Source organism: Salmo salar, chromosome ssa09 (genome assembly GCF_905237065.1).
Source record: "Salmo salar chromosome ssa09, Ssal_v3.1, whole genome shotgun sequence".
In the NCBI taxonomy this organism is placed as follows: Eukaryota; Metazoa; Chordata; class Actinopteri; order Salmoniformes; family Salmonidae; genus Salmo; species Salmo salar.
In genome coordinates this window covers 26505319-26649497 of record NC_059450.1, presented here as the reverse complement: position 1 = coordinate 26649497, position 144179 = coordinate 26505319, and the positions used below count along the sequence as shown (strand labels likewise).

Below are 144179 nucleotides of genomic sequence, written 5' to 3'. Positions count from 1 at the left end.
GAATTGTATTTAACTTCTGGCATCCCATGGACTGTTTTTGTGCAACCAGATACAATTGAAAGAAATGTTAGTGTATGTAAAAGCACCTACACAAAATATGTTGTTTTGAATGAATGTCTTCACAACAATTTCACATGTTCTCAAGGCAAAGTTAAATCAAAGCGCAATTCAATCCACTTTAAATAAATGATTATGTGCCTGGGAATACATAGGGGAGAGTGGGGTAAGTTGAGCCACCCTTGTTTCTAGGAAACATACACAAAATGAATAATTTGACTAAATATTTAGAAAAGGTCATCATTTCATGGGAAAAAAAAGGAAAAAGTGGTAAGCAAATTATTTTCACCACGTCAAATAAATGTATTGTGTTAGAGGTTTCATGGTGCTTGTGTAAAAAACAAAGGATATAGTTAAAAAATTGTTCTATACATCAGTTTGAGTCTCTACAAGCTTCAATATGAGTTCTTAAACCTAGCATGAAAGTGCATCCTTGTAGCTATGTGGGCTAATGGAGTCCAAATGTTTGCCTTGTGGTAAGTTGAGCGAATGGTTGAGCCAATGGCAAGTGTTTTCTTCTCAGGTGTAATGCAAGGCATTATCGCTGGGAGATGAGGTAAGAACAGAGCCTATCCTATGTTAAAAGTGTTTAAACAAGTGTTTGTTAGTTGTTAAGCCTGTGTTAATTAAAAGATGCTTAAAATTATTAAAAGACAAAAAGTGATTGTGATGAATTGTTTTGGGGAAATAAAGATATACATGGTTTTAAAAAGGTTGTGGTAGTATTTAATTCAGTACAAATATATGTCGGCGGCTTAAATTATGCTGTCCCGCGAATCAACATACCCCATACCCGTGTCAAGAGACCACTTTTTTTGGACAAGCTATGTTTTCAAAACTGTAATGTTTACATTCATTCAGATTATTTCCTGTGATACACAACATTCTGAAATAAATAAATAAATATTTATTTCCCTTGACTGAGTGATGCTGAATGTAAAAAATTACCACACTCTCCTCTATCATAAAACCAGCAAAACACTTTCTCTGATGTCACAACTTTCAAACCCACGATTCAGCAGAACTGTTTTTTTTCAAGGCATCATGGTGGATCCCAGAGACAAGGGACTTCAAGATTACAGAAGAAATTGATGGACGCCTGAAAGAATGTACAGTATGTACTGATTAATAATTAACATCAGTTTCTCTTGCATGACACATCGTTTTCGTCAATAGCCAGGCTTTACAGACACTATTTGACTCAATCAAAACAACTGTCCATGTCGTTTTGCCATCATGCAACACTCTTCCCACTCCCTAATTTCTTCAATAACCCTCTCCCTTAGCGCACCAAAGATATTTATAACTAACCCAAATAGTTCATCTGTGTCATTTACAATGGTAGCAAATTAAGCATAGTGGGCAGAACAAGCAAGGAGGTTGGCAAAGCCGAGCACAAGCTAGCGAGATCCTATTTGCGTATTTCCGTTAGGGAAAATTTCCTCTGTGAAGTGCACTCCTAAACAATGCAATTTTTTCAAACTTTGGCAAAGTGTCAAGTCTATAAAACGTAGTGCACTGTGTTCGTAACAGATTTTAGTCTTGGTTAAAAGAAACATTAATTGAGATCAGATGTTTCATCGATGAGAAACTTTGCAGAATGTCAGCCCAGTTTCAGCTAGTTCCATCTTCTGCCATTAACCGCGACTGGACTTCCTCTCATTACCATATTTGGTGGTGAGAACTTTTTAAACGGATGCTTCAGCTTTATTGCCCCTTTGACGTGTCTTGGTTACACCTTCTGTCTGTGGTATCACTGCTCGTGACAGCACCTCATGTAACCTTCCCTGAGAAATCTTTTAATCCCAGGAACCGCTCTGCCGCATCCACAATAATGTCCATCTTCCTGTCCACAAAGCTACCTTCTTTACATTTAACATCCCTGGATCCTGCTGGTGGGAAGCCAACTCTGCAGCCTGCATTTGTAACGCCCTGGCCATAGAGAGGGGTTTTTGTTCGTTATTTTGGCTAGGCCAGGGTGTTACATTGGGTGGGCGTTCTATGTGCATTTTTCTATGTTGGTTTGTTTCGTTGATTTTGGCCGTGTGGCTTCCAATCAGGCACAGCTATAGAGTGTTGTTGCTGATTGGGAGTCACACATAAGTGCCTGTTTTTCCGTTGGGGTTTTGTGGGTAATTGTTTCTGTTTAGTACCTGACAGGACTGTTTGGCTGTCGGTTTTCTTGTTTTGTTTTGTGTAGTGTTCTTTAGTAAATTAAACTTCAATGATGAACACTAACTCCGCTGCGTATTGGTCCACTTTCTCAGACGATGACTTCTCTGTTTCGTCTGACGTCGAAGACAGCCGTTACAGCATTGAAGGCCTAGTCAACACTATGGAGTCCTCAGGAGTACCTTTTGTTCCCTCCACACACTTTGGCACACTCATTCTCTTTCACCCTCGTTGGGCACTCCAAAGATGTAACTACATGCTTTCCACCACAGTTGCAACACTTCATATCTTCCTAATAACATTCATCATGACCGTCTTTTCAACAACTTCCACATCTTGGATTCCTCCGCCTGCAGATTTTCTCTACATATCCAAACATTGTACACCATTTACACTGCTACTGCCTGGAAATAAAAGCTCTCCGAGACTCCAGCAATTACTCCTTCGACAGGTTTCTCCTTTCCTGAGCTTAAACCACAACACAGTATGGTCATCAATTCGCCTAATACCCAACATACACTTCCTCTGTTTGTATTTATTATGGATCCCCACAGCAGCTACTCCTCCTGGGGTCCAGAAAAATTAAGGCAGTTATGCAATTTTAAAAACATTACAATACATTCACGACATATTTCACAACACATTAAGTGTGTGCCCTCAGGCCGCTACTCTACTAGCACATATCTACAACACAAAATCCATGTATGTATAGTGCGGATGTTATCGTCTGTGTGTATGCATGTGTCTGTGCCTATGTTTGTGTTGCTTCATAGTCCCCGCTGTTCCATAAGGTGTATTTCTATCTGTTTAAATCTAATTTTATTGCTTGCATGAGTTACTTGATGTGGAATAGAGTTCCATGTAATCATAAAAAACTGAAATATCACATTTACATAAGTTTTAGACCCTTTACTCAGTACTTTGTTGAAGCACCTTTGGCAGTGATTACAGCCTCAAGTCTTCTTGGGTATGACGCTACGTGCTTGGCCCAACTGTATTTGGGAAGTTTCTCTCATTCTTCTCTGCAGATCCTCTCAAGCTCTGTCAGGTTGGATGGGGTGTCTAAACATGCGACTGAATTTCATCATTAAATTCAGTCACATCCACAGCACAGCATGGGCAGCTCAGCGTCTGTAGATACAAACCCAGAATTTAAGATTCCGGCTGTTCTGTGATTGGTCCAAAGTGGATCTCCATCCGAGCCTGCTCATTGAGCTGCCCTTGCTGTGCTGTGGATGTGACTGAATTGAATGATGAAATTTAATTGCATGTTGTTCATTTCATCACAGGCTTTAACTTGAATTTCTTTGCATATTACGAGGCTATTGTGAAGTAGTCTGATGGATTTAATGGAGCTGATTTAAGGAACGTGTGCACTGAAGCAGGTTAGGAACCTATCCAACTGTATTTTGACATCGTAAAAACAAGCCATTCACTCACTGTCTGTTCCTATGCGTGTTTCCCAGGTATGTTTGCGATCCGTGCTGACCATGAGTATGTGACCCAGGAAGATTTCATGAAGGCGGAAGGTAGCCTAGTGGTTAGAGTGTTGGACCAGTAACTGCAAGGTTGGTGGCTCAAATCCCCAAGCTGACAAGGTAAAAATCTGTGGTTCTGCCCCTGAACAAGGCAGTTAACCCACTGATCCTAGGCAGTCAGTGTAAATAAGAATTTGTTCTAAACTGACTTGTCTAGTTAAATATAGGTAAAATAAAGGCCATTTGTAAGTTTGCAAATTCTAAGGAACTGAAAAACAAGCTATACTACAAGCATATATTATAGTACCACCAACCTATCAGGAAATGTTTTTGTAATTTACATGGCATTCTTTGAGGCTGGAAGAGTAAAGGAACAGATGATGAAAACAAACATATTTGTGGTCTTACTGCGTTCCAAGTGGATATCTCATAGACATAGTTTTAGACATTTAGACACCACTAAAACAGGCCTATGTGGTGAAATATATGGTTTGATTTTTTGTTTATACATTTGCATAAGAATACATATTTAAATAAACTGGCAACCATCTTGTGTCCTTTCATATGATTCTCTTAATGCCCGTCCAGAGGTTACTGAGTAATACACCAGTCAGTGTAAAATATGCTTAAGCCCGCATCCGCAGTTGCTTTTCACAACAGAAACCGCCCACTGCTTGTGTTGTGAGAGAGAAAAAGTAGAGTTGAACGAAAACATGGGGGTTTGGCCCAGTGACTCCCTAAAAACACGTCAGTTCGCAAGTCTGCAGATTCCAAGAAACTGGAAACCAATCTGTACTACAAGCGTATATGATAGTAACACCAACCAACCTATCAGGAAATAATATAGTAATTTACATGGCATTCTTTGAGGCTGGAAAGAGTAAAGGAACAGACGGCAAAAAAAAAGACATATTTGTGGTCTTACTGCGTTCCAAGTGGATATCTCATAGACAGAGTTTTAGACGTTCAGACACCACTAATACAGACCTATTGTCACGTCCTGACCAGTATAGAGGATATTTTGTTATTGTAGTTTGGTCAGGACGTGGCAGAGGGTAGTTTATTTATGTATTACGGGGTTTTTTGGTCACTGGTCTATGTTTGTATTTCTATGTGTATGTTCTAGGGTAGTTTTCTATATGTAGGTTGGGTGCTGGACTCTCAATTGGAGGCAGGTGTTTCTAGTTGCCTCTGATTGGGAGTCCTATAAATAGGTGTGTGTTTTGTTTGTCACTTGTGGGTAGTTGTTTGAGAGCACTGCTTTTTGTTGAGCCTGCGTGGCTGTTCCTGTCGTTAGTTTGTTTATTGTTTTTCCGTGGTGTTCTCATTTTATTTAATAAATATGTTGAGCACGCAACCCGCTGCGCCTTGGTCCCATTCTCTCTTCCACGACAGCTGTGACACCTATAGTATGTGGTGAAATGTATGTTTAGATTTTTATTTTAGAAATTTGCATAAGAATACATATTTAAATAAACTGGCAACCATCTTATGTTCTTTCATATGATTCTCTTAATGCCCGTCCAGAGGTTACTGAGTAATACACCAGTCAGTGTAAAATAAGCTTAAGCGCGCATCCGCAGTTGCTTTTCACAACAGAAACCGCCCACTGCTTGTGTTGTGAGAGAGAAAAAGTAGAATTTGAACGAAAACATGGGTGTTTGGCCCAGTGACTCCCTAAAAACACGTCAGTTCGCAAATCTGCAGATTCCAAGAAACTGGAAACCAATCTGTACTACAAGCGTATATGATAGTAACACCAACCAACCTATCAGGAAATAATATAGTAATTTACATGGCATTCTTTGAGGCTAGAAAGAGTAAAGGAACAGACAGCAAAAACAAACATATTTGTGGTCTTACTGCATTCCAAGTGTATATCGCATAGACATAGTTTTAGACGTTTAGACACCACTAATACAGACCTATGTGGTGAATTAAATGTTTTTTATTTTTTATTTTTATTTGCATAAGAATACATATTTAAATAAACTGGCAACCATCTTGTGTCCTTTCATATGATTCTCTTAATGCCCGTCCAGAGGTTACTGAGTAATACACCAGTCAGTGTAAAATATGCTGAAGCCCGCATCCGCAGTTGCTTTTCACAACAGAAACCGCCCACTGCTTGTGTTGTGAGAGAGAAAAAGTAGAGTTGAACGAAAACATGGGGGTTTGGCCCAGTGACTCCCTAAAAACACGCCACTTCCATACAGCTACGACAAGAAGTGACTTTTTGTAGCAGATTAGGATAGCATTTGATCTAACTCTTTTCCTAACCTTAAACTAATTTTCCTATCCTGCTGCATAAATTCCGCTAATCTGCTACTAAAGAGTAACTAAAAAGTCATAGCTGTATCGAAGTGTTGTGTTTTTAGGGAATCTCGTTTGGCTGAAACTATCTCACCAGAAAAAACATCAGAGCGAGTGAAACAGCACCCCTCTGTCTTACTATACAACAGATATACCATCTTATGTCCTTTCATATGATTCTCTTAATGCTCTTGATGAGTCTTTCTGTCAGCATGCGTCTCGGTCAAATAATTGATCAATATTTAAATATTTTATTTGGATGAGCAAGGAGGTACGGTAGGGCTGGCTAAGCCCCCTAATGCCGCCCTTAATAGCGGCCCTGCTCATGGACCGTTTTAGATGTTTAGACACCATTATTACAGACCTATGTTGTGAAATGTGGTTTGTTTTTATATTTTTCTAATTTGCATAAGAATACATATTTAAATCGTCTGCCAACCATCTTATGTCCTTTCGTATGATTCGCTTAATGCCCATCCAGAGGTTACTGAAAAATACACCAGTCAGTGTAAAATATCCTTAAAGCTGCAATATATAACTTTTGGGGCAACCTGACCAAATTTACATAGAAATGTGAGTTATAGACCTGTCATTCTCATTGAAAGCAAGTCTAAGAAGCTGTAGATCTGTTCTATGTGCGCTATTTCAGTTTCGTTTTTGCATCTTTTACTTTAGGTTTGGAACAGCCGTTTCAAACAGCTGAAAATACAATATTTTGGGTTATAAAAAATATATTTCACAGTGGTTTATATGGTACAATGACATTCTACAAAATTGCTTGTTTTGTCACATAAACTGAAATTAGGCAAACTATTAGCATTTTTACAACCAGGAAATGGCAGAGTGATTTCTGTATATTGCACCTTTAGGGATTTTTGGAATTCAGAGTCAAAACCACAAAGATGTGTCATGTACTATTCATTATTGTGTCTGACTGACTTTGTCCCTAATGTCGACTAAATGGTGGAAAATCCTAAATGTACAATTCTGACTTAAATTAAATTGAATGACTACAGGTTAACGTGCCTTGTTGATAACTGTAAAGGTCTTTACTGGCAAGGTCTTTCCTGGCAAGCACACAAATGTTCCTCTCTTCTTTGATGTTGAAATTCAGAAAAGATGCCCCTCTAAAACTTGCTGCAATAAAAATGTCACCCTGTCAATACATATGCTGTCCTACTTTTCGATCCCATGAAGGTTTTGCACTTTCAATTAACTTCTTTTGAGGTTATGGAGAACAGTCAGCTAGAATAATTACGGGTCAGTTAAAATAATTACGGCCACAAGGTGGTGGTAGAATACATACACACAGAACTTAATAGTCTGCCAAATGCTTGCTATGTCGCAGGGCTAGAGAGGACAGCATCCTGTATTTGACATGCCCCAGCTTTAACCTTTACACGGTCTTGTAAATATTGTATATAGGCTACCTCTAATGACTTGTGATCTTCACATTTTCAGTATAGCCTAAAATCTGCATTCTGGGATTCTTGGTCTTAACCGGTGACATTTGTATGTCAATGTATTCAGAAAAAGAGCTTCTTTGCCTACTCTGGTACCGTATCATCATCCCCTCCAGTTATGCAAATATAGTTGCAATAATTGAAAAACAAATGTATATTTCTTTGGACATAGACACTTGGATATTCTGACTTGTGTTACATAACATAAATCGTTATGAAAGTGAGAAATAAGTAGACAATGGTGTGACTATTTTTTGTTCATTCGGCTTAATTTCATATTGCCTTAGTGACTATCAATGAAGATAAATATTTTTTATATAATGACGAGATGCTCATGTCTCCACCCTAACAATGGTAATAGTTGTCCCAAAGGCGGGAAGGCAGGCGACAAGTTCAGGTCCAAAATAAGCCCATAGAAATGCATTGTGGTTCTTTTTTTTTTTTTTTTTACATATTTTGGCGAGAGTGAAATCTCTTGCTCCGACTCATCCTCTCTGATGAAGAGCATGACGCAGTATCATTTATGGTTTCTTTTTTTCGAAATTGTTTATCCCTTGCTATCGTCACTGCGGGTACGTGGCACCTGTCCTTTGATTGGTCCGTAGTGATCCTGCTGCCATTGAAGAATTTGGAGCCCGTGTGAAGGGGGTGTGTCTGCAGTGACAGTACACGCCTCTTATATAAAAAGTAATTTCTGCTAGTCGACATATCAAAAAGGCAAAATACACGAGAGCTGGTTGTTTAACCAAGGTCACGACTCAGCTTCGAGTTCTACATTTCTGTACAAACGCTCGCTTTTAATTTACGTGTGACAGGCGGAAGTTTTTTTATTTTTTTTTAAAGAAGGCGTCAATATCGAAGTAATTCCTTAATAATCATAATCAACTGCAGGTGTGAATTCATGTCTGTATATTCTCCCCAAATATACTGGTAAGTATGATTTGTCTTTTTTTTTTTACACCTGAAACTTCACTTCGATGTTGAAACATTTTCGAATAAAGTTTCATTATTGCATGTAGCCTATGTGATTTTTAGCATTGCCTTTTATATTTGCTAATGGCTATAATCAATAGAAAACTAAGATGCTTGGAAGAATGTATGTAAATCAAAAGAAAGTATTTACTGCTTCAAACCATTACAACTGCGCTATTTAATGTGTCAGGGTGCAGTCAGTGCCGTTGTTTTTGTTTTATAACCTTTATAAAGCCACCTGAAAGAAAGGTCAGATAACAAACAAAGCACTCCACATTTTTGGAGTTCTGTTTTTCAAGTGGTGACAGGAGTCAAGCTGTCCACCAAGACTCCTTATCCAGGTGCCATGTCTGAAGTTGAGCCTTTTCCTTTCATAAGGGGACATCATAGGCAGGTTAACGTTTTTTGCAGAGTGGTCACTAGCTGATAAAGTCATAACATCGGATTTGAAACCTAACCTTAAACCAAATGCACATATTTTTTTGGGGGGGGGGGTTTCAATCATTTTTACAATATAGTCAATTTTGACTTTGCAGATGGCCCATCGAGCCGAAATCACTCAGTTCTGCCTCCAGGGCAAGATTCATGAAAATAAACGTCAACATGCACATCCTAGATTGGCAACCTAATGTTTTCACGTTGCAATGGGAGCATTGCAATGCAATGCCTTTTAGTCAAACTGCTGATAATTGCAGAAGTAATAACATGAGCCTACCTTGGTTTCTCGACAAGCAACGATATGGAACTGTTCAACCATACTACTGTTTCACATTGTTTGATTTTTAGTGGTGAGACAATTTACCTTTTATTGGTAAGCTATTGTGGTGGGGTGCAATAGAGGGAGGTGGAATGAGTCTCTTAACCCATTGACAGTCCATCCATCACCCAGAGGAGGCCTGTGACTCAATCTCTCCATTTTACTCTGTGTACTCCGACCTCCATATAGGCTTGTAACATTGCATTAAGGATTAGAAGACTTCGTCCAAGACTTCATGCAATACATTTTTTACTCTGCTAGTCTGTTTGCCTGCACCAGGAAGTGAAGACCCGACCCTGTGACTTACAGTAACCACAAAGCTTCTCGTCTCCGCTTTGTGTGCTTCTCTGTTCTTCTCTGTTCTTCAGATACCACTGCTACATGGGGACCCTTTTGCTAAGATCTCTTGTTTCCCCATTTATTGCTGCCTAATATAGCACTTTGCAGTTTATTTTTCAAAGCTCACTGCAGGAAAAAAGTTATTGTTTCAGGTTTATCATGTTATAAGTGCATTCCCATGGGAGCCATTTGATAGCTTTCAATGTTTTGCCAGGGGCAGTTGTTGCATTTGTGGGTGTTACACTTGTAGGTGAGTGACTACTCACACTATCTCACCCCTGGTAAACAGAAAGACCTCTTTACTTTAATTTCTATCTTTTCTTTTTACACGTTTGAACTCTTGAAACAAGAACATGTAATTCTCCTATAAAGTGATCAGGTCATCGTGGACCAAATGCCTCTGCTTTGGCACCTTGGCATTATGTACTCCAGTTGTGCTGGAGCTGGGCCTAAAAATGAGCATGTTCTGTCCAGTCAGTAACACAGTAACAGTGTTTCCTGTATTCTGAGAAGGCTGAGCTCAACAAGGAAGCCTATGGACTGGAGCAGCAATCTGGATAGAGATTGACACCCCCCCCCCACACACACACCTCCAGGTTGTGTGATTTGGCCGGTCGCCAGGCAGCCCAGCGGGTCACAATTTTATTTGGATAGTCTGGATTTTCCATCTGTAGATGCTCTACAGCTGGTCATGCTATCAACAAGCTATATTGATAAGCAACTGCTTGCTAAGGTTACTGTTAGGCAGGGCCATCCAGCTCCAGGCATAAGCGGTCTACTTAGAATAGTAGAATACACAAAGTGCAAGTTGGAAATGTGGTTGTGCATCAGCAATTTTTCTCTTATGTCAGTCACTGACAGTCACTCAATTAGCCATGTCAGCTAAACATTTATAGATTGGTAAAGTAGTCTTGCCAGCTATCTAAACTTGTAGTAATCATGGCCAAATACCGACCGGTCATGCAGGGCACGTGCCCAGGGGGCCCAGACCTCCAGGGGCCCCCTATTTCTTTTGTTTGTCACTCTCACTCAGGTATCATTTAAGATGGCATAAGTCAAGGCAAAATGTGTAGAATTACAGGAAATTAATTTAGAACTGCAAATATTTTCTCTGCCCCTTGGCATAATGACTGCAATTGCATGATTTAAATATTTTTTTAATTAAATCCTAAATTGTCTCTCTGCCCCATTGCAAAATGTGTAGAATTCCAGGAAATTCACTTTAACCTTTTCACACGTACCAACAAACGGGTGTGATCATTCTACAGTGGTCCCTGCAGCTTATGCTCAAACCGGTGGGATTATTTATAACGTCCAGATTCGATTGACACAACAGTCAGCATTTGAGCTAGCCACACTGTTTTTTTCACAGAAACATTTTGCACAAACACAGTCCTTACAAAGTTATGTCCTGAATGTGACCAGTTAATTTTTGGATGCGGCGTTCAGACATTCACATAAGTAGCAACAGCGTACACAATCATCCAAATGAAGATGTATGCTACATTAGCCCTACCACTAACTGAGGAAAGATTGACGTAACACAAGCGGTCATATTTAGATAACTCTCGGCTGACAAACCACAATTTGAATTAGCTAATAGCAAATACTATTTATAATTCATCATATCACGGGTGAGCTCAACATTGATCGAAATAATTGAGTAAAACACTTTTGAAATCTAAATTAACCCGACGATGGGTAGTTTGTGCGCACCGCCATGTTTGTTTTCTGCGTCAACCAAAGATAATAAGTTTGAGTTTGGTCTGTTTGCAGTATGCATGTTGAAGGGGGTGTGTCGTCTACTTCCGGAAGTTTACCCGAAAGATGAGCAAATCATTACTTCACCTCCATTATAATATCTTTGGTCTGACAGACGTTGACGTGACACCCAGAATCCATTGTATAATGTCAACAAACATGGCACCACGCATAGCTGGCAAATAGCTTAGCATTAGGTCATTATAATCAGTACAACCTTCAAAAAAGTATTTTGCACACATCATAGGTGTCCGTTGCAATAATCGGAATGCAATATTTGTCACCAGTACTTGAAAACGTGAATAAAACTGTAAATACATTATGCTCCATACAACCATACTTCACGCGGCAGGGTAGCCTAATGGTTAGAGTGTTGGGCTAGTTACCGAAAGGTTGCAAGTTCAAATCCCTGAGCTGACAAGGTACAAATCTGCCGTTCTGCCCCTGAACAAGGCAGTTAACCCACTGTTCCTAGGCCGTCATTGAAAATAAGAATTTGTTCTTAACTGACTTGCCTAGTTAAATAAAGGTAAAAAAAATTAAAATGCAAAAGTAGAAACGACAACACGATATACAGAAAATAAGGCACTTACTTTGATAGGAATGTACTCGTCCGAAGTTATTATTTCTATGGAAAACAACAATGGAGGCAATGCGAGTGCCACCCAGAAAATGTCAGTTCATGCAAGATTGCGCAAATGTCTACATACTTGATGCGCGGAAGGAAGAAATGGGGAACAGCTCTTCTCGAAGAGGGAAGTTTGTCCAGTTCAATAAACCCTCGAACATAAATTGTCGGCAACACTGAAATGGGCTACTTCCATGTAAATTACATACGGAACATAACTCAATTCAAACTGTTATAAAATACAACTTGTTAGAAACAGGCAGCACGTGTTTACTGTCCTGTTGCGTAACAATCGCATTTTGGAACAGTGAGCATTCCGGCGACCGTTAGAGATATTTGGAACTCGCATGTGAAAAGGTTTTAAAATGTAAATATTTCTCTCCGCTGTTGAGGGGGGACCGCTAAAATGTTGAACCCGTGAGGTGGGGAGGGGCCCCCAACCAAATCTCGCTTAGGGTCCCAAAAAAGCTAGAGCCAACCCTGCAGTTAGGTTTAGAATAAGGGTTAGGGGCAAGGTGAGGATAGTTAGTTGAAATGTTACTGTAGATCAGGGGTCTCCAACAGGTCGATCGCTTGCTACCAGTAGCTCGCAGCCCAGCTATGAGTAGTTCGCCAAACAATTCTGAAAGTAAATGCAATTTTCACCTGTTCCACTGCAAACTGTCATAAACCAATCTCACAAGTATCAGACACTGCAAGCTCCCAGCTAATATCTAATCAATCGAACTTTGACATGATCCCATCCCTGGTTAGCCACTATTGGCTTAAAAAACTTATCTGGCAATTAATTTCCAGCAATATTGCCCGTCTGCCTGTGTGGTGCGCACATTTGTCTATGACTCCGTGTGTAGCCAGTTGATGTGATAACCGTCTGGTGGGTTGACAGAGATACCTTACCCAAAACCTTCTCAATTAAATGTTAACTGCAAAGTAGGCTTACCTGGCAGAAGTATATAATTTGTATCTGTTATTTGCAAATTTTGCCATTAAATGAGCAGCAGCGGTACAGAACCATCGCTAGACTGCATATTCCTCACTCCCTAGATGCGTAATTAAAGGGACAGATTAAAGGGGAATTACACTCAAATCTAAATGTGTTAGTTTTCTTCCAGACCAAAAAAAACGTGTATTCTCATATGATTTAATCATTGACACTCAACATCCAGTTTTGTTGTTTTTCTATGAACAATTGTTAATTTGAGTGAAAAAATTAAATAAACTAAAACCTGAATTTTTTTTCTGGGAACATCATTTGGAAAACAAATCACAGATTTTATGTGGCCCCCCCCCCATAGTTTTTTTTATTAACCATTATTTTACCAGGTACTGTATATTGACAGAAAACAGTGTGCTACTTTCTCTTGTACAATAAGGACCCAGTGAAGAGTTGCAGGGGAGAAGAGAAGAATGTGCCTATTTGAAAGATGTAAAAAAAAAAAAATGTCTTGCGGCATGTTGAATTTTTTAAAACTAGCTCTTGTGCTAGAAAAGGTTGGAGACCCCTGCTGTAGATGGACTATAGAAATAGTGTTACCGCCCAGTGTTGGTATGGAATCTCAGCAGCAGCTTCGCCTTTTCGCCAAGCCTCCTCAGATGTATAATGCGCATAGCGAGACTCGGGAGGAGTAGAGGGAAAACGGTGTTAATTATGCACGACGTAAGACGTGCACCGGGTCGCATTGCTATGGGGATATATGTTTTGTCTCTGTCAGCACAGACTGGCAGATGACTTGGCATGACCGTGTAGAACAATGTGTCCTCAATTCGTGTCCATACCATACACACTTGGAGGATGATGCAGCATAGAGGGTAGGGTAATATTATTTTTAGTTACTGAGTCATTTACCATTTAGAGTTGATGGGATTGTGCAGCTTTGTAGAGAGACCTACCCTAAAGAACAAATCCTGACTGGCATCGATCCAGGAATTGGAGTCGTCACACTGTCCTCACCACAGATTAATCTAAAAATATCTTTGACACTGTTAATGTAATGTTGGACAGACAGACCTTCACACATGCTCCATAATGATCAGCCAAAGCCGCAGGCAACCTCTGTGATCCTTAGTTGTATTTATGTAGCCAGGACACGTGTCAGTCTGAGATGCCCCGTCTCATGCCCATGCCAGACCTCTGACTGGAATGTGTCTAGGACTGGCATTAGCCCACATAGGACTGGCATTAGCCCACATAGGACTGGCATTAGTCCATATGAGCATTTGACTGTGTACAGTATGTAGGCCCAGTTGTTTCTGTTGACAGTGCTAAAGATAGTCACTGAAGTGCCAAGCTGGCCAGTACCTGGTCATGTTGCATGCCCATGGAAGATGGGACAGCAAGTCCAGACAGAAGTTCTACTTGGCAATAGTCAAAGGAGTCATCTCAGGCTGATCCTGGTCTAAGATTAAGCTCATTTAAAAGTGGTTTTGAGTAAATGTGTCCTTGACAAGTGGAGTGCCGTAACTGATCTTTGGCAGTGGGCATTAGAGAATTTGGGGTGCCCTTTTAGAATGAATTGGTACTTGGATGGGTGCTGCCAGGGTAGAAGTAGGAATGCACAACATTTCACCTCTTGGCCTCTATATTAGTTGGCACAATGGCTTCATTGTGCCAACTAATGCACAATGAACTTGTGAAGTGTTTCTTAACTGCATAGCCCATGGTAATCATTATCCTCATACATTTGGAGTTGTTTAATTCTACAGAACACTTAACATGGCTCCTTGAAAACATTTTCACATTCTTAAAAAAAAAAAATTAAAAAAAAGGACACGTTTTGTAACATCGGGCAGATACTTTTAGCAGTAATGGATTTGAATGGTATGTTCTCTCACTGGTTGAATTGTTACAGTACGTGTGCTCCTCCACTTCTCATTGTGCCCCTTTATGTTTTATTAGGCCAATGTTCTGTTATTCTTAGCTGAGCAGGATGTTTATACGATCCCCGAGCAGAAATATGACTGGCAAAGGCAGAGTGTTTATCTTTCTACCCGCACTTCTGCACCGGTCTGTGCTGTCACCACTCTACGTCCATCCCTCTCCATGTGTCTCTGGCTTACCCTCTCTCCTCTCTCAAGAATGAAATGGGTCTTTTGACATATTTTCCACACACAACCTTGCATATCCTTTGGACTAGTTTATTATTTTTAGACTTCCGGCTATTGTTGTCGTTGAACCAAGTCGACTAGTTTGTAAACGAATGAGAAGATTCCAGAAACCTATTCTGCCTTTGGGTCTTGGCTTGTGCTTTCCCCCTGTGGCCCCCACCTGCACAAAAATAGTTTCTTCTCCTAATTTGAATGTGACACATGGTATGCAAATTTGGGAATGGAAATATTGATTGTTAAACAGCAGTAGCCATTGCTTCAGGGTGTGGCAATGTGTTGTGTGCAATAAATCAATTTACACAGCATCTCTCCTTTTCAGTTTGAAGCAATTGACACTTTCTGACAGATTCAGGATAGATGAACAATATAATGTATAGGGGCTTTGTCCTTTATCCTAAGGAATGTATACATCCACCTCAGTCCTTTTATTATGGTACCATAAGGCCAAGCCTTTTTACATGAAAGTGACATGTTGGAAAATGTGGATGGCCTAAGGGTGTTATTTGCTATTATTGGATTGACATATATTTAAAGAGTTCATCTGGAACTTAATCCCCATAGAATGAAAGAATGGTTGTTGATCTCCATTTGTTTTTCTCCAATCAGAGTATGAGGGAACACTTTTGGTGCTTTTTAAACTGCTGTCAGACAGGTGTTCTTTTGATGAAAGGTCTTGATTCCCACTGCAGACTGCCTTTTCTTTAATGTGTGGGGATTAATAGGTTCTTGAATAATAAACATGTCTTAGAAAGAATTCAACAAAGCAGTGAAGGAACATGAGTGAGTGGCAAACTATGAGTCATACGACACATCTCTATTTTTGCCCACAATCTCTTATGGTGAAAACATTTTCATTTTCCGATCACAGAAAGTTTACAAACTGAAAGTGTCACTGAGGTTCCACTGTTGATTTATCCATAAAGAGTATTGAAGTCCAGTTCAGGGTCTTGTCAAACATTGTACATAGCATTACTGTCAAAATACCTCAGAGGCAACTTGAAAAATATTTGGAAAAGAGAGGTTTTAAGATGAAGTTGAGACGAAGAGTCCATCCGGAGCAACATGTATATGAAAATAATGTAGGCTCCTTTTTTGAAGTGCACTTCATTGGTTTTACCTAAAATGTTTTGTTGGTCATGGCTACGATATGTTGACATGACCAACCACTAAACCTTCCATTGTTTCTACTGTAAAAGGAGGTTAATGGCGCCCAGTATTCAGATTTTTTGCAGAAACAAACTGACTTGTTATATTTGGAACAAGTCTGCTCATCTGAGGCAGGTGGTGATCTATGTTCTGTTTCCTGTCCCCTGTGGTGGGTTGGCCACCCTGACCACAGTCCTGTGGACACTGACCGCTGTGCCACCAGACTTGAAATAGAACGCTTGAGATGTGCGCTCTGCTCAGCTACCATCTTGGTTCTCAAACATCCCAAGAATAGATTTCCTGCCACATAGTACCTCAGTTCAATCCTCCTGTTCAGTAATTTCTTACAGTGCATATACAGTGCGTCTTGCTTCAACTAAAGTTGAATGTTTTCGGTCCCTCCCATGTTATGGGTCCCAGTCAAATTGCACTGCACGCCCACAATGCATTCTCGCTATGACTGTGTCCCCTCACTCCTAGTTGAAGCATACCTCGTCCTGTATTTAGACATGGCTACCCAATGCAAACCACATCTCAGTGGTGGTGTAGCTTTGCAGTGCACCAAATGTATGCTGCAGAGCCTGTCAGTGGTCAGACAAAGTGAAAGCAAATGCATGCATAGAGACTAAACAAAATACTGAACAAGGCTTATGTGCAGCTTTTTCATTGCAAAAATAATCCCAAAGGGCCAAATCTCAGGTAACTACATGACTGAAAGTCGTACTCTGTCATTCTCGTTGATAGGATTAATTTGCATAACTGTTACGTGAATTTAAGTTATCAATGTTCTTAAACCGAACTTCAATTAAACTACTCACTCTACCCCACCAGAGTGTGTAATATTCTGGTTGAATGAAGCAGACGGATAGCCAGCCTACAAGGGTCAAAACATTTATTTATGAGAGCTCTGAAAATCCTTACAATGTACAAAGCCTTTTATATTAACACACACACACACACACCAGTAGAGAACGAAACCCAGCTTTAGGCGGCTGTATTTTTCCACAGTACCCAGACCACCTGTCTCCTTATCTTTTGCCAGCCTAACTGTTCCCAGGCCGTTGTTTCTCTCCCTAACTTAAGGAGGCCTCTTCTCCTGTTCCTTTCCCAAGGTCGTCTTATCAACTCTGCCCTGCTCATTTAGAAGTGGCACCAGTGTCTTACTCACACACAGTATTGCAATATCGTTTTTAACCCATTATTATAGCCTTATTTCGAATACATTTCAACAGGTTATAGGGTTTCTGAGTGAAATCATTTAGTCAAACCTTTAATCATATAATTTCCATTACAATAACACTTGCCAAAGTAATAGCTACATGTAAATGATATTGCACCAACCTATCCATTCTCCATTATGCGGCCTCTTGTACAGCACTATGATTGGGACACGTACCGGCTCTGCATTGGTGTAAAAATACTTAAGTTGTTTTTATTTTTTTACTACTTATATTTTTTGACAACTTTTTACTTCACTACATTCCTAAAGGAAATGATGTACTTTTTACAATTTCCCTGACACCCAAAAGTACTTGTTACATTTTGAATGGTTAGCAGGCCAGGAAAATGGTTCAGTTCACCCATTTATCAATAGACCATCCCTACTGTCTCTGATCTGGCAGACTCACTAAATACACATGCTTTGTTTGTAAATTATGTCTGAGTGTTGGAGTGTGCCCTGGCTATCAGTAAATTGAAAACAAGAAAATGGTGCTTCCTGGTTTGCTCAATATTAGGTATTTGAAATGATTGTATTCTGCTCCTCAGTGTGAAAGTTTGGGACTGATATTGGATCCTGAATAGTGGAATAACCCAGTCCTTTCCCTTATGTCTCTGTCCAGCCCAGTGTTTGTGCCGAGCGGAGACATGACTGAGGTGATGATCAGTAGCACCCCCATGGAGGACATGAGGCTCAGCCCCAGCAAGGACCGGCTCTCTTTCCAGGTAACTAACACGCATACTAACACCACTTTTTGTCCTAAAGGGAAATTGGTTTGAGGCAAAATCGTGGTATATAACCCATAAGGGCAGGGCTCTATGCTGACCTTTTTTACAAGGAGTACTTGTATGCTTAAGTTGGAAAATTTAAGCACACAGAGAAATTTAGGAGCACAATTAAAAATATGAGGTAATAAAGCTAGAATCCTACTTTATTTTTATTTTTTAGGTGTTCTGGTACTGCTTAATACAAATTCCAGGTCACACAGGAAAATATTTAGGCGCATATGCGAGTAAAATGGTCACACTGTAGAGCCCTTTTTTATAAGGGGTAAGCAAAACTAGGAGGCAGAGGGTGGACTACAGTGGGGGGAAAAAGTATTTGATCCCCTGCTGATTTTGTACGTTTGCCCACTGACAAAGAAAGGATCAGTCTATAATTTGAATGGTAGGTTTATTTGAACAGTGAGAGACAGAATAACAACAACAAATCCAGAAAAAACGCATGTCAGAAATGTTATAAATTGATTTCCTATTTAATGAGGGAAATAAGTATTTGACCCCCTCTCAATCAGAAAGATTTCTGGCTCCCAGGTGTCTTTTTTTATACAGGTAACGAGCTGAGATTAGGAGCACACTCTTAAAGGGAGTGCTCCTAACCGCAGCTTGTTACCTGTAAAAAAGACACCTGTCCACAGAAGCAATCAATCAATCAGATTCCAAACTCTCCACCATGGCCAAGACCAAAGAACTCTCCAAGGATGTCAGGGACAAGATTGTTGACCTACACAAGGCTGGAATGGGCTACAAGACCATCGCCAAGCAGCTTGGTGAGAAGGTGACAACAGTTGGTGCAATTATTCGCAAATGGAAGAAACACAAAAGAACTGTCATTCTCCCTCGGCCTGGGGCTCCATGCAAGATCTCACCTCGTGGAGTTGCAATGATCATGAGAACGGTGAGGAATCAGCCCAGAACTACACGGGAGGATCTTGTTAATGATCTCAAGGCAGCTGGGACCATAGTCACCAACAAAACAATTGGTAACACACTACGCCATGAAGGACTGAAATCCTGCAGCGCCCGCAAGGTCCCCCTGCTCAAGAATACATATACATGCCCGTCTGAAGTTTGCCAATGAACATCTGAATGACTCCAAGGACAACTGGTGAAAGTGTTGTGGTCAGATGAGACCAAAATGGAGCTCTTTGACATTAACTCGCCGTGTTTGGAGGAGGAGGAATGCTGCCTATGACCCCAAGAACACCATCTCCACCGTCAAACATGGAGGTGGAAACATTATGCTTTGGGGGTGTTTTTCTGCTAAGGGGACAGGACAACTTCACCGCATCATTTGACGGGGCCATGTACTGTCAAATCTTGGGTGAGAACCTCCTTCCCTCAGCCAGGGCATTGAAAATGGGTCGTGGATGGGCATTCCAGCATGACAATGACCAAAACAAACGGCCAAGGCAACAAAGGAGTGGCTCAAGAAGAAGCACATTAAGGTCCTGGAGTGGCCTAGCCAGTCTCCAGACCTTAATCCCATAGAAAATCTGTGGAGGAAGCTGAAGGTTCGAGTTGCCAAACGTCAGCCTCAAAACCTTAATGACTTGGAGAAGATCTGCAAAGAGGAGTGGGACAAAATCCCTCCTGAGATGTGTGCAAACCTGGTGGCCAACTACAAGAAACATTTGACTTCTGTGATTGCCAACAAGGGTTTTGCCACCAAGTACTAAGTCATGTTTTGCAGAGGGGTCAAATACTTATTTCACTCATTAAAATGCAAATCATTTTCTAACATTTTTGACATGCGTTTTTCTGGATTTCTTTGTTATTCTGTCTCTCACTGTTCAAATAAACCTACCATTAAAATTATAGACTGACCATTTCTTTGTAAGTGGGAAAACGTACAAAATCAGCAGGGGATCAAATACTTTTTTCCCCCACTGTAGTTTTAATTGGTTTATGGTACACGTCCCTGTTTAGAAGTCCTCACCGCTATTAGTAACCCAAAAATGGTCTTGGATTTTGAACAAAAGGTTGAGGTTGGATTAAGGACAGGGCTGCATGTTCCATCATAGTTCTTAATGTAAGCAGCTCACCCAGGGGACCATGGGTAAGGAGAGGTTTGTTTTCTAACCAGGAGGTCTAATCATTAGCATTATTATTGTAACAAGTTATGCAAACAACCTTTTTTGGGGATTTCAAGGGGGTTATTTAATGAAACAATTGTATTTGCCTTGAGATGGCATGCAGCTTTGCAGGGAGTTCGAGATGATTGCACAGACTTTTAAAAACATGCAAAGGAAATTAATAGGAGTTAGTTGAATCTTCCGGACTTTACTGTGGGGGCCTGATGGCATGTCACGACAATGCAACTCAGATGGGCAACTTTCTGTGTAGCAGGCCATCAGGTGGCCTTGACAAGTTTTGTTTGGAAATAATCTGAGCCATTTTAAGGCAAAACCACTCCTTTATGAGTGTTTGTGACTGTACGTGTCAGAGACCCAGATGATGCAGACTGACCCTTTGGGAAGGTGGGCTGCCTTCCTCTCACAATTTACACCCAAGCTGTCTGTCCTGTGAGGCCACTAGGAGGCAGCACTCCTAGTGGCCGGTGATTTTAATGCAGGAAAACCTCATTTCTACCAGCATGTCACCTGTGCAACTAGAGGTGAAAAAAACAGATCACCTTTACTCCACACACAGAGACTCATCCAAAGCTCTCCCTCGCCCTGTATTTGACAAATCTGACCATATCCTACTGATTCCTGCTTACAAGAAAAAACTCAAATGGGAAGTACCAGTGATGTGATCCAATGAAGTGGATGTTAAGCTACAGGACTGTTTCACTAGCACAGACTAGAATATATTGCAGGACTCATCCAATGACATTGAGGAGTTGACCACATCAGTCACCGGCTTCAATAATAAGTGCATTAACATTGTCATCTCCTACATGACCATACGTACATATCCCAAACAGAAGCCATGGATTAAAGGCAACAGCTTTCAAGGAGCGGGGCACCAGATGAGCTAAATGCCATCTATACTCGCTTTGAGGCAAGCAACACTCAACCATGCGTGAGAGCTGCTGTTACAGATGACTGTGATCACACTCTCTGTAGCCAAGGGCTAGACGGATTATCAGGACGTGTACTCGGAGCATGCGCTGACCAGTTGACAAATGTCTTTACTAACATTTTCAACCTCACCCTGACCCAGTCTGTAATGCCTACATGTTTCAAGCAGATCGATATAGTCCCTGCGCCCAAGAACACCAAGGTAATGTTTAAATGGCTATCGCCCCATTGCACACGCATCTGTAGCCATGAAATTCTTTGAAAGGCTGGTCATGGCTCAGATCCACAGATGACGCAATCTTTATTGCACTCCACACTGCCCTTTCCCACTTGGACAAAAAGGAACACCTATGTGAAAATGCTGTTCATTGACTACGTCTCTGCATTCAACACCATAGTGACCTCCAAGGTCAACACTAAGCTATGGACCCTGGGACTGAACACCTCCCTCTGCAACTGGATCCTGGACTTCTTAACGGGACGCCCCCGGGTGGTAAGGCAGGGAAACGACATCTGCCACGCTGACCCTTAACACGCGGGCCCCTCCTGTAGTCCCTCTTCACCCATGACTGCATGGCCGCGCATGACTTCCAACACCATTACGTTTGCAGACGACACAACGGTGTAAGGCCTGATCATCGACGCCAATGAGACTATAGGGAGGAGGTCAGAGAAAGACAAAGGAGCTGATCGTGGAATACAGGGCCGACACGCCCCAATTCACATCGACAGGGTTGTAGTGGTGTGGGTCGAGAGCTTAAAATTCCTCAGTCCACTAAAGATCTATCATGGTCCAAACACAGTCTTGAAGAGGGCATGACAATGCCTCTTCCCCCTCAAGGGGATCCTTCTCAAAATGTACTGTTGACTTTGATACAATTTTTGAGTCCATCACCTGAATGCCAACTGCGTCTCTGACTGTTAGGCAACACAGCATTACATTTTGCATTAACCCCCATGTTTGAGAGTTGCTGTATAAAACAATCGGCAAAAGAATGATGCACAGAGGCATTTATAGAGCAAAGTAACTGGAGGTTGGTTACGGAGGTGAGGGCTTCTCTGCAGCAGCTTCATTTGGAGTCTGCACTTGAGTGATTCCTGATCGCCCAACGCTCCTATCACCCCCCCCCCACCACCACCACAACCCAAAATAGCTGTCATTGTGCCTCGCTAGCGATGTGTTGCCATTTCCTGCAGCTGGAAGTGAACTGAGCTGTGACGTTGTTGCTTGGGGTCTTATAGCAAGGTCACTCTCTGCCATCTCCCTTGGTGCTGACGCACAGTCATTCACAACACAGGCAAGGATATGCAGATACTAAACCTCCCTACACACACATGCACTAACACACATACTCACACACACACAGGCACTGACTAACATTCATACTCAGTCCCACATATGCACACACTCAAGCTGATGTCTGGAGATGCAAATGCTAAATCTGTCCCACTAACCAGGCACTCGCAGCCAAACATACTGAAACACGGTAGTTTTCAGAACATTTTGTCCTTTTCCTCCTCATCCCCCTCTCCCAGCCTCTCCTTCCTTCTCTTCCTCCCTCTCTCTCACTGTGTCTCCCTCTCAGCCTCATCTAATGCTTTCTTTCCACTGGGCTTTTTGCCCAGACAGCGACATCACTTTCCCCTTCCAATGTCTCCCACTGAAATATGCAGCTCTAAAAATATTCTTCCACTTCATCCAAACAGCAAAAAATGCTGTTCTTTGACTAGGAATGGCTGTAATCCCTTGTCAGAGTATCTTTCTCTCATGCTCTTCATTTTCGATCCAAAACAGTCTGCACATCTTCCTGGGTACTTCTTCAGCAAGTCTGGCATTGACACCCACAACCCATTTAGGTCTAGCTTTTAATGCAAACAAAATCATAAAAAAGAGATATAATACCCATTGCTTAGCTTTCAGTATCATGGGGTTATTTAGTCATCCTATCAGAGTGAACCTGATGAGAGTGAACCTGCAAGTAAGCATTTCATTGTACTGTGTACCACATGTACCCTGTGCATATGACAAACTTTACTTGACAATATCTACCACCTAGTGTTCTTTTGGTTAAGCTAACAGAAAGCTCTACTGCCTTAAAATGTGCTCGGTGTTTTGACTAACAAACTTACTGTAGACTTGCAATACTATGATTAGCTCTCGTATAATATCCCCATTTCTAAGCACTTAAAAGCAGCTTTGGCACCATGCCTTCCAAAGCTATTAAATTTAGCAGCATGAAAGACTGATCAGACCCAGGGGCACCCAGGCCTTTAACTGTTTTTGTCCTTTCCTCAGATCTTCCCAGACCCCTCGGACTTTGAGCGCTGCTGTAAGCTGAAAGACCGCCTGCCGTCCATCGTAGTGGAACCCACGGAGGGGGAAGTGGAGAGCGGTGAGCTGCGTTGGCCACCGGAGGAGTTCATTGTATGTGAGGAGGAGGAGAACCATGGCAAAAGCCAAACTGGACAGCCGACGCATAACAACGAGCACTAGAGGCCAAACAGACCCCACCCACCCTCCTACACACACCAGCAGGAGATCCCACTCGCACCTAACCACTCAAACAGACTGAACAGGGGCACACATGTCAGTGATGCTCACTTTCCTTCCCTTGCAACCAAAGCATCACTCTCAAGAGAAGCAATATGCAGTACCTTATCTACACTCCAGATTTCACCTCTGTTGCTTTACCTTACACTCACACTCCATATGCATGAAAGCGCGCACACACACACACACAATTTCAACCAACACCAAACACCCCAGTGTCACAGCCCAAAATAGAGGCCCAGTTAAATGGTGGCAGCTCTGGGCTTTATGGACAAATCTAGTACTGCAGGATACTACAGTTCCCACACCATTCGGCCAAATCTGCTGGCCACATGGCTCCAGAGACTCCTCATACCCATATAGACTACTGCTGTGGTACCCAAGCGGACTTCTGTTTTTCATACTTTCCTTCAGTATATGGATTGAAATGTACATGACTGTGATTGCCATTGCAGTCTATGGATCTCATAGCCAGTCTTTAAAAGTCAGTGCTTGTGCATAGGTAGGTGGGGTTTGTTTTGTTCGTGTCGGTGGATTCTGGTGGTTGACAGGAAGTAGGGGTTACTGTCTAAACACAAGGAGACCTTTGGTCTCCGTTGGGTAAAGTAGTAGTTTTTTACACTGAGATGGAAAGAGAGGAAACGCTTCCCTACTTCTATAACAATGAATAATATGTACAGTATGTTATGAAGACTGGTTGTGCAATGAAGCACTCATGTGCTTTGCTTTTGTCCTTGTTGTGTACCCCTGATGTCATTGGATAGGTATTGGAAGTGGGGGACAGTAAGTGTCAATATATTTTTGAGATTATGAAGTGATTTAAAACCAACAGTGTCACTATAATGGACAAAGACTCACTGAAGGACATGTTTGCTCTCAGAACCAATACCTGAGTTTACTGTTGATTTGGTTTATTTTATTATTGTCGCAAAACATTCATAAGGCTGATATTTAGTTCTAGGTTATTCTCACCTGAGCTCAGAGTTCCCTAATCTAGTCTTCCTGTTCTTTTGAAATCCATGATGGGTATGTCAGCCTCAATATTCAACCAGTAAGGTATAACATGATGTGGGGTCAGTGACTTGGCCAGATAACTTTTGTAAATTTCTGTAATTCCAATTTTCCAGTTCATAAAAACGGGCATTGGTTCATGGACTCTGCACTGTTACTAACCAGTCCTCAAAAGTAGCTTAATTTTATGATCTTGAAAACAGTTACCGGTGTCTGTTAGTTAGTTGGCTAACTCATTGATCCTGTCTCATAAATTGCCACTTGGTTTGTATGCAATTTGAAAGACCAACGGTGTTTTGCTATCTATTTATATTCTACATCACCATGTCCAGTCTTCTTGGAAGGATGTATATTGTTAAAAGCATGTTTTCTGGAGAAAAAAATACTTATGTATTTCATTTGATACTGTATATGAAGCGTTGTGTATGTCTCTCTCTCTCGCACATTTAATTTCCCTGTACATGGCATTAGAGCTCTGTACAGAATATCTTTGTCTCTCCCTCTCTGCTGTCACCCACAAGCCCTGTGTAGTTTTTGTAAAGCTCAGGGAGATTAGCTGCCATTTTGCTGTAATTTTTTGTATTTAGACCACTTTACTCTGATGAACAGAGGTTGTAAATAAACATTTGAATTTGCTTCTAACTGTCTGACTGATTCCTTGTCCTATGTCAGAGGTTGCAAAAGCAGATCCACTGCTTTGGGGTAAAATCCACTTTTTCTGGGGTAACCCTATAGTGCATCATATTGCTTTCAAGAAATGCACAAACTCTTGTTTTCTCTTTTGTAAAACAACATTTTATCCTCCTTACCTGCCATGGTTACAGGATCTAGTGCCTTTGGTTTTACTTCCTGCACATCATTGCGTCTATCTTGCCTTGTTCTCGATGCATGTATACAGAATATATATAGCAGCACAGACCACACGTCTTCCTGTTTTCTAACCTCCCCCCTCTTCTCAGGCACTAAAATGATTTAATCTCTACATCCTACTGAAGCATATTGCTAATTCTGAAGTCAGTTAAGATGTTTGTAGATTGCTATGAATTGCTAGCAACAGTGACATAGTACAATGCTGAAAACACACATGCTTATACTTTACAGGAACAAATGAAGAGTCTCTGTGAAAACACACTTTACAGGTGATTCACTGCTTTGTGCTTGTAACATGGTCTGGTCAAGTTTGATTGACTTGTACCTGGAGATGTCCATCAAAGTGAAGAGGGTGGGACTGAGGGGGGCAAGGGCCTCTCAGATTGTCCAGGGGGCACTCCCAAGGTCTTTGGGACACTTCCTGGAAACAGAACAATGAGCTGACATTCTCCCCTTGCTGGAAAAAAAGCAGTGCATAAAGAGTTATTAATATACAGAGGCTGATAATGATGAGGCCGTGGGACCGCAGGGAGAAGTTTTTCTTTTTGTATTTAACCAGGTAGGCCAGTTGAGAACAAGTTCTCCTTTACAACTGCGACCTGGCCAAGATAAAGCAAAGCAGTGCGACAAAAACAATAGTTACACATGGGATACGCAAACGTACCGTCAATAACACAATAGAAAAAACTATGAAAAGTGTGTGCGAATGTTGTAAGGCAATAAATAGTAGGGAGGTAAGGCAATAAATAGGCCATAGTGGCAAAATAATTAAAATGTAGCATTAACACTGGAGTGATAGATGTGCAGATGATGATGTGCGAGTAGAGATACTGGGTTGCAAAAGGGGGAAAAAATAATATGAGGTAGTTCGGTGTGCTATTTACAGATGGGCTATGTACAGGTACAGTGATCGGTAAGCTGCTCTAACAGCTGATGCTTAAAGTTAGTGAGGGAGATATAAGCCTCCAGCTTCAGTGATTTTTGCAATTCGTTCCAGTCATTGGTAGCAGAGAACTAGAAGGAAAGGCGGCCAAATGAGGTGTTGGCTTTGGGGATCACCTGTGAAATATAACTGCTGGAGCGTGTGCTACGGGTGTGTGTTGCTATGGTGACCAGTGAGCTGAGATGAGGCGGGGCTTTGCTAGCAAAGACTTAGATGACCTGGAGCCAGTGGGTTTGGCAACGAATATGTAGCAAGGGCCAGCCAACGAGAGCGTACAGGTCACCGTGCTGGGTAGTATATGGGACTTTGTTGACAAAACGGATGGCACTGTGATAGACTACATCCAGTTTGCTGAGTAGAGTGTTGGAGGCTATTTTGTAAATGACATCGCCGAAGTCAAGGATCGGAAGGATGGTCAGTTTTAAGAGGGTATGTTTGGCAGCATGAGTGAAGGAGGTTTTGTTGCGAAATAGGCAGCCAATTCTAGATTTAATTTGGGATTGGAGATGCTTAATGTGAGTGTGGAAGGAGAGTTTACAGCCTAACCAGACACCTAGGTATTTGTTGTCCACATATTCTAAGTCAGAACCGTCCAGAGTATTGATGCTAGGCGGGCGGGCGGGTGCGGGCAACAACCGGTTGAAGAGCATGCATTTAGTTTTCCTAGCATTTAAGAGCAGTTGGAGGCCACAGTTGGAGTGTTATATGGCATCGAAGCTCGTTTGGAGGTTTGTTAACTTCACTAGGGTACGTGGGACGGTAGCGTCCCACCTGGCCAACATCCGGTGAAATTGCAGAGTGCTAAAATTCTAAATACACCATTCGTAATATTAAACATTCTTGTAAATACATGTTCCTTACATCATTTAAAAGCTTAACTTCTTGTTAATCCAGCCGCTGTGTCAGATTGCAAAAAGGCTTTACGGCGAAAGCATACCATGCGATTATCTGAGGACAGCGCCCAGAACACAAAAGTATTACTAGCATTTTCCAACCAAGCACTAGCGTCACGAAAGTCATAAATAACAATAAAATAAATCGCTTACCTTTGAAGCTCTTCCTCTGGAGGCAATGCCATGTGTCCAAACTACACAGTGAATGTTTGTTTTGTTTGATAAAATCCATTGTTATAGCCTAACACAAAACATTTGTAAACCGCTTGCGTCGTGATTTCCGTCTCATTCAACTTTGGACGAAACATTTGTGGTAATTACACACACTAAACAAACGTTTATCAAGTCATGGTTGGTTTCATTGCAATCCTCTGGGTGTTAGTAACACAACCAAATGTCATGGTTCTTTTCCCGGGACGTATTGACCGAAGCAAACCGATTTGAAGACACCAATCAATGACCTCATTGCGCACCAATGGTAGGACCGGTCTATCGTTGATTGACTGTATTTTGGCCCAATGACCACTGATCATCTTGAAATCTAGCTTGGAAGATAGCCAGTGAGCTGAGGTAAACGGCAATATGTAATGGTTATACGTTCGAAGACCAGCCTTTGTCGTAAACTCTGGCGTAAAAGAGGTTCATTCGCCATTGCAAATCCTACTTGACGGAGCCACGAGTGTTACGCATAGCAGTACATAATCAAGAGCATTTTCAGAAATGTTATATATTTAAATTATGGCGAATAAATCAGGAAAAGCTAAAACAAAGTCTAGGTATACAGATTTAACCCAAATTATAGAGTAAATTGATAGAGAAAGCGAGACCATGTTGCTTCAGGAAGATGAATCTTTCAGCGAGGCTAGTTTTGACTCGCAGGGGGAAGACATGTTTCTCCATGGAGAGGATGCTATGTTGGACTTGTAAGGCTAATTCTCATGCTAATGTCATTGTTTGAAATTAATAATATCAAATATTATTCATTTGAGATTTTTTTGTTGTTGATTTTCTTATTTTATTTGCAATATATAAAAATATCATCAGTAATGAAATGTGTAATGAAATGTGTAAAGTACACATTGGCTACACATTGTGGATGTGTGTGTGTGTGTGTGTGTGTGTGTGTGTGTGTGTGTGTGTGTGTGTGTGTGTGTGTGTGTGTGTGTGTGTGTGTGTGTGTGTGTGTCTGTGTTATATATTTTTTAAATGTATTTTATAAAAACATGGAATGGAACAGCACTTCAACATAGTGATTATGTTCCCTGTTCTCTATATAATACATATCTGTTTATTTTACGTGTTGATATAGGGCTCATACGTGAAAGTATTCTTACTGATTTTTTTTTCTTTCACAGTGGCAGTGACTCTGATTATGAGCCCCCAATGTCTAGGTGTCCACCCCCCTCTGAAGCTGGTTCATCCAGCCAGACCCCTGCTGTCTCCGGCTCCACACCTACACAGCCATCTAGAGGTGTGAAGACAGTGACCAAGAAGTGGAGGTGGGGAAGAGAGAAACCTGCAGACAGAGTGGCAGAGGGCCGTTGGCACTCTGTGCTAGAAGATGATGTGGAACCAATTCCACCAGTATTTAGACCAAAAAGGCAGCCAGGACCTCAACTAGACATGACTGCAAAGTACAGCCCCCTTCAACTTTTTCAACTGTTTTTCACCTCGTCTGTTATTGATTCCCTGGTGTCTAACACGAATAAGTATGGGGCTAAGGAGCAGGCAGGAAAGGAAGTAGCATGGAAGCCCATTTCCATGTCAGACCTTTTCTGCTACCTTTCACTGGTCATTTACATGGGGCTAGTGAAGTTGAAAACTCTGAGGGACTACTGGAAAATGTCAGCTCTCTATCAACTGCCTTTCCCCGCCACTGTCATGTCTTGTAAAAGATTTCTGGCTATCTCACGGGCGCTTCACATCAGTGACCCAGACGTTGATGGGGAGAATGACAAGAAGAGAGGCACAGCAAGATTTGATAGGCTCTGCAAAATCAGACCTCTCTACCCCAACACCGTTGAGGCCTGCAAGACCTATATTCAGCCCGCCCAGAACCTGTCCATAGATGACAGGATGGTAGCCTCAAAGGCCAGAATTAGCCTCAAAGGCCAGAATTGGCCTCAAACAATGCATGTGTAACAAACTAACAAAATGGGGTTACAAACTGTTTGTTTTGGCTGATTCTGTGTGTGCCTACACTTGCAATTTTTTTGTTTATGAGGGGAAAAACTGTTTTGCTACCGGTAATGGACTTTTGGGATTTTCAACTGCTGGGGAATTGCTACAAACTGTTTGTGGACAACTTCTTCACAAGCCCTACCCTGTTTACAGACCTGAGGAAGCGGGATGTGTGGGCTTGTGGCACCATTCGGACCAACAGAGTGGGCTTTCTGAAAACAAAGGTGAACGACATGCCTAAGCGGGCTGAGCGGGGTACCATGCAATGGATTCGTGAAGATGGCCTGCTCTTTGTAAAGTGGATGGATACCAGAGAGGTGGTCATGTGCACAAGTATCCACAAGTCCTTCAGTGGCGATCACGTCGTCAGGCGTGTGAAGGATGGTACCGGGGCACGGACCACAAACAATGTCCCCATTCCAGCTGCTGTAAAGGACTACAACAAGGGCATGGGAGGTGTGGACCTGTCAGACACACTGATAGGATACTACAATGTTCTCCACAAGACAATGAAATGGTACAAGACATTTTTCTATAATTTCATCGACATTGCTGTGGTGAATTCCTTCATCCTCCAGAAGGAAATGGCTAAGAGCTGTGGACAGCCCCCATCTCACAGCTAGCCTTCAGGGAGCTGCTCATCCGGGATCTTGCTAGCTACAGCAAGTCCACTGCATCACCTTCTGTCCCTTCTACCTCTGTCCCTTCTGCTCCTTCAACCAGTGGTGTTCACCTGCCCAGATTCATCTCTGCAGGCATGAATGTGTCTCGGGGCAAAAAGGGCACAGTAGGGAGGCGTCATTGTGCGCTTTGTCACAGGAAATGCCCCCTCACCTGCACCACCTGTTCAGTAACCCTCTGCTTTACAGCAGAAAGAGACTGCTATCGGCCATGGCATCAGCAGCACAATTTTGTGTAGAGGACTGAGGGTCTTCCCAATATTGTAAATAGAAAGTGTGTAAATAGTTACCCTTGTTATTTTTGATTTTAAATTATTATTATTATTATTATTATTATTTTATTTTTATATTTTTTTTTGGGGGGGGGGTGTGTTAGAATAGCATTTATGTATTTTGTATATAGTTATTTGCTTCAAAATGTATCACAATTTCGGCCACTTGGGTACATTTGGGTACATTTGTGTGGGACACGTGGGTGACTTTATGCTCAATGTCATGTAGCTCGCTCATTCTTGAAGTTATCTGTCTGAAACTTTGCTCCACTATTGTTGTCCTCTTATGTTCTTCATTCAAATCATCCCCAGCATCCTATCTGAATGTTTGGCTGTTCTTGTTCATTTGAAAGATGATGCAACAGCAATAAAAAACAGAAAACGTATGTTTTTTCCTTGTATTATCTTCTACCAGATCTATTGTGTTATATTCTCCTACATTCAATTCACATTTACACAACATTCAGAGTGTTTCCTTTCAAATGATACCAAGAATATGCATATCCTTGCTTCTGGGCCTGAGCTACAGGCAGTTAGATTTGGGTATGTCTTCAGGTGGAAAATTGAGAAGAAGGGGGGGCTACCCCAGTGAAGTTAACACAGTGTCCAAGGAAGGGCCAGATGTATACAGAATGGTGTTATCTGCGTAGAGGTGGATCAGAGAATCACCAGCAGCAAGAGCGACATCATTGATATATACAGAGAAATATATATACAGAGTCGGCCCAAGAATTGAACCCTGTGGCACCCCCATAGAGACTGCCAGAGGTCCAAACAACAGGCCCTCCAATTTGACACACTGAACTGTGTCTGAGAAGTAGTTAGTGAACCAGGCGAGGCAGTCATTTGAGAAACCAAGGCTATTGAGTCTGCCGATACGAATGCAGTGATTGACAGAGTCGAAAGCCTTGGCCAGGTCGATGAAAACAGCTGCACAGTACTATATTTTATCTATGGAGGTTATGATATCATTTAGGACCTTGAGCGTGGCTGAGGTGCACCCGTGACCAGCTCGGAAACCAGATTGCATAGCGGAGAAGGTATGGTGGGATTCGAAATGGTCGGTAATCGGTTTGTTAACTTGGTTTTTGAAGACTTTACAGAGGCAGGGCAGGATGGAAATAAGTCTATAACAGTTTGGGTCTAGAGTGTCTCCCCCTTTGAAGAGGGGGATGACCGCGGCAGCTTTCCAATCTTTAGGGATCTCAGACGATATGAAAGAGAGGTTGAACAGGCTAGGAATAGGGGTTGCAACAATTTCGGTAGATCATTTTAGAAAGAGAGGGTCCATATTTTCTAGCCCAGCTGATTTGGAGGGATCCAGATTTTGCAGCTCTTTCAGAACATCAGCTATCTGGATTTGGGTGAAGGAGAAGCAGGGGAGGGGGCTTGGGCAAGTTGCTGCGGGGGCTGCAGAGCTGTTGGCCAGGTTGGGGAAGCCAGGTGGAAAGCATGTTGTTCGATAAATGTAATTTCTTTGGCAATGTCCTTGTGTGAACAACCATTTAAGTACATGGTGGTCTGCAAGGGCGACAGCTTTCATTTGGGCAGCGATAACATCAGAAATTCCACAGTGACACTGTGGACGGATTGTGTCTTGCACACCGTTGTTGGCTTGTGGTGCTGGGTGCAAGAATGTGCATGAGTGAGTGTATGTATGGGTGCCTGGCTGTGTATTAAACTGTTGTCGGAGTGCTCACAGCATATTACTGATAGCTCTCCTAGCCAATTCTTGAAATTCTTTCCTATGGAAACAATCTGCCACAGATCCCAGTGTGTCAGCACAGTCTGACCCCTTCACCCCCCAACTTTTCTCTGATTCCTACAGTCAACAACTCGCTTCGCTCTCTCATTCCCTCACTCTCCCCTCTAACTTCAGCACCATTCCCCACATTCAAACACACTCACACTCACACCTGGACCCACACCCCTCACACACCACACACACCCTCTCGCACAAGCATGATATGTTGGTTGACACAGTGGCTTATGGACAGTATAAGCTCTTGCTGGCTCTATTTCTCTCTCTCTCTCTCTTACTTTATTCTTCTGTCTCTGACATTCCAACCACCATTCACTATACTGCTCTGTATATTAAAAAAGTTATCCCTTTTAGAAAAACATAAAAAACATATACTAAATATATTCACGTCCCCAAATAACTGATTAAAACACACTGTTTTGCAATGAAGGTCTACAGTAGCCTCAACAGCACTCTGTAGGGTAGCACCATGGTGTAGCTGGAGGACAGATATTTTCCATCCTGCTCTGGGTACAGTGACTTTAATACAAACCCTTAGTGGCTCATGATTCCATAGACTTACACAGTAATTTTGACGACTTCCGGAGAACATCCTCCAACCTATCAGAGCTCTTGCAGCACGAACATCCAATCAAAGGATCAGAGCTAGTACTGAAAGCATAAGCTACCGCTAGCTAGCACTGCAGTGCATAAAATGTGGTGAATAGTTGACTCAAGAGAGAATGACAATAGATTAACAGTTTTGAACAAATTCAATTCTTCAAAAATTAAGGAGAAGCAGCAGAGAGAGACAGCTATATTTCGTTGTATTTTTTCAGTTTCACCTACTTAGCTAGCTAATGCAGCTAATTTAGCTTACTCAACAACTTGACTCAAACAGAGAGGAATGCTATTTATGTTAGTTATATGGCTAAGGCTATCCAACTCTTCCAAGTCAAGGTAAACTTTCGGTTTTATTAATTTACCCAGGGGGGCCCACCGGTGTAACTGCTAAACTGCTTGTTGTCCACTGTACCTACTGCACGATTGTACACATGGATTGGCAGTGCTGCCAACTCTCAGGCATTGGCCAGGGGCCACCCACATTTGACCCTCTTTACACGCTCACACAGCACACCTCTTATTTCTCAATCATGCTGCTTTTCTTTTCTAATTAATCCACTATATATTCAATATATACAATCTAAGCTTGATGCCCTCAATCTCACACAAATTATCAATGAAACTACCAGGTACCACCCCAAAGCTGTAAACACAGGCACCCTCATAGATATCATCCTAACCAACTTGCCCTCTAAATACACCTCTGCTGTTTTCAACCAAAATCTCGCAATCACTGCCTCATTGCCTGCATCCGTAATGGGTCAGCGGTCAAACGACCTCCACTCATCACTGTCAAACGCTCCCTGAAACACTTCAGTGAGCAGGCCTTTCTAATCGACCTGGCCCGGGTATCCTGGAAGGATATTGACCTCATCCCGTCAGTAGAGGATGCCTGGTTATTTTTTTTAAATGCCTTCCTCTCCATCTTAAAAAAGCATGCCCCATTCAAGAAATTTAGAACCAGGAACAGATATACAGTGGGGGAAAAAAAGTATTTGATCCCCTGCTGATTTTGTACGTTTGCCCACTTACAAAGAAACGATCAGTCTATAATTTTAATGGTAGGTTTATTTGAACAGTGAGAGATAGAATAACAACAACAAAATCCAGAAAAACGCATGTCAAAAATGTTAGAAAATGATTTGCATTTTAATGAGGGAAATAAGTATTTGACCCCTCTGCAAAACATGACTTTGTACTTGGTGGCAAAATCCTTGTTGGCAATCACAGAGGTCAGACGTTTCTTGTAGTTGGCCACCAGGTTTGCACACATCTCAGGAGGGATTTTGTCCCACTCCTCTTTGCAGATCTTCTCCAAGTCATTAAGGTTTTGAGGCTGACGTTTGGCAACTCGAACCTTCAGCTCCCTCCACAGACTTTCTATGGGATTAAGGTCTGGAGACTGGCTAGGCCACTCCAGGACCTTAATGTGCTTCTTCTTGAGCCACTCCTTTGTTGCCTTGGCCGTGTGTTTAGGGTCATTGTCATGCTGGAATACCCATCCACGAACCATTTCCAATGCCCTGACTGAGGGAAGGAGGTTCTCACCCAAGATTTGACGGTACATGGCCCCGTCCATCGTCCCTTTGATGCGGTGAAGTTGTCCTGTCCCCTTAGCAGAAAAACACCCCCAAAGCATAATGTTTCCACCTCCATGTTTGACGGTGGGGATGGTGTTCTTGGGGTCATAGGCAGCATTCCTCCTCCTTCAAACACGGCGAGTTGAGTTGATGCCAAAGAGCTCCATTTTGGTCTCATCTGACCACAACACTTTCACCAGTTGTCCTCTGAGTCATTCAGATGTTCATTGGCAAACTTCAGACGGGCATGTATATGTATTCTTGAGCAGGGGGACCTTGCGGGCGCTGCAGGATTTCAGTCCTTCACGGTAGTGTGTTACCAATTGTTTTGTTGGTGACTATGGTCCCAGCTGCCTTGAGATCATTGACAAGATCCTCCCGTGTGGTTCTGGGCTGATTCCTCACCGTTCTCATGATCATTGCAACTCCACGAGGTGAGATATTGCATGGAGCCCCAGGCCGAGGGAGATTGACAGTTCTTTTGTGTTTCTGCCATTTGCGAATAATCGCACCAAATGTTGTCACCTTCTCACCAAGCTGCTTGGCGATGATCTTGTAGCCCATTCCAGCCTTGTGTAGGTCTACAATCTTGTCCCTGACATCCTTGGAGAGTTCTTTGGTCTTGGCCATGGTGGAGAGTTTGGAATCTGATTGATTGATTGCTTCTGTGGACAGGTGTCTTTTTTACAGGTAACAAGCTGCGGTTAGGAGCACTCCCTTTAAGAGTGTGCTCCTAATCTCAGCTCGTTACCTGTATAAAAGACACCTGGGAGCCAGAAATCTTTCTGATTGAGAGGGGGTCAAATACTTATTTCCCTCATTAGATAGGAAATCAATTTATAACATTTCTGACATGCGTTTTTTCTGGATTTGTTGTTGTTATTCTGTCTCTCACTGTTCAAATAAACCTACCATTAAAATTATAGACTGATCCTTTCTTTGTCAGTGGGCAAACGTACAAAATCAGCAGGGGATCAAATACTTTCCCCCCCCACTGTAGCCCTTGGTTCTCTCCAGACCTGACTGCCCTTGACCAACACAAAAACATCCTGTGGCGTTCTGCATTAGCATCGAACAGCCCCCGTGATATGCAACTTTTCAGGGAAGTTAGAAAGCAATATTCACAGGCAGTTAGAAAAGCCAAGGCTAGCTTTTTCAAGCAGAAATTTGCTTCCTGCCTCACAAACTCAAAAAAGTTCTGGGACACTGTGAAGTCCATGGAGAATAAGAGCACCTCCTCCCAGCTGCCCACTGCACTGAGGATAGGAAACACTGTCACCACCGATAAATCCACTATAATTGAGAATTTCAATAAGCATTTTTCTACGGCTGGCCATGCTTTCCACCTACCCCTACCCCGGTCAACAGCACTGCACCCCCTACAGCGACTCGCCCAAGCCTTCCCCATTTCTCCTTCTCCCAAATCCAGTCAGCTGATGTTCTGAAAGTGCTGCAAAATCTGGACCCCTACAAATCAGCCGGGCTAGACAATCTGGACCCTTTCTTTCTAAAATTATCTGCTGAAATTGTTGCAACCCCTATTACTAGCCTGTTCAACCTCTCTTTCGTGTCATCTGAGATTCACAAAGATTGGAAAGCAGCTGCGGTCATCCCCCTCTTCAAAGGGGGGGACACTCTTGACCCAAACTGTTACAGACCTATATCTATCCTACCCTGCCTTTCTAAGGTCTTCGAAAGCCAAGTCAACAAACAGATTAACAACTATTTCGAATCCCACCGCACCTTCTCCGCTATGCAATCTGGTTTCAGAGCTGGTCATGGGTGCACCTCAGCCACGCTCAAGGTCCTAAACGATATCTTAACCGCCATCGATAAGAAACAATACTGTGCAGCCGTATTCATTGGCCTGGCCAAGGCTTTCGACTCTGTCAATCACCACATCCTCATCGGCAGACTCAATAGTCTTGGTTTCTCAAATGATTGCCTCGCCTGGTTCACCAACTACTTCTCTGATAGAGTTCAGTGTGTCAAATCGGTGGGCCTGTTGTCCGGACCTCTGGCAATCTCTATGGGGGTGCCAAAGGGTTCAATTCTTGGGCCGACTCTCTTCTCTGTATACATCAATGATGTCGCTCTTGCTGCTGGTGAGTCTCTGATCCACCTCTACACAGACGACACCATTCTGTATACTTCTGGCCCTTCTTTGGACACTGTGTTAACAACCCTCCAGATGAGCTTCAATGCCATACAACTCTCCTTCCATGGCCTCCAACTGCTCTTAAATACAAGTAAAACTAAATGCATGCTCTTCAACCGATCGCTGCCTGCACCCGCCCGCCCGTCCAGCATCACTACTCTGGACAGTTCTGACTTAGAATATGTGGACAACTACAAATACCTAGGTGTCTGGTTAGACTGTAAACTCTCCTTCCACACTCACATAAAACATCTCCAATCCAAAGTTAAATCTAGAATTGGCTTCCTATTTCGCAACAAAGCATCCTTCACTCATGCTGCCAAACATACCCTCGTAAAACTGACCATCCTACCGATCCTCAACTTCAGCGATGTCATTTACAAATTAGCCTCCAATATTCTACTCAATAAATTGGATGCAGTCTATCACAGTGCCATCCGTTTTTGTCACCAAAGCCCCATATACTACCCACCACTGCGACCTGTACGCTCTCGTTGGCTGGCCCTCGCTTCATACTCGTCGCCAAACCCACTGGCTCCAGGTCATCTACAAGACTCTGCTAGGTAAAGTCCCCCCTTATCTCAGCTCGCTGGTCACCATAGCAGCACCCACCTATAGCACGCGCTCCAGCAGGGATATCTCACTGGTCACCCCCAAAGCCAATTCCTCCTTCGGCCGCCTCTCCTTCCAGTTCTCTGCTGCCAATGACTGGAACGAACTACAAAAATCTCTGAAACTGTAAACACTTATCTCCCTCACTAGCTTTAAGCACCAGCTGTCAGAGCAGCTCACAGATTACTGCACCTGTACATAGCCCATCTATAATTTAGCCCAAACAACTACCTCTTCCCCTACTGTATTTATTTTGCTTCTTTGCACCCCATTATTTCTATTTCTACTTTGCATTTTCTTCCACAGCAAATCTACCATTCCAGTGTTTTACTTGCTATATTGTATGTGCTTCGCCACCATGGCCTTTTTTTTGCCTTTACCTCCCTTATCTCACCTCATTTGCTCACATTGTGTATAGACTTATTTTTCTGCTGTATTATTGACTGTATGTTTGTTTTACTCCATGTATAACTCTGTGTTGTTGTATGTGTCAAACTGCTTTGCTTTATCTTGACCAGGTCACAATTGTAAATGAGAACTTGTTCTCAACTTGCCTACCTGGTTAAATAAAGGTGAAATAGATAAATAAAATAAATATGCACATATTGGCATAACAAGAGAAGAAACAGAAGAGATAATGATGGGAATGGGTAGAGACATAAAGGAGGTCAGAGTAGGGCTGGGCCAAGAGAGAGTGTAGCGAGAGGTACGTTGGCCAAGGGAGCGAGCATAGCAGTGAAGTACATTGGGCCAAGGGGTTCATCAACAGTCACGTGAATGATTTGGTGACTTACAAAGTAGGCAAACAAAGATAACATAAAGTCAAGATAGGATAAGATAAGGAAGGTGAAGATTTGAAAAGATTACAGCACAGCAAAGGAGCTTTGTCACTGATTGTATTATGTTAATTCAATCACTCTATGTTTGCACATTGTGACACATGATGGTGATTTCCCCCCCAAAAAACGTAATCCTTATTGACTGGAACCCAGAGTAGAAAAAACAGCCTCACCTCAACATTGAGAGAGAGAGAGAGAGAGAGAGAGAGAGAGAGAGAGAATTTCTCCTTGTGTATTTCACATTGGTTTATTATCTATTTCACTTTCTTTAGCAATGTAAACATATGTTTCCCATGCCAATAAAGCCCTTTGAATTGAATTGACATGCGGTAGAGAGAGAGAGATGAGGTAGAGAGAAGGTGAGCGAGAGAGATTAGATATAGAGAGGAAGGTAGAGAGAGAGATGAGGTAGAGAGAGAGATGGAGAGAGAGTTAGAGAGTGATGAGGTAGAGAGAGAGATGTGGTAGAGAGAGAGTAAAAAGAGAAAGACAGGAGATCAGGAAATTAGACAATTATGCAAGACCCAGTAAGAGGGGTGGGGTGAAAGGGAAGAAGACTTGAGTTAAATCATCCCTGTCTCTTTTCTGAACTCCATGCACCCCTTTCTCCTCCCCTCTCTTTTCTCCTGTGAAGCTGTCAGGGCCAACCCTCCTACCACGACCAGCACTACAAGCCAGATGGTCAGCCTGGAATTCAGCTATCAGCTTGAATCCTTTGGATGGGTCATCGTTGGTCCCTGACGGCTTCCCTCATGAGAAGAAAGGAGTATGGTACCATGAGGGTCATCCACCTAATGTCCATGTCCTCACCAGCACCACAAGCCATTCAGTCAGCCGGGAATGCGCACACTGGCTTGAAGATGAACAGGCACGGCTGACTTCAATAAACTCGTTAAGGGTGTGGCTGGCTACTCAATTAGGCGCCACACTTATCAACTGCTGGTTTCCCCTCACGGGGAAGAGGACTGAGAGAGCAGGTAGCTCTAGTTGCAAGTTTTATTTGCTGAACATTTCTTGATTCTTGAAGAGATCGTTTAGGTTGGAACCTTATACGCAATAAAATCTATTTTGTTTTGAATTTACACTGCCTCATGAGCCTCTGTACTAGAAACCTAGCCTAGCTCTGGTCAGTGACATCACACCTCCCCACTGGCTGCCACATCTCCCAAAAAGTACAAGGGGTCAGAAGGGACAAGAATGTTTAAAAACAACAAACCAGAAGAAATGTTTTCTCTCCAATAAAGTCTTGTTAAAGCGCTATCTATACACTCCTTTGAAAATAAACCCAAGACACAATGTCCAATGCCCGAAAATGACATCCTCTGTCTGTCTCACAGTCCGAGTCCGTCGCAGACAAAGTGAAACGACAATGTTCTTACACTGTTATATGTTGAATGTTTTCACCCTATTTTTTCACCCAGGTTATTTTATTAAGAATCTCTTCTGAGAAATGGAAGCATACCGCTGAGTGTCGTATTGACATGTTTAATTAAAAGCCAAGTAGGCTATTTCAAGAGGGACTTGTAGTGTCGCCTCTTCACGTGGTCCATTAACTGAAATACTCTTGTCAAAAATTCAGTGGTACTGATGATGGATAAGGTCATCAAGTGTTTTCTTCTTCAGTTTGAGCTTGCAGGCACCATTCAACAGGAAGGATGCAGCAATGGCCGGGTGTGTGTGCTCATCTCATCTGTGTCTTTCTCTGTTGTCAAATGTGAACTAGCATTGAAACAGAACTCAGTGAGGTTGTTTCACAGCATAGCTTTCAGTATCCCTCTGAAGTGATGCGCTGATGCTGGAGATGTTAACTGATAAACCCCTACAGTCCACTCAGACACTCAGATAATGTGCATGACACAGGGAGCAGGCCATGAAAAGTCTTGAGAGAGAGAGAAATAAACACTTCACTGACTGCTGTGGTAATTTAGTAACAGAGGCACTGGTCACAACTTTGGGTAAAATAACAAAATGACACCAGCTTGTTCTTTGTCATTCCTTTAAAAGTCTTGGAGCAGAGATTCCAGATCACAATCATTATGAAGTACAGTTGATTGCTAATTATATGCATCACAAATACACATAATCACCAACACTATCTTCTTCTCTCTTATGCACTTTGATTAGAGGAGGAAGTCTGATAAAGCTGTTTGACTCCCCTTCAAGCCAACACAGCAGGCCTGCTGTCCACTTTTCCTCACCCAGCCCACATAAACAGGGTCCCCTGATGGCATGTGCTTGAGTGAGAGTAAGAAGTTGAGAGGTCATTCGAGTTAAAAGGTTAGCTAGCTAGCTATGGCGGCTGCAAAGCATGCATCCATCTCACACCGTTAACTTTCATAAATGCAATGTTAATATACAAAAATAATATTTGTGCATCTACCACGCATGCGTTCACAACAACCAGCGTGTCCGCAAAAGAGGTTTCGCTTCAGCAACTGGTTTTATGCTAGCTTGCTAATGCTAGCTGGCTAATAGCTATGTTGCAACCAAGTTGTTGACATTTCGTCTTGCCCCACCCGACAGATGCTAATTTGTAGTGAATTTGAAGCGAATAACATTCAGGTGGGTAACAATTTTTGCCAAATGTTTACATTTCTCATGATCCTCTGATACTGAGTGAAACTTTCTTTTGGCGAACCAGTTTATAAGCCTGTGTTAGCAAGCTAGCCGTTGCCAGCAGCTGTTATTTAGACTAGCTTGCTAACGTTAGGCTAACTGTCTACCAGGATTGGCAAAGCTGAGGTAGCTAGCGAATCTAGCGTGCTAACTAAGCAGCTAAAATAAAAGCAGATAACTAGTTAGTAAAGAGTATATTACATTTCAGTTAAAGCATTGCTTTAGTTTTTTGGGGGAAAAACTAGCTAGCTAGCAATTATGTTTACAGCTGACACTACTATTTTACAAGAACACACATTAAGACCTTTTTTTATTTGTTTAGGGGTGCAGAACTAGCCTAGGTATTGCATGTGAAGGTGGAAAAGTTTTAATGTCACGTACACCACCTAATTTAGAGGTCCTGGATGATGTACTGATTCTGTCCGCACCACCCTAAGTAGTGGCATGCGATCGAGGGTGGTGCTGTTGCCATACCAAGCAGTGATGCTTTCCACACTGCCAGGTCATTGCAGTAGCTAAAAAGGATTTAGCTGGTAACCTACCCAATAATCCCTGTCATTGAGTTGAAATCAAGGTGTGCTGTTGGAATGTGAAAATGGCTCAGCTCATGATGAATAAATGAAGAGTCTACTAACTACTATGCTTTTGATGTTTTTCTTCCAGTTTAGACTGCAGTATCAACCTCATTAAACTGCATTCTCTCTGTCAAATTGAGTTATTTTCCAGGGATTAAGCACAACCCATAATAAGACCATTTGCCCTCTATGTGTTCTGACACCAACACAAATCCTCACAGTGGTGATGTCCATTAGCGAAATGAGCAGGCTATCTCCTGGTCACATTCCAAACACTTCTAGGCCTTATCATTCTTGATGAGATTTTTAGAAAGCTTTACACACACGTGCGCACACATTCTGCACAAGGTGTTTCTTTCTGGAGGAGGGATGGCAGTGCTTTATGTGGGCCCCTGTGGGCACAGTATCCGGGCCAACTGGCCTAACCCTGACGAGAGTCCTAACTGAATGGTCGGCCTCTTAGATATGAAGTCATCACTGCACTGGCACTTGCTCTCTAGAACCCAAGGCATTATCCCAAGATTGTTTTGCTATAAGCACTGCTAACCAGGGGGACCATGTGAACTACAATCCCGACACTCTGTTTTAACGTTTAGAAACGTCAATTATCATCACTTATCTTTCATATCAGCAAGAAAGAATCTTTCAAATAAAAAGTATACACTTACTGTAGCCGGTTTGCACAGATCCATACAGTTGTGTCCCTAAAACCGATGAACTACACTTTCACTACAATTCCTCCCCAGTTACACTTACACAAAGGTGTTCGAGCACGCTAGATAGCTAATTAGCACAGGTGGTCGCCTCTGTCTTCTGTCTGTCTTCCGTAAATAAACGCTGTAACATAGAGATATGGCTGTGTGGGAACACTAACCCCAACCTTATAAAGGTGTATAGTAATTGAACCTTTTTATTATTATTATTATTACTTGCTGATATGAAAGATATGTTCCTTATGTTTCCAAAACTGTACCGCAAGAGATGAGTGTTAACAGAACTTCCCAGGCCAGAAGATACCTTCACTCATAGACGCTAAAGGTGGTTAGCATCTATGAATGGGCTACACTGGCCCCATTGTCCTATTCAAGTGCAATCAGTGTGCCCTGTCTATTACAGGCACAGTTCATATTGAAAGTGGGCTAACCTTACAGTCTACTGTATGTACTGACTAAGTCCACAGGCTGCGTATTGATCATTGGCACAACTAAGCCTTTTTACAGGTGTGTGTGTGTGTATCTGGGTGTGTGTTTGTGTTCTGGCTTTTTTGTACTCTCCCTGATCTTTATCAGAGATCCAATGGGTAAAAGTTATTAAAGCGTTGTTCTTTTCCCCGCTGACTAACCCTCACCCTCCCCTCCCTGCGAATTGCACCACTCATCACAGACAGCAGGCAGCAATTAGCTGTGAGCACAGTGGAGATGGAACCCAGGGGTTGAAGTCCTCTCTGTTTTTCCACTGCAACAGAGAGGGTTGTTCAGCTAGCCTAACTCACAAGTTGAATTACTCTGGCTAATGGTTTTGAGAGCAGAGAACCAAGAATGGGCACGGCTTGTTGTTTAGACATGGTTGACCTTTCATTTCCATTTCCTCTATGGTGATATCTGGTCTCCACTCAAAATGATTTCCAGATTATGCAGGGTCAGACTATGAGCAGATATATATGTTTCATTGCAGTTAGGCTAGATCACATATTGCTATGGTGATTGAATAAACATTTAATCAATCCTCATTATATAGACTTAATCACATTTTCTATGATTTTATTAGTCCTACACCATTGAACATCGAAAGAAAATGTTTTCCGTGAGCGTGTGAATAGCCTACATCCCTCCCTTGCCTACATCCCTCATGATGTGATGACTTTATCACTTTTCACCTCTCATCCTCTGGGGACCATAAAGGTGTGTGTGCTCTAGCATGTTCCTGCCGACACGTGTGTGTGTGTGTGTGTGTGTGTGTGTGTGTGTGTGTGTGTGTGTGTGTGTGTGTGTGTGTGTGTGTGTGTGTGTGTGTGTGTGTGTAAGTATGTTATGGGGGAGAGCAGTAACAGGGGAGGCGTAATTGTGACAATTGTGCTGAGCCGGCGTGTTCCTCACCTCTCCCGTGCTTCATATTTTCCATTGCTAAAAAACAACAACCCTTAAACCCCCATCCTGGCTCTGTATGACACACACCTGAGTTGTTATTCCATCAACCACTTTGAATGCTGCTACCGGGAGACCTGCCGTGTAATGGTACTGCTGTTGCTAAGCGTGGTGGTAATTACGTGAGGGGGATGGAAATGGGAGACTTGTGCGATTACAGCGTTAATGGAGGTGGAGGAGTGTGAACCACAGTTCAAAACACCTGCTTCGTAGAGCAGAACTCCCTGTAGCCGAGCTCAGGTTCATTGTGTCAGCAAGACCAAGCAATAAAGACTAACAGCATGAATAAAGCCATATGTTCTACTGATTTAGTGTTATGATTTTTTTTTTTCTTCATAGGCTTATAGTTTTATCCAAAGCCACATGCATAGCATACATAGCCAACATCCCCATTTTTAGGGTAATAGGTGACACTGACAGTAGTTCTGGGAAAGTTTGTCCCACCTGCTGGGTTTATACTTTTTGTTAGGATATGCTCATTGGTTGGCAATACTGAGCTGTTAAGGCCCCATAAACCTAAATCTGATACACTCCTCCACTCAGCAACTGATTTCTATGAACACTAGTAGGCACAAAGGGTCCCTGTGGGGCAAGACTAAATATCATCTGACATGATCATATGGAGATTTGCCGTCAGCTGTCAAAGTCTCTGTACTAGGTTTTGAATTTCAGCATGTTTATGTTACATCTGATTTATTAGAAATAACACCTACTGTAATACAGCAGTAGCTTTGAAAAGAACAAAATGGAATATAGGCCAAGGCGTATGACAGTGTTGAGTGGACCCCAGATGGCATCATTCTCGAAAGCATGATCCCACAAAAGACAGCTGTAGGCTGAGTTATATGCAAAAATATTTAGGCTATTCAGTGGAAATGTGAAATGTTCAGGTCTAAAAAAAGGTTGTCAGGCGAGCTGCATATATTCCAGTCTCCCTGCTCACAGCATTTTAACAGTAAGAAACTCCTGGCTCCAACCCCTATTTACATTCCACAATAGGAATGTCTGCCTTGGTTTTTCCACTGTTTGTGTGGAAGTGTTTAGGAAGATGAACAGAACAGGAGGGTTTACTAGTTATGAGGACATTGATAACTCCATTTGTCTTACGTTAGGCAACTCCATGATTCACCCAATCCTTCCTCATTACTCCTAAGCTTGCTGTTCCATATCCGCCGAGAATTCTAGAGAATTGATTAGCTTACTTTGGAAGTGTTAATATCCTATGTACAGTATATCTGCTTCATGATCAGTTTAACTGCTTTTACTGTAGTGAACTAACAAGTTCACTGATGCATTAAGAGAGTCCAAATATAAATGTGAAATCATCTCGCTCTCTCTCTCTCTTCCAGGTATGGTGGTGTCAGTGCGGAGGCTTTACTTTGTGGTGACCCTGTTTCTGGGTAGTTTCCTTGGCAGCATCTTAATGCTAGTCTCTGTGCTTCCTCTCATGCTGATGTCACCCGCCTGGTACCGATGGATCACAGACTGCATGTGGTTCATATACACTGCTCAAAAAAATAAAGGGAACACCTAAACAACACATCCTAGATCTGAATGAAAGAAATAATCTTATTAAATACTTTTTTCTTTACATAGTTGAATGTGCTGACAACAAAATCACACAAAAATAATCAATGGAAATCCAATTTATCAACCCATGGAGGTCTGGATTTGGAGTCACACTCAAAATTAAAGTGGAAAACCACACTACAGGCTGATCCAACTTTGATGTAATGTCCTTAAAACAAGTCAAAATGAGGCTCAGTAGTGTGTGTGGCCTCCATGTGCCTGTATGACCTCCCTACAACGCCTGGGCATGCTCCTGATGAGGTGGCGGATGGTCTCCTGAGGGATCTCCTCCCAGACCTGGACTAAAGCATCCGCCAACTCCTGGACAGTCTGTGGTGCAACGTGGCGTTGGTGGATGGAGCGAGACATGATGTCCCAGATGTGCTCAATTGGATTCAGGTCTGGGGAACGGGCGGGCCAGTCCATAGCATCAATGCCTTCCTCTTGCAGGAACTGCTGACACACTCCAGCCACATGAGGTCTAGCATTGTCTTGCATTAGGAGGAATCCAGGGCCAACCGCACCAGCATATGGTCTCACAAGGGGTCTGAGGATCTCATCTCGGTACCCAATGGCATTCAGGCTACCTCTGGCGAGCACATGGAGGGCTGTGCGGCCCCCCAAAGAAATGCCACCCCACACCATGACTGACCCACCGCCAAACCGGTCATGCTGGAGGATGTTGCAGGCAGCAGAACGTTCTCCACGGCGTCTCCAGACTCTGTCACGTCTGTCACGTGCTCAGTGTGAACCTGCTTTCATCTGTGAAGAGCACAGGGCGCCAGTGGCGAATTTACCAATCTTGGTGTTCTCTGGCAAATGCCAAACGTCCTGCACGGTGTTGGGCTGTAAGCACAACCCCCACCTGTGGACGTCGGGCCCTCATACCACCCTCATGGAGTCTGTTTCTGACCGTTTGAGCAGACACATGCACATTTGTGGCCTGCTGGAGGTCATTTTGCAGGGCTCTGGCAGTGCTCCTCCTGCTCCTCCTTGCACAAAGATGGAGGTAGCGGTCCTGCTGCTGGGTTGTTGCCCTCCTACGGCCTCCTCCACGTCTCCTGATGTACTGGCCTGTCTCCTGGTAGCGCCTCCATGCTCTGGACACTACGCTGACAGACACAGCAAACCTTCTTGCCACAGCTTGCATTGATGTGCCATCCTGGATGAGCTGCACTACCTGAGCCACTTGTGTGGGTTATAGACTCCGTCTCATGCTACCACTAGAGTGAAAGCACCGTCAGCATTCAAAAGTGACCAAAACATCAGCCAGGAAGCATAGGAACTGAGAAGTGGTCTGTGGTTACCACCTGCAAAACCACTCCTTTATTGGGGGTGTCTTGCTTATTGCCTATAATTTCCACCTGTTGTCTATTCCATTTGCACAACAGCATGTGAAATTTATTGTCAATCAGTGTTGCTTCCTAAGTGGACAGTTTGATTTCACAGAAGTGTGATTGACTTGGAGTTACATTGTGTTGTTTAAGTGTTCCCTTTATTTTTTTGAGCAGTATATTTACACCAATCTGTTCCTGTCTCTGTCTGTGTTCCTTACCTCTGCATCTTCTTACTTATGTCTGTCTTTTTTTATCACCTTTGTTTGACCACGGTGGTTTAACTGTTTTGCCTTTTTGGTTTTGACCTCCTAACCTTCTTTGATGTGTTCCCTAGACCTTTCTTGATCTCTTGCCCTGATGTTTTTTGACCTCTCACTGACCTTGTTTTGTACTATTCTTGGCCTTTTTGTTTTTGTCTAAAGATGATGAGGTTTATACAGGGTGCTCTTGTGAAAAAGAATGCAAATACAGGGAATACAGTAGGACCAAATTAAATGACAGTCTTTCTGTTCCTCCCTCCTTCCTCCCTCCCTCCCTCCCTCCCTCCCTCCCTCCCTCCCTCCCTCCCTCCCTCCCTCCCTCCCTCTGTGCAAGCCTTGCTGGAGCTGGTGTTTGGGGTAATGGTGGTGATCACGGGTGATGGCTTCATCCCAGGGGAGCATAGTGTGATCATCATGAACCACCGGACCCACCTGGACTGGATGTTCCTGTGGTTCTGCCTGCTGAGGTATAGCTACCTGCGCCTGGAGAAGATCTACCTCAAGGTGGGTATAGGCAACATACGCACACACACACATAAACATGTGCGCACACACACACACCTCAGCATGGGTTACACAGTGCTTCATCTTCATCAAGCGTCAGTGGGAGGAGGACCACAGCCACATGGGGAACATGCTGGAATACTTCTGTGACATCAGAGAGCACCTGCAGCTCCTCCTCTTCCCTGAGGGCACTGACCTGACCGGTAACAGCTTTCAGTGACATCAGCCAACCAGGGCAATGATTGTTGGATAGGACATGAGCACCCTGCATCAACCGTTTCCAGCTCTCATCCCCAAGCCTGTTAACATTGGTTTTATACTGTAACTCCCTGAGGATGTATGGGTGGTCTATGTGTATCTCTGTGTATGTGCATACAATGTTCTTAAAATCAGTTTGACTTACAGACCCAGGGCCAGATATATGACACATTAGAAGTAATAGTTTAAGTAATACATCCTACATTCCCTCCTCTCCCGGACGGCTGGTGGTGGGATTTGGATCAGTGTGGCCCCCTGACTATTTCTGTGACCCTTTCTGGATCAAAAATGTCTTAGCATTGTCCCTCAGAGGATAGCTAGGGATCCACAGGTGTAGAGCTCCACCTAGGCTAGTGTCATATATTTTAATTAAATCAACTTGATAAAAAATTATATTTTATTCATATCTATGGAGGAAAATGATATAAAACTAATGTTCTCTCACTCTTACAGTAGTGTGTTAAACCCTATCGAAGAATTGAATGTAAAATGTCATCTTGTGACAGTCAATTATTATAGATGTTGACAATATTATTGAGGCTACTTCACATTCTCTGTTGTCCTCTCTCCTGCAGACTACACTAGAGCAAGAAGTGATGACTTTGCGGAAATGAACGACCTGCCTAGGTTTGAGTATGTGCTGCAACACCGCACCACCGGATTCACCTTCATCGTGGACACTCTCCGCAAAGGCCAGGGGTTCACTTTATTGATATATACTGTTATTCTTTACCCATTTTGCACAACATGCACTAAAGTTTAACCAAGGGTGTTTTAGTGACTTTGTATTGTAGTCCTCATTAGTTAGCACTTGTTATGACAAGTGTTAGCCTATGTCATTCAAATGATTCAAGCGTGAAGGGAAAATAGATTTTTATCTCAATGAGATGAACCTGATTAAATAAAGGTTAAATAAAAAAATAACAAGCCACATCAAACAGTGCTACCTGTTTTTCTTTAGAAATCTCAGACTAGTGCTTCATCAACACTGTGACACATTACAGCACCCCCGGGTATCTCATATTGCCTTGTTAGATAATCCTGGCAGCCCTCCAGCAGTCTTAAGTACTGCCGCTCGCGGTGCTTAGCTGGCCAGTGTTCTGAACCGTGGTGATGTCATCGGACTTGTTCCCTCACTTCTTTAGTTACATTGACTCAAGTGTATGAGTCTTCCACATCAGTGTCTGCACAAACCCCACGGTTAAAATAAAGATGCACGATGTTGGTCATACAGGTTGTGTAACCACCCCTCCCCTCCTTTACAGGAAACAACCTGGATGCCGTCCATGACATCACCGTGGCCTACCCCAAGAACATCCCCCAGACAGAGCGCCACCTGATCCTGGGGGAGTTCCCCCGGGAGATCCACTTCCATTTGCGTTGCTGCGAGGCCTCTATCCTCCCCTTCCGACCTGCAGGACTGTACCTGTACATTGCCGATCTGTAAATAGCACACCCAACTACCTCACCCCCATATTATTACTTACCCTCTTGCTCTTTTGCACCCTAGCGTCTCTACTTGCACATCATCATCTGCACATCCATCACTCCAGTGTTAATGCTAAATTGTAATTATTTCGCCTCTATGGCCTATTTATTGCCTACCTCCCTATTCTTCTACATTTGCACACACTGTACATAGATTTTTTTCTATTGTGTTATTGACTGTACGTTTGTTTATGTGTAACTCTGTGTTGTTTGATTTTGTTGCACTGCTTTGCTTTATCTTGGCCAGGTCGCAGTTGTAAATGAGAACTTGTTCTCAACTGGCCTACCTGGTTAAATAAAGGTGAAATAAAATTAAAAAATAAAAGGACCCAGGAGCACTGGGCTGAAAGGGAGGTCCGCCTGAGTGACCTCTATGCCGCTGAGCCCCGGGGCTTTCCACAGGGAGTGTGCCGCGTGCCCCCGTGTAAGACAGAGCTCCACATGGCTCTGATCAAAACAGCCTCACTGTTCTACTGGAGCTCCTTCATAACCTAACTACGCATACCTCTGGCTCTGGGTCCAGCTACGTTTGTACTTCCTGTTGATGATGGGTCTACTTCGGACAGAAGCTGATTGGAGGGCTGGAACTACTGGAGCTAGCCTGTCATCTCAACTGGAAGTCTGTGACTGGGGACGAAAAGAAAAAGGTGGTGGGTGGGAACGGGAAGGGGTCATAGTGACTCATCATAGCCATTAAGCTGTAACGCCTTCATGTGTCTGACCGTCTGTTGCGGTCTTTCCTTGCATTATACAATTAAGAGGACTGTCCTCGTTCATCCTTTCTGCTCTTATATGATTTTATTTCATATCATTCTTGAACCAGAGTGTCATAATAATAGCCAGAATACTATTTCTTAGTTCAGTTATAGCTATGTGTTTTAAATTGATTTTATTATTGTTTTGTGTTTCCCTTGGTTATGTATTTATTTATTTTAAGTGATGGAAGAGAGCCATAGTATAGAGCACTCATACATTAGATGTGTGTATACTATGATCATTTTTGCCTTTATTGTTCTGTGTTTAGCCAATGTAGATTATCCATTAGTCAAGCCAAATTAATCACTGTTTCTGCAAGCAATCATTAGCCAACAAAAAGTGATTACCGGTAGAACTGAATGCTTTCAGTCAAAGTGATGAGTCAATCGTGCACTTAAAGTGTTTGCTGGCAGGGAATCTGAACACTGTCTAAGACATTAAGGCTACTATCAATCCATTTACATTGAGCCTTTATAGACGAGCTAAGTTGTTTTCATTGCTTACCTCTCGATAAACCTGTAAACCTGATCATTTTTGTATACATGCTGGAAGTAGCTTTTGCACCAGGAAATCCAAAGGCAAAAATCAGCCATGTGATGTAAAATGGAATCAAACTAAATGTAGTAGTCTGCCAAAACTGGGCAGGGCAGTTCCACCACGCATCGCTGCTAAGGTATTTGTGGACTGCAGCAACACTTTCATGCACTCTTTATTGGAATGGGCGACGGTTCAGGAATCGAGATCTGAGACTGAGCAACTGCAAAGCAGCTTAGAAAGAGAGGGTGGAGGGTGGAAGAATGTAATTTAGACAACACCCACAATGTCCAAGGGGGACACAGAGGACCAGACTTGGAGTGGAAAACTGGCCTTGAAGTCGCCCTAATCCAAAGAAGCCTCATGCCCACCTCTTTCTCTCCCCAGAAAACTTGCACCGATGCTCTCAGCAAGCTAAACTCAATTAGTGAACGACAGCTGAGAAGGCTCTACCGATTATGACAAAAAAACGAAGAAATTAAAATGATAGCATGGGCAGTGCTATGTCCACTAGTAACCTAGCCACTGCTCTCAATGCCACATCCAACCTTGCCATATATAGAGTTCTGCAAATCCAGAACCATTTTTATGAAGGACACTGTTTGATCTACTGACCACCTCAATACTGCAAGTCAAATTATAATTTTTGTAAGAATAAAATGAGATGGTAACCATCGATGGTTATCGATGTGTTTTTGTTTCTTGAAATACGAGGCCCTGTTGTTCAGGTGTATGGGCTGGTTCCAGCCACTGTGATTAGACTGCGTTAACAATTCTCTCATCAGGATGTCAATGGCTTACCAAATTACTACTCATCTTTCTATTACTAGAATCTCTGAAACAGCTGGAATTTAAACATTTCACCCATCTCTCTCCGTCGCTCTCTCATCTGTTCTCTTTGTTTTCCTTTATCTTTCTTGGTTTCTCAAAATTCTCTATTTCTCTGTTGGGTTTTCTCTGTGTTTTGTTATTGTCCATAATAGAATCAACTTCTGATGCTGGACTCTAATACAATCACTGTCCTCAGATAAATCTTTACTGGCCAATGTTGTCAGTTATCACGCTGTTCAATAAATATAACATTTCATCCCATGCAGATGCCCTGCTTTGTGTGTCTTGTTTGAAAATGTGCAATGTAAAATTCATTCTTCACTGATTGGCGTTCAGGATGCTGACCCAACATTATATCAACTCACCACTGTCGGTGGTCTAAATATTCAACAAAACTACTTTGACAAGCTGTACTACCATTAGAATATTGTAGTTGTGGTCTCTTGGAGCAGTCCTAGTAAACATTGTAGTGAATGAATCAATAAGACCGTGTGCGCTCATGTTACAGCCATAGTGAGCTCACACCATAGACCATATATATAAACACACTCACCACACCAGTCTGCTGTGGCACTGACAGACAGAGGGCAAGCGATTTGAAGGTGAAGCAGTGTTTCCGTGGCAACAAATGTTGACTCATCCGTACCCTAGCAACGTGATGCAGAATGATGTCAATGGAAAGCATGCTATTTTTTCCTCTACTGCTAACGGTATGATGCCAGTTGTGTATGAGTCAGTGTGTGTGTCAGTGTGTGTGCAGTGCGTGGGTGTTGGGTCTATGAGCTGTGTCTGCAAGCATGAGTCTCTGCTCTGATTTTAAATCCCAGCTCATTAATGCTTGAGGTAGAGAGGGAGGGAGTGACGCTGACATCCTTGGGAATAAATGAGGGCGAATGCAGGCCAGGTTGATACAGGACTTTTAGAAATAGCCACTCCAGGGACTATAAATCACAGGGCAATTATGCATATGGCTCTAATTATTACCTTAACTGTTTCTTTCATCATCCTTGTGCTGTGGCTGAAATGAAGTCCACACTCACTATGATAGATATTACAGTGGGTGAAAGGATGATGATACAGCTTCCATCATTCTGTTGACTGGTTGCAATGACACATCACGAGACATGTTCCTATTCCTTCTCATCCCTGGAGGAACATGAAACCAGGAGCTCTTTTTAGCATAGCTTTCTTAATCCACAGATAAAAGGGGAAACCTAGTTAGTTTCTAGTAATCTCTCTTCCTTCAGTCTTCTTCTTCTTTTGTGGACTTTATATGGTGGTTGGCAACCAACTTTAAGGTGCATTACCGCTACCAACTGGACTGGAGTGTGGACCTCAGTTTATCTTTCAATCACCCACGTGGTATATGCTTCTATAAACCAATGAGGAGATGGGAGAGGTGGGACTTGATGCACATCATGCGTCAAAAATTTAACCAAATTCTATTTTAGCACCTGGCTACACAGACGTGCGCAAGTGATTTGGATGGAATTATTGAATAACATGTATGTGTAAATGTATTTTGCAACGCTTGCACACGCAACATGGGCAATGTTGTCAGCATGTCAGAGTGTCACGTCCTGACCAGCAGAGGGCGTATTGCTTAGTCTTGGTCAGGATGTGGTTTGTGTTTGTTAAATGTTGTGTTGGTGATTGGGACTTCCAATTGAAGGCAGGTGTGTATAGTTGCCTTTGATTGGAAGTCCTATATAGGTGTGTGTGTTTTTCTTTGGGGTTGTGGGGAATTGATTTTGCACTGTGTTTTGTATAGCCTGCAAGACTGTCCATGTCGTGAGTATTGTCTAGTGTTGTTTTTCAAGTGGATGCCTTACATGTTTTGTCAGTAATAAACATGAGTGTCCACAATCCCGCTGCGCCTTGGTCCTTCTCTCTCCCATGCGACATATTCGCCGAAGAGTACGACATTTTCTGTGACACAGAGGGGAAAAGGATAACCAACACAATACATATTGGGGACAAGAAACTTGTTTATTCGTCTGATTGTTTTGTCTACCTTGAGTATTGGTGGAGCTGGTTATGTCTGGCACTCAACATGTTGCTATTTTAATCCACCCTCCTTTAACACCCTGACCCTCATCCTCTTTAGTTCAATCACCTGAGATGCCTCACAAGTACACTACTGTGCACAAACCCCAGCTAGTTCTAACAAAATGGATCACACAGGGTAACCCATTCTGTCCCGCAAAACCTGTGCAGTTAATCAGGATTTGTTAGAGCTTGCCAGGTAAGTGATTGGTAGCACTCTTGCTTGAGTGATTACAGACCCTGCTGATTCTACCATCCATAACACATAAACACACTCAGACTAACACCCACAGACGAAGATGGCTTCCAACAGGATCAACTCTAAAAATAACCCCCGTGTTCAGCTCTGTAATATGTATGGGTGGATTAGGAATGCTTTGTCACTGCCTGTTAATAAGCCAATTTCACACACCACCAAACCCCTTTATAGTGGTGATATTTGTGGCCTGTGTTGAGTCACAGAACAAATTATTGTGGTTGCTTGGTCTGTGTTCAGACAGCTGTGCCTGTTTGACTCCTTATCTGGGTTGACTTGGTTCCCATTCTCACATTTTCCATTACTCTTTGTACCCACCTTGACGATCTCCACTATCAGTTTGATGTTAGTAGTTTTATATTCATTTTTTATGTGTGTTAATTCTCCACTTTCCCTTAATGGAGAGCATCTTCCTTGTATTTTCAATTGTGTTGTATGTGTAAAAATTATTAAAATTGTATGTTTCCATTTAGAATCTTTACATTCTTTAGCAGTGATGTAACAAAGTTTGAGACAGGTGAAAGTGGTGAGGTGGTTCCTGTGTAGGCTATTCACTAACGCAGTGTGATTAACCCTCCAACTTTGCTGTTATTCTTAGCCTTAGATTCAATCAGATCAAGTGTTAACCAGCGATAGCTGACACCTGCTTAGCTGGTGTAACTGTGTTAGAGCTGTCAAATAAGAGCGGCTACTCGTGTGGTCATTGTCACGAAGCCACACCCATCCTACTAGCATTACAGATTCAGAACGTGAAGTGTAGGCTATATAGAAGTAATGACATTCAAATTGAAAATCATCCTACGAAATAAAAGGATCTAATAGATTACAACACATTCCAGTGTTCGTACCTGTAACAAGGCTGCATGGGATTATTACTAAAGCGACTCTGCGCATCCAATGACAACGTCTGCAATATGTATACCGCCAAAGACACTTGCTGATTTGACAACCCCAACGCAGTTACACCTCCAAACATCACTTTAATAAAAACAATCAAACTGCTATGCAGTTGTCGGTTATTGCAGGTTAAGGAAGAACTGATTGAATTTAGCCCTCAGTCTATTAAAAAAAACTATTAAAAAGACATTGGCCGAGTTAGAGCATCAAAACCCTGATGTATCTTGGGTAAATTGTGACTGACTCACTGATCCCCAAATACTATTGAGGTTATTTATGACGCAAGGCGATTTGTAGATCACTCAGTCTCGACTCAGCTGCAATGTCAAACGCGTCCACTGTCTAAAGCAGGGGTTCACATTTTTTCACTTGGGGCTCCCCTTCCAGCATTGGGGAACATCCTGAGACACATCTATTTCTATGGGCACAAGCACTGTTCATGACACAAAATGTTCACACCCCTCTTGTTTGCAGAGAGAATTGTGCAGGTTTAAAGCTTATTTCCTGCAATTCTACACATATTGTCATAGGGTGCAAAGAACATTTTGCAGTTTAACTAAAGCAAATTTTCTTGAAATTCTATACATTTTGCCATGTCTAATGTTTATTCATGTGATATTTGAGTGACAAAAAAATTACAACAATATCTCTGGGCTAAAAAACCTAAATTAAAAGACCTTAGCTGACATGGGCTAGTTGATCTGGACATTTCTGACAGGTTATAAATGGCTCTCAAAAGGTCTGGATTGACTAACATGACAAGAGTAACTGATGATGCACTACCCAATTTCGAAATTGCACGTTGTGCATTCTACTATTACAGTTTGGAAACCACTGGTCTATGGGATAACCATTGTTACATCACAGCACGCATTGTATTTTTAGTATGTAATCAGTATTCTGGTGCCATCTAGTGATCTAAAGCTCAAACTGCATCAAACAACATTTGGAAACATTACTTTTAGCAAGAATACACACTTTATTCAGAAATCATCACTACAGAGGAAAAATTGCCCAAGCAGGCTAACTGGAAAAAGAGACAATCTTACTCTTTTTTATACCTCATAGCAAGAAAAACATCAGACCTTGTTTTTTAAAAATACATAAAGAAAAACAATAATAATCATAATAAAAGCAATCTTTTTTTATACTCATTCTGTAATTTCTAGGTAAATTTTTTTCAATTATTTGTATTGTATTCACGTGACATTCTACTGCACTGTTGGAGCTAGTAACATAAGAATTTTGCTGCACCTGCTATAACACCTGCAAATCTGTGTACGCGACTAATAAACTTTGATTTGAAAAGCAAACCAATTAAAACAATGACTCCACTGAGAATAAAAATACAATAATGATACTAACCATTAATACAATTATAATAATTTCTGATGATCATGTGTTATTTCTATCTATTGAACATTAACCTGGGCAGAGATTGGAAACAAAGAACAGCATGACAGAGAACACAGATCCCTTCATTCCAACTAGCTGGGAATTGTCAGAGATTGGGAGGAACAGCAACAGTTCATATGAAGGCCAGCCCAGCAGGCCACCAGTCTTTGGGCATGATACTACCCTGCTCAGTTCCTAACTTACTAAGAGCCAATAGGCTGCTCGCACTCCTCACACACAGAAGGAGGGACTTGTGGGGATGTGCATGGCAACAAGCAGGTCCTCACAATGCATGCACAGGCACAGCAGCCAGATAGAGGATAAGGATACACAGTACACACAGCACTGGGAGGGAGTTATAGTGACTGCAGCTGTAAAGTTGACAAAATATCCAGAGTCAGTGAATATATCTACTAATCCTGCATGTGAGCATGTCAAGTGTGTAAATATGAGTCTTTGTGCCTTGCAGTGTGTGTAGTTGCCTTCAAAATCCTGTGTGTGCACGTGTGCATGGAGTCCATAGCTATGTGAAAGCGGGCCCGTCGATGTCTCTAGGTGACAGAAGGTGGTCTTTGAAAGAGAGAGGGGTTTAGGAGAGGCCAACAACGCATCAAGAGCTCCAGCCAATCAGGAGAGGTTAAAAAGTCCTAGCTAGGTCAAAGCTGTGGGTGGAGCCAAGACTATTGACCAGTCTCTGGAATAATGAGCTTGGGGCTATGGAGGGTTAGGGCAGGGGCGTGGGGATGAGCAAGTATTTTGAGCATCAGCTCAGGAGTTGTCAGAGGGGACATGTTCTTCGAAGCCCTCGCTCTCCCTGACGAGTGCTCTCTCCAGGATGACGCGGCCCTCCTTGTAGCGCTGGCTGTCCTCGGTGGCAAACTCATAGATCCAGCCCAGCTTGCTGTTGCAGTTCTTACAGCTGACATCTCGAACCATGTGTCTGCCCGTCAGCATCACGCGGTCCTGTACCTCGCTGTACTGCAGGTTCACCACCTTACAGATAATGAATAATAATAATGCAGAGCTTATTCCACAGTCATAACATGGTAATAAACATGTGTTTGCTAGGTGTGTTAAGTCTGTCATTTGTGGAAGTGGGTTTTCTAGGTGTCACGTGTAGTGTAACTTGCTGTGTAAATAATGTGAGTACACTTGTGTGATATACTTAGCTAAGTATAGTGATAGTGAGCCTGGAATAAAATATATTAGTTTGAGTGTTTATGCATAAAAGGAGTTTTCTGGCTGGTGTCATGGTGTTACAGCGGAGGTGTCGCTTGCCTTGTTGAAGAGGAAGGCTCGGCCGGTGGCTCCGGTGAAGCGGGTGGAGATGAGTTCTGAGCGGTTGGTCAGGATAGTGTCACAGTTGGCGCAGGAGAAGAGGCGTGTGCCCCCGATGTGGTCCAGGAAGATCCGCCCCATGGTTCAGTACACACTCACCTGCAGGACCAAACGGAAGGTAAATGGTGCTCTCTGAAAGATAAGACAGAGAGATCATTTAAATTACATCTCTATACTCTGTTCAAAAAACTAATACAGTCCCTAACGACGCTGTTTCTCGCGCACGAATTCTCTCTTTCATGGCCGTCTTGTCAAACTCAGTAACGCCATATTTAGCAAACGACGTCGATGGCATCAAGAGAAGGTCGGAAAAATATGACATGTTACCTAAACACAACCCAGTCTTACCGTTGAAAGACTTTTCGACTAGTTGGGCTTTAGCTATTTTTAGCTAAGCCGTCCTTTTCCACGTTAATTATTTTATTCCCCAAAGTCTGTTGGGTTCGTTGTCGCTTTGTTGTTCTCTCCCAGCTGTTCCTGCGGATTCTGTATCAACATCCGGTATGTTGACGTGACGTAGAACGTCGCACTGGCACTTAGATCGAACAGCATTCCAGCTATGAACACAGTATTCTGCTCTCTAGTGGGTAGGGTTAGTAAGATTTTTCAACCAAATAGTTTGAGAAGGAGGTAGCTACAGCTCAATATGGCTACCGGAATATGGGCGAGTGGGTGTGTTGAAAGGAAAGTAGCAAGCGTGTGGAAGGAAGTGGTTGTGTCCAAAGGAAAGTAGTAGGCGTGTGTAAAGGAGGGGGTGTGTCGAAGCGCTCTCCTATAGGTTAGAACAGTTCTCAACTGGTTCAGAGGGAAAGGAAGAGGCCCAACTCGATAAAAAAATAAATAATAATAATAATAAGACCCAACTCCGTGGAAAATATGGCTCCCTCCAGCAGGTGGCATTTTTGCGTTGTTTCACCAAGGAATACGTTTTAGTATTGAGGTCAATGAGAGAGTGTCGAATTTGGGCAACCGAAATAGCTATTTTGCTACATGAGGTTTATATAATGGAATATAAGTTTCGTAATGCTTATGTTGTTTCGAGTGTACTAATATAGGACACGTGACATCCCTGCAGCTTTGATTAAAAAAACACTTTATATCGGCTTTGTCTCGAGATGGCTATGCATATTCATGTCATGAGGCTAGTAGCATAGCATCTATCTCCATTGAATACAGGTGGTTGACGTCAACAACTCTCATAGAATATTCATAAATAAATTACAATAATGATCTGTATCCACCAATCCAAAGAAAGGCGGGAGCTACCCTCAACAGGATCGGTGGGTCCCCTGCGGGGGTTGAGCTAACGTGGTTAATGCGATTAGCATGAGGTTCTAAGTAACAAGAAAATATCCCCAGAACATAGACATATCTGATATTGGCAAAAAGCTTACATTCTTGTTAATCTAACTGCACTGTCCAATTTACAGTATCTTTTACAGTGAAAGAATACCAATACCTTTCATTTCACATTTCAACAAACTTCAAAGTGTTTCCTTTCAAATTGTATCAAGAATATGCATATCCTTGCTTCAGGTCCTGAGCTACAGGCAGTTAGATTTGGGTATGTCATTTTAGACAACAACAAAAAAAGGGTTGGATCCTTATTAAGAGGCTAGACATCACACTGTGCCACTTTTTGGACGACTCCCATAAGAGTCATGTATCTTGTCAGTATATCCATAATCTTTGACTGGTTTTACCTAAGGACTTAAATTGAACCAGGCTGTCTCAGTTGTAACCCAACATTGGCATAGTGAAAAATGATTGCCAAAATATAATCTGGAAAACTATTTTAAATGCTATATTGATAGTAAATGTATCAATTATTTGCCACGGGAACAACATTCCCAACTCTCATTGTCAATAATACAATTTTGCCCATATTCTTGATGAAGAATGTTAGTAACTCAATGGTTTAAGAGCCCAAAATCAACCATAATAGCACTGCTAATAGCTCTATAATGAAAATACTGTGATTGAAGAAAATATATACTATCACTTCTATACACTTTCTTCCTGGTTTAAGTCGTTTCAGTTCAGACTGGAGTATTTTTTTGTTGTAATAAAATAAAAATGACAAAAACATTTACTCAGACAATCGCGACCCATTCCAAACCTCCCTCGACCCAAATCTGGTTTGCGACCCACCATTTGAGAATCGCTGGGTTAGACTGTTTTCATTTAACTACCGTACAACGAGAGTTAGGACTTCTGTTTTGAAGCCAGAGGACGAGTCTGTCATATTTCACTCTTAGTTTTACGCAAATAATTGTACATTTTTTGTTATAAAATTGACAATTGTTTCTTTTTTAAAATAAAAGTACTGATGATGGGTGTACTGTTGCTTCATACGTTGTATGCGTGTGCTTACGGTGAACTGTAATATCCTATGCTTCACGGAGTCGTAGCTGAACAAGGACATGGTTAACATAAATCAAGCTGCTATTTTTATGCATCGGCAAGACAGAATGGCAGCGTCTCACAAACTCAAGGGCGGGGTATGTGTCTCTTTGTTAAGAACAGCTGGTGCACGATCTCTAATATCAAGGAAGTCTCCAGGTTCTGCTCGCCTGAGTTAGAATACCACATGAGAAGCTGTAGACCATACTATTTACCAAGAGTGTTTTCATCTATGTTTTTCGTAGCTGTCTATTTACCACCACAAACCGATGCTGGCACTAAAACAACACTCAACTAGCTTTATAGGGCCATAAGCCAACAAGAAACCAACTGCCACTCTAACCTGGTGGTCCCAGCGCGCACGACCCACGTGGAGTTCCAGGTCTCCGGCAGCCTCTGGAACTGCCGGTCTGCAGCCAACAAGGCTGAGTTCATCTCAGCCTATGCTACCCTCCAGTCCCTAGACTTCCTGGCGCTGACGGAAACATGGATTACCACAGATAACACTGCTACTCCTACTGCTCTCTCTTCGTCTGCCCACGTGTTCTCGCATACCCCTAGAGCATCGAGCCAGCGGGGTGGTGGCACTGGAATCCTCATCTCTCCCAAGTGGACATTCTCTCTTTCTCCCCTGACCCATCTGTCTATCTCCTCATTTGAATTCCATGCTGTCACAGTTACCAGCCCTTTCAAGCTTAACATCCTTATCATTTATCGCCCTCCAGGTTCCCTTGGAGAGTTCATCAATGAGCTTGACGCCTTGATAAGTTCCTTTCCTGAGGATGGCTCACCTCTCACAGTTCTGGGTGACTTTAACCTCCCCACGTCTACCTTTGACTCATTCCTCTCTGCCTCCTTCTTTCCACTCCTCTCCTCTTTTGACCTCACCCTCTCACCTTCCCCCCCTACTCACAAGGCAGGCAATACGCTTGACCTCATCTTTACTAGATGCTGTTCTTCCACTAATCTCATTGCAACTCCCCTCAAAATCTCCGACCACTACCTTGTATCCTTTTCCCTCTTGCTCTCATCCAACACTTCTCACTCTGCCCCTACTCGGATGGTATTGCGCCGTCCCAACCTTCGCTCTCTCTCTCCCGCTACTCTCTCCTCTTCCATCCTATCATCTCTTCCCTCTGCTCAAACCTTCTCCAACCTATCTCCTGATTCTGCCTCCTCAACCCTCCTCTCCTCCCTTTCTGCATCCTTTGATTTTCTCTGTCCCCTATCCTCCAGGCTGGCTCGGTCCTCCCCTCCTGCTCCGTGGCTCGACGACTCACTACGAGCTCACAGAACAAGGCTCCGGGCAGCCGAGCGGAAATGGAGGAAAACTCGCCTCCCCTGCGGACCTGGCATCCTTTCACTCACTCCTCTCTACATTCTCCTCTTCTGTCTCTGCTGCTAAAGCCACTTTCTACCACTCTAAATTCCAAGCATCTGCCTCTAACCCTAGGAAGCTCTTTGCTACCTTCTCCTCCCTCCTGAATCCTCCTCCCCCTCCCCCCCCTCCTCCCTCTCTGCGGATGACTTCGTCAACCATTTTGAAAAGAAGGTTGACGATATCCGATCCTCGTTTGCTAAGTCAAACGACACCGCTGGTCCTGCTCACACTGCCCTACCCTGTGCTTTGACCTCTTTCTCCCCTCTCTCTCCAGATTAAATCTCGCGTCTTGTGACGGCCGGCCGCCCAACAACCTGCCCACTTGACCCTATCCCCTCCTCTCTTCTCCAGACCATTTCCGGAGACCTTCTCCCCTTCCTCACCTCGCTCATCAACTCATCCTTGACCGCTGGCTACGTCCCTTCCGTCTTCAAGAGAGCGAGAGTTGCACCCCCTTCTGAAAAAACCTACACTCGATCCCTCCGATGTCAACAACTACAGACCAGTATCCCTTCTTTCTTTTCTCTCCAAAACTCTTGAACGTGCCGTCCTTGGCCAGCTCTCCTGCTATCTCTCTCAGAATGACCTTCTTGATCCTAATCAGTCAGGTTTCAAGACTGGGCATTCAACTGAGACTGCTCTTCTCTGTGTCACGGAGGCTCTCCGCACTGCTAAAGCTAACTCTCTCTCCTCTGCTCTCATCCTTCTAGACCTATCTGCTGCCTTTGATACTGTGAACCATCAGATCCTCCTCTCCACCCTCTCCGAGTTGGGCATCTCCGGCGCGGCCCACGCTTGGATTGCGTCCTACCTGACAGGTCGCTCCTACCAGGTGGCGTGGCGAGAATCTGTCTCCGCACCATGCGCTCTCACCACTGGTGTCCCCCAGGGCTCTGTTCTAGGCCCTCTCCTATTCTCGCTATACACCAAGTCACTTGGCTCTGTCATATCCTCACATGGTCTCTCCTATCATTGCTATGCAGACGACACACAATTAATCTTCTCCTTTCCCCCTTCTGATAACCAGGCGGCGAATCGCATCTCTGCATGTCTGTCAGACATATCAGTGTGGATGACGGATCACCAGCTCAAGCTGAACCTCGGCAAGACGGAGCTGCTCTTCCTCCCGGGGAAGGACTGCCCGTTCCATGATCTCGCCATCACGGTTGACAACTCCCTTGTGTCCTCCTCCCAGAGTGCTAAGAACCTTGGCGTGATCCTGGACAACACCCTGTCGTTCTCCACTAACATCAAGGATGGTGACCCGATCCTGTTGGTTCATGCTCTACAACATTCGCAGAGTACGACCCTGCCTCACACAGGAAGCGGCGCAGGTCCTAATCCAGGCACTTGTCATCTCCCGTCTGGATTACTGCAACTCGCTGTTGGCTGGGCTCCCTGCCTGTGCCATTAAACCCCTACAACTCATCCAGAACGCCGCAGCCCGTCTGGTGTTCAACCTTCCCAAGTTCTCTCACGTCACCCCGCTCCTCCTCTCTCTACACTGGCTTCCAGTTGAAGCTCGCATCCGCTACAAGACCATGGTGATTGCCTACGGAGCTGTGAAGGGAACGGCACCTCCATACCTTCAGGCTCTGATCAGGCCCTACACCCAAACAAGGGCACTGCTTTCATCCACCACTGGCCTGCTGGCCCCCCTACCTCTGAGGAAGCACAGTTCCCGCTCAGCCCAGTCAAAACTGTTCGCTGCTCTGGCACCCCAATGGTGGAACAAGCTCCCTCACGACGCCAGGACAGCGGAGTCAATCACCACCTTCCGGAGACACCTGAAACCCCACCTCTTTAAGGAATACCTAGGATAGGATAAAGTAATCCTTCTAACTCCCCCCCTTAAAAGATTTAGATGCACTATTGTAAAGTGGTTGTTCCACTGGATATCATAAGGTGAATGCACCATTTTGTAAGTCGCTCTGGATAAGAGCGTCTGCTAAATGACTTAAATGTAAATGTAAATGTAAGAAAATGCTCATCCAGAGACAGCGCTCCTAGTGGCCGGTTGTTTTAATGCAGGAAAACTGAAATCTGTTTTGCCTCATTTCTACCAGCATGTCACTTGTGCAACTACATCACCTTGACTCCACACATAGAGACGCATACAAAGCTCTCCCTCGCTCTCCATTTGGCAAGTTTGACCATAACTCTATCGTCCTGATTCCTACTTACAAGCAAAAACTAAAACAGGAAGTACCAGTGACGCTCAATTCAGAAGTGGACCAGTGAAACGAATGCTGAGCTACAGGAATGTTTTGTTAGCACAGACTGGAATAGGTTTCCGATGGCATTGAGGAGTTTACCACATCATTCACCAGCTTCATTAATAAATGCATCGACGACGTCTTCCCCACAGTGTCCGTAGGTAGATCTCCCAACCAGAGGCCATGGATTACAAGCAACATCCGCATTGAGCTAAAGGCTAAAGCTGCCACTTTCAAGGAACAGGACACTAAACCGGATGCTTATAAGAAATCCCGCTATGCCCTCTGATGTACCAACAAAGAGGCAAAGTGTCAATACAGGACTTAGATCAAATCCTACTACACTGGTTCTGATGCTCGTCGGATGTGGCAGGGCTTGCAAACTATCATAGATTACAAAGAGAAACCTAGCCACGAGCTGCCCAGTGACGCAAGCCTACCAGATGAGCTAAATGCCTTCTATGCTCCCTTTGAGGCAAGCAACACTGAACCATGCATGAGAGCACCAGCTGTTATGGACGACTGCATGATCACGCTCTCCGGAGCCGATGTGAGTAAGGCCTTTAAATAGGTTCAAATTCACAAGGCCACAGGGCCAGATGAATTACCTGGATGCGTACTCAGAGCATGCGCTTTCCAGCTGGCAAGTGTCTTCACTGATATTTTCAACCTCTCCCTGACCCAGTCTGAAATACCTACATGTTTCAAGCAGACCACCATAGTCTCTGTGCCTAAGTACACCAAGGTAACCTGTCTAAATGACTATCGCCCCTTAGCACTCACATCTGTAGTCATGAAATGCTTTGAAAGGCTGGTCATGGCATACATCAGCACCATCATCCCAGACATGCTGGACCCACTCCAATTCGCATACCACCATAGATGACACAATCTCTATTGCACTCCACACTGCCATTTCCCACTTAAACAAAAGGAACACCTATGTGAGAATGCAGTTCATTGACTACATCGCAGCGTTCAACACCATAGTGCCATCTAAGCTCATCACTAAGCTAAGGTCCCTGGGACTGAACACTTCCCTCTGCAACTGGATCCTGGACTTCTTGACGGGCCAACCACAGGTGGTGAAGGTAGGCTACAACACATCCGCCATGCTGACCCTCAACACGGGGGCCCCTCAGGAGTGGGTGCTTAATCCCCTCCTGTACTCCCTGTGTGGCCGTACACGATTCCAACACCATCATTAAGTTTGATGACAACACGACGGTGGTAGGCCTGATCACAGACAACGATGAGACAGCCTATATGGATGAGGTCAGAAACCTGGCAGTGTGATGCCAGGATAACAACCTCTCCCTCAACATCAGTAAGACAAAGGAGCTGATCATGGGCCGAGCACTCCCCCAATCACATTGACGGCGCTGTAGTGGAGAGGATTGAGAGCTTCAAGCTCCTTGGTGTCCCCATCACTAAGGATCTATCATGGTCCAAACACAACAACACAGTTGTGAAGAGGGCACGACAACGCCACTTCCCACTCAGGAAGCTGAAAAGATATGGCATGGGCCCTCAGATCCGCAAAAAGCATCTTGACTGGCTGCATCACCGCTTGGTATGGTACTGCTTGGCATCCGACTGCAAGGCGCTACAGAGGGTAGTGCATACAGTATGGCCCACTACAACACTGGCTCCCTGCCATCCAGGACCTCTATACTGGGCGGTGTCAGAGGAAGGCCCAAGAAATTGTCAAAGACTCCATCCACCCAAGCCACAGACTGACTGTTCTCTCTGCTACCGCACAGCAAGTGGTACCAATGCACCAAGTCTGGAACCAACAGTACCCTGAACAGATTCTACCCCCAAGTCGTAAGACTTCTAAACAAGACTGCTAAATAGCTAATGAAATGGCTACCCGGACTACCTTTGCATTAACTCTCTTGCAATGACTCCATGCACACACACTGGACTCTACCCACACACTCACACCGACACTCCAACACACACATATTGTACACACACTACAAGCACACACATGCATACTGATGCCACGCACTCACACACACACATACTTTCACACTCACCACATAGTCTGCTGCTTGTCACTATACCCCTACCTACAGTGAATTCGGAAAGTATTCAAACCCCCAGACCTTTTCCACATTTTGTTACGTTACAGCCTTATTCTAAAATTGATTAAATCATTTGTTTTTTTCTCATCATTCTGCACACAATACCTCATAATGACAAAGCAAAAACAGGTTTTTAAAATGTATTGCAATTTTATATAAATGTTTTTAACTGAAATATCTCATTTACATAAGTATTCAGACCCTTTACTCAGAACTTTGTTGAAGCACCTTTGGCAGCGATTACAGCCTCAAGTCTTCTTGGGTATGATGCTATAAGCTTGGCACACCTGTATTTGGGGAGTTTCTCCCATTCTTCTCTACAGATCCTCTCAAGCTCTGTCAGGTTGGATGTGGAGCGTCACTGCACAGCTATTTTCAGGTCTCTCCAGAGATGTTCGATCGGGTTCAAGTCCGGGCTCTGGCTTGGCCACTCAAGGACATTCAGAGATTTGTCCTGAAGCCACTCTTGGTTTTTCTTGACTGTGTGCTTAGGGTTGTTGTCCTGTTGGAAGGTGAACCTTCACCCCAGGTTGAGGCCCTGAGAGCTCTGGAGCAGGTTTTCATCAAGGATCTCTCTTTACTTTGCTCCGTTCATCTTTCCCTCGATCCTGACTAGTCTCCCAGTCCCTGCCAGACTGCTGCTGCCACCACCATGCTTCAACGTAGGGATGGTGCCAGGCTTCCTCCAGACGTGACGCTTGGCATTCAGGCCAAAGAGATCAATCTTGGTTTCCTCAGACCAGAGAATACGGTTTCTCATCATCTGAGAGTCTTTAGGGGCCTTTTGGCAAACTCCAAGCAGGCTGTCATGTGCCTTTTACTGAAGAGTGGCTTTCATCTGGCCACTCTACCATAATTGCATGATTCATGGAGCGCTGCAGAGATGGTTGTCTTTCTGGAAGGTTCTTCCATCTCCACAGAGGAACCCTAGAGCTCTGTCAGAGTGACCATCAAGTTCTTGGTGACCTCCCTGACCAAGGCCCTTCTCCCGATTGCTTAGTTTGGCCGGGCGGCCAGCTCTAGGAAGAGTTTTGGTGGTTCCAAACTTCTTCCATTTAAGAATGATGGAGGCCACTGTGTTCTTGGAGACCTTTAATGCTGCATAAATGTTTTCGTACCCTTCCTCTAGATCTGTGCCTCGATTACAATCCTGTCTCGTTGCTCTACGGACAGTTCCTTTGACCTCATGGCTTGGTTTTTGCTCTGACATGCACTGTCATCTGTGGGATATGCACTGTCATCTGATATAGACATGTGTGTGCCTTTCCAAGTCATGTCCAATCAATTGAATTTACCACAGATGGACTCCAATCAAGTTGTAGAAACATTTCAAGGAGGATCAATGAATACAGGATGCACCTGAGTTCAACTTCTAGTCTTATAGAAAAGGGTCTGAATACTTATGTAAATCAGGTATTTCTGTTTTTCTGTTTAATACATTTGCAAAAATTTCTAACAACCTGTTTTCACATTGTCATTATGGGGTATTGTGTGTAGATTGCTGAATATTTGTATTTATTTAATCAATTTTAGAATAAAGCTATAACGTAACAAATGTGAAAAAGTCAAGGTGTCTGAATACTTTCCGAAGGCACTGTACACACATTCATTTTACAGAAATGCTTGGGGAAAAACTATTCAGACATTGGTTCAAAATAAAGTTATTTATTTTTGTCTGTGTACTTATTTACTCCCCCAGTGACCTCCCCCAAAAAAAAAAATTCTCTCTATCTAATCTGTAACAATCCCCTGGCACTGAAATGTGGTTGTAAAATAGTCATACTCATTCTTACTTCTGTAATTATTAACCCACTCATGGTGGTACAAGTGACTTGGACACAGACTTTAAAGCTTTACTTCAGCAAATATCTTGTTGCTCTATGGTAAAACATGACTGGTGAGGACACATTTCCAGCAGTTGAAGTTCTGGATGGCAAACCACAGAAGCTCAGCCTGAAACGGGAAGTGGGACTGGTTGGCGCTGTGTCGCTCGTGGCTGGCACTATGATTGGATCTGGGATTTTTATGTCCCCTCAATTCGTTCTGGTCAACATAGGAAGCCCAGGAGGAAGCCTGGTGGTCTGGGCTGCCTGTGGCCTGCTGGCTATGCTTGGCTCTCTCTGCTATGCTGAACTGGGGACAGTCATCCGAGAGTCGGGGGGAGAGTACATCTATATCCTACGGACGTCAGGCCCAGTACTGGCCTTCATTTTAATTTTCAGCTCAGTCATATTTGTGAGACCTGCCAGTGTGGCAGGGATCTCACTGAGCTTTGCTGAATATGCATTGGCACCTTTCTACCAGGACTGTCCATGCCCACAGCTGGTGGTGAAGTCTGTGGCTGCAGCAGGGATTGTGGTGACAGCCATTGTTAACTGTCTGAATGTACGATTCGCCATGTCAATGCAAGTGTTCTTCATGGTGGCCAAGGTGCTGGCTCTTTCAGTAATAATTATTGGTGGAGTGATGTTGCTCGTCAGAGGGGAAACAGGAAGTTTTGAGGATTCTTTTAATGGGACCAACTTGGGCATCAATCCGATAGGTATTGCTTTCTACCAGGGACTGTGGTCCTACGATGGATGGAATAACTTGAATTATGTGACAGAAGAGCTGAAACGTCCTGAGGTAAAGAGATGCATTCACTTCCATTATATAAACTGTACATTGAAGTTATATTAGTACTGATTTTGAGTACATAATACATTATATTTCTTATCTCATACAGGTTGATTACAAAGGAACACTAACACTGATTTAGGTACACAATTTCTGGCGCCAACACTGTGCCCATCTTTTCAGTCTACTGTATTTTCAATAATGCAGCATGCTTTGCTCCAGGACACAGGGTGACATAACATGCCTTACTTAACTTATTGAGTAATGTGGGGTTCAACATTCAGAACATTGACAAGCTAGGCTGTTCAAAAAATATTCCATCCACATTCTGAGTGTCACTGACCCTGACAAAAAGTGTTTTTCCTTGGCTCCCATTGACGGTTTAGAAACAACTTAATCGATAACAATGTGCAACATCATAAACATTTTAGTTAGTCATCCCTCCGCAGATCTCTGAGGTGTTACTACTATTCCAGAATGTTTGAAATTATGGAAAATGGGTATACATTGTTACTGGTACGTTTCATTTTTGAGGAGATTAAAGTTGACAGCACTCACAATCTTGTAATTATTAACTGATGTAACAGTAGGTGCAACTTGTCCTATAAGAACAAAACATTTTAAACCTCTCTCCAGCTTAATACAAATAACTGTTGAGGATAGATCTCCTACCACATGGCTGAAACACAGAAACTCAGCCTCAAGTGGGGCTTATTGGTGTTATCTCATTCATTGCTGGGACCATGAAGGGAGCTGACATTTTTATGTCCCCTCAGTCTGTGCTGGTCAACATAGGAAGCCCCAAAGCCAGCCTGGTGATCTGGGCAGGCTGTAGCATGCAGGCCACATTGGGTTCCCTCTGCTCTGAGGTGGGTAGTAATGTGCTACAAATAACAGTTACATGTACTAAAGTACATTTTTGGAGGAACTTGTGCTTTTTCTAGTTACTCTGTGTGGATTGTACTTGTACCAAAGATTTGTATAACTAACCCAAGATAGACCACAGCCTGTCATTTCCAATGGTAGCAAATTAATTATAGCTGGCAGAACAAGCAATGAGGTGGACAGAGCCAAGCACAAGCTAGCTAAATCCTATTGGCGCATTCTGGCATGTATTTGCATATTTACATTAGGGAACGCCTACTCTGTGAAGTGCGTGTGTGCAATAACTCAATTCGCCCTTGCGCTCCTTCTAAACAACAACATTTTTTAAAACTTTTGCAAAGGCTAAAGTATTAAAAACGTAGTCCACTCTGTTCATAGCAGATTCTAGTTTTGGGAACAGAAAACTGTATTGGGATCAAATGTTGCATCAATGACAAAATTTGCAGAACGTCGGCCAAAATCCATCTTGCTTCAACTACCGGCCACTGGGCTTTCTTTCATTACCATATTTTGTGGTGAGTGGAAATGCCAACCGGATGCTTCAGATTTATACATCCGGTGAAACATTTGGCTCATGATTCTATCTGTGCTTTCAGACTTGTTAAAATGGCGCCGAAGAGGATGGCTGAGGTTTTACATGCCCGTAACTAATTGTGCTATTTTGTTCGTTTTTTTGCATTGTTTGTAACTTCTTTTTTAACTTGTGTTGTACATAATGTTGCTGCTACCGTCTCTTATGACCAAAATAACTTCTGGACATCAGAACTGGGATTACTATCCACAAACTGGAGGAAGCTTTTTCCTTTAATGAGTCTGACGAGAAAGATATACTGCTCTCCTGGGAACAGGCACAGATCTACGTCATTTGCGTGAAGAAAGACGGAGGAAAAGAGGACGCAGATTGGGCTGCCTTCTGAGATTCCGTAGGCGAGCGAGTAAACTCCCACTGCCATCAATTCTACTTGCTAACATGCAATGATTTTAAAATAAAATTGATGACCTACGATTACGATTATCCTACCAACGGGACATTAAGAAATGTAATATCTTTTGTTTCACCGAGTCGTGGCTGAACGACGACATGGATAATATAGAGCTGGAGGATTTTCGATACACCAGCAGAAGAGAGAAGTTATGGTATTGCCTGCCTGAGGTAGAGTACCTTATGATAAGTTGTAGACCACATTATCTACCAAGAGAGTTCTCATCTATATTATTTGTAGCCGTCTATTTACCACCACAGGCCGATGATGGCACTAAGACTGCACTCAACCAACTCTATAAGGCCATAAGCAAACAAGAAAATGCTCACCCAGAAGCGGCGCTCCTAGCGGCCGGGGACTTTAATACAGTCAAACTTGAATCAGTTTTACCAAAGTTTTACCAACATATCACATGTGCAACCGTAGGGAAAAAAAGACCTCTAGACCACCTTTTACTCCACACACAGAAAGCTCTCCCCCGTCTTCCATTTGGCAAATCTGACCATAATTATATCCTCCTGATTCTTGCTTACAAGCAAAAATTAAAGCAAGAAGTACCAGTGACTCGCTAAATGCGGAAGTGGTCAGATGACGCGGGTGCTACGCTACAGGACTGTTTTGCTAACACAGACTGGAATATGTTACGGGATTCATCCAATGGCATTGAGGAGTATAGTCATCGGCTTCATCAATAAGTGCATCGACGACCTCATTCCCACAGTGATCGTACGTACATATCCCAACCAGAAGCCGTGGATTACAGACAACCTCCGCATCGAGCTAAAGGCAAGAGCAGCCGCATTCAAAGAGCAGGACACTAATCCGGACGCCTATAAGAAATCCTGCTATGCCCTCAGATGAACCATCAAACAAGCAAAGCGTCAATACAGGATTAAGATTGAATCCTACTACACCGGCTCTGACGCTCGTCGGATGTGGCAGGGCTTGAAAACTACAGTGAGGGAAAAAAGTATTTGATCCCCTGCTGATTTTGTATGTTTGCCCACTGACAAAGAAATGATCAGTCTATAATTTTAATGGTAGGTTTATTTGAACAGTGAGAGACAGAATAACAACAAAAGAATCCCGAAAAACCCATGTCAAAAATGTTATAGAATTATTTGCATTTTAATGAGGGAAATAAGTATTTGACCCCCTCCCAATCAGAAAGATTTCTGGCTCCCAGGTGTCTTTTATACAGGTAACGAGCTAATCTCACAAAGCCACGGGGCCAGATGGATTGCCAGGACGTGTACGCAAAGCATGCACGGACCAACTGGCAACTGTCTTCACTGACATTTTCATCCTCTCCCTGACTGAGTCTGTAATACCTACATGTTTCAAGCAGACCACCATAGTCCCCATGCCCAAGGAAGTGAAGGTGACCTGCCTAAATGATTACAGCCCCATAGCACTCACATCGGTAGCCATGAAGTGCTTTGAAAGGCTGGTCATGGCTCACGTCAACAGCATCCTCCCGGATACCCTAGACCCACTCCAATTTGCATACCGCCCCAACAGATCCACAGATGACACCATCTCAATCCACACTGCCCTTTACAACCTGGACAAAAGGAACACCTTTGTGAGAATGCTGTTCATTGACTACAGCTCAGCGTTCAACACCATAGTGCCCACAAAGCTTATCACTAAGCTAAGGACCCTGGGACTAAACGCCTCCCTTTGCAACTGGATCCTGGACTTCCTGACAGGCCACCCCCAGGTTGTAAGGGTAGGCAACAGCACGTCTGCCAAGATGATCCTCAACACTGGGGCCCCTCAGGGGTGTGTACTTAGTCCTCTCCTGTACTCCCTGTTCACCCATGACTGCGTGGTGAAACACGACTCCAACACCATCATTAAGTTTGCTGACAACACAACAGTGGTCGGTCTGATCACCGACAACAAGACAGCCTATAGGAGGTCAGAGAACTGGAAGTGTGGTGCCAGGACAACATCTTCCTCATTGTGAGCAAGACAAAGGAGGCGATTGTGGACTACAGGAAAAGGTGGGCCGAACAGGCCCCCATTAACATCAACGGGCTGTAGTGGAGCGGGTCGAGAGTTTCAAGTTCCTTGGTGTCCACATCACCAGCGATCTATCATGGTCCAAACACACCAAGACAGTTGTGAAGAGGGCACGACAAAACCTTTTCTCCTTCAGGAGACTGAAAAGATTTGACAATGGTCCCCAGATCCTCAAAATGTTCTACAGCTGCACCATCAAGAGCATCCTAACCAGTTGCATCACCACCTGGTATGGCAACTGCTCGGCATCTGACCGTAAGGCGCTACAGAGGGTAGTGCGTACGGCCCAGTACATCACTGTGGCCAAGCTTCTTGCAATCCAGGACCTATAATAGGCGGTGTCAGAGGAAAGACCCTAAAATTGTCAGAGACTCAAGTCAGACTTTTCTCTGCTACCGCACAGCAAGCGGTACCGGAGTGCCAAGTCTAGGACCAAAAGGCTCCTTAACAGCTTTTACCCCCAAGCCATGAGACTGCTTAACAATTAAATCAAATGGCCACCAGACTATTACATTGACCCACCCATTTGTTTTGTACACTGCTGCTACTCGCTGTTTATCATCTATGCATAGTCACTTCACCCCTACCTACATGTACAAATTACCTCTAACCTGTACCCCCGTAGCAGGCTCAAGGCTGTGGGGTTTCCACTTGACCAAGTTCAGTAACAAACAGGCACCAGTAGCACAAATAGAATGCAAACGGGAAGTTTATTAGGGGGTTTTGTACACGGTGAAAGAAGGGGTAATTCACCAATCACCTCACAGTCTACAAGCCGTTCATGTTGTCCGTTCCGTTTTTCAGGGGTAATCCTCACACTCGAGTTCTCAGCCAATCCGGTCTGGTACACAAGGGAGGTAGTCCGACAGTCCAGGTCACAACGGGTACTCACACAGATTTTGTTCTCTTTTCTCTCACTCTTCATAACTCTCGTTTCTCTCACTCTTCATAACTCTCACTCTTCATAACTCTCATTTCTCACTCTTCATCGCTCTCATTTCTCTCACTCTTCATCACTCTCTTGTCTCTCACCTCCTCTGCCCGTTTGTGCAGGCTGCTTCCTCTTTTATCCCCAAGCGTTCCCTGGCTTAACAAAACACAGTCTTGCCTCGTTGAGGCAGGAAGTCCATATAAGGCTTGCAGGCCAGAGACCTGCAAGATATCTCTCCTCAATTACCACTTTATTATTTTTTACATTTGTTAATTTGGTAAATATTTTCTTAACTCTTCTTGAACTGCGCTGTTGTTTAAGGGCTTGTAAGTAAGCATTTCACTGCAAGGTCTACACTTGTTGTATTCAGCGCATGTGACAAATAAAGTTTGATTTGATATCATTCTGCTGTTGACATTGTGCTTTAAGGGTGAGTGCAAATGAAATGGCTAGGTAGCTTCACTTGACTCTGAGGAGATTTTTGTTAGTGGGTTCTTAGCCATGCTGAAATGTGTCTTGATGATTTGCATACTAGTAACATGATTGATAGTGAAATGTCGATATTGATTGTTGTTTTACTGTTCTTAAGTTTGTTTATTTTCGGTTTTGTACAACAGCTTTAAACATAGAATATATTTCACAGCGGTTTTGATGGTACAATGATTCTCACCACTTTACATTGCTTGTTTTGTCACATGAAGTGAAATTAGGCGAACTATTAGAATTTTTGCAACCAGGAAATGGCGGTGTGATTTCTGCATATTGCACCTTTAAGTCAACTTTGAATAAGACTATAATTGAAACTGTACAGCCTATGGACTTTGTTTGATGTCAGTCTTCATTGGAGACTACCTGTGCTGGAGGACATCTGCAAGATGGTGCTGGCAGGCTTAAATAAGAAATTCATGAACAGTGTGAATGTACGTCATATGTTCATATAGGTATTTTGCATGGTGGTCAAGCTGGCATTGATAATTATTGGAGGTGTGGTGCTGCTTTTCGAGGGGTACACTGAAAACATTGATGATTCCTTTAAAGCGACTATGGTCCTATGATGGTTGGAACACTTTGAATTATGTCACAGAAGAACTAAAACACCCTGAGGTAAAGAACAATTAAACAGTTTGATATTGAGTGCTGCGAAAGTATGTTTTGCTTGGAGTAGGCAAAAACAAACCGTTTTCTTTTTTGTACTACTGAGGTTATAGCCCACAGGAAATAAACCAAAAATACAGAGTATAGGATATACAGGCAAATCAACTGAGACAATACCTGACAAGTCTACTCTATCGCATCCTGCCAAATGGTCTTGATCTTTGGACCACCCCACCAACAGAGATATAGTGTGCCCTTATCTATTTTTTTAATTGCATCTGATACATTTATCAGGATGGAAATATGGTGTAAAATGTCTGCAGAACTACATCATTAGCTAGAGGGCAAGACCTCAGCTGTCATTTTTACATTTACATGGCTTTTGACAGCAATTGCAGGTGGCTTTATGACCAACACATATAACAATGGTGAGATACTGTAGGTCAACCTTGGCCTTAACCTTTCCAACCTTCAGGCAAAGGAATTATCCAAGTGTACAATGACATAGCATCCCCTTTTCTCACTCTCCTAGTCAATCAGACCTTTTTTTGTTGCAGTAATAATTTGGTGAATCTTTAACAAACACTTTGGGGGGGTAATCTGTATGGGAACCATTTTACATCTATAAACAAAGAAGACACAACAATATACTTTTTGCAACCTGAGAAGTTAATATTAACTACTAAGTACTTTGCACCTAGCATCAAAGATTTGCCAGGTCTTTGTATTTATTTGTCTTGCTTAAGAAGAAAGGATTGACCATTGACAACAGTTTCTCCTGTTGTTTGAATCAGTAAGCTGGCAATGGCAAAAACAGAAACAGAAGGGCTTCAACTGAAGTGCAAGTTGGGTTTAGTCGGTGCTGTTTCACTGGTAGCAGGAATCATGATTGGATCGGGTATATTCATGTCCCCTCAGTTTGTGCTGTCCTACATTGGAAGTCCAAAGGCAAGCCTGATCATTTGGGCCCTGTCTGGCCTAGTAGCCATGCTGGGGGCACTCTCGTAAGCTGAGCTAGGATCCATTATTAAAGAATCAGGAGGGGACTTCTTTCTACCAAGACTGTTCTCCTTTCAGCTAATAGTGAAATGTGCTGCTGTTGCAGCCACCATGGTTGTAGCCATGGCCAGAATCTTGAATGTACATTTATCCATGAGAATTCAGGTGGTCTTCTTGGTGGCAAAGCTACTTATTTGCCCTGATGGTTATAGTAATCGGAGGAGTAGTGAAAATTGCACAGGGGAATGTTACTGTACAAAAAAATTATTTTGATAGTACGAACTTGGATGTGAGCTCCATAGGGATGGCTTTTTACTAAGGCCTCTGGTCCGTCACTGGCTTGTACAACTTAAACTATGTGAAAGAAGAATTGAAAAGACCTGAGGTAAGAATGCACTGTAATAAGTAATGTCCTTTGTTCCATGATCTTAAGGACTTAACATATCTTTATCCATCTTGCACCCTCTCAGGTAAATCTGCCCAGGGCAGTTATGATTGCCATCCCCATGGTAACCATGCTCTATCTACTGGTCAATGTGAGCTACTTGGCTGCCATGACGCCCAGAGAACTGATGTTGTCGAGTGCAGTGGCTGTCACCTGGGGGTGAGAGAGATTAACTCCATCCACACACCTCTCTCAAAAAAAATGTCAATGTGTGATGAGCTGACAAATTACATTGTTGTCTTTAACAGGAATAAGGTGCTCGGGAGCTGGGGATGGGTGATGTCCATCGCAGCTGCTTTGTCTGCTTTTGGCTCCCTGAATGGAACATTCTTTAGTGGTGGCCGGGTGTGCTTTGTGGCTGCAAGAGAGGGACACATGGTGAGAAACACATGCAAGAGACAGGCAATTTTAACTGGCTTTTTTCAAAAGGAAACCTTGGCATAGTCTGATGTAGGTGTTGAGTTAGATAGTTTTGTAGTTTTTATGTCAACATTTGTGTTGTTTTTGTCTCCAGCCTGATATTCTTGCCATGGCCCATGTGAATCGACTGACCCCCTCTCCAGCCCTGATCTTCACCACGGCTATCTCACTTCTGGTTCTCATCCCTGGGGACTTCCAGAGCATTGTCAACTTCTTCAGGTAGTTTATGCTTTGACTTCAAAATGTCTCAATACATTTATCAAATTGTTGCTTTATTTATCTTCCATCACTCTCCATTGATATTGCCAGTTTTACAGCCTGGTTCTTCTATACAATCACTCTGTCTGGGCTTCTCTACCTCAAGATCAAGAAACCTGAACTTCCCAGGACATATAGCGTGAGTCTCATAGGATATCTAATTTCTTATTTTATTTATAAAGGTCTGAGTCCTTTTGAACAACACAAGATTGATTTATTAAAATTCAATTGCCTGAATGGACCCATTTGCTTTCTCAACTCTTGTGACAGTACCACTGTTTTTGTTTATTCACCCAGGTTCCCATTGTAATCCCCATCTTGGTTATCATGGCAGCGATTTTCCTCGTGATGGCACCTATCATTGACAACCCCGCAATAGAGTACCTCTACGTCACCATATTCATCTTCAGTGGTGTATTGGTTTATGTGCCATTCATTCACTACAAACTCTGCCCTGGACTGTTGGAGAAAGTCACTGTGTTCCTGCAGCTCTTCCTAGAGGTGGCCCCAGCAGACAAAAATCTATGACAATGCTGTCTTCTGAGTAATACCTGGACCAAAATAATTTACATCTCAGATAGGCACCACCATAACCTGATTTTCAATAGTATTTAGGATGGAACTTAAAAAAAAACTGAAATTGTTATAAAATTCTGTAAATATCAGACTTCATTTATGCTGACTTGTACTGTAATATAGGATGCTTTCAATAAATAATCCAAGTAAACATACCATTTTGTAAAATTGTAGACTTTATTTGGTAAAATTTGTTGTTTAAAAACATTTTTACATTAATATGTTCCGACAAGACATTTAGTAGGATAAATCCAAAATGACTGTGCAGGTATTAAAAAAAATCAGTTTGATTTTTTTGTGAAGACATTGCATTTGGAACCACTCAATCATGGTAATGTATACAGCATTTTCAGTATAAAAAGTAGGAAAGCAATATAGGTAAAAATAAATGATACCACACAGGCCCATTTCCAGCACTGATTGTAACTACACATGTTCAGTAGACTTTTTATTAGAATCAGACTTCCAAAAGTCATCCTTGATGGAATAATCCTGGGTAATGTCAAAATATAATCATAGGCATCATTTTAGGCTGTTATTTTCCTGTGTAGCCTGCTAACAACTTCATGAGTCCTAATCAGTTACTATAATTTAGTTGCCAATTAAAATAGATCCAGATCATCAATAGATGTAGACTCATTTTGTTGGATATACTTGAGAATGTCGATTTGATCCTTCACCTCATCTGCAACTGGAAGAACACCCACAACTGGGCCCCCACCACCTGAGACTAGAGAGGAGGGCTTCACAGGCAGTTTTGGCTTTGGGGCCAGTTTGGGTTTGGGGGCAGGAACTGGCCTTGCCTTGATACTTTTCTTCAACTGGAGGAGCTTGTCAAAGTTGTCTTCTATCCTGAAAAGGGAAACAAGGACAATGTTGAATGGCTAATACAATGTTGTAATAACCACCTTGTCTCGCAAATAACTGTGACTGTATACCTGAAAAGTTCATCTGTATCCTCATCCAGTCCTGAATCTGCAGATGCCACATCCTTGTATGCTGTTGGAAGTAGTAAAGGGTCCCCCAACTTCACTTTCCCTATCAAGTCTGGCTCCTTAAACAGCTTAACGTTGCCTGTTAGCACAATGAAGATATGAGTTTAATTTAAATTGGACCAGAGGCAGGCTTCCTTGGGACCAGATCTGATATTTTCATTTACGGGATGTCAGTCTGGAATCTCTGACACTGACACTGTTTGTAGACAGCTTATGACATTATTATGACAGTTCCTATGGAAGCAATAAATGGAACACAGAATCTGTATTTAAATATTTATACTAACTGTCTTTGGCTGCAGGTTGAAACAAGTCATCATCTATATCTTCAGCCTCATCAAACAGAGATAACTTAGGCTGGGTAGACACTTTAGCCTGTGGAGGCTTTTTCTTCTTCTGCCTCGTGCACCTGGGGGAAAGGGTGACAGAACACATTAAATACCATACAGTGCCTGTAGAAAGTATCCCAATTTTCAAATGTTGTTGATTTACAGTCTGAAATGATATTTTCTCTTCATCCATTTGATCCAGAATACAGATATTTGAGAAGACGCCAAAACCATTGAGAAAAACATCTAAAATGAACACAACCTCAGCAAGGTTCTTACTTTAAATTGCCTAGAGGTCCAAGGTACTCATCATCATCGTCATGTTCCTGCTCCTCTTCCCTAGGTTTCACTGGTGGAACATGTTTGGTTACTTTCGCAGCAGCAGCAGGGGTCTCCTCACTTTCAAAGAAATTTAAGCCTTCTTCTTTATCCTGGTCCTGCCAATCTGCAACGTTCCTGGTTTTCAAATCTGCCATTGTGGACTTCGCCCCTACAGAAATATGAACTGTGAGCCAAATATTCTTTATGATATTATATTCTTGATTAAATAAGGCAACTTCTACACTACAGGGAAGTACTGTTTATTTTTTCTGTTGGTTAATCATTTATAATTTTGTTATTGAACCCCTGACCGCCTTGATATACAGTAACCTCATTGTTCAAATAATAATTTCACAGTTTGGTGCAGTGCAGTAGTATTAGTACTAATCCCCAAAGTTGAACATTTTCTGACCTATGTAGTTTGCATTAAGATAGAGGGGTGGCATTAATGTAGGTGAATGAGTTAGAAAGTGCAAGTTTCAGTCAGACAAGCACTGATGCCATATTTAGAAGGAACGAGTAGGAAAGAGCACATTAAAATGTCAAAAAATTCTATAGAAAAAAATACTATTTACTGTAGTGCATTGTGGTACATTACCTAAGAGCTCCAACACCTCTGGGCAAGTAGCAAGTGTAGAATTCTTGGAGATGAACTTGACCAGTTCGTCAAAGGCCACCCTACGCTCCCGGATGTCTGCCTCGCCTACAAACAGGGCCTTGCGAGGCATGGCTGGTAAGGTGATCTTCGGATACTGACCCATGAGTCTGTAGTAAAACTCATCAATTTCACTGTATTTCTTTGAAACCTGCAAAACACATGTAAAACATGCATGGTATAGGTACGCCTGTAGCTTTTATAGCAATGCTTTGGGGTTCAAATCCAACCGTTACAATTGTATATTTGGTTGTTGTTCAAAATCTTAATGTTATTATGCATTATGTAGCCGTTATAAAGGGTTTAGGAATGCATACTGTACATACTGAATGCTACAGTGAAGTGTTACCACAATTTCAGACCAAAGCAGTAGCTGCTACACCATCACTTTCAATTTGAGGTGATTAGGGGCACAGGGGCAGGATGCTAATACTTATGTTTCCACCTAACTTACATGAGACTACGACAACCTGTGACTACCTACCACCAGCTGTACAATGTCTTCAGGTTTGTGCTTGGCGGATTTGAAGGCAGCCAGCCGAGTCACCACAATTATCTGGTACTCCACATGACCTGTCATCATGGTACCACGGATCTCCTGGTAATGAGGCACCTGCAGATCTATGCCTGTCACCTCATTCTGCAACGGCCTGGGATGAAAAACATTGTGACATTGACCAAAAGTAACTGCACAAAGTGCAAGATTCATACAAGAACAGAACTGTGGAGTGACATCTTGCATAAACATCATTCCACACTGTCCCAACGGTAAACAGCAAGAAAGGAATCCAGCAAACATGTCAATGACAACTTTTATTTCACTACATGCTGGTATTAATTAATATGTGCACAATAGTTTGGTGAATAGTTGCAACTAAGTCAAAGGGACCCCTGGGTTGGTACAGGGAAAAACAAAGACTGGCTTCAACAAGTAAACAACGATGGGGATGTGTTTCACAAGTGTTAATGTTATCAGGCAACCCCGAAACGTCAAAGAAAGACAGCTACGAAATTTTCTTAATTTTACCTGCTTGTAATAAGTCCGTCTGGCATTGTGGTAAGATTGCGGTCCTGTCTAGTCTCTGTTTAGCTGTAGTCAAGCTGACCACCCCCATTCCCTACTGTTATGATACAAGTCATGGGATGGGAACTAGATACTGTTTCTGCTGCCAGCATACAAAACAGAAACTTCCGGTTTTAGCCTTCAAAATAAAAGCGCGCTGCTGCACATCGACTCCTTGATAGTAAGTCGAGGCATATGTCAGAACAAGCAGAAAGCAGAACAAGCTCAAATCAAGTAAAAACTAGCCTGTTTCGACAGCAAAGCTAGGTAACTAGGTCATCATCTACATTGGCTATGATCAGCTGATAGCCCATCCCTCTTTGCCTTTATGGCTTTTGCTTGCAGCCCTGCAACACTATAGCCATCGGTCCCCGTGTGAGAACTCGATGGGCTACAATACGGCCATACCAGCGCTTATTTCATAGAACTCTCCATAAGCCATGCCCCAGTGGGAAGATCTGGGCATGTTGCACTGGGACACGTTTTATATGAAAAAATACATTTACAGTGGGTCCGTCCATTTCAGTCCGCCCATATATTTCAGTAGTAAACAAGGAAACAACAACGAAGTGAAAGGAGATACCAAGTCAGTTTCACAGCTGAATGCATTCAACCAAAATGTGTTTGCCGCATTTAACCTCACCCCCCCTAGGATCCAGATAGTTCGCTAAATAATATACCAGAGGGGGGCATCGTTTTACTAGGCTACCTACTAGGCTACATTGGGATCATATGGTTACCACCAGTGTTCGAATACATTGAGTTCGTTGACAAAACAGCAGTGGTGGAAAAAGTACCCAATTGTCATACTTGAGTAAAAATAAAGATACCTTTTATCGAAAATGACTCAAGTAAAAGTGAAAGTCACCCAGTAAAAAAGTACTTCAGTAAAAGTCGAAAGTATTTGGTTTTAAATATAATTAACTATCAAAAGTAAATGTATAAATCTTTTCAAATTCCTTATTAAGTAAACCAGAAGGTACCATTGTCTTTGATTTTTAAATGTACCTATAGCCAGGGGCATGCTCCAACACTCCGACATAATTTACAAACGAAGCATGTGTGTTCAGTGAGTCCGCCAGATCAGAGGCAAATGTGAAGACCAGGGATGTTCTCTTGATAAGTGTGTGAATTACACAATTGTTCTGTCCTGCTAACCATTCAAAATGCAACGAGTACTTTTGAGTGTCAGGGAACATGTATGGCGTAAAAAGTACATATTTTTCTTTAGGAATATAGTGAAGTAAAAGTTGTCAAAAATATAAACAGTAAAGTACAGATACCCCCCAAAAATACTTAAGTAGAACTTTCAAGTAATTTTAATTAAGTACTTTACACCACTGCAAAACAGCTATTGGACGGAGATGTATTTGTCAAAGGTCCACGGTGGGTCTGTGTAAACTATGCAATTATACTGGAGACGGCCTCATAGCAGTGAATGTCATCTATTCATTTACTGTTATAGTATTTCTAAGTAGCAGCCACATCAGCCAAGGAAACTGATTGTTCTCACTATAATAGAACAATCAGATTTTTCTGCATGACTGTGGCGCTCTTCAGCTGAATTATTAGGATTTCCTTGTAATCTCAACAAATCTGCTTATTTAGCTGAAATAGAGATAATTTCATTGTTTTCTTTGAAAAGATGGCCCTGGCTGAGAATAGAACATTAGGTTTTCTGCCTGATTGTGGCTCTGTTTATTGTAATTTTCTGGATTATCTTGTGACCAGAACAAAACTACTTGAAATGGTGTTTCTTTAAAAAGATGGGCCTGAGGGCTTTCCAAGTTGCGCAGCGGTCTAAGGCACTGCATTTTATTGCTAGAGGCATCACTACAGACCTGGGTTCAATCCCAGGCTGTATCAAAACCGGTCGTGATCGGTAATCCCATAGGGCAGCGCACAATTGTCCCGGGTTTGGCCGGGGGGGACCTTACTTGGCTCATTGCGCTCTAGCAACTCCTTGCAAGCTGACCTCAGTCGTCAGTTGACCGGAGGAATCCGATGCAGTCAGGAAGTTAAAGCTTGGTCGCAAATGGGTCTTCCAAATGGACAATGATCCCAAGCATACTTCCAAAGTTGTGGCAAAATGGCTTAAGGACAACAAAGTCAAGGTATTGGAGTGGCCATCACAAAGCCCTGACCTCAATCCTATAGAAAATGTGTGGGCAGAACTGAAAAAGCGTGTGCGAGCAAGGAAGCCAACAAACCTAACTCAGTTACACCAGCTCTGTCAGGAGGAATGGGCCAAAATTCAAACAACTTATTGTGGGAAGCTTGTGGAAGGCTCCACAAAACGTTTGACCCAAGTTATACAATTTAAAGGCAACGCTACCAAATACTAATTGAGTGTATGTAAACTTCTGACCCACTGGGAATGTGATGAGATAAATAAAAGCTGAAATAAATAATTCTCTCTACTATTATTCAATCATTTCATATTCTTAAAATAAAGTGGTGATCCTAACAGACCTAAGACAGGAAATGTTTACTAGGATTAAATGTCAGGAATTGTGAAAAACTGAGTTTGAAAAACTGAGTATTTGGCTAAGGTGTATGTAAACTTCTGACTTCAACTGTACAAAAACGAATGTACATGAAAGGAAATTTTTTAAAGTAGTCACTGTGCATAGAGTTGTGTGGTTTGTTTAACATTGCAATCATTGGATTTAGTTTGACATACATTTTAAATGGAAAAATCTGAGTCTCAGCATCTTGTTATCATGGAATCGACCCTATGGCAACAGTTTTGCTTAGGTATTCCTAATCTCAAAGCCTATACCATCTGACTTGATAGTGATACTCCAACTACTTGGCTGCTTCCCCTGTGTCATATATTGGATGGCTGTAGTTGGCTATTGCCCAACCAGGTGAACTATACATTCATTATTTACAGTTCATCAGGGGTCACTAAACGTTAGGCTGTTGTGCTCTCACTGTACAATCAGCATTTTAAAGCTACTGTGCATTGCCGTGTGAAAAAGCTTAGAAAGCTTTTTTATTATCTTTAGCGAGTTTAGTGACCCGATTTTTATTTACGCATAGTGATTGTTGGGAAACCCATTTGCTACTTGTTTAAGGCAGGCTTACACTGGGGATGTGGGTAGACTAGGTGCCCCCCCCCCCCCCAAAAAAGACATAGCCTGACACATGCCAGAAAAAGTGTGTCACGCTCTGACCTAGGAGAGCTGTGTTTTCTCTGTTTAGCTAGGCCAGGGTGTCATAGGTGGGTGGGCATTCTATATTTTGTTTTCTATGTTTTGGCCGGGTATGGTTTCCAATCAGAGGCATGTGTCTATCGTTGTCTCTGATTGGAAGCCATACTTAGGCAGCCTGTTTTTCCTTTGTGTTTTGTGGGTATTGTGGGTTTTTTCCGTTTAGTTGTAAAGTACCTGACGGAACTGTCTGCTGTCATTTTTTGGTTTAATTTGTAAGTGTTCATTCTTCTTTCATTAAAACAACAAGATGAACATATTCCACGCTGCACCTTGGTCTACTCATTATGACGCCTGTGACAAAGTGCAAGTTTTGCTTGTTGAAAAAACGAATACTTTCATACCTACTTATTTTCTCACCACCAAGGTTAAGCTAAATTCAAACAGTAAAAGGTCTCGCACCTACAGGAAAACAAATGTATGGTGACCAATCAGCACACACGCCTCAACATCCAACTATGGGGTTAATTGAAAGTTAAAAAATAAAAAAAGTGCTTTGGCAGACCATGTCAGCTACCTCAGAGGTTACATTCAAATAACACTGTTTACTGAAAAACGAACATTACTTTGCATCTCAGGTGTGCATTAACTGGTGTGTTTGCTTTTAAAAATACAATGCTATCCTTATGTTTGATATCAAGTCACATCTTGTGCCATTTAACCTATGTTTGGGTAAAAACTATTTTGCCAACTATAGAATCCTTACATTTTTGTTGACAAGTTGTAGGTTGGCATAAGATTTTAAACTACGGCAGAAAAGCAGAGAAAATAGGCTGAGTCTGATGGGTCACACAGCTCCCGCCAAAAGTACACTTCAAGCGTTGAATGTCTGTTTCTTTAATGTTTCTTTAGCTGTAGTTGAAACACCCCCACTGTAATCAATGAGGCACACTACATACACCAGCCGCAGAAGCAGCATGTCATGTTCCAGGCCGCCTATATAGCAGTAGGGTTACACAGGTTATCAGATCGTTAAGTCATACTGATAGGGTTCTTGGAATGTTAAACAGATATTAAACTGAACGTTTATCAGACCTGTATCAGATCTCTGCAAGTTCCAAAATCTTAAAAATATAAATACAGAGTACCAGTCAAAAGTTTGGACACACCTACTCATTTACATTTTACATTTTAGTCATTTAGCAGATGCTCTTATCCAGAGCGACTTACAGTAGTGAATACATACATTTCATTTTTTTTGATTTTGTACTGGCCCCCGTGGGAATCGAATCCACAACCTGTCACGTCCTGACCAGTATAGAGGATATTTTGTTATTGTAGTTTGGTCAGGACGTGGCAGAGGTTAGTTTATTTATGTATTACGTTTTTTTTTTGGTCACTGGTCTATGTTTATATTTCTATGTGTATGTTCTAGGGTAGTTTTTCTATGTGTAGGTTGGGTGCTGGACTCTCAATTGGAGGCAGGTGTTTCTAGTTGCCTCTGATTGGGAGTCCTATAAATAGGTGTGTGTTTTGTTTGTCACTTGTGGGTAGTTGTTTGAGAGCACTGCTTTTGTTGAGCCTGCGTCTCTGTTCCTGGCGTTAGTTTGTTTATTGTTTTTCTGTGGTGTTCGCATTTTTTATAATAAATATGTTGCGCACGCAACCCGCTGCGCCTTGGTCCCATTCTCTCTTCCACGACAGTTGTGACACAACCCTGGTGTTGCACACACCATGCTGCCGTTGCAAACACCATGCTTTACCAACTGAGCCACAGGGTTTTCTTTTTTTTTTTACTATTTTCTACATTGTAGAATAATAGTGAAGACATTACATTTATGAAATAACACATATGGAATCATGTAGTAACCAAAAAGGTGTTAAACAAATCAAAATATATTTTATATTTGAGATTTTTCAAAGTAGCCACCCTTTGCCTTGATGACACCTTTGCACATTCTTGGGCTCCAGCTTCACCTGGAATGTTTTTCCAACAGTCTTGAAGGAGTTCCCACATATGCTGAGCACTTGTTGGCTGCTTTTCCTCCACTCTGCGGTCCAACTCATCCCAAGCCATCTCAGTTGGGTTGAGATCGGGTGATTGTGGAGGCCAGGTCTTGTAATGCAGCATTCCATCACTCTCCTTCTTGGTTAAAAAGCCCTTACACAGCTTGGAGGTGTGTTGGGTCATTGTCCTGTTGAAAAACAAAAGATAGTCCGACTAAGAGCAAACCAGATGGGATGGCGTATTGCTGCAGAATGCTGTGGTAGCCATGCTGGTTAAGTGTGCCTTGAATTCTAAATAAATCACTGACAGTGTCACCAGCAAAGCACTCCCACACCATCACACCTCCTCCTCCATGCTTCACGGAGGGAACCACACATGCAGAGATCATCCGTTCACCTACTCTGCATCTCACAAAGACATGGCGGTTGGAACCCAAAATCTTAAATTTGGACTCATCAGACCAAAGGATATATTTATACCAGTCTAATGTCCATTGCTTGTGTTTCTTGGCCAAAGCAAGTATTCTTATTATTGGTGTCCTTTAGTAGTGGTTTCTTTGCAGAAATTCGGCCATGAAGGTCTGATTCACGAAGTGTCCTCTGAACAGTTGATGTTGAGATGTGTCTGTTACTTGAAATCTGTGAAGCATTTATTTGGGCTGCAATTTCTGAGACTGGTAACTCTAATGAACTTATCCTCTGCAGCAGAAGTAACTCTGGGTCTTCCTTTCCTGTGGTGGTCCTCATGAGAGCCAATGCACTTGATGGTTTTTGGGACTGCACTTGAAGAAACTTTCAAAGTTCTTGAATTTTACAGCATTGACTGACCTTCATGTCTTGAAGTAATGATGGACTGTCATTTCTCTTTGCTTAATTGAGCTGTTCTTGCCATAATATGGACTTGGTCTTTTACCAAATACTGCTATCTTCTGTATATCACCCCTACCTTGTCACAACACAACTGATTGGCTCAAACGCATTAAGAAGGAAAGAAATTCCACAAATTAACTTTTAACAAGGCACACCTGTTAATTGAAATTCATTCCAGGTGACTACCTCATGATGCTGGTTGAGAGAATGCCAAGAGTGTGCAAAGCTGTCATCAAGGCAAAGGGTGGCTACTTTGAAGAATCTCAAATATACCATTTATTTTGATTTGTTTAACACTTCTTTGGTTACTACGTGATTCCATGTGTGTTATTTCAGTTTTGATGTCTTCACTATTATTCTACAATGTAGAAAATAGTACAATAAAGAGAAACCCTGGAATGAGTAGGTGTGTCCAAACCTTTAACTGATACTGTATATACCAAATCCTACTGTTCAGCGTGCATCTCTATAATAGACTTTTGTGTAATTCAAATCATGTACAAAAACCTTTTCCAACTTTTCTAAAAACTATACATGGATTAGGGCATAGCTATAATTCCTCATACAGTATACTGACCTACATATTATTGCAACGGGTAGTTGTTGCAAGTTGCTACAGGACAGTAGATCCCTGAGAAACAAAACAGGAGACAATGATATTTTGATCCAAAACAATTGCTAAACGGGAGAATCAATACTGACAAATGTGCAATTCACATATTCTAGAATAGTGACAATTGTCTCCTTTGTTAAACTAGTCAAAGTTGATGACCTTTGGATTGGCCACAACATTTGCAACATTGATTTATCTACCATAGCTCTCAGTTGGGCTGTCTTTGGGAGGGACTAGGAGAGATATGGGGAGACATTATAAAAAATCTAGGTCCTGTGGTTAGTGAATCAGTTACGGTTGAGAGAGAGCTCAACCAAACATAAGGGACAGAGCCTTTTTTTGTCATTGAGCGCCCATCATGGGGGACCCCAAGATCTGGCTATTACTTCTTCTGAGCACCAATGTCTTTGCTCGTAAGTTTTTATATTTTATTACTCTCTGATTTTCATAAGATAGTGAAAACCATTCATCATTTGCATTTTATTTAGTCAATATAGGAAGATCCATATTTTACTAATATATTAGGAAAATAATTATATTCTATACTACAATCTACTTTAATTAATGACATTAAATTATTTTGGATAGTTTGAAAAATAGATGTCTAAAAATGTATGCTCGACTGCATGTCTGACATTTACACAGATTCAATGTAGCTAAGTATACTGAACAAAAATATAAAAACAACATGTAAAGTGTTGGTCCCATGTTTCACAAGCTGAAATAAAAGATCCTAGAAATTGTCCATACGCACAAAACGCTTATTTCTCTCATATTTTGTGCTAAAATTTGTTTACATCCCTGTTAGTGAGCATTTCTCCTTTGCCAAGATAATCCATCCACCTGACAGGTGTGGCACATTAAAAAGCTTATTAAACAGCATGATCATTACGCAGGTGCGCCTTGTGATGGGGACAATAAAAGGCTGCTCTACAATGTGCAGGATTGTCACACAATGCAATGACACAGATGTCTCAAGTTTTGAGGGAGTGTGCAATTGGCATGCTGACTGCAGGAATGTCCACCAGAGCTGTTGCCAGATAATTAAATGTTAATGTCTCTATCAAACGTAGTTTTTATGAATTTGGCAGTACGTCCAACCGGCATCACAACCGCCGACCACTTGTTTGGCATTGTTCGAGTGAGCGGTTTGCTGATGTCAACGTTGTGAACAGAGTGCCCCATGGTGGTGGTGGGGTTATCGTATGGGCTGGCATAAGCTTCGGACAATGAACACAATTGCATTTTATCAATGGCAATTTGAATGTATAGAGATACCGCGACGAGATCCTGAGGTCCATTGTCATGCCATTCATCCACCACCATCACCTCATGTTTCAGCATGATAATGCATGGCCCCGTGTTGCAAGATCTATACACAATTCCTGGAAGCTGAAAATGTCCCAGTTCTTCCATGGCCTGCATACTCACCAGACATGTCACCCATTGAGCATGTTGGGGATGCTCTGGATCGACCTGTTCGACATCGTGTTCCAGTATCCTCCAATATCCAGAAACTTCGCATAGCCATCGAAGAGGAGTGGGACAACATTCCACAGGCCACAATCAACAGCCTGATCAACTCTATGCGAAGGAGATGTGTCACACTACATGAGGCAAATGGTGGTCACACAGATGCATACCTGTATTCCCAGTCATGTGAAATCTGTAGATTAGTGCCTAATGAATTTATTTGAATTGACTGATTTCCTTATATGAACTGTAACTTAGTCACATTTTTTGAAATTGTTGCATGTTGCGTTTATATTTTGTTCAGTATAAATAAATGCTACACCAACGTAAAAGTTTTCACAAAAATTAAGACTCTTTTATATGCTTTTTAGAGAAAGGCAGTGAGAATGCTGATGAACAGATGTCATCATGCCCATGTAAGTCTCTAAGGATTTACTTGAACTGTTAATCTTACATTCAGTAAATAAATGCTTTTAGATCGATGCCTGTCCTGGTTTTTGAGTTTTAGTGGAACTGGAGATAACAGAGATAACCTGGCTGGATCTGAACTCTTGCGCCATGATGTTCATGATTAGTACAATTGATGTTATTCACTAAGAGAATTTCCATTTACTCAGTAAAGGTCCAGAGTTCAAGTGGTGATGTGGAACTTCGACTGTGAACCCAGGATGTTGTGTAAAAAATATTGACTTAATTAAGGGAAAACATTTTTTTTAATTCTTCATTTAAAAAAATTATGTTTTGTTTTTCATTATGTAGATGTACAGTACCAGTGAAAACTACTCATTCATTTTATTTTTTTACAATTTTCTACATTGTAGAATAATAGTGAAGACATCACAACTATGAAATGACACATATGGAATCATGTAGTAACCAAAAAAGTCTTAAACAAATCAAAATATATTTTAGATTTGAGATTCTTAAAAGAAGCCACCCTTTGCCTTGATAACAGCTTTGAACAGCCTTGGCATTCTCTCAACCAGCATCACGAGGAATGCTTTTCCAACGGTCTTGAAGGAGTTCCCACATTTGCTGAGCACTTGTTGGCTGTTTTTCGTTCACTCTGCAGTCCAACTGTCACGATCGCTATCTTCAAACTCCCGATCATAAATAAACCAAGGCGCAGCGTGCATGGAATTCCACATCTTTTAATGAAAATGAAACTCACCAAAACAACAAAAAAACGAAACGTGACATTCTGGGACTGCTCACAGGTAGCTACACAAAAACAAGATCCCACAATCACAGGTGGGAAAAGGGCTGCCTAAGTATGATTCCCAATCAGAGACAACGATAGACAGCTGCCTCTGATTAGGGACCATACTCGGCCAAAAACAAAGAAATAAACATAGAATGCCCACCCCACATCACACCCTGACCTAACCAAATAGAGATATAAAACGTCTCTCTAAGGTCAGGGCGTGACAGTACCCCCCCCAAAGGTGCGGATACCCGGGCGCAAACCTGAACTTATAGGGGAGGGTCCGGGTGGGTATCTACCTTTGGTGGCTGCTCCGGTTCGGGGCGTAGCCCCCGCTCCGCCCGCTGATCCCTCCGCTTTTGTGTCACCGGACCGTGGATCATCGCCGGAGGAACCGGACCGTGGATCATCGCTGGAAGCTCTGACCTGGGAACCCCCGCTGGAGGCTCCAAACTGCTGACCGTCGTTGGAGGCTCTGGACCGCCGACCGTCGTTGGAGGCTCTGGACCGCCAACCGTCGCTGGAGGCTGTGGACCGCCGACCGTCACTGGAAGCTCTGGACTGCGGACCGTCGCTGGAAACTCTGGACCCCGGACCGTCGCTGGAGACACTGGACCGCGGACCGTCGCTGGAGACTCTGGACCGCAGACCGTCGCTGGAGACTCTGGACTGCAGACCGTCGCTGGGGACTCTGGACCGCGGACCGTCGCTGGGGACTCTGGACCATGGACCGTCGCTGGGGACTCCGGACTGGGGACCGTCGCTGCAGACTCCGGACTGGGGACCGTCACTGGAGACTCCGGACCGTCTCAGGAGGTTCCGGACTGCGGGCCGTCTCAGGAGGTTCCGGACTGCGGGCAGTCTCAGGAGGTTCCTGGACTGCGGGCCGTCTCAGGAGGTTCCGGACTGCGGGCTGTCTCAGGAGGTTCCGGACTGTGAAACGTCGCCGGAAGCTCTGGACTGGGAACTGTCGCCAGAAGCTCTGGACTGGGAACTGTCGCCAGAAGCTCTGGACTGGGAACTGTTGCCGGAAGCTCCGGACTGGGGGACGTCGCTGCAGGCTCCGTGCCATGGATCATCACTACAGGCTCCGTGCCATGGATCATCACTGGAGGCTTTGTGCCATGGATTATGACTGGAGGCTCCGGGCCATGGATTATCACTGGAGGCTTCGTACGTGGAGCTGGAACAGGTCTCACTGGACTGGGGAGACACACTGGAGACCGAGTGCATGGGGCTGGCACAGGATATACTGGGCCGTGGAGGCGCACTGGAGGTCTGGAGCGTAGGGCTGGCACAACCCGTCCTGGCTGGATGCTCACTTTAGCCAGACAAGTGCGGGGCGCTGGCACAGGGCGAACTGGGCTGTGCAGGCGCACTGGCGACACAGTGCGTAGAGCTGGCGCAGGATATCCTGGACCGAGGAGGCGTACTGGAGACCAGTAGCGCTGAGCCGGCACAACCCGTCCTGGCTGAATGCTCACTTTAGCCCGGGGCGCAGGCAACGAGCGCACCGGGCTGTGAATGCGCACCAGAGATACAGTGCGCATCAACGCATAACACGGTGCCTGACTGGTCACATGCTCCCCACGGTAAGCACGGGGAGTTGGCGCAGGTCTCAACCCTGACTCCGCCAATCTCCCCGTGTGCCCCCCCCCGCCCCCATTTTTGGAGCTGCCTCTTGGGCTTCCGTCGTTGCCGTGACTCCCGATCTCGTCGCTGTTCCTCCCTCGCTGCTTCCACTTGTTCTCATGGGAGGCGATCCCTTCCGGCCTGGATCTCCTCCCACGTCCAGGATCCTTTGCCGTCCAGGATGTCCTCCCATGTCCAACTCGTCTTCCCCGTAGGCGCACGCTGCTTGGTCTTTTTGTGGTGGGATCTTCTGTCACGATCGCTATCTTCAAACTCCCGGTCATAAATAAACCAAGGCGCAGCGTGCATGGAATTCCACATCTTATAATGAAAATGAAACTCACCAAAACAACAAAACAGGAGAAAAACTAAATGTGACATTCTGGGACTGCTCACAGGCAGCTACACAAAAACAAGATCCCACAATCACAGGTGGGAAAAGGGCTGCCTAAGTATGATTCCCAATCAGAGACAACGATAGACAGCTGCCTCTGATTAGGAACCATACTCGGCCAAAAACAAAGAAATAAACAACATAGAATGCCCACCCCACATCACACCCTGACCTAACCAAATAGAGAAATAAAACGGCTCTCTAAGGTCAGGGCGTGACACCAACTCATCCAATACCATCTCAATTGGGTTGACGTCGGGTGATTGTGGAGGCCAGGTCATCTAATGCAACACTTCATCACTCTCCTTGTGTCACGTCCTGACCCTTGTAAGATGTCATTTTCTATAGTAGAGTAGGTCAGGGCGTGACAGGGGTTGTTTTTTGTGTGGTTTTCTATGTTTTCTATTTCTATGTTTAAATTCTATGTTTCTATTTCTATGGTTTTTTTGGGGGGGGGGGATGATCTCCAATTAGAGGCAGCTGGTCCTCGTTGTCTCTAATTGGAGATCATATTTAAGTAGGTTTTTTTTCCACCTGTGTTTGTGGGCAGTTATTTTGTTTTTGAGTTAGTAAATATCAAAATGAGCACTCAACACGCTGTGCTTTGGTCCCCTCTATACGACAGCCGTTACACCTTGGTCAAATAGCCCTTACACAGCCTGGAGATGTGTTTTGGGTCGTTGTCCTGTTGAAAAACAAATGATAGTCCCACTAAGCACGAACCAGATGGGATGGAGTATCGCTGCAGAATGCTGTGGTCGCCATGCTGGTTAAGTGTGCCTTGAATTCTAAATAAAGCACAGACAGTGTCACCAGCAAGGCACATTATCACACCTCCTCCATGCTTCACGGTGGGAACCACACATGCAGAGATCATCCGTTCACCTACTCTACGTCTCACAAAGACACGGCGGTTGGAACCAAAGATCTCAAATTTGGACTCATCAGACCAAAGGACAGATTTACACCGGTCTAATGTCCATTGCTCGTGTTTCTTGGTCCATGCAAGTCTATCTTATTATTGGTGTCCTTTAGTAGTGGTTTCTTTGCAGAAATTCGACCATGAAGGCCTGATTCACGAAGTGTCCTCTGAACAGTTGATGTTGAGATGTGTCTGTTACTTACTGAACTCTGTGAAGCATTTATTTGGGCTGCAATTTCTGAGGCTGGTAACTCTAATGAACTTATCCTCTGCAGCAGAGGTAACTCTGAGTATTCCTTTCCTGTGGCTGTCCTCATGAGAGCCAATGCACTTGATGGTTTTTGGGACTGCACTTGAAGAAACTTTCAAAGTTCTTGAAACTTCCCGCATTGACTGACCTTCATGTCTTGAAGTAATGATGGACTGTCATTTCTCTTTGCTTATTTGAGCTATTCTTTCCATAATATGGACTTGGTCTTTTACCAAATAAGGCTATCTTCTGTATACCACCCCTACCTTATCATAACACAACTGATTAGCTCAAATGGATTAAGAAGGAAAGAAATTCCACAAATTAACTTTTAACAGGGCACACCTGTTAATTGAAATGCAGTCCAGGCGACTACCTCATGATGCTGGTTGAGAGAATGCCAGGAGTGTGTGAAGCTGTCATTAAGGTAAAAAGTGGCTACTTTGAAGAATCTCAAATATAAAATATATTTTGATTTGTTTAACACTTTTTGGTTACTACATGATTCCATGTGTGTTATTTCAGTAATAGTAATATTAGTAAAATAAAGAAAAACCCTGGAATGAGTAGGTGTGTCCAAACTTTTGACTGGTACTGTGCATCTAAAACGTGGCTAGTAGCTAGTATATTAGAAGTATTGATAGAAATTATATAATACTTGATATAATACTTGTACATTCAGTGACATTATTCAAATTGATTTGCCCGTTATTTGTGATCTCCAGTGTCAGCAAGGTTTAAGACCTTTAAGAAATATGTGTACGAATACACAACAGAGAGCATAAATGGTGTGAGTGGTACATCCAATCTCAGGAATGGCCCCAAAGTCACATGTCAGGTAGGCCTATGTCTGTTTGTTTTTGTGGCTCCACTTTTTCTTGTTTCTCCTGGTAAACGGGTGAGCTCTTATCTTACTGACCCTCCCTCTCTCTGTTTGCTTGACCACTCTTGTTTAGGTTGAACTCGAAGTCCCACAAGAATGCAGCTTCGTTCTTCACACAGCGGACTGTGCTCTCAGTGAGGTGTCGGTCATCGACCCTCAGGGACAGCCTGTGTATAAACAGGCCGCAGGAGCTGAGGCCTTCCAGGCTGCTATGGAGAAGTCAGTGGAAACATTTACCATAAAGATAAAACATGTATTGTCAATTTGATGATGATTTGAACATAAAATGTTCTCCATCACTTTCCCTCATTTTTTTTTAACCATTTCAATCGTTTTTCACTTGTAAAATGAATAACACTATTTGTTAGTCTATTATTTTTAGTCCTGTGAAAGAACAGATCAACTATAATGAATTTGACAATATTGACTTATTGTCTGGTGTACTGTGTGTATTCAGGAACCTTCTGAAAATCACATGGGAGCCGGTCGTTGGGATACGCCTCTACCCAGAGCCAGATGAGCCTGTCAACATCCTGAACATCAAGAGGGGCATCATCTCCGCACTCAACGTCCCTGTCGTGGAGGAGAACAACAACATTATGGTAGGTCAGGTGTTTCTTAGAAGTGCACTATTGCACCGAGGGAAAGTGAGGGAAAAATTGATGTATATTTTTCCCTTTCCTCATTAGAACACTGTGCATGGCCTGTGCAAGACTGACTACACGGTCAACTCCAGGAAGGACATTGATACAGATGTGACTCTCACCAGAGATCTGTCTCAGTGTGATCAGTTCCGCAGAATGAAGCTCCCCAGCAGCCCGCTGGCCCTCCTCCCAAGCCTGGTGAGACCTGACTTCCAAAACATTAAACCTGTACAACTTCACTGTGTTGGAAATGTTGTGGGTTCGATTCCCTCTGCGTCCACCCATACAGATATAGGATCTTAATTTGACCAGTTTCTCACAGTAGAAAAATAATCCTACAGCAACAGGAAATGTGAAATATTGTGTGGATTATAATGAATGGACATTTTTGTAGGGGTTGATACAAAAGTGAAAATTACAAAATTTAGAAGCCTTTTTAACCTTGAATACACTACACATTTCCTGCAACAACAGGGTGATCAAATTAAAATCCTACACCTGTACAAAAATATTTGCTCTTAAAGTGACTGCTAAAAGTGACATTTCATATATTATATGATGTCATGTTATGTTAGAGCAACTATAGTCTATAAAATATCTGACATTTCAAGGAAGTCCTGAACAAACCTTACAGCCATTTTGATAGATATGTGTCTTTTCTTTTAATTTCAAAAGTGCGATTTTCAGGAAATGTAAAAAGGGTAATAATGTCAACATACGGCTATCACTCTTTCTTCAGCATGGTCCTTTGTCCAAGCTCATCAGTAGTACTCAGGACTGCAACTATCAGTTTGACAACAGGAGAAAGCATATGACCAATGCTGTGTGCACAGAAAAGCACATCTTCCTGCCCTTCTCACATGAGTAAGTCACCGACAAACATTTATGTGTATGTGCGGTGTGCAACTGTGCGTGTGTGTGCTAGGGTTTAATTGCGGGAACCGGGTTACCATGATTTCCCGCCCAAACCCATTCTCGTTTCCCAAGATAAATAATGGCATGATCAATCAACACTGTGTGTGTGTGTGTGTGTGTGTGTGTGTGTGTGTGTGTGTGTGTGTGTGTGTGTGTGTGTGTGTGTGTGTGTGTGTGTGTGTGTGTGTGTGTGTGTGTGTGTGTGTGTGTGTGCTGTTGTAGCCTACTGTGGGCCTATAACGCTACGTCGCCATTAATTCAAAGCACTACGTGTGACGGGTTCTTCTACAATGCCATTGCAAACATCAAGTAGGCCTACATTCTACATCAGATCAGCACTAAAAAAAGATGGCCATAGCCCACCCTCCCCAAGAATCCCCCAACATATCACAACTGGTGTGAGAATATGCCGAGAACGAGAAGGGCATATTAGCCTAGATGCAGAAATACAAACTACACGTGCAACATATCAACTCTCTGGCTTCATTCATACATTAGTCCAGTCATCACAATGCTAGCAGCTTATCATATTTACTCAAAATGAAGTCCCCAATAGAAAACATCCCTTACACATTAAGAAAAGAGTGTTCCTCAAGGGTTCTTTGAAAAGGGTGAGGGTTCTGTGTGGAACAATAATGACTAAAATAACCCTTTGAGCCCTTCTTTGCGGTTCACAGTGGTTCTTTGCGGTTCACAGTGGTGGTTTGCTCACAGCTCTTTTTGTGCAACAGTGAGTGAGTGTCATTCCAGTTTATCTAATCTGTTGTGCTATGCCATTACATGTTAAATGTGATTATGTCCAGTGATGGTGTCTTGTGAAAGACTCATATATGGCCTTGCGTCAATTGAGAACTGATATCTAAATCAGTGGTTCTCAAACCTCTCCTCAGGGACCCCCAGCCATTCCAGAGCCTGCACACCTGATTCAACTTGTCAATTAACACAACAATAAAAACTATGGAATTTTAACCATACTTTAACCATATAATTTGAGGGCTGAGGGGATAGGGTGTATATTTTAAGTGTTTGGACCGCAGCCATAGACTGTTCTCTCTGCTACTGCACTTAACACTTATTTTTCTTAAAACTGTATTCTTGGTTAAGGGCTTGTAAGTAAGCATTTCACTGTAAGGTGTATTCGGCACATGTGACAAATAACATTTGATTTGATAAAGAACAATTAAAAAGGGTTCTGTACAGCGGCAAAAAGGGTTGTAACAATAGCGGAACCCTTTTTGGTGATATATATAACCTTTTTTTAATAGTTATTTATAGGGAACAGGTTCTCTATAGCACCATCACGGTTCCATTTAGAACTGTATGAGCATGGTTCTTTATAGAAGCTTCAAAAAGGGTTCAATATAGCACCAAAAAGGATATGCTATCTTTACAAGTCAAATAACCCTTATTTGGCACTATATAGAAAAATTTATTTTTAGTGTGACAGCTACTTGCATGGTTTCTGTAAATATAATTGCTTACTAAGTGTGCAGGCCTCTCGACGCAGTTACAGTAGACAATGTCCAATCTCAATATCCATACATTAAAATCTCCAAACTAACGTGTGGCACTGGCAGAGACTCAAAATATAAACTGTTGCTAATCACAAAATGGGGGATACACTGTGTCCACAAAAGCGCTTGAGGAAATAGACATTTGCAACATTGTTTCATGATGTTATGCCTACGCTAACAAAAGTGAGCTCACGGTGGGCTACTGGTCAGATTCACGGGCAATTTATCAACTGCAATATCCATGTTTCTCCGCTACCCTAGGCCTACTGTCACGTCCTGACCAGTAAAGGTGCTGTTTGTTATTGTAGTTTGGTCAGGGCGTGGCAGGGGGTGTTTGTTTAGGGTGTTTCGGGGTTGTTTGGATTATGTTCTATGTTAGTGTATTTCTATGTTATTTCTAGTTGGTCTATTTCTATGTGGTGTTTATGGGGGTGACCTTCAATTGGAGGCAGCTGCTTCTCGTTGCCTCTGATTGAAGGTCCTATTTATAGGGGTGTTTGTTCTATGGGGGTTTGTGGGTAGTTATTTCCTGGTTTAGTGTTTGTTGCACCCTCCGGGACTGTTTGGAGTTGTTTGTTTTGTATATGTGTTTATTTAGTGTTTCCTTCTTCAAATAAAAAAAGAAGATGAGTATACATTTTCCCGCTGCGTTTTGGTCCGCTCCTTATGACACTCGTGACAGAACTACCCACCACAAACGGACCAAGCAGTGGAGGAAGGAGCAGCAGGAGGAATATAAGGATTCATGGACATGGGAGGAGATCCTGGACGGGGCAGGACCATGGCACCAGGCTGGGGAGTACCAGCGCCCTAAGGAGGAGCTGGAGGCAGCCAAGGTGGAAAGGTGCCATTACGAGGCGTTATACGCGCCGATTGGCAAGTGCGAGAGGCAGCCCCAATAACTTTTTTGGGGGGGCACACGGAGAGTGGCTAGGTCAGGTAATAGACCTAAGCCAACTCCCCGTGCTTATTATGGGGAGAAACGGATCATGAGAGCACCGGTGTATGCGGAAGTGCGCACGATCTCGCCCATGCGCACGCACAGTCCGGTGTGAGCGATCCCAGCCCTTCGCAAGTGCCGTGCTAGAGTGGGCATCCAGCCGGGTAGGAGTATGCCTGCACAGCACATCTGGCCACCAGTGCGCCTCCTAGGCCCAGGCTACCCTACGCCTGCTCTACGCACGGCAGCCATCAGGCCTCTGCACAGCCCAGTTCGCCCTGTGCCAGCACTCCGCTCGTGCAGGGCTACTGTTACCATCCAGCCAGGACGGGTTGTGCAGGCGGTATGTTCCAGATCGCCGGTGCCTACTCATGACCCAGTGTATCCAGTTCCCGCTCCTCGCACTAGCATTGAGGTGCGTGTTTCCAGTCTGGCGCCTCCAAAGCCAACACCACGCACCCGGCCTCCAGTGCGTCAGCCCAGTCCAGTACGTCCTGTTCCCGCTCCTCGCACTAGCCTTGGGGTGCGTGTCTCCAGTCTGGTACCTCCAGTACCAGCCCCACGCACCAGGCCTCCAGTGCGTCAGCCCAGTCCAGTTCGTCCTGCTCCTCGCACTAGCCCTGTGGTGCGTGTCCCTAGTCTGGCGTCTCCAAAGCCAGCCCCACGCATCAGGCCTTCAGTGTGCAGTCCCCGTCCAGAGCTTCCGACGACAGTTCCCCGTCCAGAGCTTCCGACGACAGTTCCCCGTCCAGAGCTTCCGACGACAGTTCCCCGTTCAGTGCTTCCGGCGACAGTTCCCAGTCCAGAGCTTCCGGCGACAGTGCCACGTCTAGAGACGGCCCACAGTCCGGAGCCTGCAGAGACGGCCCACAGTCCGGAGCCTGCAGAGACGGCCCACAGTCCGGAGCCTGCAGAGACACGCCTCGGCCCGAGGTGTCCAGCGACGCGCCTCGGCCCGAGGTGTCCAGCGCCTCGGCCCGAGGTGTCCAGCGACGCGCCTCGGCCCGAGGTCTCCAGCGACGCGCCTCGGCCCGAGGTCTTCAGCGACGCGCCCCGGCCCGAGGTCTTCAGTGATGCGCCTTAGTCCAGAGACTTCGGGAGGGGTAAATAATAATAAGCCGTTAGCGGGGGTGGACAGGTTAGGTTGGGGAGTAAGGCCGGAGCCTGAGCCACCTCCGTAGTAGGAGGTTGGGGGGGGTGTAGCACAAGAACCGTCGGTGACGGTGGCCACCCTCCCTTCCCTCCCTTTAGTTAGGGGATTATTTTTGTGTTGGGGTTTATTTTTATTTATTTTTTTGTTTAAGGTGCATCCGGGGTATGCACCTTTGGGGGGGGGTACTGTCACATCCTGACCAGTAAAGGGGCTGTTTGTTATTGTAGTTTGGTCAGGGCGTGGCAGGCGGTGTTTGTTGCACCTGACGGGACTGTTTGGAGTCGTTTGTTTTGTATACGTGTATATTTTGTTTTTCCTTCTTCAAATAAAAAAAGAAGATGAGTATACATTTTCCCGCTGCGTTTTGGTCCACTCCTTACGACACTCGTGACACCTACTTAGCTTATCTGTTTGTTTAGCGGAGAATCTCATTTTCCCTGGGACAAAGTCACCACAATAAGTGGATTATCATCAAGTAAAAACAGCCACAACCACCCCCAATTCCCCAATTTCCAGGTGCAAGCCAGGGGAGAGAAAAGGGACAACAAGCTGTCTGACATCTTTCAGTCAAAGATATACTAAAACAAATGTAATTTTCACTAGACCTCATAATATTTTACCAATCGGCCATCAGTGCTTCATAAGACTACATCAGTGTTTCCTCCAACACATTGGTGCGGCTGGCTCCCAGGTTAAGCGAGCAGTGTGTCAAGAAGCAGTGCGGCTTGGCAGGATTGTGTTTCTAGACACATGGCTCTCGACCTTCGCCTCTCCCGAGTCCATAGGGGAGTTGCAGCAATGGGACTAGACTGTAATTACAAATTGGGGAGAAAAAGGGGTAAAAAGTTTTTTAAAAAGAAATGAAACAAAACTAGGCTACATCAATGAAATAGTGTGGTGACTTTGAGAGAACTTTGAGTTGATTAAATTGCAACAAACAAATCCAACATGAAAACGTTACATTCCTGTGTATATTTCTCCATTTACAGTGGCATAATCATGTCAGTATGGCTGATATTATATGTTTTAAATGGCACTTCCGATTTGAACGGGAATACCTGAATCCCGGTCATTTCTTGCAATTTTCTCTGGAAAATATTCAAGCCTAGATTATGTGTGTTACAAAAAATATTTGAATTGATTTCAGTAAAGCCAATTTTTACCCATCTGCAGGAATAGTGGAATCTCATCTGTGGTGACACAGAGCCTGACCTTGAAAGACTCAGCAAAGATCAACAACAGAGTTTTTGGTAAGGAACACGAAGGCATGCACTGTACTATCAGGAAAAGTGTGAGTGTTTGTTGCGATCTGTGATGGCTCTTGCTAAAAATATCCCCTTGTTGTAAGAGCTGCGTAACATTGTGTTAACAATTACATACTGATACCATAAAAGCTGATGTCAGTTTATTACATTAAATTCAGCTCATTTGGCTTGGGTTATGACCCTGTCGTTTGGCCATTATATGTCAAGTAAAGTGTCAATTATTATGCAGATAACATGAGTTGAAGGAAACTTCTTAAAGGGTTTTCCATACCTGTTCATTTCTCCCTGTACGTTGACGTAGAGGTTGAAACCAGCCGCATTCAACCTCTTCGCATGGAGTACCCAGAGGACAAGGCTCCTACTCAGACCAAAGAAGCTGTGCTGAGCACGCTGCGAGACCTCAGCGGTCTGTCGAGCACTGACCAGGGCCAGAGGAGGCCAGGTCTCTTCCAGAAACTGGTATCCGAGCTCCGTGCCCTTAAGAACGAGACACTGAGCCCGGCTGTGGAAGAGATGATGATGGAGGGTGGTATGCTGACCTCGCAGGCCCTGGCCCAGTGTGGAACACCGGAGTGCACCAGTGCCATCCTCCAAGTCATCAGGACGATGGACAGCACCGCTGTGGAGGGGGACGCCTTTGTGTACGCCCTTAGCCTCCAGTCGAGCCCTGATTCCCACCGGGTCAGAGATATGCTCAGTGTGGCCCAACACAGACAGAGCAAAGCCATTATGTACGCTCTGGCAAACACAGTCAGGAAGTAAGTGAAATTACACTCTTTACTATTTTTTACTCTACCTCAAAATAACTAAAATCATCTCTCATCAATTGCCTTTTTTTGGGAGGGGGGAATATGGTTGAAGTTTATTTGACTGAAACCATAATAGCTTTGTAACTTTTTAGATTTTTTTATTTAATTAATTATTGAAGCTAACCACCATAGGGCAATAATTACCATCACAACTAGGGTTGCAAAACTTTCAATAAATTCCCTGGTTTTCCCGAAATCCTGGTTGGAGAATTAAGGATTTCCTGCTTAATGCTTCTACTCCTCCAACCGGGATTTCAAGACAACCAGGGAATTTATTGAAAGTGGCCAGAATTTTACAAGCCTAATCACAACACAATTCAGTACTATTCAGCGCTACTTTAACATATTCCCAACACTCATCTGCAGGTTCCACCCAGGACATCCCACCGCTGAGGTCAGAGATGTGAAAGAGTTCATGGATACCATGTTGGGAGACTGCTCAGGGAATGAGGATATGACTTTCCTGACACTAAGGGTATGCAACCGCTTATACGCAATATTAAAAGTATTGTTGTGTACCTAACATACAGATACAGCTAGTCGGTATTGCAACTTGCAACTTAATTTTTTCACAACCATATTCCAGGTTGTAGGTGTTATGGGTAAAGCAATGAAATCTACCGGTGATGTCGGTCTGGGCTTGAAGAAGTCCCTCATGAACTGTGTGCGGAAGGGGGCTTCTCTATCTGTCCAGAAGGCAGCAATTCAGGCCTTCAGACTCATGGACATCGACCAGGAGGTGATTCAATGCCCTCCAACATACCCACCACCTAAACCTACTCAATAAATTCTCAACGTTCTTCTTTGAGTTCTCTTCAGTTATATACTTTTATTACTTAGCACACTGTTCATAATCTAATCAATAACAATCTGTACTAATAAGCTAAAAGGTTTGTGCTGTGAATGGCAGGTCAGAGAAAGTCTCTTGGAGGTGTACCAGGATGCTGAGAACCCCGTCCAGAAACGTGTGGCAGCTTATCTGATGCTTATGAAGAGTCCTGACGATGCACTCCTTAGCAAGGTGATCACCACACTGAATGACGAGCAGGACCCACAGGTCAGGAGCTTTGTGGCCTCCCACCTTGACAACATCCGGCACTCTGATGATCCCACAACGCAGCAGTAAGTGACTGTTTTCTGTATGATGTGTTCAGTCACTCCCTATTCGTTTATATACGTAGTTTACAAGGTTAACTTAATATGTGTGATCACAGTGGTAGAAGGTGTTGTTGTTTTCTGCATCTCCTACTGTACAGTGGGGGAAAAAGTATTTAGTCAGCCACCAATTGTGCAAGATCTCCCACTTAAAAAGATGAGAGAGGCCTGTAATTTTCATCATATGTACACTTCAACGATGACAGACAAAATGAGAAAAAAAATCCAGAAAATCACATTGTAGGATTTGTAATGAATTTATTTGCAAATTATGGTGGAAAATAAGTATTTGGTCAATAACAAAAGTCAATCTCAATACTTTGTTATATACCCTTTGTTGGCAATGACACAGGTCAAACGATTTCTGTAAGTCTTCAAGGTTCACACACTGTTGCTGGTATTTTGGCCCATTCCGCCATGCAGATCTCTTCTAGAGCAGTGATGTTTTGGGGCTGTCGCTGGGCAACACTGACTTTCAACTCCCTCCAAAGATTTTCTATGGGGTTGAGATCTGGAGACTGGCTAGGCCACTCCAGGACCTTGAAATGCTTCTTACGAAGCCACTCCTTCGTTGCCCGGGCGGTGTGTTTGGGATCATTGTCATGCTGAAAGACCCAGCCACGTTTCATCTTCAATGCCCTTGCTGATGGAAGGAGGTTTTCACTCAAAATCTCACGATACATGGCCCCATTCATTCTTTCCTTTACACGGATCAGTCGTCCTGGTCCCTTTGCAGAAAAACAGCCCCAAAGCATGATGTTTCCACCCCCATGCTTCACAGTAGGTATGGTGTTCTTTGGATGCAACCCAGCATTCTTTGTCCTCCAAACACGACGAGTTGAGTTTTTACCAAAATGTTATATTTTGGTTTCATCTGACCATATGACATTCTCCCAATCCTCTTCTGGATCATCCAAATGCTCTCTAGCAAACTTCAGACGGGCCTGGACATATACTGGCTTAAGCAGGGGGGACACGTCTGACACTGCAGGATTTGAGTCCCTGACGGCGTAGTGTGTTACTGATGGTAGGCTTTGTTACTTTAGTCCCAGCTCTCCGCAGGTCATTCACTAGGTCCCCCCGTGTGGTTCTGGGATTTTTGCTCACCGTTCTTGTGATCATTTTGACCCCACGGGGTGAGATCTTGCGTGGAGCCCCAGATCGAGGGAGATTATCAGTGGTCTTGTATGTCTTCCGTTTCCTAATAATTGCTCCCACAGTTGATTTCTTCAAACCAAGCTGCTTACCTATTGCAGATTCAGTCTTCCCAGCCTGGTGCAGGTCTACAATTTTGTTTCTGGTGTCCTTTGACAGCTCTTTGGTCTTGGCCATAGTGGAGTTTGGAGTGTGACTGTTTGAGGTTGTGGACAGGTGTCTTTTATACTGATAACAAGTTCAAACAGGTGCCATTAATACAGGTAACGAGTGGAGGACAGAGGAGCCTCTTAAAGAAGAAGTTACAGGTCTGTGAGAGCCAGAAATCTTGCTTGTTTGTAGGTGACCAAATACTTATTTTCCACCATAATTTGCAAATAAATTCATTAAAAATCCTACAATGTGATTTTCTGGATTTTCTTTCTCATTTTGTCTGTCATAGCTGACATGTACCTATGATGAAAATTACAGGCCTCTCTCATCTTTTTAAGTGGGAGAACTTGCACAATTGGTGGCTGACTAAATACTTTTTTCCCCCACTGTACATGTTTTTGACATCCGTGTAAGAAAATCATCTTCATTTATTAATATTTTTCATCTGTCTGTCCAGCTACAAAATCATGGGCATGATTGTGTTCAATAGAATCACAGCAACAAAATAATACCCTTTATTTTCCCAATCCCCATAATCACTGTGCAACAAGTTGTGGGTTCTGAAAAGCGCTCTTTCTCTTTTCCTCAAGAATAAGACAGTATATCGAGGAGGCATTGCAAGACCACCAGCATCCTGCTAACCCCTTCACCACAATGTCCCGAAACTACAAAATGGACACTGCCATGGGCTCCATGAAGGGCAACATGATCTTTGATTCCACTGACTCCCTGCCAAAGGCAGTCCTGCTGGAGACCACCCTCAAAGCCTTTGGGTACAACAGTGACATGTTAGAGGTAATGTTTGAAAATACAAATATGACACAAAAAGTGTATTTATCTAATAAATGAAACATTTTATTTAAATGCATATTATTTCAAAGAATAATTGCATCTATATTGGTGTGATTACATTGATATCTTGTCTCCCCTTTATGTGTTTTTTAGGTTTTATAACATATTCTCACTTCTTTTTTTAAGGTTGGTATTGAAGGTAATGGATTTGAACCGAGACTTGAGGCCCTTTTTGGAGAGCAGGGTTTCTTCCCTGACTCGGTCTCCAAGGCCATGTACTGGGCGGGTCACAAGATGCCAGACTCGGTCCAGCAGGTGCTGGAGAACTGGATCCCCCCCTTGAGGAGTGAGAGAAGGAAAAGACAGGTAAAAGTGTATGATTTTATGTATTGATGTTCAAGGAATAGTTTTTTGGTTTGGCTTTTTAATGACATGTTTAATCCTTCATATCTTACAGGCCCCACAGGACCTCATAAGAGACATTGGACAGAACTTCCAAAAGCTTGTCAGTGAACTTCGCTCTCAAGACTCCCCTGAGGCTATGGCATACCTAAGGATTCTTGAAAATGAAGTTGGATACATCAAGTACAGTGAGATGGAACACATGGCCCAGAGCCTAGCCATGTACTCTGAGGTGTTCTTCAAGATCATGCCTCTTAAGGTAAATCATGGTTGACTGAACAGGTCATTCTGAAGGAAAAAGAACATATAATCCCATTGAAAAATGGTGCTATTGTTTTTGGTATGTGAACTAAGTGCGAACTAGATAACTCAACAAAACAGGAAATTACAAACAGAGCTAACCCACTGGACCCGGACTGGTTGAATCAACATTGTTTCCACATAATTTCAATGAAAGTACACGGAACAAAAATATAAACGCAACATGTAAAGTGTTGGTTCAATGATTCATGAGCTAAAATAAAGGATTGCAGAAATTTCCCATAAGCACAGAGAGCTTTTTTCTCTCAAATATTGTGCACAAATTTGTTTACATCCCTGTTAGTGAGCATTTCTCCTTTGCCAAGATAATCCATCCACCTGACAGGTGTGGCATATCAAGAAGCTGATTAAACAGCACAATCATTACACAGGTGGATCTTGTGCTGTGGACAATAAAAGGCCACTCTAAAATGTTTCATTTAGTCACACAACATATTGCCATAGTTTTGAGGGAGCGTTCAATTGGCATGCTGACTGCAGGAATGTGCACCAGAGCTGTTGCCAGAGAATTTAATGTTAATTTCTCTACCATAAGCCGCCTCCAACGTTGTTTTAGAGAATTTGGCAGTACGTCCAACCGGCCTCACAACTGCAGACCACGTGTAATCTCGCCAGCCCAGGACCTCCACATCGGGCTTCTTCACCTGTGGGATCGTTTAATACAGTCACCAGGACAGCTGATGAAACTGTGGGTTTGCACAACCAAAGAATTTCTGCACAAACTCTCAGAAACCATTTCAGGGAAGCTCATCTGCGTGCTCGTCGTCCTCACGAGAGTCTTGACCTGACTGTAGTTCAGCCTCATAACCGACTTCAGTGGGCAAATGCTCACCTTCGATGGCCACTGGCTCGTTGGAATCCCGGGTTTGAACTGTACCAGGCAGATGGAAGACAGCGTGCATGGTGTCGTGTGGGCAAGCGGTCTGCTGATGTCAAAGTTGTGACCAGAGTGCCTCGTGGTGGTGGTGCAGGCATATGCTATGGACAATGAACACAATTGCATTTTATCAATGGCAATTTGAATGCATAGAGATTCCGTGACGAGATCATGAGCCCCATTGCCGTGCCATTCATCCGCCGCCATCACCTCATGTTTCAGCATGATAATGCACAGCCCCATGTCGCAAGGATCTGTACACAATTCCTGGAAGCTGAAAATGTCCCAGTTCTTCCATGGCCTGCATACTCACCAGACATGTCACCCATTGAGCATGTTTGAGGTTTGGGATGCTCTGAATGGACGTGTACAACACCATGTTCCAGTTCCCACCAATATCCAGCAACTTCGCACAGACATTGAAGAGGAGTGGGACAACATTCCACAGGCCACAATCAACAGCCTGATCAACTCTATTCAAAGGAGATGTGTCATGCTGCATGATGGTGGTCACACCAGATACTGACTGGTTTTCTGAATCATGCCCCTGCTTTTTTTACAGTATCTGTGACCAACAGATGCATATCTGTATTCTCAGTCATTGGAAACCCATAGATTACGGCCTAATTTATTGATTTAAATTGACTGATTTCCATATATGAACTGTAACTCAGTAAAATCGTAGAAATTGTTGCAATTGTATTCAGTGTACGTAGAACCATCGTAGAATAGACGTTGAATTGACGTCTGTGCCCAGTGGGAAACATGATTTTAATTATCTCCATACACTGATTGAGTTAAAGTGAACTTACCCACACCAAAAGCAGCGGCGGACGGTGATGTTTAAGAAGAGGGAGGATGATTTTTTTTGTTATGAGCAGGCCTTATCGCTATTAGAGCATTTTGGATGACTGTCATTCATATTCCAGTCACCCAGCTCAATGTAACGTCGATAGGTTTAGGCTACTACATGATACTCTAATTTTCCCTATCATGAGGTTGCTACGACTTAGCCTATGAATGAAAGTTTACAACTTAGGTGCAAAATTAGAGTAATCAAAGTGACTGTCACGATCATCAAAATGAGTAGACCAAGGCGCAGCGTGCATAGAGTTCCACATGTTTTAATAAATGAAACTCACCAAAACCAATACAGACGCAAACGAAACGTGAAGTCATGGTGTGCTCACAGGCACAACACAAAAACAAGATCCCACAACTCAAGGAGGGGAAAAAGGGCTGCCTAAGTATGGTTCCCAATCGGAGACAACAATGGACAGCTGCCTCTGATTGGAAACCACACTCAGCCAAAACAAAGAAATACAAAAACTAGATTGCCCACCTCACATCACACCCTGACCTAACCAAACTAGAGGAAAATAAACGTCTCTAAGGTCAGGGCGTGACAGTGACAGACTAACACATTCAATATCGCCTTTCACACTCTTGCCTGCATCTAGCTGATCTAGGGTGTAATCATTAGTCCAACAGTTGCAAACAAGAGTTTCTATTGGATAAATTCAGGTATGTTTATCCCCGTTTCATTCCTTTGCCTTTTCAACAGAATCAGCAGAATGAATATACTCCCGATCACACGCAAACACAACTCACTTTCATAGCAGCCACATAGACACCGCATGATCATTTTGCTCATTTTACAATTCTTTCTCGCATCTACGCCTTCTCCTCTTCTCACCTTTTCCCTTCACTTGTGGACTTCAGTGCACAACACATCAGCTGTCTGTGACCAGGTGAAAAAACATTTCCAAGCCAAACCTTCATAACATAACCGCTAACCGCTACATACAGATCTTACATCGTTGTCACCATATTAGCTAATGTCATAGCTAGTTAACATACCTACTAGAACTAACGCGTTGGTAAACCCTCTACAATCATGCAGTACAGTGTACAGTCAGCAAGTAGTTTAGCACTTACACCGGCAGGCCTCGATGGCAATGAATTAATAAATCCAAAATCTTACCTTGACTTGGAAGAGTTCCAGTGTTGGATAGCCATAGCCAGCTAGCTAACATAGCATCCCTCTCTGTTTGAGCCGGCTGTTTGAGTAGGCTAAACTAGCTAGATGCATTCGCTAGCTAAGTAAAATGCAAGTGAAAAAAATACAATTAAATATAGCTACCTCTCTCTCTCTCTCGCTTCTCCTTCATTTTTAAAGAAATTAATTTGTTCAAAACTGTTCAACTTTCGTCTTTCTTTCTCTTTGAGTCAACTACTCACCACATTGTATGCACTGCAGTGCTAGTTAGCTGTAGCTTATGCTTTCAGTAGTAGATTGAGTCTCTGATCCTTTGATTGGGTGGACAACATGTCAATTCATGCTGCACGAGCCCTGATAGGTTGGAGGACATCCTCGGAAAGTTGTCATAATTACTGTGCAAGTCTATGGAAGGGGCTGAGAACCATGAGCCTCCTAGGTTTTGTGTACCCAGAGGAGGACGGAAACTAGCTGTCCTCCGGCTACACCATGGTACTACCCTACAGAGTGCTGTTGAGGCTACTGTTGACCTTCATTGCAAAACAGTGTGTTTTAATAAATTATTTGGTGACGTGAATATGTTTAGTATAGTTTCATCTAAAAAGGATAACTTTTTTTAATGTTTCACTACTTACATTTTTATGAAATTCACTGAGGAGAATATTCCTCCCCTTCCTCTTTTGAGGAGCCTCCACTGACCCAAATTCCTTTTGTTTCAATTAGCCTTATTCTCTTTATTTTTGCACAGGTCATGCAGTCTTTAATGTCGAGCACTGACAACGAGCTTTATGCCCACTATATCTTCCTGGATGAGAGCTTTTCTCTGCCCTCCGCATCTGGCTTACCCTTGAAATTCTCCTTGTCTGGTGTCTTTGCCCCTGGAGCCAAGGGAGGTCTGAACTTCTCCCCTGGCATGGTAAGCTGCCTGCTCTTTTGTTTCTATTCAATTAAATGTATATGCCTTATGGAACACTTTGAATGTATTTCAACCCTATTTGAACAAATTATATGATTCATTTAGGATCCTAGGTTATTTTTAAGTGTGAATTATGCCTTTCTTACCTGTAGCAGCAGCTGTCTTTCATGCCATCTGTCGGTGTGGAGTTTATTACGCAAATGGGCATCCAAATTCCTGAGTTTGTGCTGGCTGGCATTGAGATGCACACCAACATGTACCATGAGAGTTCCCTGAACGCCAAAGTCACCATGAGCAGAAATGAGATCAAACTCTCCATCCCTGCACCCAAGGGAACCACTCAGCTATTCAGTGTCAGGTGGGAATTACTCCAACTTCTACTTAAAATACATTTTACTTAAAATAATTGTTTTTAAATATAAGTGGAACGTTAAGGGTAACTCACATACTGTTGTCAGTGTGAATCGCAGTACTTACTTAAGAATCCAGTAGTATCAAATGCCATCATCTTGTAACATAGAAAAACTTTACATAAACCAGCCTAAACTTGAATCAGTTATATTAAACATTACTATGTAAAAAGTAATATTAAAGATTGTCATTATTTTCCTGCATCTCTTCAAAATCCAGCAACAAGCTGATGTCAGTGTCCTCCACCCAGACTAAGATGGTGCCGTCGATAGGGGAGGGTATGACAGACTCCACTGAATGCCAGCCCCTGTTTACTGGTATGAATATCTGCACAACACTGCGTTACACCAATGCAAGCTCAACAGATGATGCTCCGTACTACCCCCTTACAGGGGAGAGCAGGTGAGAGTTGAGTCCATCGCCAGGATTTCCAAACACATTTGATTTCAACTGCATCATTTTATTGATTCAAAGGATAATCTTTAAGAGACACGTCTATCAATTCATTAGGCTTGCTGTGGAGATCCAACCAACAGAGGAGGTAACAGAATACACTGCTGCCATTACTTCTGAAACTCTCAGAGAGGGTAAGGAGGGACGCCAGAAAGTGGACTCTCTGAAGCTAACCCTGAGGGCGTCAGGTATGTGTCCAATTAAAAAAAAAGAAAAAAAAAAGAACAAAAGACTGGCAAATTATATAGCTACCCCAATAGAATGTACATAAAATGAATTGAGGCACATCTGTCCTCTTCATATTAGGTTCTGAGCCCACAGAGGCGACCGCAACACTGAAGTACAACCGGAACAAGAACACTCTGACCACTGAAGTCCATGTCCCTGATTATGACATTGAGGCAGGGATTAAGCTGGCAGTCACAGACAGCAATGTGAATGGGAAGAAGATACGTGGCATCACCTTAGATGTGACCAACCACAATATTCCACAGTTGTCTCTAGTTGGTCGTGCCAGGTAAAAGAAAACCCAGAATTATATTTTTACCATTTTGGCAATGTTGGTAATACTGTAACTAACTAACATGCCTTTCTTTGAATGTTTATTAACTTAGACTTGAGTCTATGGAAAATGGAATGCTGCAAGTCCAGATGACCATCCCGGCCCTGAGTTCAGATGCCTCTGCTACTGCAACCCTGAAGAACACCGATGGTCTAGTCATGCAATTAGAGACAGCAGTCAATATTCCAGGGACTTCCTCCGTGCAAACAGTCATTGTGAGATATGGTAAGTGTCATACAGCTTTTTCTCTGTGCTGTGTGACCTGAAGGCAATAGCTAAATGTAACTACAAACAGAAATTATTCAAGTCTTACATGTGCTTTTCCCATAAAGATGACAACAAGTTTGAGGTGGAGATGAAGTCTGACCTGAACTCTGAGATCCCAAAACTCATCCCAAACACAGAAGATTACCAGAGGGAGTTACAAAAGCTAATTGATGACATACTAGATCAGAAGGTGGCTAAGACTGATATGAAAGTGCGGCACATTGTTACCAAAGCCATTGAGGTAAGAGTTGTGTTTTTAAAATACAGTGAGCTCCAAAGTAATGGGAATAATCACTGCTATATTAATAAGGATGCTACCATGATTACAGCTAGTCCCGAATGAATTGTGAATTATGATGAGTGAGAAAGTTAGACGCACAAATATCGTGCCCCAAGACATGCTCACCATTACAATAACTGGGGAGGTTAGCATTTATTTTATTTTTGAGGGGCGGTATGATATTTGTGTGTCTAACTTTCTCACTTATCATTATTCATGATTCATTCAGGACTATCCGTAATCATGGTAGCATCCACATTAATGTAGAAGTGTTTAGAAATATATTAAGTCACTCCAAAATGACACAATACATTATTTACCCTTAATTTCTATTGGGCACAAAATAATCTGAAACACAACCAAAACAAATAGAAAATGGATCAAACAAGTTTCTAGTCTCACGCTTTATGTAATCATTTTGTGCTATGAATATGGGAACAAATATTAAAATGTTCACTACTTTAATACACATATAAGTAAATTTGTCCCAATACTTTTGGTCCCCTAAAATGGGAGGACTATGTACAAAAAGTGCTGTAATTTCTAAACGGTTCACCCGATATGATTTCAAATACCCTCAAATTAAAGCTGACAGTCTGCACTTTAACCTCATTGTATCAAATCCAAAGTGCTGGAGTACACAGCAAAACAACAAAAAATTGTCACTGTCCCAATACTTTGAGCTGACTGTATCTTTTGATTAATGGCATCGGCAGTAATTTTTCAAATGTTCTACGCCCAATTAACTTGCCTAGTTAAATAAATACAAAATGTTAACAAATTGCAACAATTTTGTTTCCATTGATAACATTTCTCTACAACAATTCTCAATCTAGAAAGTACATCTCATTTTAGGCATGTAACATTTGGCTGGACAAAGTTGCTGGAAGAAACAAGAGGAGACTTGCAGAACTCACTCTACCCACCGTGCCTGAGAAACTGTTCCTTCAATCGTAAGTATCTGACAATTCACATATTAAGTGGGGTTGGGATTACAGTGCATTCGGAAAAGTATTCAGACCCCTTCCCTTTTTACACATTTTGTTATGTTACAGCCTTATTCTAAAATGTATTAAATTGGTTTTTTCCCCCTCATCAATCTACACACAATACCACACAATGACATAGCAAAAACAGGTTTTACGTATTCAGACCCTTTTCTCAGTACTTTGTTGAAGCACCTTTGTCAGCGACTACAGAATTGAGTCTTCTTAGGTATGACGCTACAAGCTTGGCACACCTGTATTTTGGGAGTTTCTCCCATTCTCCTCAGCAAATCCTCTCAAGCTCTATCAGGTTGGATGGGGAGCGTTGCTGCACAGCTATTTTCAGATCTCTCCAGAGATGTTCGATCGGGTTCAAGCCCGTGCTCTGGCTGGGCCACTCAAGGACATTCAGAGACTTGTCCCGAAGCCACTCCTGTGTTGTCTTGGCTGTGTGCTTAGGGTCGTTGTCCTGTTGGAAGGTGAACCTTCGCCCCAGTCTGAGGTCCTGAGCACCCTGGAGCAGGTTTTCATCAAGGATCTCTCTGTACTTTGCTCCATTCATGTTTGCCTCAATCCTGACTAGCCAAATCAAATCAAATGTGTTTATAAAGCCCTTCTTACATCAGCTGATGTCACAAAGTGCTGTACAGAAACCCAGCCTAAAACCCCAAACAGCAAGCAATGCAGGTGTAGAAGCACGGTGGCTAGGAAAAACTCCCTAGAAAGGCCAGAACCTAGGAAGAAACCTAGAGAGGAACCAGGCTATGAGGGGTGGCCAGTCCTCTTCTGGCTGTGCCGGGTGGAGATTATAACAGAACATGGCCAAGATGTTCAAATTTTCATAGATGACCAGCAGGGTCAAATAATAATAATCACTGTGGTTGTTGAGGGTGCAACAGGTCAGCACCTCAGGAGTAAATGTCAGTTGGCTTTTTGTAGCCGATCATTCAGAGTATCTCTACTTCCCCTGCTGCCTCTAGAGAGTTTAAAACAGCAGGTCTGGGACAGGTGGCACGTCCGCTGAACAGGTCAGGGTCCGCAGGCAAAACAGTTGAAGCTGGAGCAGCAGCACGGCCAGGTACACTGGGGACAGCAAGGAGTCATCAGGCCAGGTAGTCCTGAGGCATGGTCCTAGGGCTCAGGTCCTCCGAGAGAGAGAAAGAAAGAAAGAATTAGAGAGACCATACTTAAATTCACACAGGACACCAGATAAGACAGGAGAAATACTCCAAATATAACAGACTGACCCTAGCCCCCCGACACAAACTACTGCAGCATAAATACTGGAGGCTGAGACAGGAGGGGTCGGAAGACACTGTGGCCCCGTCCGACGATACCCCCGGACAGGGCCAAACAGGCAGGATATGACCCCACCCACTTTGCCAAAGCACAGCCCCCACACCACTAGAGAGATATCTTCAACCACCAACTTACCATCCTGAGACAAGGCCGAGTATGGCCCACAAAGATCTCCGCCACGGCACAACCCAAGGGGGGGGCGCCAACCCAGACAGGAAGATCACGTCAGTGACTCAACCCACTCAAGTGACGCACCCCTCCTAGGGCCTCATGGAAGAGCACCAGTAAGCCAGTGACTCAGCCCCATAATAGGGTTAGAGGCAGAGAATCCGAGTGGAGAGAGGGGAACCGGCCAGGCAGAGACGGCAAGGGCGGTTCGTTGCTCCAGTGCCTTTCTGTTCAACTTCACACTCCTGGGCCAGACTACACTCAATCATAGGACCTACTGAAGAGATGAGTCTTCAATAAAGACTTCAAAGTTGAGACCGAGTCTGCGTCTCTCACATGGGTAGACAGACCATTCCATAAATAGGAGAAAGCCCTGCCTCCAGCTGTTTGCTTAGAAATTCTAGGGACAGTAAGGAGGCCTGTGTCTTGTGACCGTAGCGTACGTGTAGGTATGTACGGCAGGACCAAATCAGAAAGATGGGTAGGAGCAAGCCCATGTAATGCTTTGTAGGTTAGCAGTAAAACATTGAAATCAGCCCTTGCCTTAACAGGAAGCCAGTGTAGAGAGGCTAGCACTGGAGTAATATGATCAAATTTTGGGGTTCTAGTCAAGATTCTAGCAGCCGTGTTTAGCACTAACTGAAGTTTATTTAGTGCTTTATCCAGGTAGCCGGAAAGTAGAGCATTGCAGTAGTCTAACCTAGAAGTGACAAAAGCATGGATATATTTTTATGCATCATTTTTGGACAGAAAGTTTCTGATTTTTGCAATGTTACGTAGATGGGAAAAAAAGCTTTCCTTGAAACAGTCTTGATATGTTCGTCAAAAGAGAGATCAGGGTCCAGAGTAACGCCGAGGTCCTTCACAGTTTTATTTGAGACAACTGTACAACCATCAAGATTAATTGTCAGATTCAACAGAAGATCTCTTTGTTTCTTGGGACCTAGAACAAGCATCTCTGTTTTGTCTGAGTTTAAAAGTGGAACATTTGCAGCCATCCACTTCCTTATGTCTGAAACACAGGCTTCCAGGGAGGGCAATTGTGGGGCTTCGAATTGTACAACTGTGTGTCATCCACATTGCAGTGAAAGTTAACATTATGTTTCCAAAATACATCACCAAGAGGTAAAATATATAGTGAAAACAATAGTGGTCCTAAACCGGAACCTTGAGGAACACCGAAATTTACACTTGATTTGTCAGAGGATAAACCAACCACAGAGACAAACTGTCACGGCTGTCGTCGTTGAGATGAGACCAAGGCGCAGCGGGTACCGGAATACTCATACCTTATTATTATTATTTCAAGTGAGTAACGGGAAAAAACAAGAAACAGAACGACAGCTAACAGATTTGCAGGCTAAACAAACAGCAGTGCAAATACAACTACCCACAAGTGACAAACAAAAACACACACCTATTTATAGGACTCCCAATCAGAGGCAACTAGAAACACCTGCCTCCAATTGAGAGTCCAGCACCCAACCTACACATAGAAAAGCTAACCTAGAACATACCCATAGAAATACAAACATAAACCAGTGACCAAAAAACCCCGTAATACATAAATAAACTACCCTCTGCCACGTCCTGACCAAACTACAATAACAAAATATCCTCTATACTGGTCAGGACGTGACACAAACTGATATCTTTCCAACAGATAAGATCTAAACCAGGCCAGAACTTGTCCATGTAGACCAATTTGGGTTTCCAACCTCTACAAAAGAATGTGGTGATCGATGGTATCAAAAGCAGCACTAAGGTCTAGGAGCACGAGGACAGATGCAGAGCCTCGGTCTGACGCCATTAAAAGGTAATTTACCACCTTCACAAGTGCAGTTTCAGCGCTATGATGGGGTCTAAAACCAGACTGAAGCGTTTCATATACATTGTTTGTCTTCAGGAAGGCAGTTAGTTACTGCGCAATAGCTTTTTCAAACATTTTTGAGAGTAAATGGGAGATTCGATATAGGCCGATAGTTTTTTATATTTTCTGGGTCAAGGTTTGGCTTTTTCAAGAGAGGCTTTATTACTGCTAGCCTCCCAGTCCCTGCCACTGAAAAACATCCCGACAGCATGATGCTGTCACCACCATGGTTCACTGTAGGGATGGTGCCAGGTTTCCTCCAGACGTGACGCTTGGCATTCAAGAGTTAAATCTTGGATTCATCATCAGACCAGAGAATCTTGTTTCTCATGGTCTGAGAGTCTTTAGGTACCTTTTGGCAACCTCCAAGCGGGCTGTCATGTGCCTTTTACTGAGGAGTGGCTTCTGTCTGGCCACTCTACCATAAAGACCTGATTGGTGGAGGGCAGCAGCGATGGTTGTCTTTCTGGAAGGTTCTCCCATCTCCACAGAGGAACTCTAGAGCTCTGTTAGAGTCACCATCGGGTTTTTGGTCAGCTCTCTGGTGGCCAGCTCTAGGAAGAGTCTTGGTGGTTCCAAACTTCTTCCATTTAAGAATGATGGAGGCCACAGTGTTCTTGGGGACCTTCAATGCTGCAGAAATGTTTTGGTACACACCCCCAGATCTGTGCCTCGACCTCATGGCTTGGTTTTTGCTCTGACATGCACTGTCAACTGTGAGACCTTATATAGACAGGTGTATGCCTTTCCAAATCATGTCCAATCAATTGAATTTACCACAGGTGGACTCTAATCAAGTTGTAGAAACATCTCAAGTATGATCAATGGAAACAGGATGCACCTGAGCTCAACTTTGAGTCTCATAGCAAAGAATCTGAATACGTATGTAAATAAGGTATTTCTGTTTATAATTTTCTATACATTTGGGGTCTGAATACTTCCCGAAGGCACTGTATTTCCATGTCAATCCATTCCATTCACTTTAACCATATCTACATGTACATACTACCTCAATCAGCCTGACTAACCTAACCGGTGTCTGTATGTAGCCTCGCTACTTATATAGCCTCGCTACTGTATGTAGCCTGTCTTTTTACTGTTGTTTTATTTCTTTACTTACCTATTGTTCACCTAACACCTTTTTTGCACTATTGGTTAGAGCCTGTAAGTAAGCATTTCACTGTAAGGTCTACACCTGTTGTATTCGGCGCACGTGACAAATAAACTTTGATTTGATTCAATTCCGGAGATAAAATGAAATGTAATAATGGCAAAGTGTAAGGGGAAATCAGGATAAATTCTTCGCTAATAACAATGAATTAATTTGTCACTCTTTTTTGTTTTTACAACAGTGACAGTTTATTTAGATACGAGTTCAACCAGAACAAAATGGCAATCTCCCTTGTTGTGCCTTGGGGAGGAAAATCCTCTGAGGAGTTAAACATTCCCGCTACCCTGTCCATTCCTGCCATTGATGTTCCTGAAATAGGTTGGATGGTTCCTGCCAATGAGATCCAAATCCCAACTTTCACCATACCTCGCTCTTTTGACTTCGTGCTGCCCTTGCTTGGCCTTGCTGAGGTGACCTCCAAAGTAAACAGCAACTTCTACAACTGGGAGGGATCCATCTCCGGGGGCAACAACACTGTTGATGTTCCCAGCTATATTGCTCATTTTAAAGTCAGGGCTCAGTCGCCTGTCAGCCCACTCGCCTACAGACTTGAAGGTAAACTTTGCTGATCTTTCCACGTTTCATTAGGGGTTCATAGTGAAGCTGTGTAACCTATTGTTATTCTTACATTTTGTTTTTCCTTGACATAGTCAAATAACACAAGAATAGACTGGTAATTGGGTTTTTTTGGGGGGGGTGCACACAGAAACTAGAGGCCATGAGCAACTTTATTAAAAATGACTGAACTGATTGGCCTATAGATGACGCTGGTATGATGCAAAACGCAGCATCATATGATGCAAAATGCATCATTCCGCCTGTATTTCTGTATTTTGGAAGTTATATATCTTGAGAACTTGATTGCTGACATGCAAAACATTTTGGGACTATATCAATGGACTTATGCAACAAATACCAAAAGATCATTTTTGGGTGTAGTTTTCCTTTAACTTCTATGGGCTAGGTGGGACGTGATTGTCCCACCTGCGGGACACACTATTCAACAGCCAATGAAATAGCATGGCGCGAAATACAAAACAGCAAAAATCTCATCATTTGATTTTCTCAAACAATCAACTATTTTACACCATTTTAAAGATAAACTTCTCGTTTATCTCACCACATTGTCCGATTTCAAAAAGGCTTTACGGCGAAAGCATAAAATTAGATTATGTTAGGACGTAAAGTTCACAAGAAAAAACACACAGCCATTTTCCAAGGAAGGACATGCATCACAAAAACCCAAACTACAGCTAAAATATTCACTAACCTTTGATGATCTTCACCAGATGGCACTCATAGGACTTCATGTTACACAATACATGTATGTTTTGCTCGATAAAGTTCATATTTATATCCAAAACCCCCATTTTACATTGGCGCGTGATGTTCAGAAAATGTATTCCCACCAAAACTGCCAGTGAATGTGCACATCAATTTACAAAAATACTCATCATAAACGTTGATAAAATTTACAACAGTTATTGAAAGAATTATAGATATACTTCTCCTTAATGCAACCGCTGTGTCAGATTTTAAAATAGCTTTATGGAGAAAGTACATTTTTCAATATTCTGAGTACATAGCTCAACCATCAAAGCAAGCTATACAGATACCCGCCAAGTTCTGGGGTCAACTAAACTCAGAAGTAGTATTATAAATATTCTTTTACCTTTGCTGATCTTCGTCAGAATGCACTACCAGGACTCCTACTTCCACAAGAAATGTTATTTTTGTTCGAAATACTCCATATTTATGTCCAAATACCTCTGTTTTGTTCATGCGTTCAGATCACTATCCAAAGGCATAACGGGCGAGCGCAGTACCAGAGACGAAAAGTCAAATAGTTCCATTACTGTTCGTAGAAACATGTCAAACGTTGTTTACAATCAATCCTTAGGGTCTTTTTAACATAAAACGTCGATAATATTCCAACCGGACAATAGCATATTCATTCAAGAAGAAAAAGAAGGAGGGGCGCGCTGGTGGGCTCGCGCATCACCAAGTCCTTTGTCCTCAGGCAGTCCACTCATTGACTGAGCTCCTATTTTCTGCCCAGTAACAGGAGAAGGATGAAACACGTTTCTAAAGGCTGTTGACAGCCAATGGAAGCCTTAGGAAGTGCAACGTGACCCCACAGACACTGTAGTTTCGATAGGGATTCAAAAGAAGAAATACAATTCTCAGATTTCCCACTCCCTGGTTGGATTTTTCTCAGGTGTTTGCCTGCCATTTGAGTTCTGTTATACTCACAGACATCATTCAAACAGTTTTAGAAACTTCAGAGTATTTTCTATCCAAATCTACTAATAATATGCAAATATTTGACTCTGGGCCTGAGTATTAGGCAGTTTACTCTGGGCACGCTTTTCATCCGAAAATGAAAATACTGCCCCCTATACCTTAAGTTAAACTCTCATATCCCCTGCCATTTGACCTAGAGACTTGAAACTTTGTATGTAGTTGTCTGTCATCATGCTGAACAAATTTGCCACAAAGACCCATAAGGTCGGTCAGGATGGATTTTCCTCCATCTTGGACAAAAATAAATAAACATCTTCTCACGAACCATAAGTCCAAATAACACCAAATGACACGAAATGTAGAATGTAGGTCCATTGTACATGTCTTAAGTTTGAGAAAAGCTAAGTGATTGGTTAAGAGATGGCTGAGTTATTAATAAATCAGGGAATCTGATTTTATATGTCCATCTAAATCCTTTATATATCCACTCCACAATGACCTATTTTCTTGGTGTCATCAAAGACGTTACCTTGATGAACTATGTTTCATTTTGGCATTGATATCTTAAAAAATAACTATTAACAATTCACTTTTTCATGATGTAATGCTTAAATTAATAAGAACATTTTTTTTTCTCATGGACTACAAGTAAGATTCACTCAAAATGTGGGCCTTGGACTCATCACAAAAGTCCCTAAAGAGTTTAAGAAAATAACGTTGATGCATTCAAAGATGTACACAGTATACCAGTAGATGCATATTAGCACATACCGTAATATGTTAAAATATGCTACAAATACTTTGAAAATCTTCTTCTCATGAACCATATGACACCAAATGTAGAATGTAGGCCCATGGTACATGTCTTAACTTTGTCTTAAGTTTGAGAAAAGCTAAGGCATTGATAAAAAGATACCTGAGTTATTGACAAATCTGATTTTATGTGTCCATTTAAACCACAGTAAATCAACTCCACAGTGGCTGTTCAACTTGAAACTTGACATCGCTATTATGGACGTCCCTAAGATGAACCACAATGAATTTGGTATTGATATCTCAAAAAACAAGGAAACTATTAACAACTAATTCTTTGCATATGCAACGCTAATGCTCAAAATCATCTGCAATCATCTTCTCCTCATGAACCAAGATTCACTCCAGATTTTGTATTTAATGTTGTCATATAAGATATACAGTATTTAAAATTATATTTGTGTAGTGATTTTCTTGACTACACCTACAGTCTTGCTTCGGTACTGCAGTTTAACTCATAGACCGCCCCATAGAGATCGGATTTGAAAATTCCTAATAAGACTCTTTAGTCCTCACCTTTGTACGCAAAACCATATTTGGTACATAGACTTACCACATTAAGCTCTAATGAGTTTAACATAAAGTCCCAGAATTCAAAGATGACCGCAATATACCCATACACTAAGGCTGAAACTATTTCACGTCTTAACATTAACCATTAGTCAAATTGACTCCAGAATTGGTATATAAACTCAGTACATTAAGTAATGACTTTAAGAATGGTTACCTGCTGCAATCAAAGATAACAACTTACAGCGCTAGACTAAACTTCACTTGTGTCATTCTTGTGGTATTGAGAGATAAACATGGTAATGTTCACTGATTGCACATAAAAGGAAGATAGTTCCTACATGATAGAGTTTGCAATTTGCTGTGTTATCCAACTGATCTTCTGTCCTTTCTGTCATCCTGTGAACCCTGTTCATTGCTGGTCGCTGCTATATTTTAATGTACAGTGCATTCGGAAAGGATTCAGACCCCTTGACTTTTCCCATATTTTGTTACGGTACAGCCTTATTCTAAAATGGATTAAATTGTTTATTTTCCCTCATCAATCTACACACAATACCCTATAATGACAAAGTGAAAACGGGTTTTTAGAAATGTTTGCAAATGTATTCAAATAAAAAACAGAAATACCCTATTTATATAAGTATTCAGACCCGTTGCACTCAAGGACATTCAGAGACTTGTCCCGAAGCCACTCCTGCGTTGTCTTGGCTGTGTGCTCAGGGTAGTTGTCCTGTTGGAAGGTGAACCGTCGCCCCAGTCTGTTGTCCTGAGCGCTTTGGTTGCAGGTTTTCATCAAGGATCTCTTTGTACATTGCTCCGTTCATCTTTCTCTCGATCCTGATTAGTTTCCCAGACCCTGCCGCTGAAAAAAATCCCCACAGCATGATGCTGCCACCACCATGCTTCACCGTAGGGATGGTGGCAGGTTTCTTGCAGACGTGATGCTTGGTATTCAGGCCAAAGAGTTAAATCTTAGTTTCATCAGACCAGAGAATCTTGTTTCTCATGATCTGAGAGTCCTTTAGGTGCCTTTTGGCAAACTCCAAGCGGACTGTCATGTGCCTTTACTGAGGAGTGGCTTCTGTCTGGCCACTCTACCATAAAGGCCTGATTGGTGAAGTGCTACAGAGATGGTTGTCTTTCTGGAAGGTTCTCTCATCTCCACAGAGGAACTCTGGAGCTCTGTCAAAGTGACCATTGGGTTTTTGGTCACCTCCCTGACCAAGGCCCTTCTCCCCCGATTGCTCAATTTGGCTGGGTGGCCAGCTCTAGGAAGAGTCTTGGTGCTTGCAAACTTCTTCCATTTAAGAATGATGGAGGCTGCTGTGTTCTTGGGGACCTTGAATGATGCAGAAATGTTTTGGTACCCTTCCCCAGATCTGTGCTTCCACACAATCCTGTCTCGGAGCTCTACGGGGATTTTCTTCGACCTCGTGGCTTGGTTTTTGCTCTGACATGCACTGTCAACTGTGGGACCTTATATAGACAGGTGTGTGTCTTTCCAAATCATGTCCAATCAATTGTATTTACCACAGATGAACTCCAATCAAGTTGTAGCATCATCTCAAGTATGATCAATGGAAAAGGATGCACCTGAGCTCAATTTTGAGTCTCATAGCAGAGGGTCTAAATACTTATGTAAATAATGTATTTCTGTTTTTTATTTGTAATAAATTTGCAACATTTAAAAAAAAAATAATAATGTTTTTGCTTTGTCATTATGGGGTAATGCATGTAGATTTATGAGGACAATTGTTTATTTAATCAATTTTGGAATAAGGCTGTAACTTAACAAAATGTGGAAAAAGGAAAGGGGTCTGAACACTTTCCGAATGCACTGTATATTTTCCACACATACATTTAAGAATATAGAAGATCACCATATTTCACTGTTTATATAATGACAATGGTTTCATCTCCTTTTGTCTTCATAAAGGCACAGGCATGATTTCAGGAACAGTGGAAGATAATCTGAAGTACCTAGTCAATGGGTCCCTGAGCCACAGTTTCATCAATGCCAGCTTCAGTGTCTTTGAAACCTTGAACGTTACAGACAAACTAAATGCTAAGGCCAACTACAAAATTGAAGCCTCAAGTCCTCTGGGCCTGCAGACCTCTCTGTACTACTCAGCAATGTCAGAATCCACTTCTGAAGAGGTCACAGGGGATGGTAGCTTGGATGGAACCATCAGAGTGGGCTCATGGAAAGCCGACTCCACCTACAGATATAACTATGCCATTCACCCCCTCGATAGAGAAGGAAGAGGAGAGTCCAACCTGCGGGTGAACTCCCCACTTATCCAGGCTCAGAACATGATCAAGGGAGTGTATGCCAATGACGAGTTGTCAATTGTGTCCAAAACCAATGTGCAGGATGATGCTCTCAAGCATGTGGCAGAGATCAAGTACAAGGATGGCCAACTATCTCTGAAGTGTGATGCTGTTTCCAATGCCCTGGGCAATATACTTAAAAACAAAGTTGAACTTGGAATCTCCAGTGAGGTAATCATTCTGAGAGTTGAGTCCCAGGCTGATGATGCAACAAACCAGGCTTACTCCCTTCTCACAGGTTCTCTGAACACGGACGGTCTTGAAGTCAACTCTGAAGGCTCCCTTACCGTTAAAGGTGGCCGTGGATTGCATAAGGCCACTGTGACAGTGAACAGAAATGGCCTGGTTACCAGTGGCACCAACAGCCTGCAGTGCAGTCCCTTGACGTTTGAGAACATCTACAATGGGGGCATAGATAGTAGTGGAGCCTCCCTGACCTCCACGACCAAAGGAATGGCTGAAGACAGCAGAGCCGAGCTAAGCTTCGAGGGCAGAATATCAAGTACTGAGGCTTCTCTAGGCAGTGCCTTCAGAGGCAACGCCTATGATTCAAATGCAAGAAGTACAACAAACCTGGTATTGAACAGGCGGAGTTTAATCTTCTCCAACAACATGAAGGGATCTCTGCAGAACATGAAGACAGAAAACACCCATAGTCTGACTCTCACATTATGGACCCTGGCCTTCCGCTCTAAGACAGATAACCTCATCTGTGAGGACACCTCCTATAGGCATGATATAAAGGTTGACGTGAAGCCTTTTGTTACCTCCATTGACATGAAAAATGATCTCAAGCTCTTTGATGTCCGTATGAACAATGAAGGCCTGGTAAAAATGGAGCCTAACAAGCTGGACCTGAGTGGAAGTTTAAGAGGAGCCTACGGAGACGAACATGAGCTCAGACACACTTATGAAATAAACTATGCTGACCTAGCTGGCACTCTGAAGTGCAGTACAACTGGGAAGATAATGGATGCACAGATGAGCCACAACTGTGAAATTGAGATTGCAGGACTGACCTCCAAGTCTAACTGTGAGGCAAGGATAAACTCAGAATCATTACGTTTTGTCAGCACTATTCGCACCATGGCACTGCCATTTAGTGTCACTGTCAATGCCATAATCAACAGTGATGGTGAGGTGGACCTGTTTGGGAAGCACACTGGGCAGCTCTACAGCAAATTGCTTGTGAAAGCAGAGCCTCTTGCACTTGCTTACTCACATGACTGCCGGGCCACAACCACACATATGCTGGAGAGTTGGGAATCTGCTGCTCACCTGGATAACAAGTTTGATGGTCTTCTAACACCCAGTGAACAGTCATTAACCTGGAAAACTAAATCCAAGTTTGACAACCACGCTTATAATCAAGACGTCAGCACTTACAACAATGCTCAGATGCTTGGAATTGAGTTTGAGGGAATAATATCTACAAACCTTTTAAACGAGGCTGGAGAGGGTGGAGACAAAAGGTCAGAGAAGGAAAACCAAGAATTCAGTGTCTCCGGTTTCCTGAAATATGACAAGAACAGTAACTCACATATCATCGAGCTTCCCTTCATTAAAAGCCTTCCTGCTGCTTTTGATCTTCTCAAGACTGCTGTTGTCAGTGCTCTGGAGGCCATGCAACAATATATCATCAGCTTAGACATTAACCAGCTAATTGGTGGGCTAAGAGTCCATTTGGACAATCTGCCGCAGCAAGTCAGTCACTTCATGGCAGATATTGATTTGGAGAACAAAGTGAATGATGTGAAAGAGAAACTGATTATTTTGACACAAGAGTATACTGTGACGCTGGAAGACTTGGAAGCCTCTGTGGAGAATCTTAAGGTGAACATTGAAAAAACCCTGATTGATATTGCAACCAACATCAGAGACTTGATTGCGACAGTCAGGGGCAGCATTGAGAGCGGAGACTTGTCAGACGCCATTTCAAATGTCCTCTCACAAATTAGAAATATGCTGAAGGATGTTGATTACCATTTTAATATCAGAGAGACAATTGTCAGAGTCATTAATGCAATTGAGGATGTCATCAGACAGATTGATCTACAGAAGCTAGGAGACAGCAGTGTTGCCTGGTTGGGGGACATTGATAGTAGATTTAGAATCAAAGAAAAACTTCAAGATAAAATTAGTGAATTGAAACAGGTTATCGAGACCTTTGATGTCACAATGTTTTTCCAGGATCTGAGGGATTACACACTCTCAATCAACTTTGACTTTGCTAAATATGTGGAGCAGCTAACTGCTAAGATTCCCACTGAGCAGATGGCCAGGGTCCTTGAATCTATAAAGGATGTAATTGTCAACTGGATTGAAGAATATGAAGTTGCAGACAAAATCAATGCTATGTATTCTTATATCAGAGATCTGCTTCTCAGGTATGAGTTTGACAAGAGATTTGAAGTATTCATGGATCAGACTGTAGTGCTGATCAAGGAATTCCGAATCCAAGAAACTGTGCAATCACTGGTTGATGCTTTGAAATCTATAGACGTTGAAGTCATGTATGACAAAGTTATGCAACTACTGGATGGGTCTATAAATCAGTTCAAATCAATTGACTTCAAGCAAAGTATTGATGAGCTAAAGGAATACATTTGCTCAGTCATCAAGATTATAAAGGAATTTGATTACAATGCGTTTGTTGATGATGCTAACCAGAAGATCAGTGAACTAACAAGTTATGTTAATAATCAGATTGAAACCTATGGAATTGCACAAAAAATAGAGGCCTCCAGAGAATTTGTTAGAAAGATCCAGGGTTCCATCTTCAAATACTTGGAACAACTCAAAGAGACAAAAATTGCAGAAGTCGTGAAGATGATGAAAGATGTGATTGACACTACAGCCTTCAACGATATAAAGACGATTGTACAGCAAGCCCTTCAAGACATGAGAGATAGAGTTGATGGCATGAATATTAGAGAGGAGATACTCATCTATCTGCAAAGGGCAAGTGACTCCTATACCAACATGGTCGCCTACATTTCTGTTCAGTTCAACAAACTGATTGAGGAAATCCGCAGGGTGGCTGAGGACCAAGATATATTAAACCAGATCAGTCAGGCTGTGGATGGTGTTCTGGATGCACTGAAGACAGCAGAGGTTGAGATTCCCTCTTTTGTAGTGCCTCTCACTGACCTCGTCATTCCCGCCATCCAAATCCACCTGAACAGGCTGCAGGACATAAGCATTCCGGCTCAAATCTCAGTCCCTGAGTTCACCATCCTGAGTTCTTACACTGTCCCAGCCATGAACATAGATTTTGAGGAAATCAAAGAAAAAATAATTGCATTCATCGACCAAGTAAGAGAATATGAGGTTCCAATGCCTCCACCCGAGGCCATCTTTGGAGACTTGAGAGCACTTTACTTATCCGACCTCCCAGACTTGACCTTCCCAGAAATAACTATTTTAGAGATCAAGCTTCCAGCCATCAACCTCCCAAAGTTGAATCTGGAGAACTTTGAAATCACAATGCTTCCAATTCCGGAGTTCAAGTTCCCTCAGGTCCACAGTGAAGTTCAAATTCCTGCTTTTGGCAAGCTCTATGGCGAGTTTAGAGTGAACTCCCCCCATTACACTCTTGTGACAGTAGCTTCATTAGAGAACTCAACAACAATTAATTTGAATAGAGATGCACCAGAGACTTCCAAGTTCACAGCCATGCTTACTTCTCAGGCCAAATCAGCCTTTGAATTCCTTGACTACTCCTTGGATGCTACTGCTCGTCTAGAAGCTTCTCAGATGGAAACATTGGTGTTTACTGAGACTGTGAATGTCACCCACATGGTCTTCTCTATAGATCACGAGGGATCACTGACTTTCAGCGCACCCTCTGCAGAAGCAACAGCAAAGACCACTGCTAAGGCCACTACTGAGATGTACACAGCTGATCTGGTGAACAACATTGCACTGTCCCTAAAGAGTGGAATTTCTGCATCAATAGACACTACTTACAGCCACAACTTGAACATCCCAGCTGTTGAAACTTCAAGCCAAGCCACCATGACCCAGACTGCAGCAGCCAGTCTTGAATCTGGTATTATTTCTGTGACTGTCGGAAATGAAGGAAGTGGAAAGTGGTCCATTCAAGACTACTCAGATGAAGGCACACACAAAAACAATCTAGAATTAAACATCAATGTTATCACTGCAAAATTAACCTTTGTTGGAGAAACTGAAAGCAAGGTCTTGAAAATGAAACACACCATGAATGCTGAATCTGTCATTTTCAGCCACTTCACTGTTGATGCCAGGGCTGAGACAGAACTTCCTTTCGTCAAGAGCAGTATTGCGGTTTTAAGTGGAGATGCCCATGTGGGAGACCTAAAGATTGCACTGACAGCCTCCCACAATGCAGAGCTTACGGGAAGAATGAGTGGAACCATATCTAACACTTTGGAATTTTTGGTCCGTCCTTTTGAGATTGTCCTAGATTGCAAAAACGAAGGAAATTCAAAGGTTATCTTCCCATTGAAACTCACAGGAAAGTTTGATCTCCAAAATGAATTTGGTGTGATACTTAACTCTGAAATGCAGCGTGCCTCCTGGGCTGGCTTAGCTCGATTCAATCAGTACAAGTACTATCATAATTTCACCATGGACAACAATCAGAAAGACATTGGAATCTATGCAGCAATGAACGGTGAAGCCAATGTTGACTTTTTGACCGTTCCCCTCACCATCCCTGAGATGACAGTGCCTTATCTTAGATTGAAAACACCTCACATTCAAGAACTTTCTCTTTGGGAGCATGCTGGCCTCAAGGAACTTCTAACCACCCCTAGGCAATCATTTGAAATGAACCTAAAGCTTCAGTATCAGAAAAACCCTGACATGCACACCATTGATTATGACCTACAACCCTTCTACAATGCAATTAGTAATTTAGACATTTTTAGGGCTCACTTTGGGTTAGGGAGAAACAAACTTGTAAACCTTCTGACAACCTCTTACAATGAAGCCAAGACACATTTTGACAAATATAAGATTGACACATCCAACCAACCTCCCAGGTTCGTCACAGTCCCCGGATACAAAATACCCATCCTGAATATTGAAGTCTCTAGCTTCAGAGCAGAGTTACCTGCATTTGGCTTTTTCATCCCTAAGGAGGTCAGTACACCAGGTTTTAAAGTTCCAACAATGGGTTTTTCTGTGCCATCTTATACCCTGGTGCTGCCATCTCTGGAGCTGCCAGTCTTACATATTCCTGAAACATTGAGTCAGCTGACCCTTCCCTCATTCACACTACCTGCCATTCAGAACAACATCAGGATCCCTGCCATGGGCAACATGACATACGATTTCTCTTTCAAGTCCACTGTGATTACCCTGACTGCTAATGTAGGCCTCTATAACCAGTCTGACATTGTTGCCCGATTTGGAGCTTCCTCAACTTCTGTGTTTGATATTCTAAAAGGTAAACTTGACGGGTCTACCAGCCTGACAAGGTCAAGGGGTTTAAAACTTGCCACTGCCCTGACCTGGGAGCACCAGAACATAGAAGGCAGCCACGACTGTACTGTTAGTCTCTCTAAAAGGAACATGGAAGCTTTTCTGGCAACTGTTGCAAGAGTCAACCTTCCCTTTGTGAGTCTGGAATTGAGTCAGGAACTTCTTGGAAATACCAAGACCAAACCAAATGTAGCCTCCAAGATTAAACTAAAATACATGCTTAATATGCCACTGATTGAGGCTGTAGGCAAGGGGAACATTGATCAAAACTTGGCATTGGAGGGACTTACATCTTATGTCTCACTGGAGACCTCTACCAAAGGAAAAACTGACATAACAGTAAAAAGGATTGTTTACTATGGAGCTATAGACAACGAGGCTAACATTTACCTAAACGCAAATGGCTTGCGATCCACAGTGAAAACTGACCTAGACTCCAACCTTGTTTACGATAAGGTTACCATATTGAATCTGAACATCAATAACAACCTAGCTCTTGAGGCATCTCTGAGGCGTGTGTATGCAACTTTGAATTACACCTGCAACAATATGGTTAACATTGTTTGGGCAGGGTTTGATACAAATGGGAAGCACTCTGTTAAAGCAAACTTAGACTTTGTTCCTCTAACAACGCTGACAGCTAAGGTAGACATTGATGCAACCCAGCCATTTGATTACATGGATCTTCCGGGTGACGCAGGAGTGGATCAGAAATGTTATCTTTCCATCACTGCAGATAAGCAGACATTCAGCTGGAGTGGTAGAGAGCAACTTGCCTCTGTTACACATTCCTGTGACTTACTTCTGTCAAATGATGAGGCTGAAGTGAAGATGGATATTGCTGAATCTGTGGAAGGATCTCTTGCTTTCCTGAAGTCTGTCCTGCTCCCTGTCTACCAGAAGACTATTTGGGATGTGCTTAAGTTAGAGCAGGTCTCCAGAATGGATGAAATGCAATTCCTCAATCTGTCCACTACTGTAGTTTACACAAAGAACAAAGAGGGACTAATTTTCACTTTACCATCCAAATTATTTGAGAATGGGGTCACCTTCAATATCCCAGAATTGACACTAGCAGTGCCTAGCTGGGTGAAAGAGATCCCAAAGGCTGTAAGGACGATTGACATGCGATTCCAAAATATTGATCTCCCAGATCAGGTCTCAGTGCCACCTGTCATTGATGTTCCAGCTTTCGATTTACCCTTCACCACTCTCCATGTGCCAGCCTTCTCAATTGATTTGAAGAATTTGGAGATCCCTACGATGATAAGCACCACTGGCTTTGGCATCATGCTGCCTGGTCTGCCCAAGGTGGAAATTCCCAGTTTTGATATTGATACAGAGTATCTACAGAACAGAATGTCCTTCCTGTCAGTGAAGCTGCCACAGTATGAAATCACTATCTCATCATTTACCTTCCCCAAGTCCATTACCATTGGTGAGCACACCATTAATTTGGATGAGATTGCTAGTCAGATTTCCAACTTTGAAATGCCAACCATTACCATCCCAGAACAGAAGATTGAAATCCCTGAAATCTCCCTGAACTTGCCTACAAGTGTGTTTATCCCAGCCTTCGGTGCCCTCTCCACCACTGTGAAGGTGTTATCCCCAATTTACAATGTGACATCAACTGCAACCCTGGAAAACAAGGAGTCCAACGTTGTCACTTCACTGAAGTCCATCTGTACCTCCACTATGATCTTCCTGGAGTATGACCTCGATGGTAAGATTTGAAAAATTTACTTTGGATTACTTTCTCCAAGTACTTTCAGGTTTACATTTATTTTTGTATATTTGTCCCTGCAGCCACCGCCACTCTTCGTTTTGAGAATGGAGCAGTCCGCATGAATGGGAAATGCAACTTGGTTCACAGTGACATAAACGTCGACTGGCAGCATGTCTTCTCACAAAATCTCAGGTAAAATATGTTATGAAAGTAAGACTGATGCTTTCGAAAATACCACGCTACCAAATAATAAGATAACAACATATTTTTCTGATTTAAATGTAATCTCTTTTCTTAGGATGAAACGGCAAGCCTCTCCTGATGCTATGTAAGTACCACAAGATAATTCCATTTTTTATTTTACTAGGCAAGTGAGTTAAGAACAAATTCTTATTTACAATGATGGCCTACCGTGGAACAGCCTTGTTCAGGGGTAGAACGGAGAACCTGAGCAACCTTTCGGTTACTGGCCCAACACTCTAACCTCTAGGCTACCTGCCGCCCCAGACATCCTGTACATTTCTACCTTTCAGCCCAGATTTTCAGCCCAGATTTTCCCCAACAGACAGATCACAATCGCATAAAAATCTAACCAAGTGTCCTTTATCTTTCAGTGTATCTCGTCATACTTTGAATGTGGATATCACCAGCCCAACCTTTGTTGATGTGAGCTTCCGCTATGCTTCCCGCAAGGATGGCATCACCACTTCCATGGCTTCCCCATCGATTGGTTTCCTCGGGTTCCTTTTTACTTGGAGGTCACCTTCACAGGTGTACGGAAAAGTGTTTAGTCGCTACCTGGTAAGACACAGCTGAATTACTGGAACTTTTTTTATATGCATACTACACACCTCTGCCTACAAATTGTCAAACTGAAAGCTTAGAGTTTTCAATATGTTATTTTCTATGGACACAATACATAGCTTTTTTTGTTGTTGCCTTAATCAGTGTTTATACTGAAAGAATGAGACAAACAATGCTAATCCCCTCTTACTTGTTCCTTATCCATCCAGTCTACCCCTGATAAGGACACGGACATTGTGAGTGTCAAAGCCACTCTGAAGAACTCTGAGAAGTTGAGTTTCCAGGTTGCCTGGAACATGAATACCATGCATTACACCATCGAAGGGCTCAAAGAGCGGATGCCTGCCATCACAGATGCGCTGCTCAAGTTCATAAACAAGTATCACACAGCTATCTTTGGCTTCAGTGTAAACCGTGCCTCCATTAAGCTGAAGAACTCTGTCTCCAACATCATTGAGAGAGCCTATCATGAGGTCCCATTGGGTTTTGATACACTACAGAATTCTATGAGAGAGATGTTTAGGAATGCAGCTGACAGCATACCGTCTATCGACATCACTGAACTGCTTAACAGTGTTCTTAAGTTCTTGCGTGAAACTAATTTTGCTCTGCCCAGAATAGAGGAGAGACTTTCTGGACAGGAGCTCTACGAGAGGGCCAGTCGCTCCGTGTCAGCAACCATTGACCGGGCTGCTAAAAGGTTCTCAAATCTCATGGAGACCATAACTGGTATAATTGAAACTTTAATTAAAGGCGTTCAGTTCACAATCCCTGGTAGCAATGTAGTTGTCAACGGAAACAAGATTGTTGCCAACCTGAGGTCTGCCATGAGTGCCATCCAGGATGAGATGACCAAGGTAGTGAGACGCTTGGAGGACGTGAGTCTGGAGGAGCTGATCCAGAAAGTTCATGACCTCCTGCAGCTATGTTTCCAGAGGGCAGCAGAGTTACTCGCCTCTCTGAAGACACAAGACCTGAAGGAAATTTTGCGTTCTCTTGAGCGTGACATGCACGTGACAAAATCTGAAGCTGGTGAGTACAAAGATACTGCCAAAATAAAGATCCAGGAAATCTATAACGAGGTGACAGTGGATCGTGTGAACAATGACCTCAAGGAGCTTGTCGATATTTTCCAGTCTCACTTTTATGGGGGACTCAATGAATTTATCAACCTAATGGAGCAGGCATCGCAAAGCACAGCTCCATACATAAGAGTAACATTGAAAAAGATGGATGTTGATGTTCCCCTTCCCTTCTTTTGGAAGTCTTTCAGTGAGTGGCCAACACAGATCAGGCAGTGAGTGAGCGAGCAATGCCTTTTACCACCACTTGAATAAGAACAGCTAACTAAATGTACTTTTCTATATGAAAAGAAAACACTATACTAAGCACAGGAGGTTGGTGGCACCTTTATTGAGGAGAACGGGCTTGTGGTAATGGCTGGAGCGGAATCATTGGAATGATATCAAATACGTCAAACACATGGTTTCTGTAATTGAGGCTATTCCATATGCTCCATTCCGGCCATTATTATGAGGCGTTCTCCCCTCAGCAGCCTCCTGTGATACTAACATATACTTTATGTTTGAGCTGTGACTTTGCTATGTGGAGAACCAAAAAATATTATACTAATACATATACATTATATTTGAGCTGTTATTATATATCACTGTGTTTCATTTTTAAAAGAGCTAGTTTTTTTTTTATGCCTGAACAATCATCTTTTTGATGACCATGTTAATTGAGACAATAAAGGGAATTTTTACAGGTATGGTCAACAACACATTTAATATGAGTTATTTCAAGTGAGATTCTTACATCCCAACAAATTAAGGAAGATGGTTCACACACATAAAGTACAGACTCCAAGACTCTTCTTTTGTTCGAGCTCAAGTTAAAATCGTGTGGCCTTTAGATGGCAGGGTAGTCCAACTCATTGGAATACTTCTGGTTTTAGAATTCCAACTGTCTAAATAGAAAGCTAAAAACCTTTGTTTGCTACAGATGTTGGATCTTAAGTTGATCACTCTTTGGTTGCTGAAAAACTTCCTGCACTGTAGGAAATGCAGATGAGCTTCGTGATTTACATAAATTAACTGAAAACCCGCACTAATACACGGCTATATTAACAGTATTGCACTTTTCATGTAGTCTAATTTTGGCCAGCTTATAGCCTAACCACCGATCAAGCAACATTATGGACTAAACGTTCAACTCCTGTTGCTGCGGGATTATTTCACTGAGACAATACAGGTTAAATTAAGATCCTACATCTGTAGGTCCAGTTATTCACCCTTCACCCTGCCTCTTCTCTCCTTTTTGCCCTCCCTTCTTTCTCACTCCCAATATCCCATACAGCCTCTTGCTCTCTTTCATAATGTGTGCCACATTCCCCCTGCTTATTTCCCCTGGTTACCTGGTTGGACACTTAATGCCCCCCACTGCTATTTCATATACTCTATCAAAGAGGGGCCCATAACAAATGTTGCTAAGCTTGGTGGCTGTCATCTGTTTGGAATTCAGGGCTGTGATGGTTGCAAGAGAAAACTGTTTTTCCCACAGTAGTCTATCAAAAGTGTTGTGTTTGCTCAAAAATATCAAAATGTAGAAATGTATTATATCTCATAAATAACTAACATACATACATTTTACATTTTAGTCATTTAGCAGACGCTCTTATCGAGAGCGACTTACAGTAGTGAACGCATACATTTCATACTTTTTTTTTTTGTTGTACTGGCCCCCCGTGGGAATCGAACCCACAACCCTGGCGTTGCAAACACCATGCTCTACCAACTGAGCCACACAGGACATAAAAAAGATTAAAGATCATGGTTGGAATGTGGAGTCAGAAAAGACGTTGGCTTCATGTATAGTTCATTACGAGCAATCGCCTTCAGATTAAAGTGACTAAATCACATGTCCAACTTGGACAAGTATCTGTATGAGTTTCATGTCAATTTCAGAAAATGTCAAAAATGAAAAGTTCTGTGTGGCTTTATTTTTAGGAGCAATCATACGTTATATTTCTTTAAATATTCATAGCAGTCAACAAATGAGGATGTGTTTTGGTGTTGGACGGTAGTAAATTCGTTTTTTTGTCATTTATTTCTATGAAGACATAGAAGTTGAACAGTCAAATATGGAGTTATACAGTTGTACATACTTTTTTTTATTTTCAATCCCACCCGCTGCTCTCTCCACCTGACCCCAAAAATGAAAGAAAAAAAACATAACACCCTCATCCCTACCATCCAATACCCCATTTATTTTTACATTGTCATACCAACACGATCACACACGATTACGTCTCAGGCAAATCAAATCAAATTGTATTAGTCACATGCGCCGAATACAACAGGTGTAGAACTTAGTGAAATGCTTACTTACGAGCCCCTAACCAACAGTGCAGTTTCAAAAAATACAGATAACAATAAGAGATTACAAGTAATTAAGGAGAAACAGTAAAAAATAACATATACAGGGGTCAATGTGCGGAGGCACCGGTTAGTTGAGGTAGGTAGGTATCAGACATCGTGGAACTGAATCATACTGCATGTCCGCAGGTTCCCTGGGCATCTACTGGCCTGCCATGATGGTGCCAATGTAGGCTGCAAGTAGCCAAACTTAACTGACAAGGTAGTCTCTATAACACAAGCCATTGCTCAGATGTTAAAGTGACTTCAGAGGTCATTAATAAGATTTCCTATTGTTGAATACCCCTGAATTGGATTACTGCCAGCCATGAGTAATCTCATTTCTGTGAAGGAGTAACAAGGCTACGAAAGAAAACAAAATGTCTGTGATTTACGAGGTGCGTAAAAGGCAATAAAACATCCACTGTGAAACCCCCACCCCTTTCCCATAATATTCCTCCTGCACATTGCCAGCTGTGTGTTGAACTGGACAGTGATAAAACTCATATGACTTATTGTAAATTCTTGCAATGTTTCATCTCTGACCTTCAAGATCAGATGCAGCCTTGCTCCTGAGAGACTTTGTAATCAGCACCTTGCATCAGGATTGTATTAGTCAAAAGGTCCGTTTTCTTTCCATTAGTGCCTTGATGAAGACACACTGGCTACTTAAAAAAGACCAACGCCAGCCAGTAGCTTTCCTCTCGCACCTGTTGACACCCTTCGCTCTTTGAAATTAAAATGTTTTCCTTAAGTCAATCTGAGTTGACCTAACATAAACTTCACATAAAGGCAAATAAACACAATATTCTGCCACCCTGAAATATTATGTCATGATACTCATGATAATTGTGTGCAAAAGTAAAGTACCGCCTACCTTACTAAGAAGGATGCCCCAAAGAACAAATCTGCAAATGGAAGAGAGGCCTTACTGGGCACACCACGTCATTTCAACGTGGCCATTTGGGGATTATTTGGAGACGTTGATCAATGACATTTCAACCTTTATTCACCCACTCAAAAAGACAGCCAGAAGTTTGGAATTCCCAATGTGTTACTACTATTCTTTCAATCATCTAAAAGCACAACCAAATTCCAATAAAAAAATGTCGGATTTTGGTTTAGTTGTCATCAACATGTGCTATCACTGCATTTTCAACCATTTAAAAGCACAACAAAGCCCTGGATCAGATCAAGCATTAACAAGAAATAGCTGATGCTTTGGCAGTGTCGGAGGTAGAGCTGTCAAATCAAAGTAGTTGCTCGTGTGATCATAGTTACAAAGCCACACCCGTCCCACTCATGTTAGAAGTACAGAATGAGAAAGCGTAGGCTATATAGAAATAAGGACACTTAAATTTGAAATCATTAAACAAAATAGAGGAATTCTATCAGCCTAATTGAGGTGTAGATTACATCTCATGTGCCAGTGTTTGAACTTGTAAACAAAGCTGATTTCTCTTAATGTCCACTTTATGTATAATGCCGGGAGCCGCTTGTGGATTTGACAGCTCTAACGTAGGTCCACCTCAAACACTGCCAAAACAACCACTATTCAGGTGTCGGCTAGTGTGGATCTGATACAATCTAGCCCAAGGTCCAAATGGGAATACAATGTCAGATATTTTGTATTTTACAACCATTTAATGTCACTGTACTTTGTCTAAAAGCACAACCAAAAATACCTGGATTGCAATTGAAATTACATTAAAAGTACATAGTGCAAGGGATCAATGCATTTCGAGATTCTGCTCATATTATTAAAGAAGTTGTGAAGATCTCCACAGAACTGTGACCTTTGCATGCTATCTTGAGCATTTACACTTTCAATTATTACATAAGAAAATACTTACATTTGAAGTCGGAAGTTTACATACACCTTAGCCAAATAGATTTAAACTAAGTTTTCCACAATTCCTGACATTTAATCCTTGTAAAAATTCCCTGTCTTAGGTCAGTTAGGATCACCACTTTATTTTAAGAATGTGAAATGTCAGAATAATAGTAGAGAGAATGATTTATTTCAGCTTTTATTTCTTTCATCAAATTCCCAGTGGGTCAGAAGTTTACATACACTCAATTAGTATTTGGTAGCATTGCCTTTAAACTGTTTAACTTGGGTCAAACGTTTCGGGTAGCCTTCCACAAGCTTCCCACAATAAGTTGGGTGAATTTTGGCCCATTCCTCCTGACAGAGCTGGTGTAACTGAGTCAGGTTTGTTGGCTTCCTTGCTCACACACGCTTTTTCAGTTCTGCCCACAAATGTTGTATAGAATTGAGGTCAGGGCTTTGTGATGGCCACTCCAATACCTTGACTTTGTTGTCCTTAAGCCATTTTGCCACAACTTTGGAAGTATACTTGGGATCATTGTCCATTTGGAAGACCCATTTGCGACCAAGCTTTAACTTTATGACTGATGTCTTGAAATGTTGCTTCAATATATCCACATATTTTCCTTCCTCATGAATGCCATCTATTTTGTGAAGTGCACCAGTCCCTCCTGCAGCAAAGCACCCCCACAACATGATGCTGCCACCTCCGTGCTTCACGGTTGGGATGGTGTTCTTCGGCTTGCAAGCCTCCTCCTTTTTCCTCCAAACATAACGATGGCCAAATAGTTCTATTTTTGTTTCATCAGACCAGAGGATATCCAAAAAGTAGGATCTTTGTCCCATGCGCAGTGTCAAACCGTAGTCTGGCTTTTTTATGGCGGTTTGGGAGCAGTGGCTTCTTCCTTGCAGAGCGGCCTTTCAGGTTATTTAAAATATATATATTTCACCTTTATTTAACCAGGTAGGCAAGTTGAGAACAAGTTCTCATTTACAATTGCGACCTGGCCAAGATAAAGCAAAGCAGTTTGACACATACAACAACACAGAGTTACACATGGAGTAAAACAAACATACAGTCAATAATACAGTAGAAAAATAAGTCTATATACAATGTGAGCAAATGAGGTGAGATAAGGGAGGTAAAGGCAAAAAAGGCCATGGTGGCAAAGTAAATACAATACAGCAAGTAAAACACTGGAATGGTAGATTTGTAGTGGAAGAAAGTGCAAAGTAGAAATATAAATAATGGGGTGCAAAGGAGCTAAATAAATAAATAAATACAGTAGGGGAAGAGGTAGTTGTTTGGGCTAAATTATAGATGGGCTATGTACAGGTGCAGTGATCTGTGAGCTGCTCTGACAGCTGGTGCTTAAAGCTAGTGAGGGAGATAAGTGTTTCCAGTTTCAGATATTTTTGTAGTTCGTTCCAGTCATTGGCAGCAGAGAACTGGAAGGAGAGACGGCCAAAGGAGGAATTGGCTTTGGGGGTGACCAGAGAGATATCCCTGCTGGAGTGCGTGCTACAGGTGGGTGCTGCTTTGGTGACCAGTGAGCTGAGATAAGGGGGGGTCTTTACCTAGCAGGGTCTTGTAGATGACCTGGAGCCAGTGGGTTTGGCGATGAGTATGAAGCGAGGGCCAGCCAACGAGAGCGTACAGGTCGCAGTGGTGGGTAGTATATGGGGCTTGGGTGACAAAACAGATGGCACTGTGATAGACTGCGTCCAGTTTATTGAGTAGGGTATTGGAGGCTATTTTGTAAATGACATCGCTGAAGTCGAGGATCAGAAGGATGGTCAGTTTTACGAGGGTATGTTTGTCAGCATGAGTGAAGGATGCTTTGTTGCGAAATAGGAAGCCAATTCTCGATTTAACTTTGGATTGGAGATGTTTGATGTGAGTGTGGAAGGAGAGTTTACAGTCTAACCAGACACCTAGGTATTTGTAGTTGTCCACATATTCTAAGTAAGAACCGTCCAGAGTAGTGATGCTGGACGGGCGGGCAGGTGCGGGCAGCGATCGGTTGAAGAGCATGCATTTAGTTTTACTTGTATTTAAGAGCAGCTGGAGGCCATGGAAGGAGAGTTGTATGGCATTGAAGCTCGTCTGGAGGGTTGTTAACACAGTGTCCAAAGAAGGGCCAGAAGTATACAGAATGCTGTCGTCTGCGTAGAGGTGGATCAGAGACTCACCAGCAGCAAGAGCGACATCATTGATGTATACAGAGAAAAGAGTTGGCCCGAGAATTGAACCCTGTGGCACCCCCATAGAGACTACCAGAGGCCCGGACAACAGGCCATCCGATTTGACACATTGAACTCTATCAGAGAAGTAGTTGGTGAACCAGGCGAGGCAATCATTTGAGAAACCAAGGCTATTGAGTCTGCCGATGAGGATGTGGTGATTGACAGAGTCGAAAGCCTTGGCCAGGTCAATGAATACGGCAGCACAGTATTGTTTCTTATCGATGGCGGTTACGATATTGTTTAGGACCTTGAGCGTGGCTGAGGTGAACCCATGACCAGCTCTGAAACCAGATTGCATAGCGGAGAAGGTGCGGTGGGATTCGAAATGGTCGGTAATCTGTTTGTTGACTTGGCTTTCGAAGACCTTAGAAAGGCAGGGTAGGATAGATATAGGTCTGTAGCAGTTTGGGTCAAGAGTGTCCCCTCCATTGAAGAGGGGGATGACAGCAGCTGCTTTCCTATCTCTTGGAATCTCAGACGACATGAAAGAGAGGTTAAACAGGCTAGTAATAGGGGTTGCAACAATTTCGGCAGATCATTTTAGAAAGAAAAGGTCCAGGTTATGTCGATATAGGACTCGTTTTACCGTGGATATAGATACTTTTGTACCTGTTTCCTCCAGCATCTTCACAAGGTCCTTTGCTGTTGTTCTGGGATTGATTTGCACTTTTTGCACCAAAGTACATTAATCTCTAGAAGACAGAACGCGTCTCCTTCCTGAGCGGTATGATGGCTGCGTGGTCCGATGGTGTTTATACTTGTGTGCTATTGTTTGTACAGATGAACGTGGTACCTTCAGGCGTTTGGAAAATGCTCCCAAGGATGAACCAGACTTGTTGGGGTCTACAATTTTTTTCCGAGGTCTTGGCTTATTTCTTTTGATTTTTCCATGATGTCAAGAAAAGAGGTACTGGGTTTGAAGGAAATACATCCACAGGTACACCTCCAATTGACTCAAATTATGTCAATTAGCCTATCAGAAGCTTCTAAAGCCATGACATAATTTTCTGGAATTTTCCAAGCTGTTTAAAGGCACAGTCAACTTAGTGTATGTGAACTTCTAACCCACTGGAATTGTGATACAATGAATTATAAGTGAAATAATCTGTCTGTAAACAATTGTTGGAAAAATGACTTGTGTCATGCACAATGTAGATGTCCTAACTGACTTGCCAAAACTATAGTTTGTTTACAAGACATTTGTGGAGTGGTTGAAAAACGAGTTTTAATGACTACAACCTAAGTGTATGTAAACTTCCGACTTCAACTGTATAGTTACAGCAACCTCAAAATGTGGCCATGGATGTGTTACTCATTTTGAGGTTGAGTAAATGAAGAGTTTCATTCAAAAATGCTATTTATCCATTTTCAGAAATATAGGTAAATTAGCTTTTATTGTTTAAAGAAATTATGAAAGAGATTGGTGTGTTTTATCACTATCTAATCATGGCATAGGGTTGTTCGATCACAGACATGCATTTGTTTCAAATCTATCACTTGATTGTTTCATTTGAGAGAGATCATGTTTTTTTGCAAAATGCTATATCCTCCTCAGTCTCAGAGAAGTATAGTAAGTAGTACTGCTAGGTTTTGCACAGTCAAATATGACAAATAACAACATTAACATTAATAAAGACCTGTTCAAATGATACATTTGTGAGTGACATTGGTATTAAAAAAAATATGCATTTACATTTGACTTTTGCATTTGACATTTTAGTAATTTAGCACATGCTCTTATTCAGAGCAACTTACAGTAAGTTTATTCAAACCTCTAAAGGATCTGAACCTTTTTTACATTTTCACCTAAAATGACATACCCAAATCTAACTGCCTGTAGTTCAGGACCTGAAGCAAAAATATGCATATTCTTGATACCATTTGAAAGGAAACACTTTGAAGTTTGTGGAAATGTGAAATTAATGTCGGAGAATATAACACATTAGATCTGGTAAAAGATAATACAAAGAAAAAAAACATGCATTTTTGTTTTTGTTTTTGTACAATCATCTTTTAAATGCAAGAGAAAGGCCATAATGTATTATTCCAACCCAGGCGCAATTTAGATTTTTGGCCACTAGGTGGCAGCAGGGTATGTGCAAAGTTTAGACTGATCCAATGAACCATTGCATATCTGTTCAAAATGTTGTATCAAGTTCATAATTGTGCACTCTCCTCAAACAATAGAGTGGTATTCTTTCACTGTAATAGCTACTGTAAATTGGACAGTGCAGTTAGATTAACAAGATTGTAAGCTTTCTGCCCATATCAGATATGTCTAAGTCCTGGGGAAAAAATGTTGTAACTTACAACCTCAGGCTAATCACATTAGTCTACGTTAGCTCAGCCGTCCCGCGGGGGGACACCGATCCCATATTCAAATAGCTAGACGAGAAAAAAACACATTTTCATACACATACACAAAAATCTATGAATTATAATATTGGTGGATAAGGTGTTTTGGAAATAAACTCTTAAAATACTGTTACATTAGTTTGCAAGATAGCCTTTACTTTAGGCTAATTAAAGTTCGATTTGATTTCGTCCTATTCTTTTTGGTTGAGATGGAGATGTGAATCTCACATAAATTATTCATTTGTAGACAAACTGGAATTGAAGCCAGACTAAGTCAGCAACACAGACGGAACTATCCAAGCAGAAGATACATCTCCTTCAATTGTGATATTTGGTTGCATTGACAACCAAACTGTCACGTCCTGACCAGTAAAGGGGTCTTTTGTCATTGTAGTATGGTCAGGGTGTGGCATGGGGTGTTTGTTTTGTGTGTTTTGGGGTTTTTGGTCTAGGGGATTTTGGTTCTAGTTTTCATTTTCTATGTTCCGTTTTCCAGGTTTGGCCAAGTGTGGTTTCCAATCAGAGGAAGGTGTCTTTCGTTGTCTCTGATTGGAAGCCATACTTAGGCAGCCTGTTTTCCTTTGGGTTTTGTGGGTGGTTGTTTTTCGTATAGTCCTTGTGTCCTTACGGAACTGCTGTTTGACGTTGGTTTATTTTGTTTAAGTGTTCACTCATAATAAAAAAGAAGATGAGCACGATACCCGCTGCGCCTTGGTCTGTCCTTTACGACGCCCCTGACACAAACACAATTCAATATCCAGTTTGTCTACACATTAATAATTGATATGTTGGATTCACGTCTCCATTTCAACCAAAAATCTAAGTTAAAGAATAGGACTAAATCAAACTTTAAAAGCACTTTGAATAAAGTTTAATTAGATTTTGTCCTATTCTTTATCTTAGATTTTTGGTTGAGATGGAGACATGAATCCAACATATGAATAATTAACTTGAAGATTACATTTGTAATCAACCAAAGCTTGAAAACCTATGCCTATATGTACTATATTGTATTTTTGTTGTTGTTGAACCCTGGGTTAAATTGAAACAATAGCTGTTAATGACTTCACAAATGCTACATATGCCTAGTATCATTGACGATATATGACGTATTGTCACGTATACTCCCTCTCCTCCTTGATTATCTTCCCTATATCTGTCACTCCCCTTGGTTCTTTCCTCAGGTGTTATTGATTCTGTTTCATGTCGGTGCGTTGTTTGTGTTTCGTGTTTATTATTTTATTTATTAAAAAACTCACTCCCTGTACTTGCTTCCTGACTCTCAATGCACTCGTTACACGTATAAAGTATGATTACATTTCATTTGCTCTGTTAAGCCTACCCTTTAAATGACTTCAATAGCAACAGTGAATCTATTTAGTTATTAACAGATCTCTCAATAATAATTCTCACGATAGCACATTGGTAGTAGTCAGTGAGAAATATCAAAGCCAAGCAGAGATGGCCTCAGTTACAACCCTGGAAGGGAGACCAAAAAGATAACTGTAGATAGTCCAACTCTCCAGGAGGTTCTGCCCATCATTGATTTTTTTCTGATACTGGATATAACGTTGACAAATCTGATGTTTCAAAGCTACAAGTTCAACATTTATCTACGTTTAAAATTGGTTACCATGATGACATAATCCTGTGGTTGAAAAATTACCCTCTAAACAATATTTTCCGTTGATGACTTTTTGCATATCCAACGTATTTTACACAGATTCTACGTCACAATACGTTGACAAATTATGTTGGAACAACGTTTATTCAACCAGTTTGTGCTCAGTGGGGCACCTCTGGCAGTAGGAGAGGGACATCCATCACCTGGGAGGAGGAGGGATTTTATTGCTAGACACAAGTTGCTGATGTCCTCTCTCCTTTAGCCCTGGAGCTTTAACAGCTCCCCGCCTGTGGCTCCTAAATATTGAGGTCAGGTCTGAGAACCTTTCAGCCATCCCATCACATCACAACACATATCATACCACATAACATCACACCACACCACATTACACCACATCGCACCACATCACACCACATCAGACTATATCGCATCACGTCACATTCCGCTGGAAACATCAGCAGCAACATCACCACCCCTTTTGCCTCCCACAGGCTGCATGTAGCCCCGCAATCCTCCTCCTCACCCCCTGCACCCTCCCATCCTGCTCTCCCTCCCTGCAGGTTTGGGAGCACATCCAATTCTATTACGCACAGGGCCAAGCCTAGCTACTCTCTGAATGAACTCTTCACAGCTGGACCCAAATGACTTACAGGTGTCTCTTTAGGCTGTACATCACTGGCTCTCTACTCACGGTCAACGGGGGGCATCACCTTTGCTACATTAGGGATCACAGCTGGTGCAGCGTAACACTCGGCAGGAAATGTCTGACAGCAGCCCGCCAGCATGAATCTGGGAAGTGCCCATAGAGAGAGAGAGGAGAGTGCGATAGAGAGAGAGAGCAAGGGTTGGAAGTGGGGGGGATTGGTGTTGCGTGAATGCGAAGGCCAAACAGGAAATGCTGACCAACTTTTGAATGTGCTGCTGCCCCATCTGACAAGGTGCAGGTGCAACAGCGAGTAACACACTGTGATAGTGAGCAATTTTGCTGGACTATGGATGTGATGCACGGTAGTTGTAAGCATGCTATGGTTCTTATATGTTTCTCAATCATTGCCCAGCTGCTGTTTTATGGACCTGGTCAGGCGTATATAAGCCCCTACATAGTTAAAGCTCTGAAATGTGCCTAAGTGATTTAGGTGTAATGTGTTGGCCAGATCCAATGGGTTGAGGAGAGTTTTATCTCCTCTCCCCAGAGAGAGGCTCTCTCAGTCCTGCGTGTTAACTTGTTTCCTGAAATCAAAGCACACACAGGAGCACTCACTGGAACACACACACAGACACACAGACAAGGCACAGACACACATACAAGGCATAGACACACACACACAAGGCATGATAATTAACCAGCATAAAATATGCCAGAAGTATGTTTGTTTATACTCCAGCTCAGAAGGTGGCGGTAATGCACCTAAACATTGTTTTGTGCACTGGCATTGAAACTCAATGAGAAAGAATAAGACAAAAAACAAGGCTGTGTTCCAGACCGCCTACATTGCAGTCATGTTGCTTAGATTATCAAAATGCTGAATCATACTGATGGGATTCCTGCCATATTAAACACTTCTTACATGTTTACAGAGATCTAAAACAGATGTAAATAGTCTTAGATCCATTCACATGCGATAGTAGTTTTTTAATGATCTGATTATTATGGGTGCCAGGTAGCCTAGCAGGTAAAGCTTTGGGCAAGTAACTGAAAAGGTCGCTAGTTCAAATCTCTGAGCAGACAAGGTGAGAAATCAGTCGATGTGCCCTTGAGCAAGGCACTTAATCCTAATTGCTCCAGGGGTGCTGGACAATAGAGCTCGCCACCTTGTAGGCTAGTCCTAAAAAACAGAAATGGTTCATTGGCCATTCCTATGGGGGAATGAATGTGTAAAGAAGGGGGTTTTGGGATAAACGCCAGAAATAAGGTATTAGGTTAGCACAGGCTAATGAGATCTTATACATTTTGTTCTATGAGATAATATAAATCAGTAAACATGAATTATGAAGCCTGTATGTGCTTGTTTTGATTAAATAAATACTTTAAAATTCACATAAATGTACGTTATCTGGTGAAGATTATCTGGAACGCCACCGAGACTATGAGACTGGACCAGCTGGATGCTGGGTGAGCACAAACCACTCGTGCCCCTTCAGTATCCATTGGTACTAGGGCATGACCGTCATCAGCGTAGCAAAACATTTCATGTCGACAAAGCATTTGGTAGGTAATCGTCGCAGTGAAAATCTTAGGAGTAATAGCTAGCTAGCTGGCTATCCGATTTCCAACAACATTAGCAACATAATTAGCTAAGCAGCTCACAGGCAGGTATGTTCTATGCAATGTTATAGCTAGCTGCCCAGGCTGTGACTAAAAATGTGCATGTTGTCAACCAACCGAAAAACGATTCCCTAATCCCTGCTATTTCCGAATGGCCAGCTAATTTATTACACTGACTGGGTCGGTGTCAAAGGGAATGAAACGTTAAACTGATAACAAGTAGGTGAACGGTTCAGTGGCCTGTGTTCCAACATGCAATCACACAGAATTTGAATCTCAGTCAAATTGGACAATTTTCGAAAGGAGAACCTCTAGGTACAATAGATGGATGGCAAATATTAGGCTAGATCTCTAAATAAATTAATATAGGGAGCATGTCTGATTATCTCCATAATAATGGAGGTTATAAATATCTTTGCTACAGCCATGTTATAATCAGGGCTCATGGGGTGGCAATAGCCTTGAGGTTAGTGACAGCAGGGAATAATGAATTGTCTGTTCAAATCCCAGCCGTTGTATCTTTGAGCATGGCACTAACCTCAACAAACAACATTGCATATCCAAATGAATGAAATAACATTTCATGCCTCACTCTTTTGCTAGCCTTTGACATGGGATCCTCAGCAATGGAGGATAGAGATGAGGCCTTCACAGAGCACCTATACAGCTGTGGGGCTGTCACAGAGGTCCTCAAATTTGTCACCTGTAACCTACACTCGTAATCCCCCTAAAGTGCTTTTTCCTCATCATTTCAGGTGAGTCTCTTTAAAGCATTTTCTTAATTCATGGAAAATGCATTGTTATTCCTGGTTAGATTATTGTGAGATGCCTGTAGTTTTCATCCAGAACTGTATTGGTAAATCGACTAGAGCCAAGTTATGTGTATTTTGAGTGGGCAATCCCTTTAGAGTAGAGTCTTTATTATCCCCAGGGGGCATTTAATTTTGCAACACATAGTAAAAGCACATGACAATAAATATACACCAAAACAATA

The 144179-nt window shown here is 42.7% G+C and overlaps 6 protein-coding genes across 7 annotated transcripts; 4 read left to right on the top strand and 2 right to left on the bottom strand.

Annotated features, from left to right (window-relative positions):
* The first annotated feature begins 8134 nt into the window (after positions 1-8134).
* LOC106611122 (protein LBH) lies at positions 8135-25413 on the top strand. The gene is made up of 3 exons (XM_014210997.2): positions 8135-8413; positions 18033-18135; positions 23512-25413. The coding sequence occupies exons 1-3, from the start codon at positions 8385-8387 to the stop codon at positions 23707-23709; spliced, it is 330 nt and encodes a 109-aa protein (XP_014066472.1). The 5' UTR covers positions 8135-8384; the 3' UTR covers positions 23710-25413.
* A 2898-nt stretch (positions 25414-28311) lies between these two features.
* LOC106611107 (lysocardiolipin acyltransferase 1-like) lies at positions 28312-51572 on the top strand. Its single transcript, XM_014210973.1, has 10 exons — positions 28312-28406; positions 28839-28982; positions 38805-38851; positions 47006-47194; positions 47238-47378; positions 48009-48125; positions 48699-48876; positions 49248-49408; positions 51311-51329; positions 51551-51572. Exons 1-10 carry the CDS (start codon positions 28312-28314, stop codon positions 51570-51572), a joined length of 1113 nt encoding a protein of 370 aa, XP_014066448.1.
* A 3627-nt stretch (positions 51573-55199) lies between these two features.
* LOC100195159 (yippee-like 5) lies at positions 55200-57445 on the bottom strand. The gene is made up of 2 exons (NM_001140188.1): positions 57323-57445; positions 55200-57106 (listed from the first exon to the last, which is right to left on the bottom strand). The coding sequence occupies exon 2, from the start codon at positions 56720-56722 to the stop codon at positions 56405-56407; it is 318 nt and encodes a 105-aa protein (NP_001133660.1). The 5' UTR covers positions 56723-57106; positions 57323-57445; the 3' UTR covers positions 55200-56404.
* A 9434-nt stretch (positions 57446-66879) lies between these two features.
* On the top strand, positions 66880-76455 carry LOC106611123 (b(0,+)-type amino acid transporter 1). Of its 2 annotated transcripts, none has more exons than XM_014210999.2 (6): positions 66880-67689; positions 75072-75205; positions 75295-75424; positions 75561-75685; positions 75784-75863; positions 76022-76233. In XM_014210999.2, exons 1-5 carry the CDS (start codon positions 66955-66957, stop codon positions 75842-75844), a joined length of 1185 nt encoding a protein of 394 aa, XP_014066474.1. In that variant the 5' UTR covers positions 66880-66954; the 3' UTR covers positions 75845-75863; positions 76022-76233. The 2 variants fall into 2 exon arrangements, with proteins under 2 accessions (XP_014066474.1, XP_014066473.1); XM_014210998.2 differs by having other exon boundaries at positions 66882-67689; positions 75776-75863; positions 76022-76455.
* Positions 76456-76458: 3 nt separating this feature from the next.
* hs1bp3 (HCLS1 binding protein 3) lies at positions 76459-79938 on the bottom strand. Its single transcript, XM_014211000.2, has 7 exons — positions 79628-79938; positions 79085-79250; positions 78544-78751; positions 77904-78114; positions 77583-77704; positions 77239-77374; positions 76459-77152 (listed from the first exon to the last, which is right to left on the bottom strand). The coding sequence occupies exons 1-7, from the start codon at positions 79651-79653 to the stop codon at positions 76903-76905; spliced, it is 1119 nt and encodes a 372-aa protein (XP_014066475.1). The 5' UTR covers positions 79654-79938; the 3' UTR covers positions 76459-76902.
* A 6587-nt stretch (positions 79939-86525) lies between these two features.
* apoba (apolipoprotein Ba) lies at positions 86526-131229 on the top strand. Its single transcript, XM_014211001.2, has 29 exons — positions 86526-86721; positions 88153-88197; positions 92909-93021; positions 93140-93285; positions 93524-93668; positions 93756-93908; positions 94450-94574; positions 99406-99482; positions 99799-100255; positions 100673-100781; positions 100893-101045; positions 101217-101428; positions 103360-103564; positions 103748-103927; positions 104019-104222; positions 107909-108076; positions 108229-108434; positions 108707-108889; positions 108998-109128; positions 109247-109457; positions 109555-109727; positions 109835-110010; positions 110905-111002; positions 115725-116098; positions 121050-128639; positions 128723-128834; positions 128941-128970; positions 129257-129443; positions 129656-131229. Exons 1-29 carry the CDS (start codon positions 86667-86669, stop codon positions 130745-130747), a joined length of 13110 nt encoding a protein of 4369 aa, XP_014066476.2. The 5' UTR covers positions 86526-86666; the 3' UTR covers positions 130748-131229.
* Positions 131230-144179: the final 12950 nt, after the last annotated feature.

Coding starts and splice junctions, on each gene's coding strand:
- LOC106611122 (XM_014210997.2), top strand. CDS start 8,385: ATGTCTGTATATTCTCCCCAAATATACTG. Junction 8,414..18,032: donor TATTCTCCCCAAATATACTG/GTAAGTATGATT, acceptor GTCTCTGTCCAG/CCCAGTGTTTGTGCCGAGCG. Junction 18,136..23,511: donor AGGACCGGCTCTCTTTCCAG/GTAACTAACACG, acceptor TCCTTTCCTCAG/ATCTTCCCAGACCCCTCGGA.
- LOC106611107 (XM_014210973.1), top strand. CDS start 28,312: ATGTTGCTTCAGGAAGATGAATCTTTCAGCGAGGCTAGTTTTGACTCG. Junction 38,852..47,005: donor CCAGCACTACAAGCCAGATG/GTCAGCCTGGAA, acceptor CCTCTGTGCAAG/CCTTGCTGGAGCTGGTGTTT. Junction 48,877..49,247: donor TACCTGTACATTGCCGATCT/GTAAATAGCACA, acceptor AAAAAATAAAAG/GACCCAGGAGCACTGGGCTG.
- LOC100195159 (NM_001140188.1), bottom strand. CDS start 56,722: ATGACAGACTTAACACACCTAGCAAACACATGTTTATTACCATGTTAT.
- LOC106611123 (XM_014210998.2), top strand. CDS start 66,955: ATGACTGGTGAGGACACATTTCCAGCAGTTGAAGTTCTGGATGGCAAA. Junction 75,206..75,294: donor GCAGTGGCTGTCACCTGGGG/GTGAGAGAGATT, acceptor TGTCTTTAACAG/GAATAAGGTGCTCGGGAGCT. Junction 75,425..75,560: donor CTGCAAGAGAGGGACACATG/GTGAGAAACACA, acceptor TTTTGTCTCCAG/CCTGATATTCTTGCCATGGC.
- hs1bp3 (XM_014211000.2), bottom strand. CDS start 79,653: ATGCCAGACGGACTTATTACAAGCAG. Junction 79,251..79,627: donor GACGGACTTATTACAAGCAG/GTAAAATTAAGA, acceptor TTTTCATCCCAG/GCCGTTGCAGAATGAGGTGA. Junction 77,375..77,582: donor TCAACCTGCAGCCAAAGACA/GTTAGTATAAAT, acceptor TTGTGCTAACAG/GCAACGTTAAGCTGTTTAAG.
- apoba (XM_014211001.2), top strand. CDS start 86,667: ATGGGGGACCCCAAGATCTGGCTATTACTTCTTCTGAGCACCAATGTC. Junction 111,003..115,724: donor GAGAAACTGTTCCTTCAATC/GTAAGTATCTGA, acceptor TTTTTACAACAG/TGACAGTTTATTTAGATACG. Junction 116,099..121,049: donor ACTCGCCTACAGACTTGAAG/GTAAACTTTGCT, acceptor GTCTTCATAAAG/GCACAGGCATGATTTCAGGA.